This window comes from Epargyreus clarus, unplaced genomic scaffold, assembly GCF_041222505.1.
Source record: "Epargyreus clarus isolate Ecla_fem2 unplaced genomic scaffold, WU_Ecla_fem_2.2 ptg000023l, whole genome shotgun sequence".
NCBI classification, from domain to species: domain Eukaryota; kingdom Metazoa; phylum Arthropoda; class Insecta; order Lepidoptera; family Hesperiidae; genus Epargyreus; species Epargyreus clarus.
Window position 1 is genome coordinate 11,443,609 of NW_027332230.1, and position 144,179 is coordinate 11,587,787.

The 144,179-nt window shown below is 34.4% G+C and overlaps 2 protein-coding genes across 10 annotated transcripts; both read left to right on the top strand.

Annotated features, from left to right (window-relative positions):
* The first annotated feature begins 4,854 nt into the window (after window positions 1-4,854).
* LOC140751951 (proton channel OtopLc) lies at window positions 4,855-70,569 on the top strand. 9 transcript variants are annotated; one of them, XM_073086076.1, is made up of 16 exons: window positions 4,855-5,117; window positions 41,604-41,744; window positions 50,606-50,769; window positions 62,221-62,405; window positions 62,484-62,719; window positions 63,027-63,110; window positions 63,817-63,931; window positions 64,358-64,518; window positions 64,696-64,861; window positions 64,940-65,110; window positions 65,255-65,632; window positions 65,863-66,079; window positions 66,271-66,555; window positions 67,021-67,258; window positions 67,354-67,521; window positions 67,595-70,569. In XM_073086076.1, the coding sequence occupies exons 2-16, from the start codon at window positions 41,631-41,633 to the stop codon at window positions 67,733-67,735; spliced, it is 2,823 nt and encodes a 940-aa protein (XP_072942177.1). In that variant the 5' UTR covers window positions 4,855-5,117; window positions 41,604-41,630; the 3' UTR covers window positions 67,736-70,569. The 9 variants fall into 9 exon arrangements, with proteins under 9 accessions (XP_072942177.1, XP_072942179.1, XP_072942178.1 ...); XM_073086078.1 differs by having other exon boundaries at window positions 41,604-41,726; XM_073086077.1 differs by lacking the exon at window positions 4,855-5,117 and adding an exon at window positions 18,389-18,573.
* Window positions 70,570-70,936: 367 nt separating this feature from the next.
* Window positions 70,937-80,806, top strand: LOC140751481 (uncharacterized). The gene is made up of 3 exons (XM_073085356.1): window positions 70,937-71,589; window positions 77,546-77,744; window positions 78,791-80,806. The coding sequence occupies exons 1-3, from the start codon at window positions 71,265-71,267 to the stop codon at window positions 79,134-79,136; spliced, it is 870 nt and encodes a 289-aa protein (XP_072941457.1). The 5' UTR covers window positions 70,937-71,264; the 3' UTR covers window positions 79,137-80,806.
* The last annotated feature ends 63,373 nt before the right edge of the window (window positions 80,807-144,179 follow it).

Below are 144,179 nucleotides of genomic sequence, written 5' to 3' on the forward strand. Positions count from 1 at the left end.
TGGTCATCATCATTAGATGGGCTGAACGCAATTGTTGCTTCTGTTACACATAAAGTTGATATCATTTAACGTAAATGATATCAACTTTATGTATAGCAAAGAGTAAACGTACTCTATGCTACTTAAGTATATCATACCAAATTTTTGTAATATCTCTTTTATGGTAAGCGTAGTATTTTCGGAAAAAATCACAAGAATTTTATTACCGCGAGTCCTGGAGTTTATGTAGGAAATATTCGTTATAAGTATTGATAAGAGCTTAAATAAGTGAAGTCTTTTTGTCAGTTGTCATCAGCAAAACCTTATAACAGAAATAAGGCGGTTAACAACGGTAAGTAGAATAAAATCACCGAGCAAACACGCCACACAGATCCCATTATGCGCTAATAAAACGCAGCCGGGGCATCGTACTAATGACAACGAGAGCTTACAGCTCTATTGTTGCTTGTTTAGCTGCAAGTAACTGCTTTGAAACAGGAATTATATATACAGATGTAATGGGGATCCGTCTGTCGTGTACTTTTGGAAGATTTTTACACGCGTAAGAGAAAATTATAAAGATTCATATTCATTGAGCGTGTCAGTCTGCGTGGCTTGGCAGACAAGAAAGTATAGTCCGCGCAAAACTGCTAGTCCGCTCTGAAGTTGTTGCAAGCAGGTGTATTCAAATAATTTGCTATGGCGACGCGATTAATTTCTATATTCAGAGCGGACTAGCAGTTTTACGCGGACTTTAATATCTTAAAGTACATAAAATTTATATGTACCTACCGTTATACCTGTGTATGAGCACCGTGACTGTCAATATATTGTATACAAAAATAATATATTTTCTTCCACGGCCTGTGTCTGACTTTCAATATTTGTAGGGGCCTTTATAAGAATTGTAATATGTGAACAACATCACGAAAATATGACAGGTACGATGATTTTTGGAATTGGACCTAGACTAATTTTATTTACCTTTTAAATTTATTTATCTCCATTTAGATATTTAAATTCTCTGAGTTGCGTAGGGCTTGCAATAATAGAAATGCAAGATAATTACAAAAATCTGATTTGGGAACATTTTTACCATGTCATGTCCTTTTCCATAATAATCTATGCTGAGATTTGTAATCAATATCCATATCCAATTTACAATCTACGATAATTTATAATTTTATACGTAAATTGATTTTACGTATATATAAAGTACGAGCCCATAAAGTACGAGTATGTACAGTATTTTGAAGAATCGAAATGATAACACATTTTAAGTCAATTTTAAACATTTTTTTTTTATATTTGTATGAACTTATTGAAATATTTTTGATATGTAATAAAGTGAAAATAAGTGCATTAATCAAATCAGATAATGCAAATTGAACTTGTATCATTAACAAAAACTAGTTTATTAGATTTGATTATAAGTTAACTTTTCTGTGAAGAATTTATAAAGTATAAGGTATATTATACAAAGTTGCTTGTGAAAGTATGGACTTAATTAAGATGAAAAATGGTGGTGCAATTACAATGTAAACATAAGGTATTTGAAAGGATTTGTAACCAGAAACTGAAGAAACAAGTAAGCTTTAAAATAAATATATTTTGGCTTCTTCTTGACATCTGGACAAATTCAAAGAATATTTTAGGAATGTACGGAGTGCTACAAAATCTCAATTAAGCTGATAATATTTTGTATTTATCGTGTATACATTAAAATGAATTGTTTTAAAAATCTTATAAGATTTTTAATTTCAAATTTTCAGAGCACTTTATACAAAAAATATATGACGATTTTAAACGAATATCATCTGGCTTATTACTCTGCACACTGTGTCGCGAGTCTCCAAATCTCGATCGATACCATCATACCGACCTACCCCTCCCGTGCAAAGGAAATGCAATGGTGGCGCGTTTAAGAGCTACGAAATAACAGAAATTGCAATACGTTTAAAATACTTACAAAAAAAAATATCAATGCTTCCGCTTGTTGTCACTAATAACTGCATTTAATTTCTCCGATATTGGACAACTGATAGATCTTGCTTCACTAGACTGCTGCAGTCTTAAGAATTCATTTTATAAGACTTACTCCTTATCCTGATAGAAGGCCCAAGTTTTTAGTTATTTTTATTTAAATCCAGGTATAAGACAGATTTTCGTATTATATTAATAACATGGACAATAAAAAACAAAAACAAAGGACAAATGTCTAAGAAGTAGTTAAATACATAAAAAGAAACTTTCTGACTAATATTACAATAAGTAATCTAAGTAATTATTATGACAGTCATACTTAGTAATGTGGGAAGATTATGTTACAAATGAATCATTATAACCTATTTAACTTAAACTTTACATTTTCAATGCCGTATATGCCGCATCCACTGATTCGTTACGTTACTGTGTAATTCGGTGGCTCGATGCATCCCTGCACGCCCCGGCATTTGATTTGGCATCCACCCTCACCCTAATACTACTGTTTGTATACGCATTTCTACAAATTTCTCGAGTATAGCATGATGTAATTTATGCGTGAAATGGAGGAACTTTCGTATAGTGCGTAATAGGGTAACCAAAAACTTACGTTTATCCTACTCGACATTCGATATAAAGTAATTTCTCTGTTTTTGAAACCTTGTTAATATGCATTTACTAGTTGTAAAGTTTATATGTTCTTTTAATTCAATGTTGCTCTAGTTGGTACTTCTTACAAGATTTTTTCTACACAAGGAATAGAACAAAGAAAGTATATTGTATAAATTATAGTTCTAAATAACAAGTTCTACAAGAACTACTTCAACTTTTGTATTTATAGTCGTGGAATAACCGAGGATTTATATTATGGTAATCAACTTTTTTGCACAAAGACCCTCTAACTATAATGTAATCTTTACAGCAAAAGGACAATGATATAAGATGTGAGACAAGTTTATGTTTTATTATTCGTGTAGTACTTATGGGAAAAGGAAACTGTGTTACATGTGGGTACGAGTATGTTATGGATATTAAATTACAGCAGTGTCGCGTGGTAAATTTTTGAAAAATTTTAAATATAAACTTGCACGGTTACGGTAGTACAAGGCCTGCATAAACGACTAATATCTGGATATAATTTTCAGTAAGTAAGCTTTTACCATGTTTAAAATCTTGCTAAATAAATATCTGAACCTTAGTATTATCTATTGCTAGTTCAAAGAGTGTCCGATTAATTGAATGAGGTCCAGAGGTATTGTTACGTTACTCCAGTGTAATTTTATAGAGATACTGGTTTATCGTGACTATTAGATGCCTGTTAACCCGTTGTTTAACGACATTAATAACTGGAATCGACTGTTAAAGATAATCTTCGACTGGTTACGGCAAATGCACGCTAATAAATCAACCTTTCTCGAGAACGCTAGTCAGAGAATATAAACGTAACCCTGATTGTTCAGTTTATTTTATACTATGGTACCGATGTGTATATGTGTGATTTGTATACTACTTGACAAAAATAATTTATTTGAAAAGTTATTTCATTTATTTTGAAAAATAAATTAATTTAATTTAAAAATATATTATGACCGTAAAAATATTTCAGTAGAATCTTAAACCGACAGTCAGTATAGTTCAATCTGGATTTGTTGGCAACGGCACTACCGTGAACACTATCTAATTCAACAATAGCAGATGTTAACGCATCACTACCTAATATGCCAGAACTCATCATATAATCGTATGTATCTATGGATAACAATGTAATAGCATTACCACTTTCACCGATCGATTTCTAGGCCGTGTTCTAAATAGCCGCTATTTTTAACGTAGCGTAGAAAGCACGTTTAATCTCGCTTTATAGGTTTATTAAGTGTTCACAAACTGTAACAAGGACGCCTGTATATAATTTTTTATATATAGTACATAAATTATCAGTATTAACCCAAATTAATTCAACATTACAATTTTCTAATTTACGTTTCGTTTGTTTAAAGTATTATAGACCATTTATTAACTCCATATAATCACGCATAATATCTTATTAACAAATGTTACATTTGTCGTGTTTTACATGTTTTTTTAAACAAAAATGACTGTTCAGTTTAAATGTAAAATAGTTCTACTCGTATTAGTTAAATATATATTAATTGATAAATATAGAAGACAACAGTGTGAAAAATAAATGAGACAAGAATGTCATGAAAATTATAATACGAAAATGAATTATATGTGTTCTGATTGATAACAACATTACGATACAAATGGTCTAATGAATATCGTAACATAATCATTTGAATTTGACTGACGTCCCTTCACTGCCAGTCATTCATAACGCCACATTTGATATTAACAAACAAAAAAATGGTTGCCGACTATAAATTACGAACTACAATAATTCAATAGCACGCAACGGCGCTTAGAATTTATGTCTTAGTTGTGGGTGTATGGTTCAGGCGAGTATTTCATTTTTACACCCACTTTTTTATCCAAGGGTTACCTTCGTAAGAAGGCAAAATGCTATATTACAAATAAAAATTCAGTGTACGTTTGTGATATTAAAATTACTAGTATTTTAAAAGCTTATTCGATTTATGTTTTTGTAAGCGGACTGATCTTAATAGTCAAATCTATGTATGCTAAAGTCACATTCAAACACTACATATGTTACTAACATAAAGTTTGTTTTAAAACGTAAAGTCAAGTACGAGCCGTCTCTACACTTTCCAGACAAAACAAAAAGTTTGGGCAACGCAACTTTGGTCGAAAAATCAATGGGAAATGAAGGAAAGACGTAGCTATAGTTAAGTTATAGATACGAGGAGGGTTCGCGTGTCTGGCTTCCGCGGCACAATAGCCCCCGTGTAGCCTCGTAGCTATGCTTGTATACACAGCGAGCGCGCTATCCACGAGTTGGCGTCGAGCTTTAGACTAGATCGCGCGTTTGCGCCACTATTTCGAACGCATTTATTATTCTGTCAAAAACAACGCTGCAACGAACCGACGGAACTTTTGAAATTCGAATATTTCAGTGTGTGGCAGTTGACAATAGTTTGTAACGAGAAGTTTTGTGTGTGGACAGTGAGTGTCTTACAATAGCTGGATGGACAATGCAACTTCTTCGCCAGTAATTTTGGTCACGGGAAAATGAAAACGTAAGCATTGTGTTTTGTTATTTTGTTCATGTTCCGCGCATCATATGTTGCCTTGAACGTGACTGTAATTTGTTCTGTTCTTGTTCTTGTGAAACAAATTCTTCTCGTCTAACGGCCGCAGACCGCAAGTTGGTATAATTCAGATATAAATACAGATAATGCGTACGTCTTTCCTAGACGTCGGTATAGATTTACAGCAAGAAATAGGGCTACTGGAATTCATACGTGACAATAATTTAAAATTGTACATATTTATTTAGTCAGTATAAACATCAGTATAAAAATCGATATGAAGTAATTAGCTTAGATTCTTTTTAGGTAGTATTTCTATGTAAGTTTATTTCGTGAATATGTAGTTAATATTTCTTATACTATTTAATTAATTAAATTATTAAAATCTCATGTTTTAAAAATATAAAAATGTACAATAAAACAATTGTTATTTAAATGTTAAATAAATATGTAATAATCAGTGTCAATGGGATAATTTTTATTCAGATATGTTTGTTAATTAATTAGTATTATAATTATTACTTACATATCAAACACAAAATGTATAGTGTATTGAAATCGACTTAAGTGTGAAATTATTTAATAAAATATTTGTTAATTTACTTAATGTTAAAAAGGTTCTTGGAGAATCTTCATTTACCCGTAAACTCAGAGAAAATGCCTGCTTTCTATTGGCATGTAAGTAACATGAGTTAACATGACTGTAATACAAATGAAGTTATTTAGATAACAGTTTCATTTTGTTTAGGAATGTGCACACCTACATATACATGACATATGTAGATAGTAAAATGGGGGACGTCGATGACACGGCGAATGAAACCGGTCTCTTATGCGACGTGAGCAACCATTTATCTTGACTTTTGCACCTACAACCCCAATGTCACTTACTTAAAGGTGCCATTAATTGTCTGACAAAGTTGTATTATAATTTAAATATCTACGTTGCACAAATTAAGTGGAGGTCGTAACAGTCGCTACTCTTGTTCAATAAACTTCGATTTCATTACGAATAAAAACTTTAGTTACTGGTACCTCTATTAAAGAAATATGTCAACCAAGAAAATACAAGAGGCTTGATATACGTGAAAATGTACATTTTCGGTAGTCGAAAATAACGGAGTCAGTTACTCCGTTCATTCATGTCCCGTTTGCCCAATATTGACACTACAACGGAGTGAAATGTTGTCACCTAAAAGTACAAATAAAGATGCAAAAAGGCCAAGCGTTTACATTTTGTTTTAAAAGCGCAATTTGCAAGCATTTTTTGATACCGACACACTTGAGAGTAACTGCATAGCAATTTTACATGCAGTCAACCTCATTTTTACTCGGAACTACGCTCAGCTGAGTTTGTCGCAGATCTTAGATCACAATACGCCTGCATGTGACTGGAAGTAAATTGAATATTCTGTATAAAGTAACTGCAGATATGTTTAAGAATGCCTTTGAGTATGTTACTTTTTTAAGTTTGTATACCATGGATGTCAATTTAAATGTTAAATCCTTTGTTCTCCATTCATATATCATTTTGATGTAAGATTTTTTCTATACACATTTATAATTAGGTCAGCGTACATACGGCGAAATAAATTTATAATGCGATATATTGTTCTTGTCAACTCTTAAGAGTTCCCACAATTATTTACAACGTGAGTTAATAACGTATGCATTTTTTACTGCTTGGCTGCTTTTATTTACATTGTTTCGTAGAATATATATACCGTTGTACTTAATTTTAACTGTGCTTACGTACTTACATTGTAATTTTGCTTTTAAAGAGAATGTTTTATAAAATCATTAAAAGTATATTTATGACTACGTTGATTATCGTGGATATTCTTTATTTCCCAAATTTATTACTTATATATTAAAACATCAAAATAAGAATAATTAATCATACTTCATTTTTTACATTTTACAATTTAAATAATCTAATTTTGATTTGTACACATAGTATTTGGTATAAAATAAAAGGTTTAACTCGAAAGTCTAAGTCCTTAGTACTTTATCTTGGTGTAAGCCATTTTAATTAGACGGCTCTCTCAGATAGTCATGCCCCGCCGACCACCACAAGGGGAGACCGTCGGAATTAATGAGTATGCATATATTGTGCATAATAGCTCTTACACACGAATAAGTAATGTTGAGCGGAAGTACCGTTTCTATTCCATAATAATAAAGTAAACGATATATTATTAGCGATTAAAAAGCTTGAAACGTATTTGTAATAATATATTTTGAACTTTAAAATAATGTTTAACCGTCGACGATCTCTACCTATCTGTCTTGGAACATTGAACACGAATTGTATCTAACTATATGATAACTATAGATTTATCTGAATACATGTTTGTTTGTCAGCCGATATTTTATTGGTAAGTGATGAGTTTTAATGATGTGAGTAAAAATAGCAAAAATATGAATGAATAATGATCTATAAGGGACTAGATTAATGTATCATACAAAATAAATAACATATGTATACTCAATGCTGCCTCAGAAATCATCGCGGTTTACATTACAGTAGTTTACGTGACCTACTGCATATTACATTACAGTAGGATAGATACGCGTAAAAGGTCACAGGCAGAACTAAATAAAATATAAAAATAAGTATTTTAACAACACATATACCTTAAAAAAGGACCGAAAATCCGTTCTGTAGGTTTTATTTAGTTTGACAACCAATACCTACCTTATTTTGTTTCGTAAATATTGACGAACTTTAATTGTAAAAAAAACTCAAATATTTTATATCTATTATAATTAATTACGGCTGGATTTCAAGACTGATGGGTACTGAGTACTATTCAATATTAAAAATAGTAAATAATAAGTATACATGATATAATAATGTGTCTTATTGCGGATAACACGCCAACCTTCATTATCCAACCAGTTATTGAGTGTTGCTATTATGTCATGCCATTTGCCTTGAACTCGGTGAGATTATCTTGAAAGACTTGCATAAAAAATATTATAATGACATAATGATTGTAGGTATCTATGTTGGTATATGTAGCTGTCCATATACTTTCATCAAAACACAATATAGGATAGGTGTCCCGCGCTGAGGATGTTTCCAATAGAAGAAAAGCAGTAATTTTAGTTTGTTATGAGGATAAATATCCTTATAATCTCATACACGTTATCTTTCTTATCCTAAGTTCATTTATTATATGACAATGACAATAATGTGATAAACAAGTTACATTTATAACTATGTTGATGTATAAGTGAATAAAATTTAAGAAATATAGAAACTCCATGATAATCAATGTATTATGATCTTACCTTACTTTACCATTATTCATTGACAAATTTTAATAATTCTTGCCTCTGAGACCAGTTAATATAGTCTGAATTATTTTGTAAATGAACGGCAGTAAATATTTCATGATATTACTAGACGAGTATAAAGGGATGTTGCATTTAACAGCTTCTAGTATATTATAATAATATACTTTATTTTAAGCATTTTAATACTTCGGGCAACACTTTAAGCAGTTGGTCTCAGTTGTTACAATCATTGAACCTTGTCAGAGACCTTCGAACGGCTAAATAAGCTTGACCACTAACCTGTAGTAGGTCTACAAAGGTTGTCGGATTGGCCACTAGCTTGTACTTTCAATCGGAGGCAGCGTGACGGACTGATTTATTTAACTGGTAAAATTAAGTTGTTATAACATTTAATGACTTATTTAACTGGTAAATTTAGTTGTTATAACAGTTAATGTTTTTTTATTCCTTCTGAACTTTTATCGTCATTCTATACTTCTGTTCTGTTTTAATTTGGATGCAGGGAAAGAAAAGCTCCGCTATCGGTTTAAAATATGAAATTCTGTGCAGAAATTTTTAATATCACCTCGAAGAGATAGATAATCAGATACATAAAGCGTGAACTTATATAGAACATGCCAGAAAATGCTTTTTATAAAATTAAGATATTTTTATTTTAAATATTTCTTACATATCTAACATTATTATTCCCACATTTTACATTATTTATGTATTAAACATAGTAGGTACGTTGGTAATGGCGCCACGGTAGCGTGACTATAGAAATAAACAGCCTAATTAATGTGGTTTGCGTTTTAATTGGAGTTATTAAGAGTTAGTTTTGAGGTAATATCTTAAGTTTCTTTAACGTCGATTTTAACTACAGCACAAATAACGCACGTCATATACCACAAAATACTCATAATATATTCAAGTCAACAGTTCCATGACGGTAAATTATGTTTTGGAGTTTTTGGTTTTTCGTTCGGAATATTCGGGAAAAATGATGAGCCGTTTATAAATTTTACAAAACAGACAGATTTTATACCATGAGGTTGGCTAGTAAATAGCATAAGTTTTGCAGACATTTTTAAACCTTATATGGTAGGTATATGATTAGTTATTTTACTGAAAGTAACTTTACCTTACGATACTTGTAATTTAAAACATTAAAGTAGTTATGCAGTCAGTTTTACGGATTATATTGTAATGAATGCAGACAGTTTTCTCACTTTTTCCACTTAAGGCGTCGCGGTCTGCGGCTCTTCAACACTGCATCCTATAGAAATCGGAATACCAAAGGGATCATTAAATTACCAAAAACTGAAGTTTAAAAACTGCTTTAATATATTCTTCGTGTTATTTCTTTTATTACGGTATTATTATCTCATCTTAGATTTTTTTACATCAATTAGGTACTTTGAATTTCGTAATTTGATTCCACGAACCCCATGGTAATGTATCCGACAGGCCTACAGTAGTGAAGAGAGACGTTCCCAGCAGTGGGACTACGACCGTATCTATTCGTGAAGTTTTTTTCTTCTACAGTATTTGTCTTCATAACGCTTTGTAATATGAGACATTTTTATCTCACCGTTAAGCCTGGTAAAGAACCAAGAAACTGCATCAGGTACTAAAACTAAAAACGATAAGATGGTCGATAAAAAAATCTCATTGCACTGTCCATTAAAGAGAAAACCAGTCTCGAATCTCTTTGTTTCCGATACTTTCAAAGAGGAACAACAAACAAAGGAGTGATGAGTTCTGTAAAAGTTACGGTCGTGAAACTTCACTGAAATATGCTTTGAAAGTTTTCCAAGCCGTCTGCAGTGGAATTTTAGTAAGATATGAGAAATATCTTTACAATTTTTAAGTGTAAAGTTCTTGTATTTTTTGATATTGCATTTGTGGTTTGTTTTAAATTAAAATGATACTTTATTAATATTTTTGATCGAATAATCGAATCAGTTATACTTAATATGTAAAACTACGTATACATGCGTCCGTGTAATTTTAATAAAAGTTAATTAAAATTTTCTGTTTTTCGCTGCTAAAACAAGCCGTATTTACATCACATTTTATAATAATCGGTATGAAAAATGCAAGGTTTGGAGAATTTTTAAATAGTAAAATTTTAAAGCCAAATATTAAAACTGCGGGCGACACTTAAGAGTCCAGAAGCGGCGTCTGGAGAAAAAATGAAAAATTCATTCCCTTGTCATCAATCCGACGGGCGCATGCTGTTTAAAAAGCAAAATTTCGAGGGATGTTATCGATCGTAGTTTCGAATAGTATTGGCCTACAGGTGGCGTGTGGGTGCTTTGTTTTGGTGCGTTCATTAACCCCTACCACCCTTAAGGGTGCAGTCTGCCCCCTGCAGCGGGAGTGCGTCAAAGTGGTGCGTCGAATTACAACCCCATGAAAATGCCCCCGTACTTGAAATTTTCAAGATCTCATTTGACGCAAAAGACTCCTTTAATACGTTTTAGGGCATGTGCCGTATGCACACCCTCCATTTAACGTAAACTCCGCGACGACAACGTTGTCATTTTTAAGAGGTTTTGTGATTTTGATTTCAATGCATTTCTTTGTCTCCCGTTCTCACTTTTAGACAAATTAGCTTCTTTTGTTCTCGAGCTTTTATTATTTAGGCTTTAGGCAGTATTTTTGGATTGCTAAAGTTAGATGCGAAGGGATTTTTTGTAGGTAAATTTGGTAGGTAATATGACTGATATTTAAAAACATTATATTATATGTTTATACTTTGTCGTTAATATATTTAATGCTATAATGGTAATCAAATTATTATCAATTAATATTTATTTTTCCACGTAACTTCAATAACTGTAAGTTTCTTATCACAAAATTTCATGTTACAGGAAGCAAATTACGGGTAATACTTAGTCAGTAATAGTCGGACATTTACTATTCAATCCACTTAACTGGTTTATAATATATCACATATTACATCATCTATCATATTAATTACTGATTCTTTCACGATACATTTGTTGCGTGTATCGGTGGTCAACGTAACATTACATTAAAAATAAAAAGAATAACACTAGTAAAGCTTACAAAAAATAATATAATAACATTAGAGGACCTGAGAAAAGATACATAAACTCTAAAGTTTCATTGATATCGGTGAAGTCATTTCAGAGATTAGTGTATACATGAAACATATATTTCAAATAAAGAACACATGCAGTCTAGAGAACTCGTACTCCACGCACTAAAATATGCATCAACAACGTGACCTTTTAAATATGTAGTAACCCTCCTACAAACTATTGTTTACAATCCTTTATTTTAGGCTTAAACTTGTTTCTAACATGTGCACTTGCATTGAATTTTAAGTCTCTGGAGTTTAAAATTAGAATTCTACATCAAAGAATTAAATCCCACTTTATGGTCCAACATGACAAAAGGGAATCGAGGTATTCGTGAACTCAATACACCGTGAACACATAAATTGGGGATTAATTGAACAGGGGCTTTGTAGAGTGTGAGATTGGTAAATAGCAAGGTAAGAACAAAGTCCTCTAAAGGCTTTTACAAAATAAGTTTCCTAAGTACGTTTTATAGTCACTGCATGTTTGGGAAGTAAGTTTCGTATCATTTTTGGGAAGTAGATTTTTCCTCGTCTGACATACCTTAGAGTTAAGTCAACGAATCAATTAATAGCTATAAATTATTTCCTCCTACAACCACAACCAGTTTCCTGCTCCTTAGCAAATAAATTTTGAATGTAGTTTTAGTTCAAATATTACGTTACGTAACGTACTTACATAACGTAAAGTTTCCAAGCACAGCACTCCGCTCCATTTTAATACCGATCTTCCTACATTTTGCTTCAAATAGTGGAATTAGATTCTAATGTTACTCAACATTCGTGGTCTCAGGAAGTTTTCCATATTCATATTACGAACGTCGTCGATTGTTGACAAATTCTGTTTAATGAATTTTGGTAAACTTTTTAAATTTTGATTAGTTTTCATAATAATAATGATCTTTTTTGTTGAAAATTGCATTAGAATTCGTTTAAAGGAGGATAGGTAAAAACAGGATCTTAACAAAGTATTGAGAAAAGCCGTGAGAAGAGTAAGAGCGCAAGAGTTGTATTTTTATCTTATACCTATGTAATTTAAAAAATAAAATAATATAAATTTAGATAACTTAAATATAATTAGTTAATTAGTTGGTCCTATCTTCAAAAATAACGTTATACTAAAATCTAACTTGTAAAAGTATGATGTCACACCACCGGAAAGAGCGTAACTAAATATGCAAATAACGTAGAACGAAAAGAAAATTTGAGTAATGTAATTCACAGACAATTCCGATCATATACTTATATTTATCATTGTAAATGCAACTAAAGCTTATGAATTAATGTTTTCTGAGTTTCCAGAAAACTCATTAGCGAGATGCAATAGGAAGCGTAAACTAAGTGCATGCTTCCTCGTCTCCGTTTGATTCATTCCTCTCACAACATTCCATGTTTAGCTGTAGGCAGGTACGATCCTCGTACACCATATGCTTTTACTTCGCAATATCCGACGTAGGCGTGACACATCACAAACGCGTTGCATAATGAGCCCGCCCTTTGAAACTCCATAGTCGAGCTATTTTTATTCTATCGCCAATTGCCGCCATGTGGGCATTTAAAAAAAAGGAAAGTTACGTGGCACGTTTAATACAGTCATGAGACTATAACTACATAAAACTTTCACGACTATTCATATGGTCATTGTAGAGGTTATATTTGACATTATGTATTAGTAGTGATAGTGATAGTAGTACCTGCTGATGATAATGAGTAGTATCGCTAATTAAAAGTACAAGATCCTGTTTCACTGCTGGGCAATGGTCTCTTCTACAAATGCTTCTACCGCTCTCTATCTTCCGCCAAGACCTGCAAATCTTTTGAGTGCTTAGCCAGATCGTCGCTCCATCCATCTCTTCTTGGGTCTCCCTCTTTTGCGGTAGCCGTCTGCAGGTACCCATTGTGTGATCCTGTCCCAACTATCTTGGGGAATTCTGCTCATAAGTATGTAATTTTTAATTTCATGAACAAGTTATATACAAATTTGTGTGAAAAGTAATTTTAGAATAAATTGGCGTTTTACATTTAGTACATCACACTTTAAGTGTTTTGCTTGAAATTTGCATATTCCAATTGGGAGATAAGCGAACTCAGTTACGTTGATTTAAGTGCAAAGGATAGCAGTGCGACTAACACAGTATGTAAATGACTTTCATGTTTGCACGATAACATTCCAGTCCTCGTATGGCAATTACTACATATAAGAATTAGTACGAAGTCAATTACGATTGCTAATTGGAGTTGAATAATTGGGTCGCGCATCTAAGATCACGCCTATAAGATGGTACTTTAGTTTCTAATTTAAGTCGTCGGAGCAACGACATAGACTGTTCTACATTTTGATATTCGTCTCGGTATTTCAACTTTTTGGTTTTGGTATTAGCTTTTGAACTATTTTTTAAACTTTTAATTAAAATGTAGTGAAATATGAACGTATATACGAAAGTGGGGTTAAGTTTCTTCTTTTCTCGATCAAGTATTTCACTCGCGTAGTGTGTGCTTTTGTGTGAGTTATACCACCACTGGTAGAATTTATTGTAAGTCAAAATAACGTTTATTTTTGTTTTTATTATAGTTTCGTATACTATACTCGTAAGCAAATCTTATTTAAATAAGTTTTCTCATTAACAAACCCGGAAACAATAAAGGTAACGGAAACAAATGCGCTGCGCATTTTCAATCGAATTAGGATTCTTAGCCAATCTAACCAAGTTGCAGGTGACCATAGGCGGCAAAGACCACTCTTTAAGTTATTGGAAGCAATCTGTGTTGTTTTTTAATAACATCAAAATCATCAAAAAATTCTCAAGCTCCTTTTAGCTAATTTTAGAGCAGTAAAAATCATACAAATATATAAGGCCACGAGATACAAACATTGAAAATACTACCTTTTTCACTACTCTTTCATAATGAACACGGAACATACTCGTATCATGCCAACATTAAAATTTATAAATGCAACGGTAGCAAAAGGTGGCGTTTTAATACGGTACAAAACACTCTCGCGATGAAAGCTTCACGATTTTATCAACGAAAGAGATATTTAAGTAATTAATGATCATTATCAGCGGCGGCTTGCATTATGATTACATAAAGCGAGCACTGAACCCGTTTCCGGCGTCGGATCAAATGCTCCGATATTTCACGATAAAACTTTCATAAATTTTCAAGTTGCGTCAAATGACATTACTTGCACTGATAAAAATGTTAAATTAACGGTCTTTATATCTGGGTAGACATAAAGATCGTTCATTATTGAGATAGTTCTCATGGGATATTATGTGTCGTGAATTTTATCAACGCTATAAAATATACAAACATCCAGAACCTTAGACAATATTTAGATCATTGCCTGGACATAAACGGAATTTTACGTGAATGTGTAAATATACATTTACACAAAGCTTTCCAACTTAGTCTCCAGATTTAGCAACGCTCCAAGCTCCAGGGTTGGCATCTGTGACCCTCCTCACGTAGGTAGGTCAGTACTAACATTCTATTAGAGAAGGATTCATGGGTGACAGTTGCCACTTACTATCAGATGATAGGAGGTTCTGCTTACTCACTTACTACTTATATAATATAAAACTAATACTAATGTGTGCTACAGGCTACTGCAGAGCTCGGGTCATATACCTACAATTATGTACTGTTATAAAAACTGGACTTCACTTGTATGTCTAGTCAATTTCGAAAGTTACTAGACCGATCCAATTTTTTCACTTGTAGAAAGTTACCAATGTTCCGATCATGACCGTACGAGTGTTATTTATTTATTACCTGTACGTAGGTAAGTCATACTTATTATTAATCCAGGAGTTCCTGGGTAAAATTAATTTATAATTAATTCGGTAAGTAATATTTATTCATAGTTTTTAAGAAAATGATTTTACGCAGTAAATGATGAAAAATTATAGCGTTGAACTGTAAAGATATAATGAAGATTAAATATAACTAACGAAAATTATGGGTATCGCTACTAATCATGGCTTTATGATACGAGTATGTATTGCGGTAGAGCCACCATAATAAAAACCACTATACGCTTTATTATATGAAACAGTTGTCATTACCAAAGACATCTAGCTATAATTATGTAGCTTTATGTGTTGAATACTACAGTTTTAAAATATTTTACTCAGATGAATATAATAATAATAATACTCTTAGCAAAAAACCTTAGTATAATTTATTTAAGTAATATGTGGTACTGCGAATAAATAAATACATATATTATTTCATATTATATAAGTATCGATTCAAATGCAGATATGTACTTACATTTTATTGATGACATCATTGTTGATCCGTCAACAGGAAACAGACAGGCCGAATATGGGAATGCATACCGTTAATTCATCATATTTATTCTCAAGTGGTCCTTGATAATATTCAAAGGGTCTTCAATATTTAAGGACAGTTATTCGACTTCGATTCATAATATCCCACCACCAAGTTCCCTATATTCAGCTTTATTTTACAAATGGTTAGGTACTTACTTTTAGTATGATGTAAAAGTCTACAATAAGAAATACATGAGAATTTTTATATTTTTCTTATTTGTATTTTAAATCTACCTAAACTAAACCAACCTGCAGTGACATCTTAATCCTTATCCTACTTGTTTGAAGTATAGACTCTAAGTTATAGGGCTCGGGGTTAAAATCGGGATGCTCCTCTAATATGTCAAAGTTATGCACGTATTAGAAATTAATGATAACTTACTTACTTTGACGAAGAAAACATCCCTTTAGGGGGGTAATCATTATACCTGGGGGTTCTTTAGAAGTTTTCAAAATAGGTATGAAGTTTAAAAATCAGCATTTAGTCAGCTTGGACTATCGCCTAAATGGTAACATTGCCAGAAGTTCTATATCTACAGTGGAACGGTTATGAACCACATTTAATACTAATACTGATAATATAATCGCATTAAAAAAGGAACCATCGTCCTCATGGAAATGATGAAAGTGATGTGGACACGTTATAACGTTTGTTGTTTGTTATGACAGTTGCCGGTCACGTAAACAGCCCGAGGCGTGCGCACGCGCAATGATATTGTTTGTATGTAGATCTGCCGACGCCGATGTGCTTTGTGATATCTTCTCAGAAGCTGTTAAACGTGAACTATGAGGACAGGTTTCGAGATCATTTCAAATTTCGTTTAGTGGATCGCTGATGTTTGAAGACAACGTTGTTAGTATGTGTATTGGTCAGCATTTTTAGACTTCTTGTTTGTAAATCTTTAAATTATGTGAGATAAGCCATTTATAACGCTCGTATATATCAATCAAAAGTCGTTTTTTTTTGCGCCCAGACGAATAGGTGGAAAAACTGGGCTACCTGGAAGTGATAATTAATTTCTAAAACGCACATAATATATCCTTAAAAATCGGAGGGTCGAGCCTGAGTTTAAAACTTCGAACCCCCGATGAGAGGCCGAGTTTCAACCACTAAGTTCACAATTGTACGAGTAAATATCAAAGATCTATATTATATGGCTTATAACTTTAGTACTGACAACACAATGTTCCTTTATTACGTTCCGGAAGTGCCAATTCACGTATATAAATGAATTTGTCCAGCGCGTAGTAAAATCAATACTCGATTTTCACAACAAAGAGTCTTACTAAACGTACGTTTACGACCGCGTGGTGTGACTTATACTATGGTCATAGAGTTGATAAAAATGGTAGACACGGCATAGCGTGACATAATCATATTTTATGATTTTAACATTTGTACAAAATACAATGAAAGTCGATTTTATTATTTAGAATTGCTTATTATCACATTTGTTACTTGTTAGAGAAAGGATAGGATACGGGGTTCTCAGGAATAAAAATGAATTTTGGAAATGGTGAAACTGAGGTTTGACATATATGGCTTACTATCATTTTAATCCCTTAGCAGTTTAAGTTGTTGTAGCTTTAAGTAGGATTCCTTATATATCACTTATATTCGGAGTTCTAAATTAATTAATTTTCAATAATATTTGAGGTTATGGTGTTTTTATTAATTACGAAATAACTGCTGCTTACAGTGCTGGCAGTTCTAGATAAATTAATAGTGTATTCTATGATTACATCACTATGGGACAGTTCAAACCCCACGCCATTAGCCGCCCCCATGTGTTTCCATGCCATTCAATGTCTTACGGATGTAAGCATAGTGAGGATATTACAAAAATGCATATATTTCGTTTCGTTTTTTTCAGAGTATGAGGATTTTTTATATTAAGATTATTTATGTACAAAATGGTGTAATTGGGTATAATGTAAAAATGATTGGCATGAAATTTTTACATGATATATGTACGGTTTGTACAAAACCGTTCTTCTACCGTGCAAGGTTTTTATAATATTAAACTTGATGAAATTCTATTAAACTGTGTATAAACTTATCTTAATTTTCATTCGTAACGCTTCCTATACCCTACATAGTCCCACACTAGTATCATTACTGTGATCATCATTACGTGAGTGCCGTGGACACTATAGACGAATATATAAACAAGAAGAACCAGAATAGAAATCTGACTAGACTAGTACGGTGAATGACCAGTCCACCACGCGGGTAGTCAGATTAATCATTATCATTATTATTGTCAGATTAATAAATAAATAAATAAATCTCATTTTCATGGCTTTTATAATAATGACTTAAGATAGATGGCGCTGTACAAACATTTATCATATTTGATATTGGCTATTCCATATCAATCTAACCCATGGACTCAACAGGCGGCGACTATGGTTACGGAAGAGAACGAGAGCGGCCGAAAGTTTATGTTGTTTTTTGTTCCGTCTCACTCGCACCAACAAAAACATCACACGCACGAAGCTTTCTGAGCTTCTGAGCGTACGCGAACGTGTTTTACTTTACGTGTTATTCAATGTTTTGAACAATATTTAGAACAATTTAAAACAATGTTGCGATTTATTTGTGTATCGAAGCTGAAAGTATATTACTAAATATACGTTCCGTGTGTGCTACCTTGTTGCTACGTAAAGTCCGGAGCATATTGTTGTGGATTGCTGCAATAATAATAATGTAAGTTGTAAATGTTTACGTTTTGTTACGCATGTTTATGTTAAGTGTTTATTTGGTGCCGCATTTGTAGATGTGTGAATATACCAATAGTTTTATTAGACTCGAGGTTAACAAATTATTTATTGAATAATGTGAATAGTTTTCGGTGAGTTATTTATTTAGAAAACCATGATAAGAAAAGTAATATAGGCACTAATTTGAAAAACAAAGCTACTAAATGTTCCTACTAAAGTCAATACTGATAGTTCTATACAAAAAACTTTTTGATAGGTACTTGTAATATTACTTTTTAGCTTTCTCCTGCTCTTGTGACATTTAATATTAAATATGAGTTAAATGTTAAGAGGTAGAAAGTTCACTATCACTACGTACAAAGTGTATATATCCTTGTGAAAGTCCTGACTTATTATTTCGATACGAAGCAGACATGCAACAATTTAAAAAATGGAGCTTCGAGAACCGAGACCTTTTTCAAGTTTTGCTGTTTGTTTTAATATCATGCTAACAATTTCCACATTACTGTTAACTACTTCAATAATATTTATGTTTAATATGTATCTGCTATGTACGAATTAACACCTGGACTTGAATTACAATAATTATAAGGGCTTGTCCTTTCAAATGTAGTGCATCACCTCAATAATTAAATAATCATGACTGTGATGTCATTTGTTACTACTAAAAGGTGGTAGAAACCCTTTGTGGTTCGACTCCGGCGGCACCACCGCCACACCTATTTCTACCTAATAACAGCAGTGTTAGACGCTGCTGTGTTCCGTTTTGAAGGGTGTGGTAAGGGAGACATACTTTTTCGAGGCGTTCCAGCTTAGTCCTCAAGGGTAGCGGCGCATCTGTGGCCAACCTCAGGAAGGAATATCTAATCCTATCTGGGGTTGAATACAGATGTCTATGGGCGGCAGTAGCCACTTACCATTAGGTGGACTGCATGCTCGTCTGCTACGCCTATATTATAAAAAAAAATCTTTAACGGAAAGGAGATAAGAGAAGGGTGAATTATTTCTATTACTTCTTTAAACACACCACGTAGGTATTATAATTACACATGTAATATCATTTTTCTTAGAAATTGATCACTTACAATGACATTTAGAAATATTAAGATTTACACAAATATTTACTTTGGTAGAGTACCAAAGGCGAAAACTAATTTGTCGCGAATGTTTTTTACTTCTAAATAGCATTTTCAAAATGGAGAGCGAACTGCAGCGCAAATTATGGCAGCGGCGACCTTTTTAAGCCCACGAGACGCGTCCTTATTAAAAAGTAGCAGTTCACTTAAACTCTTTACCGAGCTATGAAAATACCCTGTAAAAGGAAATATTGTTAGAGATCGTTATAATTATCCTGAAAATATTGTTTAATAGCAATAAAATATTTATGCAATAAAATACAATTATTTAAGCATAATATTATAACGTGTAGCAAATACGTTATTTCTATGGACAACATTTTTGTATTCTATTCTTAAGATCGATGGTCAAAGAGCATATTCATTAAAGTAACAAAAAATCTAAATACCATTTCTACTTCAAAAAAATATCGTTAAACTTTTTAATATTTTAATTTCTGAAATATGCCCTCCTTCTGAAATAACGGTAGGAACCGTCTAATTGGGGTAATTTGGAAAAAAGCCAACGTGTTACTAAAACCCCGTTCGGTTTGGCCAGCTATATTCAATTTCTTTTTATCGTGAGGCATAGATTTAATAAATGAACCTGCAATTAAAAAAAATTACTAGTTTTCCATTTTGAAAAATAACTTTAACACAATGTTGGCAATTTGCAAGCGATTTTTGAATTGGCACATTTTAAACATTTCAGAGTTTGAGAATGTTTAAGATTCATTGGTACCTATTCATATTAAAGATTAATAATAATTAGTAGCTTTAGTAAGAGAAGGTCACAAGAAATCTGTTGTTGAATGTTGAAACAAGTGAATGAATTTATTTAATTTTTATCAATATTTCAAGTAATTTAATGTCGCTTAGTAAGGATTGCTTTTCAAGCGTCGAATTATGTATGTTGGTATTTATATTGGTTAATAATGCTAATGATGAAACTCTCTTACAAGTCAGAGAAATTCAGAAAACTAGCTACACTTACATTATAATAAAACACGGAAACATAATGCCATCATGTTAAATGGAATGCAAATCAGCCGTTCCATTTGTAACTGCGGGACTGGCGTTGTCTGTAAACGCTCATGTATTGGGGCCACGTTGTTACTCGGAAATACGATTGTTTGCCGATCCACATTCGCGGTGGACACCGATGTGTTTACTGTTGACCATTCCATGTCCACTGTTTACATGTTTACTGCCGCTTATTACATTCAAAAAAAGTTTTCAGAGGTATGTGAAGTCCACCATTTTGCATTTGGCCAACGCGGTGGACTAATCCTTCTCATTCTGAGAGGAGATTCGTGCCCAGCATTGGGACAGTAATGGGTGGATGATGATGATTTATACTATTAGGTAGCGCTATCACCTAAATGGTCAAATTGTTAGAGAAGATAAATTATTCTGATATCGGTGACCACAAGGTTAGATTATACAAAATCTATTACTTAGGAACAATGATATTATACCAATGCTTAGGAACATAATTATCATTTTGGTATCCAAAGTATGACTGTATTGACAAAAATTCAACATAGTATTGATACACATTTATAAAATACGAGAAACTGGTAGAATCCTTTCTGGTTTACATGTGGGAACATTATGCCGCCACACCAATTCTGCCTTATAGGCAACTGCAGTATTACGTGTTTTGATTTGGCACGACAGAACCACTTACATAAAGTTAGTAAATCTTCTTATAACGCATTTGTGAGCCATCTTAAGTAAGAGACTTAGTAAACTACTTGTACCTAAGCATTTTCCATATAGTTTAGTCGACCTCTTTCAGAGCTCAACAAAATGCAGTAACCCGAGAATCCATGACATCAAAGCTTAAAATACTTTCTGTATTTTAAGATTTTTATTTTTCATATTCATATTAATTAAAGAAATTGCAGTAGCAATAGTAAACCATGTAGAAGTAAGGATACTACTTTGCTTATTTAGAAATCCTTTATATACTGCTCAAATAGCTGCGGGGACCGCTTTTATTCACTGAACAAAGTCCTGAAACGGGGTCAGCTATTTAATTATGGACACTTACTTCAAACCTCGTCCCTTTTCAAACACATCTAGGGCGCGTTTAAAAATATGCCAGTTGAGCATCTGTGACCTCATAGGACGGTGGTTGCCTCCTGTGGAGCTTGGTTAACCTGTAGAGTTCGTGCTTGACATCTTTCAGGTCTGCTGAAGCCGCAAGGTTGTGTCATTATTAATGTGCTAGTGTCAGTTGCTAGTGCAATGTGAAAAGTGAATTAATAAATTCAGGGGTGAGAATAAATAGATTCAAACAGGTTTTTGTTTTGTATACAAGCATCAAAATTGTAAAGACTTTCTTAGTTAAGGTATCATAAAAGACTAACAAAAGAAAGGCGCCGGGGAAATATAAACGAGCACGTATGCCTGTGTAATCAAAGACGCCGCTAGAACACTTGCCTCCTTGGTACATTCAGTTCAACTATCTTTATACTGCTACGGGGTGTAGCCACAATTGTGTAACGAGCAAACTGAACTGCTTTTTTGCGAGCAACACTGCGTAGTCGCTCACTCATCCTCAGGAGCGAGAGGCCAGTGTATCGCAGGCGCTGAAAGGAGCGCGGTTGAATAGCGGCCCAGCCCTCGTCGGCCCGCTATTTGCAGAACAATGCAGGCTTGATGTGCGCATGCCGTCGGGAAAGCGCGGGAGGGAAAACGCGCGAATCCGCCAGTCTCGGCCCGCGAGCGCGACTGGCCGCGCGCCGAAGCAGGCCCTCGACGCTTGCGCCCTGGCGCACGACGTACGCCGCGGTCGACGCGGCGTCACGTTTTCCGAATCGACCGCGGACAACACTGCCACCGTGACTGAATTTCAGTGTCAAAAGGTTGGTGACCCCATATAGTGCGATCAAATATCAACCCAGATACAAAGTACTAAAGTCCCGTTCGCTACCCCCGGAAGTGGTGACATCTGCCCGTTACATTCAAGTGGTCGTAATTTCGTCTTGCATTGTAAATGTCAATGTAATATCGTAGAACCCGTGAACGTAAAAGCGTACGACGAGAAAACTACGCAGCTAAGGAGCTAAGCTCTTTCCTATGTATTACATTAGTTAGATCCGGTTTTATAAGAAGTAGGTAAGATATCTACCCTATTATCAGAACAAACACTTTTATATGCAATTAGGTTCAGCATTTATATTTTAAGTAAATAGTACAAAATGGCAGAATTGTGTTAGCCGTTTTAATTATAAAATTTAAACATTAGTCACGCTAACCATATTTACTTACGGTCGCGATCATAAACATTTGAACCGGAAGTTATTTAATTTACTGAGGCGAGCGCTTTAATAGAAAATCGTTTAAGAATTCCCGGCTTAATATCATTGTTATTCCCTCATCTAAGATATTCTGAAACATAAAGAAGACATATTATTAATTTTATAATACATTTTATGTGACACTGGTAATACATTTAGCTTTTACTCGTATATAGGACATCCAAACTAATAAATAGTGAATCGTGGCAACATAAAGAGAAATGGTGACCCACATATCCGATCTTAAACTGAAATTAGACTGGCGATGCGTTCATGGAGGAGAGTAAACTACATCACGCCAAGGGATATGTCATGCCCCAGAAATATAAAAGCACCATTTCAATGCTACGAACTATGAATCGATGAGATCACCGCGCGTATCGACGAATATAAGATTGTCATTTCGATTTAACAACTCTACTGCAGTATGGTAATAGTCCATAGAACGTATATAAATCGAACGTTTGTACAGGTACACGTTATAAAAAATCACATAAAGGTAGAAAACAAAATCACATAAATGAAGAAATTACAGATTACTGATAGAAATCTTCTTGTTTTTACTGAGTTAGTACTATTGCCACACCTACGTCTAGCTTAAAATTATTATGTAAGTTACTGTTTTTGTTAGAAGGCAGTTCCAACTTAGTCTTAAGGCACGGTAATGCATCTGTGAAAGACTTCAGAATTATTGTTCTATTTAGGATCGAATATTGATATCCGTGGGCGGTAATGGCTTCTTAATGTCAGTTGGGTTGTTTGCTTATTTGATGTGTATTACTGTGATTTAGCAAAGTAGGCATAGACAAAGGTGGGAAGCGCTTACTGGGTTTGGAACTATACGATTTATTATGTGAAAACTCAAATTTGTAGTAGTTGAAATGTTTTTTTGACGAAATCGTGACCTGTTGCCTTAGCTCACACTTTATTTAAACGAGTGTTATATGATGTCATTGTATGTATTTTAATATCGTATAAAATATTGACCAATGAATCTTCTATATAAAATCTGTACCTATAGGTTTTTTTTTTAATAATATAGGAGTAGCAGACGAGCATGCAGTCCACCTGATGGTAAGTGGCTTCTGCCGCCCATGGACATCTGTAATCAACCCCAGATAGGATTACATATTCCTACATGAGGTCGGCCACAGTTGCGCCGCTACCCCTGAGGACTAAGCTGGAACGCCTCGAAAAAGTCTGTCTCCCTTACCACACCCGTCAAAACGGAACACAGCAGCGCCTAACACTGCTGTTATTAGGTAGAAAAAGGTGTGGCGGTGGTGCCGCCGGAGTCGGACCACAGAGGGTTCTACCACCTTCAATGTAATGTTCTTCAATGGTACCTGTATTGTAAACTTTATCTGCTCTTAACAGTACGTTAAAAGAGAAGAAATAAGGCTTTAGGACGCAGATATATTATGTCATAAAAGCTTAAAATAGCGATGCACTATATTTTACAATTTTCTTATACCATGTACGTGGAATTACTTTACGGTTTAAGTATAATAGTGGCTACGCCCGCTGCTAACTACTTTCCGATTTATCCGCAAGAGTGTCTTATACAACAAAGATAATTTTAAAAGAAAAGTTAACCGGAATATTCCGTACTTTAAAGCTTTAGGCACTCTATAGTGGCTATAAGAAAGGAATATTACGACGTATTGTACAAGTTTCGAGTGGATTATATTTTCCTTACCTATTGAATGGGCGTGTGCCCCATTTTTTATTGTCAGCCATATTTAGGGCAGAGAAGATAGGGTGAATTGTTTTTGTTACCCGCATCTTTGTCATAAGTTCCCCAAGTTTAAACTGTCCCACTTACGAAAGTTGAGATGGTTTAGTTAAGGTTCCTTTTTTGATCTTTTCATACCTTTTCTTTTCTTATCTCATCTTTTCATGTATTTCACATGTGTTCGTGAATGAAAATAATGTTTTTAGATATGTACCTTCGCACTAGAATTCCACTAGTAATTCTGATATCGACAAAAACAAAAAAATAGATGTAACATTAGAAGAATTTTATCTTACTCGATATCTTTTACACGACAGACCGGTATGGCGACTGCTGTGCTACATAATCGTCAAATATGCAAAACTTTGTTGGCAAGTCTAAGGTTAAACGATTACCGACGCGTGCCTAAAATATTGCATCGCAAATTTGTATGTTGATTTTCTGGTATTTTGATTTAATAAACGAGCTTATCTTAGTAACGGGTTTGTGTTTTAATGTGTCTTGAGCATAATTTTACGGATATTTCATTTTTATACAATGAGAGTTGCGAATAGATTTACGAGCAGAACATTATTATTATGCAGTGTTCAGAGAAGACCACGAACATATTTAACCAACTGTAATTAACGATATCATCAATATGATCACCTCTATTTCACAGATAAATGTACCATCGACCGTAATATACTGCAAATTATTAAAGTTTTGGGCATCACAAAAAAACATGCCAAATATGCTTCGGTATAATATCAAAATTATTTTATCAATCTCATAATACCAACGGTAGCTGACATTTTATGATACATATTTAATAACTTAAGCTGACAAGTAATAACCATCTATGAACCAGATGTTGGTTATAAGATGATTAATGAAAGTATTATCTTTCTGCTTCAAAGTAGTCTGTCAGGATTTACATAATAATTTGATGACTTCCGACAATATATCATTCCTTGGGGACGATAACATTGATTCTACGAAGTAACGGTTTGCAATTTGGTAGCACAAAGACCTTATTCAAATTTAATAAACTGTACAAGTAATAATATAATTCTCAGAAGGCAATTCGAATGAAATCAATCTGCCGCAAGGAAAAATAATATTGCTTATAATATATAACGTGATTACTTCACGTGGTAGAAGGTCGTGGAGCCCTTCGTGATTTGACTCCAGAGGCTCCATCACCACACTAACACAATGTTAAACGGTGTTGTGCGCTGTGTTGAACCATTTTTCATTCACTAATTCAGGAATATTGTTTATTGGCTAATATTTAAAATTTATTTTGTTTATTACTTTAATGTCCCATTATTGTAGTGCTTTGAAAACTCCATGTGGTATATTAGCATGCAAGTAAGGCATAGGTACTTATGTCTACATAGACTAAAGAGTATTGTCTAAGTAAACATCGGTTGCGAAAAACCGAGAACCACATGACTGTACGCTACTCAGACACTGTATTTAAGCCACCTGCAAAAAAATTGCAAACGACAACTCGTCGCGAAATATACGTTCCCACGTAAAGTCATGTAACGTTACGTAACACAAGTGGCATGCAATCCAATTTGTGTACAATACACGGGGTGTAGAGTTACCGGGTTCGTGACAATTTGTGTGAATTTGAAAAGAAGATTCCAAAAACTTTTAAAAAGACGCGGTGTTAAAGATGGCCTTTGATTTTATTTGATTTATGATGGTCTAGGTACTTTAATATTGCATTAACGAGACAATTTACATAGCTAAACAATAATTATATTTCGGCTTTTAATAGGTACATTATGGTTTTTTAATGCTTTAAGACCATTATTAATTTGGTTCAGAATCCATACAAATCCGAAATAACCTGAATTTATAATGATAATTGGTTAAGTACAATCTCAATTATATTGTATTGTTTTTTATTTGTATAAAGAGCAAGACATACAAGAAATTTAAAGTAAGAAAAGTTAATCTCAATTACATAATTATTGAGAGTGTAGATTTTGCCAAAGTTTACTACAACTTTGGGAAAATGCAGCGAGTTTACGTAAGAACAAAGAAAAAAGATGATCCACTAATAACCTGTTGATAGCGCTTGGCAATGAACCTCGGGAATTTTACGAGATTGGCATGTCGAGGCTTTTCTTTTTCAAACCTTACTTAATACAGATTATATATCTATTTCATGTGATTGTCATATAGGTTGTAAGTAGTAAGAAAATTAAGGGGCCTACCTTATTTACCTTACCTTATTTTGTCTCTTTTGACTGAAATCCTTTTTAAATCCCACTGCTGGGCAAGAGTCTCATCCATAGATTTTGGGAAGTCTGGAGCTGGAAACAATGGAAATAGAATTACATAACAATTTGATATTAACTTAACGAATATATAAGTATCTAGACTACCTTATCTATAATCTGAATTAAATTAGAACGGTGAAAATGGGAGTATTCTGGTGGTAATAATTGTTCCTGCACATAAATATTATATATTATAATTATGTGATTTTTTAGGATTGAGGAAGGTTTTTCTAGTTAAGTTTTTGGAGTTTCGAAATTTCTGTCAGAGGAATGGGTTTTGAAGCTGCACACTTCGTAATGTAATATTACCCTCCTTCTGACGTAGCCGTGTTAAAATACACCTACATAAAATAATTTGATGGCAATAAACAAGACGGGGAGGATTAGATTGATTCGTGAATTATTATCAATTGATAATCTTGTCAATGCACCATAGGCCTGTGGATTTTATCTCGTTAAGTAATACCACGTACATGTGCGTATTAGAGGTATCCATATATTTGATTAGTTTTATACCTACTGCCGACATTGAATCCCACAGGAAGGATAAACAAGCTTATTACAAAATCCTTACAAGTTCCTACCTACTTTACCTCTATTTCTAGCCACGGTGCAAGTACATTTATTTATAGTCGTGATTGCGCTATAAATAATAAGCTATTTAGAAGTTAATTAGTGCGAAACGAGCTGTCTAGACCGATATTACTTACATAATGAAACCTAATTACCGTCTGTGAGAACTTTAATCAGATACAAAATAAACTACTGCTCTTGAAATTTTCTGCAAAAACACAATGGTGGAATTTTTATACTTAAAGTAATGTAAAATACTCACCAATTTCAGTTTTATAATAAAACAATTATGACACCAACTAATTACGCATTAAATCTTGCAACAATGTTTTTTGCAATAAAGAACACACTCATTTGTTTTTTTGACACTTTTTTTTATCTTTTTTGTGATTGCCAGTATATTATTTTGTGCCAGTATAAAATATAATAAATAATGAATTATAAAATAAACTGTTGCGAATTATAAATAGCGTTATAAAATTAATATTTTTAAGAATGTTTTTCATAAGTTGTATTTATTTTCAAAGAACGTAATTCAAAATGGGCGGGGGACTAACAGATCTGCCGCTATTTTGAATTTTAACTTTATCTTATTATAAATATATGTTACAACTTTGTTACGGTTATAATAGTGATTTATATAATGTAAAAAATGCAAATTCACATAGCAACTTAGTTAAACTAATAAATATGTTGTTGTAAGCGTACCTGTTTTCGTTGCTACAAAATAAGAAAACGTTCATAAAATTAACCGGTAAGTCGAATTTATTCGGACACAATAGAATTATGATTAATTACTTCTTACAAAATAAATAAATCTTAATTCTTATGAATTCTTAAGAAATAAATAAATTAATTCTTAAAAAATGTTACACGTGTAACACTTTCTTAAGAACTACTGATAAGTACTTTCATTTTGTTCCACGTATTGTTACGAAGTTATAATCATAACCTTTATATAATGTCAATGAACAAATTGATTTCTCGTTCTAGAGCTTTTTCGTATCATGTTTTTTTTTTTCCATATACTTTTTCCTATTTCCTTCCATATTTCTTCTCGTTTACTTCTTATACTTTTATATACAATTAACTCAAATCAAAATCATCATAAAAAAGAAAAATGTTACTTGCGTATTACTGCTGAATATGTATTTACTTGTTAAAATGTTTATACTTATGTATTTAAATATTTATATTTGGAATTTTGGTAATTAGTAAATTTGAAATTATTTTCTTGTTAATCAATGGATTTGACGAAAATGTATAATTGTTAAGAAAAAAACAATTTTCATTTCACTGCACAAAAATAAAAGTTGAGGCGCCAAGCCGACGAATGACGATTACATTATTACGTGTTTAAGAGCATTTAGAAAGGTTTATACGACGTAATTATGTTTAGGTATACATACAAAACAAGATTTTGAATCTAATTTCTAACTTGATTTTTAGTTTTTATTTTTATAGTTACGTTTTTGCGTGGTCACGTATTTTAATAACTCTACCGCATCTCATAATGTAGAGCCGTAAGAGCATGTTTTACATATCTGAGGATAGGTTTCAAGGCACGTGTCTTTATAGAGATATATGAATGTAAATTACTTGCTACTTGATGTCTTGCAGGAAGTTCCTAATAAATATGTATATGTACAATACATAAAAAGTTATTATCTTAGCGTGAATTATTTATTAGAACCAATTCAGTGGTTTTATTGCTAATTTTATTTGAAGTTTATATATAGGTACAAAAGCATCAGTAACAATTTAAGATCAAATTCATAGAATATTAGTTTCAGATTTGAGGATAGTTTGAACAAAAAAAATATTGCATACATAAAGAAATACGCAAATTCACCTTGACTTTGAAATGGAAAACTGTTTATATGATATTAATAGAATTCAGTGGGCATTGCACCTGAAATGTAACAATCAATCTGTTGAGAAGCAGAGTGCAGAAACGTAACATCAATAAACATTGCAAGCAATTTACTTTAATGATCTTACGGCTTCAATGAGTATATTTATGTGTATCTTTTTATTCAAATGTATGGAGCTTATACTAAAAATGATTCACGCTAGAATTTACAGAACATACTGAAACACACACAATTTGAACATAGTGAATCATACTGATTCTACCACTTTTCGAAATGCTTCATTTGAAATAGCTGACTTTTGTCTAATCTCCGTTAACAGCTATTTTAAAAACAAAAAATGACACACTTGTATGCACAAATAAAAGTACCCACGTGTGACCTCAGGCGACTACATCCGAGGATCTGTTCCAAAACCAAAACGTCTCGGAATCCCTTTAAGAATCTATTCACTCCCTTTTGCGTCCTTAATGACTTTTTTGTGTCTTGAAACTTGAAGGGACTTTTCGCTATTTTAGGTTATATTACTTGAAACCAAGAAAGATTGCGAAGTTTATTTGCTTAGAGCGCTCTGAGTTTAAAAGTAGTAGTGATTCTTTATCTAATACTTGGCCCTATAGGTGGTCTGCCTCTATTTCGTTTCAAACATAAGGAAAATGTCATTTTTATATTATTAAAATGTTGTTTTATATTATGTTATGTTAACGTGTAATATTTTAATATACAGACATAAATAAGATGCAAAATTCCTTTAGGGGCATAAAATCTATAATTTAGTAATCTTTTGTCGCTATTTTTTTTGTAAGGAGTAGTTAACAATTTTCTTAAAATATAAATAGCATCTGAAATTACGAACAAGCGTAAGCCTAATTAAAACAAATCTTTTAAAGATACACGTTTGAAAAGTCTTTGTTTGCTTTGTACGTTACAGCCGTTTATTTTTACAGGGCCGACGATAAAAGGGTTCGTTCATACCAGTGTTTCTCAAAGTAGCCGAAAACGCTCTCTCATGGGCGCTAGTAACGGGCCTAAGAAAATCTAGGATCGTAAGCGGTTTAGGGTGCTATATTTGATTTGATAGTTTTTTTTTTTGTGTCTACAGCTTTTTCCAGGTAGAAATAATTCTTCTCATTGTCTTGTTTCTGGGGAAAATCTTGTTCTCGCCACCCTTTGGGAGGCGCTCGAAAATAACTGATTCTAAAATACACAAAGTAAGGTTGAGAACCTCCAGCATAGACGTTAAATTTAAATTAGGACGATAAAGCTGGCGAGAAAATTGGGAAGGACAGCTTTAATAAGCTAGATGAAAGGACTACCCACGTATAATGTAAAGGCTTTGAAGCAGTGTTTGCGATAACGCTATAAAGGAGTAATTAATAAATTATGTTATACTAAGGGTCATGTTAGTACTGAAAAAGGTTGCGTGATTATTAGATTTAATTGTTTTTATGTACCAGCTGATATGAGGCGACCATCCTTAGGGATGGCAATATTTGTGATAAACTTTAAGTAGATAGATAGTTACAAAGGTTCCTGGGCGAGAGAGACCACTTTCCTTAAGGTGTACTGCAAGCTTTTTTGCCACTTCAACAGTTTAAAAACTCCTAATATTTAATTTATGTTCTAAGGCGTTCTTTATATTGTTATCGTGCAATGCTTCTATGTAATGAACTAAGATACAATTAATATTTATGGAAAGATTTCATAATATGTTTAATTTGTTCCAAGTGTCAAGATTGTGTAGTAAATGATCGTCTTAAACATACTAAAATATAAATACCAGCTTCTTAATAACAAAAAGTAGCTTTTTATTCCCTCTGTACTCTGTACGGAAAAAAATTTACTACTGAGTTTATTTGAACTTTTACTCCATAGAACATTTTTGGAGTCAGATAGAACGGCAATCTAAATTAATTAATTCTATTAGCACAGGATTCATATCCGGAACTCTGTATATGTTAAATTATTATAGGGACCGCTTTGCCACATAGGTCATCATAATAATCGAAATTCCGGTCGAGAATAAGTTTAACTAAGATGCATAATTCATTGTCTTCCAAAACTGTCTCAAGGTAAGTAAGAATTGTTTGTATCGTGACCGTGCATGAATAAGTTGAATCTGATTATTTTTCAAATGCCCCAGGCTTTATTCGCATACGTTATATAAGGCATTCCGTGTTAAACCATAAATATAAACGTTTACCGACTTAATTCATAAGTTTAGTTATTACGTACTACCGCTGATTTACATATAAGGCAACCTCCTTACTCCTGAAATCCCGAGGAGTAGCAACGCTTCTGTGATCGGTTTCAGATAGAACATTTGTTCTACATGGAGTTGGATACATGGGGGGCAGTGACCACTTACTATAAGGTGGAGTGCTTGCTTGTATTATGCTACTATAATCTTATTAAAAAAGTAAGGTTAGAGGCATTTTGAGCGTGAGATTTCTTTTTTTGTCGAACTCAAGTCTTTGACGATCAAAGCCAGATTTTTCACATTGAACTATGAACAATTTTGTAGGTAGTAGGACCCTCTGTGGTTCTGCACCGAGAGCTTCAGTGTTAAGTGTTGATGTGTTCTGGTTTTAAGGATATGGTTAAGGAGACGTACTTTTCCGAAAAGTAGCGGCGCACCTTAGGTATTCACTTACCATCAGGCGGATTGCATGTTCGTATGCTATTCCTATTTTATAAAAAAAAAACAATTCCCATGGTACACATGTTAATTACCTACTTAAGACAATAAAAAACAACGTATATTCTTACGTAGAAGTAGATAAAATTACCAGAGCATAATTAAACTTATTACAACACATACTCAAAGGCGGATTATGGCGCAATCATGTGAATGCATTAATTAATTCTACTATAATAGTCAAGCTGCAAAGCCGGCTTCATTCATTGAAGTTAACATAGTAGGATTAAATGTTTAATGCTATAATAGTAGCCTATTACATAATAGAAGAAGCAAACGGTTATTTAATTTATTTTTATTTATAAGTGGTCCCTCTCGCCTATCTGTCAGTTGTAAATATCCAAAAAGGTCAGTCTCATCCAAATAACTAAAGTAAGTACGCATTTAAGATATTTGACCGGCATTGAAATATTCCTTCAATTATTTTGAAGGTTCTTTACCATTCGTGACTCGACTCCAGAGGCGTAACCACTATATCTACTTTTGCTTAATAGCCCTGTTAAGCGTTGCTGTGTTTTGATTTAAAGACTCACTATTCGCTATTCTAACATAATCCTCAAGGGTGACACATCCCTATATTGCTTAAGGATATTTGTTTAACGGGTTAGCAAACGGGCACGCAGTTTACGTGATGATAACGGCTACCGCCCGTGGAACTGTAGTCAACGACAGATAGGATTACAATCCTGCCTGAGGTCGGCAACAATAGCTTTGCTGCCTCTGAGGATTAAGTTGGAACGCCTCAGATAAGTACGTCTCCCTCGACTACGGATGTACTGGTACCATGTGTGGTTTAAACTAGCTGCAATGACTACTCCGATGGAAATTCATTCCTGACGTCATAACCGAAATTTCGTACTTTTCGAAGGGAAGTTTAAACAAACCTACTTCAGTTTCCGGTGTTCTATTTATGTTATATCGAACACGTTATCTTCTGAGCTCGTAGAATTCTGTCGTTGGAGTCATTATTTCCGCTAGGAACGGAAAAGTAACCAAACAGACGTCTCAGACGAATGCATGACACATAAAACCTAGTTTTCATTAGTTAAATAGATTAAATGTGTACTGATGAAATTGATGCCGACGAATATTTATGTAGTCCGTTTATATAGGCCAATCATTAGTAACCACTTGATGGTTAATAAATCATTAGGAATCTAAGTCGTAACTTCATCTATGATAAAATGATTTCAAGTATTGAAGTAGTAAAGTCGACATATGTATTCTAATCTAAATTGTATGATTGAAAGTCTGCTTTTTAATCGACGGGTTCGAGTTCACTCTTATGCACTTAGGTACCTCTCATTTTTAAGTACGTATTAGAAATTAATTATCACTTGCTATAGATAACTACTGAAAGAAAAAATCGCGCGAAAACCTACACGCCTGAGAGTTCCTTAAAAAAACGTCTCTAAGTTGTGTCAAGTCTACGAATTCGCACTTGGGCAGGCAGTGGGTGAACTCCTCTCACTATGAGCCGAGACCAGTGCCTCGCAGTGGGATAGTAGGGGTTGACGGAACTTACTCATTTACACAAAGTTATTACTCACTATATAGTTATGACCAACTGATAAACGTCAGGAACGAATTCTGTCAGCGGCTGTACTAAGTATTTCAAACGGTAGTAAAAAGTTTACAATATTTATAGTACTCTTGATGAATGTGCTAAAATATAAGTCATAAAATGCCCTGTTGATAGTCAATAAGCAGTTACCTTGCGTGATGCTGAAGTTTTAATCAATTTTCGATCTTATAAACATGCTTAAAGAGATCACGGAGTAGGTACGGTCTATGGAATTAAAAACTTCCGGATCTATGCGTTCATCCATTAACCGAACTGTTTATCCCATCGTTTCATTATGGTATTTCTTCACAGTTGACCTGAATACTTTGATAATTTTCTTATGGTTCTATATCGTAAACATTCTGGAAATATACTTTACAATCATTTTACGTTTACGTCTTATGGAGAGTTGTTTGTGGTATGGTGTAATGGGGTAACAATTTCATCAAAACTGTGGTTAATGAAACATTTGTTAGTTTTAATGCAAATTATTATAATCGTCGTTCCAATTGCGCCGGTTGTTTGATTGTTATTGTGCTTTCATTTATCAATCAACTGTAATTCTCGTTTGAAATTGCTGTAGGAGGCAATACCTGAATTTCAAAATGAAGAATAATGCAATGATTAAATTATTCTATTGCTGAGATAAATCTGCACCTATATTCGTATCTAAGACAAAGGTGTGACTTCATTTTTAAAAAAACATAAAACTCAAATGTACAATCATAAGAATGACAATTATGGAAAAGTATACTTTCTTCACACAAATTATATTACTAAATTTGTGATTACCATGCATTAAAAGAAGCATATCTCTACAATTAAGTTACTTTTAAATAGAAATGTCTTGTTACGTACAGTGGCAATATTACTAGCAGTGTTATCGCCTCATTTGCAAGTCGTGAATGGGAGCAGGTGTAACCAGCGTTCCAATTGTACTGCAGTCGTACTACAATGTCACGTTTCTGTGCCAAGTGTTCAAGGCTCGGCGCTTTAACGAACAGATTCGATTTCTGAAGTTGAGGGCTGTAGTCGCATTGTTTGAAAGTTCTTTCCAATTTTTGTTTTTGTGGTATTATGCGAGCGTTATTTTCGCTTGTAGTATTTTTAAAGCTTTGATGTAAATTCTTTACAGTCCCATTGCTAGATAGCGGGTATCCTCGAAGAATGAAATGGGTTTAGGTAGTTTAGCACGTTGAGCAAGTGCGGATTAGTGCCTTTGCACACTTTTGGAGAGCTATTTAGTAGCTTTTCAGCTTTAGGTTTTTTTTACGATATTTACCTTTGCCTAGTAAGAATGTGATAAATTAGTTTATAATGTGCACCATCGCATCGCACATATCTTTAAAATTAGGGGTAGGTAGCTGGGATATGAACGACGGACTTTTGTGTAGAGGCAAATATTTATACTAGAAAACCTCGATACGGAGCAATAATGAACACTGTGCTACATTAACCAAGTCATGTTTAGTGGTCAAGTGCATTCGTATCTGAAAGTCAGACAAAAATAACTAGCCATTAAGGAGAACATTGGAATTGGAACATTGGAACTCCTAAGAAAAATGACTTTGAATTCCAGTGGAACGCTTATGAAATCGAACAGGCGCAAAAAATAAATGATATTTTTTGTGAGCAGTTCATAGGAAAATTCCGTAGAGGCGTTGATTTTATTTTCAAGTTGAAACAATGTCACGCTAATGGTTTTGTGCCAAGCGTTGAAAGGTTATGTAAGAAACAATTATTATTATTATTTTATAATATAGAAGTAGCAAACAATCTTGCAGATCACCTTTTTATGTATACAAGTAGCAGACGAGCATGCAGTCCACTACTACTACCACCCATGGAATCATCTATAATTGACCGAAGATAGGATTAGATTCCTGTCTGAGGTCGGCTGCAGATTCGCCGTTACCCGTGAGGAATAAGCTGGAACGCTTCGGCTAAGTATGTCCCACTTACCACACACATCAACCCAGAACACAGCAACGCTCAACAGTCAACACTGCTGTTTTTTAATACACCTAATGGTAAGAGACAATTGCTGCCCATGGACATGGAGTAAATAAAGGCGCTAGAAATATTAGAGTCCTACGTGAGGTCGGCAATAAATGCGGTGGGAAGACTCGTATAAATATCTCTGCATCTGTATATAAACCACAAAGATTCTACCACCTATATATGATATTAGATTATAAAAAAGATTAAAATTAATTAAGAATAGATTGTAAGAAGTCCGGTGTTCAAATCTCGGTCGAAATTGGTCAGACTAATGATGATTTCAGCATATTTAACCAAATCTTGGATATTTCTTTCTACTTCTTTATGAGGGATTGTAAATGGGAAGCGTTCTTTATTAATCACCTTTTAATTGATCTATGCAATAAATTAAGACAAACAAAGTTGCAAAGAAGTGAAATAATTAAATTTGATTGCGTGCAAATGTGTTATTAAATAAAGAAAACATATTTATAGGCGTAGTATTACATAGGTAATGTTTCTTAGCATTTTAGCATACCTACTCATTTTATCATTTTTGTTAATTTTATGCATGACAAGTTTCATGCTTTGGCTTGGTATATTTTTATAGTAAACAGTGCTTACATAAAGTATTTTTAAAAACTACAACCAAAGTCCACTCAAAACTGTGAAAAATAAATTTTCTCCCCAGTAAAATATAAAATAGTAAAATATGAAATTGCAACTCTAAAATTGAGAAAAGTAGAGTTGAAACTTTACGAAAGTTCTACAGCTTGGAGTGTCATCGTCAATTAAGCGGAAAACCATTGTCGTTTTAATACGAGTTTGCTTTATTAAGAGGTCATTAGGGAATTTAAAATTGAGTTTCTTTAACAAAAGAACAATTTTAAATTCCCTATTTATAGGTCAGTAAGCTACATAGTGTTTATATTGATGTTATTGAAGTAGGAAAGGAGAAATAGCCAAGTGGAAAATTCCACTTAACAATATTTTTAATTAATCTCTCGTAGTACCTGCTTACATCGATAGTAGCTACTTAAGATCGATTACATTTGCCTTGCTGCTCCTAAGTCTCCTAGAGCTAATTTTTTTTTTTTTTATAAGATACCAATTAACAACCAAGTTTCATTTTAAGTAGTATTAAATACAATTTTATGTAAACTAATAATTAAATAAATAAAAAAAGCAACCAAGCATATGCTGGTTACTTGATGCTAAGTGGTCACTGCCGTCCACGTCGGTAACACATTGCACATAAAGGCATTTTATCTGAAACCTTTAATAGATGCATATTCAGAGAACTAAGATGGTCGCATACCCTTCCACAGAAATACCTGCTTCACGCTAGAAATATGTGTCGCTGCGTCAACTTCGTAGGTTCCAATTTGTCATGCGATCATACTGATTTCTCTTCTTTCTCAATATTTTTAGATATTTCTAGACTATTATCAAATGCATAGGGTAGCGGAGGTAGCGCCACAATAGGATCACAAAGACCTATCTTTAACATTAACCAATCGGGTTATTGAATCGCTAGCAATAATGATGCAACCATCCTAATTATGTCAAGGCATACAAATGTGGGTTTGAATAACCGTTAATGCATATTAGTTTGTGTGGGAGAGCGATCAAGTCATACCTTCCGCCGAATGTTATCTAAATGCATGGGTTGACTCCAATTGACTTCATCTAGCTGAATCAGGTTTCGCCTAGCCTTGACTAATGCTCTGTTATATATCATAATCTGTCAGTTCTAGTACATACATTTGCTATACTTACGTGTCATTGACCTGCTGCCCTCATTTCACAGTATCGATTGTGGGTTTATAACGTCCGTGAGCGACTGTGTCCGTCTTTTGCTAATTGTGGAAATTATTTATAATCAATAGGGATAAAGGTGTTTTATTATTAAATAGTTACGAGATGGTTCCTGCGTTATGCGAATAAATGAGTGTATGTCACTTCTAGATTACGAAGCTTCCTAATGGTGAAAAAATTATTAAATGGATGAAGTAATTTCATTTATTTATTTTTTCTTTACAATAATTTAAGTAAGTAGGTACTAAGTACACGTACAGCAAACCTTTCTAGTATCGTTTAAAGCTTTGTCATGATTTTCATAGACACAAGTTTGTGTAAAAAATGTAAATAGGGCGCTTTTTGTTTACGGTAGTTGAATTGTTACGGTAACTTAAAATAAGCGAACAAAATTATGTCGCGGGAATTGAAGTCGACGTAAATGACTTGCATATAAGAGCGGTTGTGAGGTTTCATTATTTTGTTCGTTTATATTTTAAAAAGAGGTTTATTTACAATCATATCATAGATTTTTTGTACGTTACTATGAGCCCCTTATGCTTAAATAAATGATAACATAAAAAAATCTTTCACTTAAGATTTTTCAATTTTTTGATGGTCAGGAAAATTGTTTCATAGCTCCCTTAAGATATAAAGTATGTAAAGAGTTTCTTAGGGTTCATCTATTACGAGGTATATGTAATATATAAAATTCTCGTGTCACAGTTTTCGTTGCCATACTCCTCCGAAACGGCTTGACCGATTTTGATGAAATTTGAATGATGAAATGAATTGTATCTATGAGAATCGGCCAACATCTATTTTTCATCCCCCTAAGTGATAAGGGTTGTTCACCCTTAACATTTGGCAACACTTGGCAACACGACGTTTGTCGGGTCAGCTAGTACGGAATAAATTCCTTCAAGTTCCACTGTTTTAAGCTGTGCATTATTTGTCAGTAAGTCAATGTTAAAGTTTAATTAAATAAAATTTTCAAAGTTTTTTCACTTTAAGAAAATAATTACGAGTAGTTAAATCTTTACTAATATTATAAATCCGAAAGTAACTCTGTCTGTCTGTCTGTCTGCTTGTCTCTTCTTCACGCCTAAACCACTGAACCGATTTTAATGAAATTTTGTACAATGATAGTCTGAGACCTGAGAAAGGACATAGGATAGTTTTTATCCCGGAAATCCCACGGGAACTAGGGATAGCGATCTAAGATCGATTAATCGGAGAATCGATCTTTTGGACCAAAAACATCAATTATTTTAATCGATATTAGTAAGGATTGAATCGTAAACTATGCATTTGATCACGAGATGATCTTTAGCAAAGTTGAAGGTACGAATTTTCAGTTTTATGTATGTTAGTATGTTATATTTATTTAACGCGGGCGAAGCCGCGGGCAAAAACTAGTGTAAGGTAGTACAATCTAAGAATGTAACCTAATAATTATGTCATTGACACATACCAATGCTTAGAATTTTCGACGAAGTGCCGCTTGAAGAATGAATGCCTCATTTGAACGTACACTATCTCCTTAGGTCTGGGAACAGTAGCGCAATCACGGCTGCTTCCTTCATAAAATGCTGCAACAATTGACCTACCAACTTTCTTCTTAGGACTGATCTACATATACCTACAGGCATAGAACATGTTTCCTATACAATTAATATATTTATATCTACTATATTATAGCCACCAGACACTATGCCCGTTAAAATATTTTGTCTGCCGCGGCCTCTGTCTGGCACGTTCAATGACTCTAGACATAACAGGGTTCTTACGGGATTTCGCTATTCTGTCTGGTACTTGAAATCTTGAGGAAAGTCAAACAAGTTGTCGACTCGTATTGTACCTAGAGTCTGCCAAGCAAACATTTCCAAATTCGATGCACGTGCTATTTGTGAAATCCATAACGTTATTGCTTGCGAATCCACATCACTTTCAAAATTATTATTCAGGCAGGTAGGTTTCCTCAAGACGTTTTCTTTCAATAACTTAACTTCGATGCTGAAAAACTTAAAAAAAATGGATAATCAGATTCCAAAATTCAAAATCATTAATTCTTACCAGGCTGTTATATTTAAAACATGTTATATCACGTGAAAATTAACCAGAAAAAGATCTTTAAAGTCCAACCCTGAAAGTGAAACGTGGTAGAGCAAAAAGTTGCGTGTTAAAATAATATGAAAAACCCGTGAATGAGAGGCGGTTAAACCGTTTATGGTAAAGTATGGCAGTACATGAAAGCGGATGGGACTGTCCCAGTATTCAAGCACATAATAGAAGCGTTTCCCTCGACAAAAACAACTCCGGCGCAGTTTGATTTACATTTTAGAGGTTCCGTTCATTTTCACCGTTGAATCGGCTTCATTAAAGTAATTACTTGGTTGATGCTTGAATTCTTTTGTTCTTAACTCGTTGTTTTGTAGTTTCTTTTGTATTATTTTAAATATTTGTATGGTGCCCAAAGCTTAGGCCTTATTCATATTTGAAAATTATTATTATTGGAACTCAGTTAGTAATTTTTAATAGTTAGGTAGTTCTTGTTAAAATACGTACTGTAAAATAAATATATTTTTACGTGTTTAATGTACATAGGTATATGTGTAATAAAACATAAAAAAACATTAAATCGCTTTATACACTTACAGCCCCACACTAGGATCCCCTGTGTGTGGGTGCTGTGGACGCACACAGAGACAAATACACAAACACCCAAACCCAGAAATAGAAACGTAAATTCATCATTTAGATGTCTGTCTGGCCGGGGATCGAACCCGGGACCCTCTGCGCGTCAGACGGCTATGGTGACAGCTCCGCCACGCGGGTCGTCATGTTTAAACACTTGTTTTTAGTATGATACACTGAGATCTTTTACAAATAAAGAAATGATACATAAATCATATGTGTAAATTATTTATATATTTTGAACAATATTTACACATTTATTAATTAAAAAAATTACACTTATAAATCTTTAGTAATTAATTTCACATTTCCTTTATGCGGAACCCTACAAACTGTCACATTGAAACTGCTTCCCGGAGGCTTAGTACATTAAATTCTCTTTGCCGTGCCATGATCACCGTGTTTTAATCAGTCGTCTGCTGTTTTTATTTGCGGAGCAAGTTATAATGGAAGTGTGTCGTGAACAACGAGCCTCATAGTCGGCGCGTTTACGAAGAGATTAAAAAGGTACTCATTGCTGCCGAGTAGGGTCGGCGCTTTCACTTATTAAGGAGTATGTAGGAAGGAATATTATTAGTAAGTTTTTTCAGACAATTGGGCATTTTATGAAGAATTAAGGAGGCATTCTCCCATAAATGAAAAAAAATCACGTTTTTTTTTGCTATATCGAGAAAACGCTAAAATATAAAAGCACTTGATTTCGTAGTGATTTCAACAAATGACTCAGGTCAAAGTTAGTGGAGTTTGTTATAAATGTTATAATTATATCACTAATAGGCACCATGTGATTAAAGTTTACGATATAACAGCATCAGGTACACTTCGAAAGCGTGATTACTTAACCTCAACGTATATAGGGCAGTATAAATCAGTTGGTAGTCTCTGTTCACATTACACACGACGCCATTCTTCTGTCAATCAACCGGTTATCGCGTTTTCTTTGTATTGTACTAAAACTATGGCTTTTAAGTGTGTGTCTATAATTACACCCTTTGATTTATCTTTCAGCTCAACGTAAATTACTAATTTTATGGGATAACAGCGCTGACGAATAAAAGAAAATATTTGTAATTTAACTATTGTTTTTATAACATAGGAACATCTAGTATGCAGTCCACTTGAGAAAATGGTCACTGCCGCCCATGGTCATCTGTAATCAAGTCCATAATATAGAATAGGTTGTCTAAGATATAAATAGATATACCTAAGTCAGTCGGCTTCCTCATCATACCCATTCTACCAGTTTCTACCAAACTATTTCTACCAAAAAATGCTGGTAGAAATAGTTTAATCGCAAAGGGTTCTGCAATAAAGTTATAGATTGGACTTTCAACACTATACTTTACCTCCTTAGTTACTTTAAGCGAAAATTCTAAAAAAATACATTATTTATTTACAGGTGCGCGTTCGCGAGTTCTATATCGCGATGCAGCGGTGCCCCTACATCCACGAGATGAAGGAGCGGCTGCTTGGCGCACCTGTGGACGGCGTGGAACGCGCGCCCGAGCCGATTGACCCCCAGGTCGGCACCATCGTCAAAGTAAGACTCATCTCACCCCCATACATATTATTTATTTATTGTAACACATAATGGTTGGACATAAGTGCCACTGCTGGGCACGTGACTCCTCAAGGAGAGTCTTTTCTTGAGAAGACTGAGGAGTGAGAAGGATTTAATTACACCGGCCAAGTGCCGGTTTGTAGACTTCGCATACTTTTAAGAACTTTTTGAAGAAATACGCAGACGGTTTTCTTATGTGTTTTTACGAATAAGCATATAATTTCGTAAAATTGAATGTGCGTGCTTGGGATTAGCACCCCGGACTCTCATATTGAGATGTCGAATTTAAAACCAATTTATACTGCTTTATTTGTATCCCTTAAGCCGATGAGCGGACATAAGAGCGTGCCTTGAGAGATGCTTATATCTAGCAGTGGATTGATAACTGCTGATGATGATATTTATTGTATTTGATTCTTAAAATAAATAAAGAACTTAATGGTAAATGGCATCTTTGCATTAAGAAAGTCAGAGGTTTTAATTTAAAATGTGGAAGAAATCATGGAAGTAAATATGTAAATTTTTAATTCAATATTTTGGACACCGTAAATTCTAATGCTATTTGTCAAACCTTAGATATCAAAATAGTAAAAATGCAGTAGGTACGTATGTGTTGTAGAGACAATTATAACACTTTATGTTACAAAAAGGAATTTCGTAATCATTGTTCAGACATACCACACAGCTCAGACATTTCCACCCCCATTATAGTGATGTAGCTTTACGTACTATTTTAATCAGAAATTTCTAAATTTAAGAAATTTAACGTCTGTATTTGGGTTTGCATTTTTTATTTCAATCTTAATTTTATATAGTTCATTGGATTTCCCTGAAAGTATATTATTTACGTATTTCATTGCTGACCATCGAAATAAGGTTTTTTTTAATTGGCATAGTCGTAGGTATGTCAATTTTCATATACATTTTTATTATGCTTTTAAAATAATTTTGAGATCTACGAATTTGTTAAAGTATTGATCTAAAAAATATATTTGTAGTTATTTTGTAAGTAGTAATTGCAAATGTATTTAAAACTCATATAAGTAAATGCTCTATTTACCCACAATCTAGGAGTGGAGTTAAATAAAACGTCTATCGGTCAACAAACAAATCGAAAATTCCAAAAGACAAATCCTGTTCTTGGTAAATATTCATTAGTCATTTGACTTGGCTCCTGATTTTCTATTTGTTTAGTTCAAATGAGCAATCTGAGTCTTTAACTAAAAACAGGTATTTTTCCTTATTTACATTTCAATAGAATTTTGGTACATGAATACCTAAGTGTATACCTGATGATTAAATAGACAGACTTCAAAAATCTTAATAAAAGCTAATTAGCGATATCAAACAACAACAACAACAACAACAACAAATACTCTTTATTTGTAGCTTTAGTGATGTAGTATAGTGATGTAGCTTTACGTACTATTTTAATCAGAAATTTCTAAATTTAAGAAATTTAACGTCTGTATTTGGGTTTGCATTTTTTATTTCAATCTTAATTTTATATAGTTCATTGGATTTCCCTGAAAGTATATTATTTACGTATTTCATTGCTGACCATCGAAATAAGGTTTTTTTTAATTGGCATAGTCGTAGGTATGTCAATTTTCATATACATTTTTATTATGCTTTTAAAATAATTTTGAGATCTACGAATTTGTTAAAGTATTGATCTAAAAAATATATTTGTAGTTATTTTGTAAGTAGTAATTGCAAATGTATTTAAAACTCATATAAGTAAATGCTCTATTTACCCACAATCTAGGAGTGGAGTTAAATAAAACGTCTATCGGTCAACAAACAAATCGAAAATTCCAAAAGACAAATCCTGTTCTTGGTAAATATTCATTAGTCATTTGACTTGGCTCCTGATTTTCTATTTGTTTAGTTCAAATGAGCAATCTGAGTCTTTAACTAAAAACAGGTATTTTTCCTTATTTACATTTCAATAGAATTTTGGTACATGAATACCTAAGTGTATACCTGATGATTAAATAGACAGACTTCAAAAATCTTAATAAAAGCTAATTAGCGATATCAAACAACAACAACAACAACAACAACAAATACTCTTTATTTGTACACCACAATACAAGAAATACATAAGAAAATATTAGGGACGGTATACAAGAAGGCGGTCTTATCGCTAATGAGCGATTTCTTCCAGACAACCTTTGGACGGAGTTAAAGATATATGAGACATGTAGAAGGTAGGGTGTACACAAAAGCAGAAAGTATATAATTAAACTACAGATATATCTTATGTAAATGGTATTACATAGGTATAATAGGTACACTAAAAGGAAATACGTGTTGGAGAAGAAGGATGAAAAGAGGAGGAAATTCAAATCAAAGCAAGTAATGAGCCTTGACTCGATTCTTGAAAACATGTAAGGAACTAGATAGTCGGATAGATTTAGGGAGTGAATTCCAGAGACGGACAGCAACAACAGTAAAGGATTTATGGTAGAAGGAGGAAGAGTGCATAGGAGTGCTGAGGACAAGGTTTTTTGTAGAACGTAGAGAGCGGTCATGGGCTAAGTGGAGGTAGTTGAAACGACATTTAAGATAAGGAGGAGTACTTGGATCAAATAGCACACGATAAAGTAGTGAAAGGACATGGGCATTCCGACGAAAGCGAATGGGGAGCCACTTGAGTTTAGTGCGGTATTCTGAAATGTGGTCATATTTTCGTAGGCCAAATATGAACCGTATACACAAATTTTGAAGGCGCTCAAGTTTATTAAGTTGCTCTTCAGTAAGGTCAACGTAGCACACGTCGGCATAGTCAAGAATCGGGAGAAGCAAGGAGTGAGCAAGCATAACTTTAGTTGGAACTGGTAATAGATTTTTTAATCTCCGTAGTGAACCTACCGCAGCAAACAGTTTCCTGCTTACCTCTGCAATCTGTGGCGCCCAGGACAAATGCTGATCAATACGCAGGCCAAGGTTTTTCACCTGACTGGTGAAGGGTATCGGCACATTGTCCAAGGTGAGTGATGGTAGGTCGGACCAATTAATTTTGACTACCAGCCTTGAACTTCCTACAATTATAGACTGAGATTTTTCAGCGTTTAGTTTTAAGCCAAATGATCTGCTCCAGTTAGAAATACAAGTTAGATCCGCGTTGATGGAATGTATGGTACGATTTAAATTGTCCAAGGATGTTTTTTGGTAGATTTGTAAATTGTCTGCATACAGATGGTAGAGAGAAGAAAGATTGAGATTAATAGAATTTATGAAGATAGCAAAGAGCAGAGGAGACAACACGCCACCTTGAGGAACACCGGCTTCAGTACTAGTCCAGTTAGAGAAAACATCTTTTACTTGTACACGTTGCCGGCGCCCAAACAAGTAACTACGAAACCATTCAATTGCTGTCGGAGATACGTTGAGGGAACGAAGAACTCCCAGTAGGATGTCAAAGTCCACGGTGTTGAACGCATTACTGAAATCCAGCAGCGTCAACACCGTGAGCTGCTGGTTATCCATCCCCTCCCGTATATCATCAGTGATTTTCAGTAAAGCAGTAGCCGTACTATGACCAGTACGGAAACCGGATTGCATGGGATTTAAAAGGGCATGGTTGGAGAGATAGGAATGAAGTTGTTGGTGGATAAGGCGCTCGAGGACTTTAGAGAGGAAAGGAAGAATAGAAATAGGTCTATAATCAGAACAAGAAGTGGGCTTCAATTTTTTAGGAATAGGTATAATTTGAGCGTCTTTCCAGGAAGACGGGAAGGAATTCTTGATGATGGATTGATTTAGGATATATGAGATGATAGGAATCAGCAAATCCAGGAGAGGTATGATCATCTTACGGCTAATGCTATCACTTCCGACTGAATCAGAGGAAATGGAGAGTATGGCCCTCTCAACGTCACGATCGGCAAATTGACTAAAGGAAAAAGAAGAAGAATTAAGATTGGGAAAATTGGAGAGATGATTTAAGGTATCTTCTTTTATTTTGCTGTCAATGCAAGAAGTGTTGGAAAAATGACAATTTAAGCTGTCTAAGTCTAGATCATGAGGGAGTGAGTTCTGTGTTTTCCCAATTCCTATTTTTTTGAGAAACTTCCAGACGCGACTGGTATCTTTGTTCTGGACCGAATTATAGATATGGCGTCGTTGTAAGTCTCTACACATCATGTTGCACCGATTTCTAACTATCTTGTATTTTTCACAATTTTCCGCGCTAGAATCTAACTTATATTTAGCTTTTGCAGAGTTCTTTTTGTTAATAATAGCTCTTAACTCATCAGTCAGCCACGGAGCTGGTGGATGCCTTATTCGTACCGGACGAACAGGAGCATGCAGATCATATAAATTAATCAGAAGCGAATTAAAAATTGCCACCTGTTCGTCAATGTTGCTAGTTGTCTTTATAACGCCCCAATCAATTTTGGCGGCGTCTTCACGGAGTTTTGCTAAGTTCAGACCACTAAAATTACGCTGAAGAAGAACTTTTGACTTTGCCTTTGGAGGTCGGATTTTATATGATATGTAAAGGAGGTCGTGATATGAAAACCCCTCAGCAGCACACTGACCATATTTGGTAACGTGATCTGGAGAAGAAACAATAATAAGGTCAAGAAGAGATGGGTTACTGTTTGGAAAAAAGTGTGTTGCATTGAGAGGTAATAAATGTAAGTTGGCAGCATCAACTGAGTTTCTTAATTTAAGTGATCTGACATCCTGTTTGATTAAACAAGTATTGAAATCACCCATAACAATTGTATGGTCAAAGAGAGTACAGAAATCTTCAAACAGTTTGTCCAGGCAGGTGAAATAATCGATGCTGAGAGAAGGGCTGTAAAAAACACCAAGAAGCAATTTAATGTGAGAAAGCTGAACTTCAATAAAAAGATGTTCAGCGGCGTTCCCAGACAAGTCCTGCGGTGACATACTTATTATTGAGAAAGGGATATGGGAACGCAAATAGATAGCAACGCCACCACCGCCCCGAGCAGTACGGTCGTTACGAATTAAATGGAATCCAGGAAGAGAATAACTAGTTGAAGGAAGACATGGCTTGAGCCATGACTCTGAAATGAGAATGGCGTGTATGTGCTGGCTATCAAATGATGACAACATATCGGGGTAGTGTGCCGGAATGCTTTGGGCATTTATGTGAACTACATTAAAGTTTTTCAGGACATCTGAGAAGTGGGAGTCAAGGGTTTTGCTTAGTGGAGGAATACTTTCAAAACTATCGTCGCTATTTGAACAATCAGAGACAGAAGAAAAAGAAAAATAATGGTCGCTATTATCCCCCAATACCATTTTAAACACTAAAAATAAAATTTAAAATAATATTAAAAAAAAGAAAAAAAATACTTATATAGCAATAATTACAACTAAAACTATACAATAATATCTTTAACCCCTACCCACCAGCTGTCTGGAAAGAAAGATATTACAGCACTATACAATAATGTAACAAATAATATACACACAATGAGCAATGTATGAACTTTATAGCATAGCAAAATTAAGTTTTAGTTAAATAACAACAATTAATTAAATAATACAAAACAGGTTTGATAGAATGATGGCATTATAATAAATTGATCTTTGCCTTAGTGTACATCTGTCGCGCGATGTCGCGTCATACTGTCAATGTGACAGTTGTCACGTCAGTGAGTGGCAAAGTGAAATAAAATAAAGACATCCATTTTTAAGTTAAAATACAATAAATAAACAGGGTACACACACAAAGTTCAAACAATGATTATGATAACAACAACAAACACAAGCAACGCAATAACAAGCTATATGCCGAGACAGAATAGATAAATATGGTGAAACAACATACTGGAAAAAATTTATAGTTTGGTCGGAGCTACTCAAGAACAGAAAATGTTAATAATCGGGAATATATAGTAACCAACATCACAGTCGCAGTATCTTACTTCTTCGCTGCCTTCCGAGTGCGTGGCGCACCCCTGTCGTCCAGCGGCTTGCTACCCAGTGCTGACTGCGAAGAGATGTTTGTCGGAATGGCCTCCAAGTCTGCCAAGCACTCCACACGATGTCTCGAACCATCAGGCGCCAATACGTTAATGACACCTTCCCGCGTCCAACACCTTTGTATCCCAAACTGGGGGGGATTACGGTTCTTACGGCGCCATGATTTGAATGCGGATCCGTATAGATTTAGATGAGACAAGACGAAAAGTAAGAATATTTTTTTTTGATATCTCGCTTAGTTTTACTCAAAAATTATTCGAAAATTTCGATTTTTTGCGTTTTAAAAGTGAAATTGCCGAGGAACGGCGCGGCGGAAACGGGTGCGACTGGTATCTCCGGATAGGGGAGGACGTGCAAAATACGGTAGAAGAAAAATGAAGAGAATTCGTTAAGAAACGGCGGAGGAAAATGAGAAAAACCAAAAATTGATTTTTGAAAAACGGAGAAAATTATATTTAAAAAATTAGAAAACGGAGAGAAACGGAAGTAGTATGTGCGAAAAGGTATTGTTGAGACGAGTACGATGGTATAAAATAATTAGAAATCGGGCAAGGGACAACGAAGTTAGAGGTGATTGAAATTTGAGTTGGTATTAGTTAGGTTAGGTTAGGTTAGGTTTTTTTTTAATTATTATTATTATTATCATAATAATAGTGATAATCATAATAAAAGATAAAATATACCTTCAAAAAATTTTTTCAATAAAATTCCAACATTTTTAATAACGTATTTATTAATATCTTGAAAACTTAGCAAGATATCGAAAAAAAATATTCTTTGTTTTCGTTTTCTTTTCCAAAAATCTATCGAAATACATCATTAAAAGAATATATTTTTTTTTATTTTTCGAGTTTTAAATATCGATATCTCGAAAACCAAGCGAGATATCAAAAAAATTTATTCTTACTTTTCGTCTTGTCTCGTCGAGATCTATAAGGTTCCGCATTCAAATTTTGGCGCCGTAAGAATCGTAATCGTGCCCCAAACTGCTGTCTGGTCCGCATGAAAATACCATGGCGATATTTTGTCAAGAACTCGGACTGTGTGACCCCAGTGCCCTTCAGCTTAGCCTTGCCAAACCACACTTGATCCCGCATTGCGACTTCTTTGAACTTGACGACAAGGGGTCTTGGTCTATTTTGAGTTGGTGGACCTAAGCGATGCGTCCGACTTATTGACTCATGTGATATATGGAGATTCATTTTACTAGTGACTATGTTAACTGCAGTGATTGTTGTGTCCTCACCCTTTTGTTCCGGAACTCCATGCAGCAGGATGATCTTACGGCGTCCCCTCATCTCCAAACGATCTACTTGGCGAGCAAGAAGTTCCATCTGTTTTTGTAGAGTATCTAAGGCAGACAGAATGAACATCCGAAAAGCAGCAAAGTCTGTTGCCAAAGATGAAGTGGATGGTGGGGAAGCACTGCTTTGCTGTAACTGTTGCTGAAATTCATCCATCTTGCTGGTGAACAAAGTAGACAAGGCTGTCACTGAACTGTGTAGTGATTCCATTTTGATGAGGTTGGTTCAATGTGTGCCACAAGATAAGACTTTTAACTTTTAAAGATTATGTTAAGGATAACTGCTGGTAGGTGGGTATATTGTCACATAAACATTTATATTATTTACTGATTTTGTATTTTAATTATATTTAAATTATAGAGATGCAAAAAATTACGTGTCAACTTATTCAGCTCCTACCCTCGAGCATTACAGATACATTATAGACATTATATTACAGAACAACATTACAGATAGCTATGGCAGATAAGGAAGAAATTGTATACTTGGATATTTTATATGATTATATCATCGTTGTCAACTTATCACTGCTAGACACGGGTCTTCTCTCAGATTAAGAGCTTTCAGATTGAGAAGTTTAGAATGTAATCCAGCGCATTCGCCAAGTGTAAATTGATGGTATTGGTATTGGACTTCACACATTTTCGGGAGTGTGGATTTTCTCATTATTACCTACATCCACCCACCACCAAGTGATTATTAATTTATAACGCATTACTTTGAAAAATCTCCGATGCGTGCCTAGGATTGTACCCCTGATTAAGAGGCCAAGTTACAGCCACAATGCTATCAACCACTATTACAGCTTACCTACTTAGTATAATACAGAAAATCTAGTCTTCGATCTAAAGGTCGTAGGATCTTCATAAAATTTTCTAAAGCACCAAAGATGCAAAGCGAAGATATGACACGTCCAATGTCCATCTGAAAATATGGTATTTTAAATTTCTTGGTGAATCGTTAAGGAATATTCGATGTCACATTGAAAATTACTGCCTCTTAACGTTCATCGATTACTTTCTAGAGCCTCTTGTTTCTATACGATATTGAAGGACATCGGAGACCTTACAGGTAAAGTAAGAGGAAGGTTAGTAAAAATAACATTTTATGCGGGTATTCCCTTGTAGTCTGTTGAGTAGGTACCTACGATGTAATAAATTAGTCATAATATATACCTGTTAAAGATACGGATGCATTTGAGATGGACATTGGACATGCAAAGTGTAGACCACTCATTAACGTACAGGCGTAGATTTGAACTCTACAGGTTGATTGAGCAATAGTCAGTTAAGAACAAGTCAACCAACAAACAAAGTCAATCTTCTACTAAAGGTCTATTGTAATGTGATTAATATGTACTTTTCCTTAAAGTGAAAAAAGTTCCGTAAATAGTGAAAAGCAGTGAGTATCGAGTAATTACTGATCGACAGCATGTATAAAATGACTGGTGACTTGGGAGTCTTAGCAATACATTTTGCCAATAGTCTTAAACTTACACGACTGACGAATGCGACAAAAAATCCCTAACAAAGTTCTCATTTTCCAATACAATGAATGTTTTAGCTGAATTCAGACGGGTACGGATCACACACGTCGCCGGCGCGCGCGCCGCTCGTCACGGACGAGTGCGAGGCGCCGGCGGCGGAGACCGACGCCCTCACGCCCACTGAGGCCATCCTGCGGTACCGGGCCTGCTGTCAACCGGACACTAAACCTAAAAATGCCAAGTAAGTTAATACACTAAATAAAATGTATTGAGTCATCGGCACGATCAAGCCCTTATGGGGCAATCATCCGTCAAGAGTGGGCTTAGGCCATAGTCCATGACACCAAGTGCGGCTTGTCAGACATTACAATTTCGTAATTAACTTATGTATCTACAAATCTATATAAGTATCTATCAAACCCGAAAGCTTAGAGGTGCTCACCAGGGATTTGATACTTGTATACAAAACACAACGTCGTAGGCCGAAATGGATATTGCAACCAGTTATTGCTTTATGATGAAAAACAGATATTATTCCAGATGTAAATCCAAATTATTTTATTTTTTCAGTTTAAGTTTGCAAAGAGCTTAACAGTTTGAAATCAAGTCTGGCAGTCGTTCATTTCTATTATTTTCTTTGGCATTATTTTAAACATTAATAAACCACAGCATATAAGGTGAAACCGTCGTAGAGACGAATTACTCTGTGCATAAAAGCAACATATCCGCTTATCGTAGGTAATAAATTCATAAAAGAAACAAGCTTAAAGTCCCGTTATGTGCATGGGAAATGTGGGTAGCTTGTCCAATATATAATTCCAAAATATAAAATATATCAAACTTATAAAATATTCCGACACTATTTCTTAGTATTCTAATTATTATTCTAACTATTTATATACACAAAATATATATTAAATAATTATTCTAACCTAAACTATGTGATATTGAACTATATGACTATTGCCAGTTTCTAAAAATCTAAAAGAAATAGTAACCCACGGTCGTCAAAATATACCTACAACACCAAATAAAGAAAGTCGTTGGAAAAACTGAAGAAAAAAATCTAAACCGTTATGTCTTAACCTATTAATATAATGATGATGATGATATAATAATACTTTATATCATCATCATCATTATATTATATACTTTAGAAGACAGGCAATTTTTTTTCGTCGCGATGCATTACCGAGGTATAAACAACTTACAAGGTCATTAATCTCACATCAAACTCTATTATGTATGTTTGTATTTACAACTCCGTAATACAATTACATAACTATCTATTCATACCACCGCAAATAAGTTTCATTGACTATATCTCGATGTCAATGCTAGGAAGGCTATTGAGCCAGGCAATTGGATGAAAGAAATCTTGACCCTGACATACTGAAGAGCTTAAAGAGATTTAAAAACGCAATGACATTATGTGTTATTGTAATGGATTACTATAAGTGGCCAATTACCTTGGTTGGATCGATCCAATCTTGTACGATTGCCTATAGGTATATTTTAAAGTAAGTACATCACCAAATATTGTTCTATGTGTTGGGCAAAGAACCAAGTCTATAAATGGACACAACATTTAAATTTGCATACAATATATCAACTATGTAAATAGGTATGTACTGAATATGCAATCAAATATTTTATTATTTAAAGAAGTAATAAGATTAGGCAAGTTGTAACTTTTAAGTGAGAACTCCTTGATTGCGAGCGTTTATATTTCAACTTCAAATAGAACGGAAGTCCTGCTGAAGTCGATTAAATTGAAGTTGAAGTTGTAATGAAAAAGGGATTATTTCTGAGTTACGCGAAAAGTTCATATATATAAACGAGTCCTTTTTACTATATTTAATTAAAAATAACATTGTATCACAAAGACATTTTCCAACTACGGTTTCGTACGGACAGCGCCATCTATGTTCACTCTAAAGGAACGACGCAGAACGCTTAGTAAAAATGTAAATTCTATACAATATACATTTATGTGATTTGGGGTATTTCGTAACATAACTGTACGGTATTGAATAAAGTATGCGAATTTAATCATTTAACCTCCTGGGACCCAGGAAAAAAAGTTGTTAGGAATTTGAATTAAATTTATCCTGACCAATACAATAGGTAACAGAATTACAGGAAAAAATATAACAAAAAATGTAAGTCGGAAAATATAACACGTGAGTTCCCAATTACAACTATTATTTGTGTCATATATATATGACATAGAACATTAATCATATATATTAATGTAAAATTTTGGTAATATGAGAAATGTATTGTAAAAAAATACTGTCTGTGTTGTGTACAATTATATCTTAATCTATAATTTTAAACAGTCACACTCAATTTAAAAAAATGATTCTCACAATCACATTCAGCAGTAAACTTAACTGTCTGTTGTCTTGTATATTTTTTCTAACATATATCACAGTCATCAAATAAACTTAAAATATGTTCCGTTATAAAGTCACAGTACACAGATTATATAAATATTTTTTTAAAGTAAAAATAATACTATTTAATAAATTTGCGGTACGTTCTTATTATGACACAATTGATAACTGAACACAAAATATGGTTACAAAAAGTATAAATTGGTGATTAAAAAATTTTTTTTTTGTTGAATTATAAGAAACAATTATGTTTTATTGAAATATATATTGCATTTAATACAATATGCTCTTGTAGTTGCTGTATTTTGGTTTTCTGCATTTATTTGGAACGTTGGAGTAATGGACTAAATTATGTACTTTATGATAACGGAAACTTTCGGTTGACAAGGGTTTTATTTTAGCCTTCTATTAATATGTCTTCGTCTTCGAACTGCCAATCGAACTCGAATTACTGTCAGATTCAGTGTAATGACACAGTCCAGTGTGTTTGTTGTCCAACCACCATGTGAGAACTATTTATCCTAGCTAATGATTTCGATATTCCCGTCGCTTTTTTCATTAGAAAACTCGCAGGTCTTTGCAAATCTGTTTTAGTTGAATAGTTATCGTTATATGAAAACCTCCTTTCAAAAAGTGTTCCAATTTTGTATTAGTGAAATAATGAACACAATAAAAATGTTAATCTGATATAAGTATTTCGCAAATTTTGCGGACTGCCGATTCACCCAAAGTAAATCCTTAAGGCTCTAGGATGGCCCCTTCCATTAATTATAATTGAGGACCCGATAAAAATATCAAAACCTGCACAACTTTCTACTTAAATAAACCGAATTCGAATTCTAATTCGAGAAACCAGAATACGAGTCATTGTTGCCATCATGACATTGTAATGTTACGTCTTCTAGGTCATCTTCATCAGTTAAGTCTAGCTTTGAGTCGTCTAGCATAGCGGATATTTCGTAATTGCGTAAGCTCGTAATAACAAACAAGAATAACATTAAAATATGAAGTTCGAGAAAGAAAAATGTTTATGTCATATGAGTATTACACTGGGACTCTTCCATTCACAGTAGTAATTGGGAACTCATGTGGTACCAGTATGACATAAAACTTTCATCCGATATTTCATAATTTTTAATGTAACCTACAAGCATTGCTGACTCATATTTAGTAAAAATGATTTATTATAAACGATAAAAATACATATTTTTTATAAAAACATCGATATTTGAACAAAAATCTCAAATTCACTTACTACTTGTTTCCGACCGTGACGCCATCGTTTGGTTTAAATTCACAATGCAATAAAATAGTATCATCCTATCAGCTAATCACAGTTTTAAATGGTGGACCAACATGTTATCTATTGAATAAAACTAAAAGATCTCGTAAATATTGACAGATGGTGCTGTTACATTTTTTTCTTTTCTATGTAATATATATATGACGAAAGATCCCAGGAGGTTAAACTGCCAGTGAAACGAATACCAAAAATCAGAGGTGAAGAAAATTGATAAATACCAAGTAGTAAGCTTTAGGCTATAAGTACATGGCAGATTAAAATTTCCAAAATTACTCTCACAATATAGATAGCACGCACACTAATTGCGCTTTTAATTACTGCTGGCGTGGCGGTCGTTATTAGATATTTTAGGTTCATAATTATACAGTGTTGGTACCTGTACTCATTTAGACCGTTACCGCATACAGGAGTTGGTATTTCAAACAAACAAATATGTACACATAGTTGCTCTCACATATGACTAAAATTGCTATAATATATTCTTACTACTATTTGACCGCCGGTCATTCCACTTCGCTCCCTTGGCTTCAGTTTAAATGCCAAATATCACCAACTAATCAATGTCATCATAGATATACTACTATTAGTAGTATATCTATGAATGTCATAGAATAAAATTTCGTGCGCACAACTATCTAAGTATAACATAATGTCATTATGAATATTTAAATGTAAATAAAATAATGATATCCTAAATAGCTCGTTTTTCTCGCTCACAAAACTTATAAAGAATACGACAGGCCAAAAGGAATTCCATAATTTTTGATATCCATCTTTATTGCTATAAAGTATAAACCTAGCTCGTCCGGCTTGGTAGCGAAAATAAGAATCTAAACACAAATAGTAGGTATTCATTATATTCTTAGAACTGATATCAACTTTGGTCATATTAGAAAAAAATGTGTCTCATATTAAATTTACACTTATTTGAACACATAACACATCCTTAATTCCACAATAAAAGGTCATACCATGTCATAAATTGACCTATTAGCATGGACAAAAAACCCCGAATCACAATACGAGGTTCAATAGACAATTTAAAAATAAATAAAGGAGAGGAAGCTGTAATCAAAGCACTTCCATGTCGCATGGATGGTCAATCGATTAAATGGTTCCCGGGCGTCATCAAAAGGCCACGTGCGATGCTCTGGGAGTTTAAAATAGACCTTACTGTAAGGGAAAAAGCCAGTGTATGGAAAAAGCATATAAAAGCGTGGTCAGAGCGCTCGACCGATGTCCGATTGGAGCACGGTATTTGCACTGTATAAAGTCTGGAAATAGCAAAAGGTTAAAGGCCCCGTGTTTAAGTATCGGAGATAATTAAAAATTCACCTGTTCTCTTCATATTTTTTTTGTTATTACGATTAAAGTGAATAATTGATAATAATCGTTATAGTCATCATCATTATTATGTATACGACTAATTAGGAATTCTTGTTTTAGAAGTCGGTTAAAAACAATTTAGTTTTTTTTCTTTTGCTTATCAACCGATTTTCATTGTTTTTATTTCGTTAAGTGGCTATTGACGTACGATAAAATATGAAAAAAAGATAACGCTTGAATTATGACTAGGTGGCGTACTGCAACGTAAGCAGTTCATCAGCTTCTCAGCTTTGAGTTCTCAAATTTTCAATAACGCTCAAGTATTAAATAATTTATAACAGGCGCTGCTGTGTTCCGTTTTGAAGGGTGTGGTAACGGAGACAGACTTTTCCGAGGCGTTCCAGCTTAGTCCGCAGGGGTAGCGGCGCATCTATGGCCGACCTCAGGTAGGAATATCTAATCTTATCTGGGATTGATTATAGATGTCCATGGACGGTAGTAGCCACTGGTGCCACCATCAGGTGGACTGCACGCATGTCTGCTTCTCCTATATTAAAAAAAAAAGTATTATGAATTTCGACGAGCAGACGAAAACTCGTTATGATAATATAGCTAATATGATTACCTAATGGAATGATCGTGGACATCGATAACTAATTCAAAATAAAAAAGAATATTACATTGCTTCCCCTGATAATTGAGAACAAAAGCCTCATGCTTGGTACATACCCAAGTAAGGCAGTTTAACTAAATAATTGGATTAACATAATAATGCCTAGTGTGTCTATATAGGTCGATTATATCTTATGACAAATAAGTAAAAGTATTAAACGTTCGCATTAGCTAATTACTTTACATCGAATATACTTTCACTGTTTTTATGCATGTATAAAAATTCATACAGCTGAACATTATAGGCACTTCCTAATTTTTCAAAATCGGACCTTGTAATCTTTTAAGAAGACATTTTTCACCTTGCTATTTATTTTGCGGCATATAGTTTCATGACTCATTGCTTGCAATGCATGTTTGCAAATTCGTGCAATTAATACATTGAAACAAAACAAAAGGTTCTCAATTTTTTTTAATTGATATCACTAAAGCACGTCATAGCTACCAAACAAGTAAGAATAAAAATGGTCGAGGATAAAAGGGAAAAATGTATGATTTGTTTTGTCTTCGCCTATACTATAAATACTGTTTAAATAACGTGCATCTGATGCTAAAATGTCGACTAAGTAATCCACGCAGATGTTGTTATGTTAAATCGGATGCATAAGTGATTGTGGCATCGATATTTTTAAACAAGTATTTATATTGATGAATCCAATGATTTGACGTGAATTAAACCATTGCATCATTCTTTTAATCGTCAGAATTACGTATTATGTCATTGTGCATCTTCAGTTTCATGTTGTGTCACATTGTCTGTGCATTGTTGCGGAGAACAATCACCGATCTTCAACTTGTTATTGACATCATTCCCCGATCTCTGAATAGTCGGTGACACAAATCGTGACATACTGACTCTGATTTATGCTAGGTAGGTTGCCAAGTCGCCGATGTCGCTGAGACGGTCATGATTTTTGCAAAACTTTCTATAAACACTATCCTAGAAGATTGATGGTGCAATGTATAAATCTGTTTATTTAATGTTTTTATAACTTGTTAATTGTTATATAAAAATTACAATAAATGCAAGTTACTCAATGTTGTCAATAATTGTAAGTTAGAAAGTAAGCGCATTATCAAATATTGCTAATAACCTTAATGCAAGATCTCTACAAAATAGAGAGGAACATTCTGCCATTTTCAGAAATCAAAAATAATGGTAAAGTTTCTGATGTGCACTTCTTGGAATATGACAATGAAGGTTATTTTTCAGTGGTTTTGTTCTGCTGAAGTTTCTACGGAACAAAGATACCATATTTCACCGTTTTCTTTTTCAGAAAAGTATAAAGCTACTATGAATGAGAAATACTTACGTAAAATGTTTACATTTTAGGTTTTAAAAATATTGTATCAGTAATTTCATTTTATAGATTCGATAGACTTTTTCTCTACTAGGTTTGTCTAGGTCCAAAGTGCAAATATATCTGACGTACTTACTATATTACTAGAATTACCTACTATTAAATTACAAAAATATCCTTAGTTACAGAAACACATATTAAGCGTTTGAATATAAAATACGTATGAATATCAACATCGTTAAATTTTGTTTTATATCATAAAAGTTTTATTTTGATCTTCTTCCGTACTTTGATCAAAGAATAAAAATAATATTTTTAATGAGCAAACTATACAGAAGAGTTCATAGTGAATTGCTAGAAAAACCACGGCGCGGAAAGTTAATTAAAATATTCGCAACACGCTAGAAAATATTTTTTGCAAACACAAATTTCAATCATTGCTACTGTTTTGAACTAGGTATTCCAGTTTTTTTTATAAGCAGTTTTTGACCCGATTTTTCGGCTCTTTTCGGCTTTGTAGGCTTATCAGGGTAGGTATGGTTTTGTTTGTTTTTTTTTTTATAAAAAAGTTTATGGATATTTCTAATGAATTGGGAAGTTTTTTGTCAGATAGTTTTTTTAATAGTTCATCTAATGTAATTTATATTACGAGGCTCTATTTGACCTGGTGTCTACATCACCCATTCTCCACCCGCAATAGTCTACGGGCGACTTTGACTACATTTCATCAGTTATCCAGTCTTGTCGTTAATTTGAAGTATAAAAAATATTTCAAAAACGTATAGTTAATTAAGAATTAAATAAAAATGGAATTTTTTCTTCGTAGGTACACGCGTAGGTATCTTGGCATATATATTTTTCATTAGACTATAAATATGTAAGAAGTGTGTCAAGATGATATGCTGTAATCATAGCGTACTTTTCGATAAAAATGAGTAGACTTATTGTAGTTATAGTAATAAACACATCAACGAAAATGCGACAGGTTTATTAGCATTTTTAGTTATTTAAAGCAAGCTCACTTCCAAAGTTCTCACATTTCGGTAATCGGTTAACATTTATGTACGTTCCATTATTCTCTCCCCTAATACTTTACACAAAAACGCAACACTTAATGCAAAGCTATTTATTGTCTAGACACCATTAAGTATTGCTTCATTGAGCCACTCGAGGATGCTCCAAAGCCAGCCAACCGTAACGTTATGTAAGTATGCATTGTGAGCACAAGGCCGTTGTTCTACGTTATGTCATTGATAAAATTAAAACTCAATTAAAATGCTTAGACATGCAGGCGCGACATAAATGAAGTGTGTTAATTTATAATTGTTAGACTGTTTTTTTTCCCGTCTTGTTTTTTGTAGACGCTGTTATTTAACATCTCTATAAGTATTCAGGAGGTGGGAAAACTTTTTGTGGTTCAAATCCAGCGGCACCACCGTCATACCTATCTCTTCCTATAAAAGATTATGCACTGCTGTGTTCTAGTTTGAAAGATATGGTATTCAGCTAAATGCTTACTTACTAACTAACTTACTTAGGAGTAGCGGTGCATTTGTGGCCTACTTCAGGTAGGAATCTAGTGTTATCTGAGATTAATCACAAAATTCCATGGGCGTCAGTAGCCACGTACCGTCAGGTGGACTGAACGCTCGTCTTATATTATGTAAAAAAGGATATATGTTATATACCATCATAGATATTATAACCGAACAATAAAAATGTAATAATTTATGTACGCAGCGCCATCTATTACGGCGCTGAAGAAGCAAATGCTAGAGGGTACTGTTTAAAATTTTAATACGCATCGCATTAATGTTATATAAATGTAATATATAAGGAGGATCTATGTAAGTTTTAAATTTACTAATAATGTCGCTGTATCCATATTCCATAGTATTTCAAAGCAATTTATTATTTATAAAAAAGCTACCAAAAATCATTGTCGAAGTTGTTACCTTAGTTGTAATACGCATGTTTTGCTTAATAAATTATCAAGGCTGTCCCTGTAGTAAAATTAAGTAACCAGGAAACAAGGTCAAGTAACCTTGGCAAAGATTTCGCGACGAGCGTAACGCCATCTTGTAGCGCAATTGAGAAACACCATCAGGGTCGACCTTGAACAGCTGTATCCTAATATTAAGGTCCTTTACTTCCTACGTTTTCAACAGTACTTTTCTTTTGCGATTGAGTATACAAACATAGTAGAGATAAATGATTATAATTTAACGGTAATAATTAACGATTCATATATAGATAAAGTATTATAATTATGGCTAATTTTGAATGTAAATCCTGAAAATTGATAATAATTAATGACATATCTAATTATAATAATTAATTATTTGAATTTATTTGTAATTGGGTCTCCTAAATTTGCATGCCTTGGCAGGTGGAACTTGGCGAACATATATACTTTTACTGTCTATTTTATGTAAAACCCATGTTCTCGCAAATAGATGTATATTTGAATTTGAATACTATTATATTATAGTTAAGTGTCAAGTAACTTATTGCACATAGATCGTTGTCGTAATAATCCGTCTGTTTAGAACACTCTCGACGATTTTAACGTCTTACTAGAACTAGGCATTGCTAATTAAATTAATGAACTGTCTCAAACAGAGTAAGCAGCTAAACGGTTGTTGTGTAATACTTATCTTGCAATACAGTACTCATTAAAATAGGTAAACTATTTAAATAGTACACTTAAAACTTGAGCAATTTCCGTATTTATTCACGTTTGATTGACGGCCTATTAGTGTATCATATAAGAAGTGGTCATATAAGAAGTTAAATATGTTGATCACTGTAATTTGTTCTCTAGAATAAATTTTAATACGTATTAACTAATTATATCATTTTTAAATTATATTATAATGATTGTTAATTAAGGGATAACAATGTATGATATAATGTAATAGGTACACTCAGCTATTTTATATAGGTATATACATCACGCATTAAGTACGAGTACCTAGATACTACATACATAGGAAAGTCTAACAAATGACAATGTCCTTACGTACATTAAATTGCCACTTATGAAACGTATACGAGGCGATAAAAGCACCCTCATACGTAGACATGGATAGGTGCGATACGTTGAATAGAATAATATTACGCGGTGCTTACAAAAGAGTTCACTGACCCGACAGTGCCGGCTAAAGAACTAACTATTCATCCTGAATCGAGCATGCGCGTCTCCTTTCATCCTTTGAAATCAATCCTAAATTGCCTTCAAAGGTCCTTTTATCTATCGGTGATTTGCATAGGATATTTGTGTTACAAGTGCCGTGAAGTAATGCGTAATATCTAAGTATTAAGGGCGTTTTTGGTGGGCGTGGGGGGTAAGGGCCAGGTCAGTGGGTCGCGCGCGCAGCCTCCCAAACTCTCCGGGAGACGCGCCTCTATCGACCGCTTGCCGCCAGGCTTAGGGTTGCCGATAATCTTGGTCTAGATTGCACTAAATTCGTAAATACCGATTTTTATTTCAATGTTATGAATGACACAGATTATATCTTCAATAGTATTGCGACTCTACTCCTGTAGTAATTAATTGATTTTATCCATTGTTTGAACTTGATTTTTTGTTCATACTTTATAATTTCTTAAAAGGATATTACGACGAACATACTAAGTTGTCTTCATAATTATCCAAAAAATAATATGTTGTTACAATCTAATTTATTAATCAGGAATATTATTTGTTCGAAAATAAATCACATACTCACAATGCACTGCTGCAATCACCAGCGTTGCGCCTCTTAATTATGACCCCTATCGTCACATGGACCCTCTGGTTATTAGGAGTGCAATATAAAAGAAAATAGGGTGCGCCCGGAGGGTCGTTGCCGCCCCTATTCCGTAGCTCTTATCCGCGCAGCATCCATTACTGCGCAACTCTCTGTGCTCTGAAGCCGTAGCCTCAGAACGCGACCGCGCCTCGCGCTTCCGGGGCATTTTGCGTCGTAAAAGCTCCCTGATCTACCCTATTCCATACTAAACCTCGCCCTTACCCTGAAATACCTTAAAATGTGCTTCATCTAAATTCCTTATCCTAAATCCTCGTGCAAGTGTAGTGAAAGATGGGGAAGGATAAGCACCAGCCCATGGAGGCTGAGGTGAAGGTGGCCACTGTGGACCTGGAAGCTGTCGATAACATGGCCACCCTGCCAGTAGGACAACACCGGCAGCAGGGCAGCGATATCGCGATAGCCGAGAAACATAACACCGCGAACAAAGAAATGGAGCTCAAATGCGTACAACCGAAACCGTCTAAGAAGTATGTGTAGTTTTAACAATAGGTACTTCGGTATAGGTGGTTTTTGTATTTTAGTTAGTGATTTTAGTAGGTTTTAACTATAATTTTATTTATCACAATAGTTTTAGGTAAAATAATTATAAAAAACTGTTCATTAATTATGCGCCAGTGTAGGTAGGTATATGTTAAAAATTTAATGTAATAATACAATTTCTAAGAAAGTTGTTAATAGTAGGTATACGGTTTTTGAAATGTATGTCAAAGCTTTTGTTGGAGATAATTAATCAATAAAAAAGTTCATTACTATAGCTCTTTTTATCTTAATTCGTATGAAAGTACTTTTCGATCGGAACTTAAATCTATAATAGTGCATTCGTAATAAATTCGTATTTTTATAATACTTTTTTCATTTACAATCTCCTCATTACAGGACTTCATTGTTCATCATTTCGAGCTTCATATACGCGAAGCTGTTGGTGGTGGTATGCGTCGCCTATGTCATCAGCGATGTCATCACCCACAACCTGCCTCTGTACTACTACGAAGGATTCTTCACTTACCTCTATGGCATGAGCATTCTGTTCTTGCTCTATGTATTCTGCTTCTTGCTGCAAGGTAAATATTAATATAAATGGTAAACAAGGTAAATGTTTTAAAAATATTCAAGATTTTAACAAGAATTTTAATACATAGAAAGCGCCTGCTGCAACGGCAGTCCTCCGAAACCAAAACCTCCACCAAAAGAGAAGAAACCGAAGAAGGAAAAAGAAAAGAAGACCAAAGACAAGGAAGGCAAAGATGGTAAAGATGGAAAAGACGGCAAGGATGGGAAAAAAGACGGCAAGAAAGATGGAAAATCTAAGGAAAAGGACAAGGACGCTGGGAAGGAAAAGTCTACCAAAGAAAGCAAGAAACAAAGCCAGTTCCAGGTGAGTGAAGTCCATTCCATACGATCACAGCACATCATCAGCACATCCGTTATTTTTATTTAACAGAGTTCCGTTCCCCTTTACGCTTTCCAGTGTCGTTCAATGTTGGTTAACAACACGTTTACAATTCAACAATTAATTTAAACTCCGTGTTCTTTTACGATTGTGCTTATTTATGTAGCACACGTTACTTAGCGTTCACTTTAAACCACTATTATGTAAATGCTTTGTTAGGACGTGACTGGCCGCATGACCCCTTTTTTGTTTACGCTGGCTACTTTTTGTTTTTTCCATATCATTTGGGCAGGAGGTGTATCCCCGTAAGATGCGCGATAAAGTTCGTCAACAACAATTACAAATGCAAATGGCGCAATTGTATGCGTCCGAACAGGTGAGGTTATCTTGACGCATCCTGCTTGAACACTTGTGTATTACAATACCGGTACGGAAAGCTTTGGATGTGCTGTTTGTAGTTTGTGTCCGCCATAGAGCTTGAGTTTTACCCGCTACACCTCATTTGCTTGTTAGAAACGTCATTTAGCCACGTAAGGTGAATTAATTTACAGAAAAGAAACTTTCATAATAACATTTATGTACTCTATTAAAACAACTAATAAATACTGCTAGTACTAAGACTCTACCATTCGTAATAAAATTCATTAAGTACCTCAATATCAGTGGCGTAACTATAGGGTGGCAAAACGGGTCCCCGGCCTAACGAGGCCCCCGGCTCGAGAACTGGAAACTCAAAATTGACAAAAAATGTGTATAAATCAGCGAAAAATAAATTTCCTTAAAATGTTTATAGGTATGTGCATGAAAAAAAGGTCGCCAGGACTAATCACTATAGTACATATTCGTGAGCGAAAATTTCGTAGGGCCCCATGCAAAGTATTTGCCACGGGTCTCATACGGTATAGTTACGCCACTGCGCAATACCCGTACCCAATATTTATCAAAATCTTATGTCTTCCTAGTAAGGTATGCTCGTCGGTCGAATACATGAATATTCAGAGGATAAAATTAGGGATCTTCGGTGTTTCAGCTTGTAGAGCTTGTTTGTTTGTACACTTCGTATATTCTCGTGTGTTATGTAGCAACAAGACGTGGTGGAGTTGGAGGCTGGTCCCGTTGCACGGCCGGTGCGACGCCGCAAGACATCGCAGAACGAACATAGCCATGGCAGCTTCTTCCTCCGTATCGGTGCTATTGGTTAGTATCAATATTGAATGTGGAGCGCAATATGCTAAGTTTTAGGTATATTTTGGTACAACGAGGCTGGAGACAAATCAACTTATAAATAATTTATATCGTGATATAACTTTTTTGGTGATCTTCATCAACACGAAAATATAACCACATTTGTTCAATCTATTGAGCAACATAATTAATATGAAGTGTAGACGACATGTTCTACGTTGGTCCAAATAAATAAAATAATAACGCAAAAGGTGTATTGATGTTACTGATATTGTTTAATCCGAAGTATTGAATTGAAAATCGAATGAAAACTAACAATATATCGCCACCAATCGAAAAACTGAACACTCAAGCGAATTAAAGAGACAAGAATAAAATGAAATGTATAATATTTAACAAAAATATATATATTTACGCATATATAACGACATTTTACAGCGTTTGGTCTTGGCACAATGGTTTACAATGGATTGGAATTCGGCACCTTCTTTGAGCTGCCTATGGAATCTCCGTGCTACCTTATTCTAAAGGGTATAAATCCGGTTCTGCAGATGGTGTTTACTTTTATGCAAATGTACTTCATATTTATGAATTCACGGGTGAGCTTTTATTTTGACTTGTTAATATTCAAGAGGTAACCTTAGTAACTTAATGTAATATTTATGTTTGATGACTTTTGAGATCCCCCTCTCTCAATATTAAAGTAACTTTTTTCAGTAGAATACAGAGTTAAATAATGCGAATATAGTTTTAAAATAAGAACAATTTTTTTTCAGCTCAATATTCATCGCTTTAAAGTTATCGCAAGATTTGGATTGATGCATGTAGTTGCGACAAACATCTGTGTATGGATTCGTACTTTGGTACTAGAGTCGCTGAAAGAAATTACTGATTACCACGTAAGGAACCCTCAGGGAGTGCCTGGTGAAGGTGTCCTTGGAAGTAAGCTTAGAATTTTTAATTTGTTTAATATTTTTTCCACAATAACAATCAAATAACATTGCATGTTTCATGTTCTAGGAGTCATTCGAAAGCATACCTTGAGACATTCCGGAAAAGTTTTCGGAGCAGCTACTACAGCTGCAACAACTATTGCATCAACAGCTGCCAATGTTGCAAAAAATACTGGCGATCAAATATTGAAGGCTGTCACTAGCACCACATCTGCACCTACTACTACACCCACAATTAGTACGTATTAATAAATAGCTGAATGGTTGTCTATATGTCTAATTAACGAACCATTAACTAACTCATTCGCAAAACATCTTACTTCCCTATTTATTCCTACTTGCATGTATGTTAATAACAATGCATTCTGGGCTAAATTTTCAGCGACAACTCCTTCATCCTACTTTAATGTCGGTGGTGGTTTCGTTCCAAAGTCTAAATTGATTGAGACTATAAAGAGTACTATAGGGTACGATAGCGGGATACGTTACGGTCGTGAGTTTAAAGACGTTTGGCCAAATGATAACCCCTTCCCAACTTCCACTGTTGCGCCAGTAACAATAGAAGCGGAGAAAGCGACACAGACTCAAACAGCCATGCTGGAAGTCTTCCAGTGGCTGTATTCGTCTACTGTGAAACCGATTGTAAGCACAATGACCACCATGGTAGCACCCACGACTTCTGGATGGTTGGCTACAGATAAAGACGAGTGGGGCAACAGTGTTGAAACGTACCGCGTTGATGAACCACCACATTCGCCAGGTTTGTCGTTGGAGTGTCGACCACAATACTCACTTTACTGGCCGTTGCACTTTTTATTTGCGGTTTTGTTCTTACTTTTCACTTGTAGGTGCACAAATCGCTCATTTTAGGCGACTTTAAGTTAAGCATGATCTTAAGTTTCTAGAAATTTTATTTGTGTATTGTTGCAAAATATATTAATTAATAATTGTGATGGCGATTTACTTATTTATTCATTTATATCGTTTCAGTTAGCAATAATACGGAAATATTCGAATCTTTTGACAACCTCAACCCCGCTGCTTTGATCGCGAATATTGACAATTCAACGATTTGCGGAAGGAATCCTATCATGGGCACCATCGTTACTGACTCGGCACCTTATCTCTATCCGTTTATCATAGAGTATTCTCTTATTGGCGCTGCTGTCATCTACGTGATGTGGAAACATATCGGTCGCTACCCCAGGTTTGTATTTTCATTTTTTTAACGTTCAACTAAGTAACAAACTCGTACATAATACTAACACAGAAAGTAGCTCATCACTAGCACCTTAGATTTTTAGAAAGAAAGATTTTTAGAACCTAGAATACCATTATGGCAAGACGAATTTAACTGTTGTGTGCGTAATTGATGTATGCGTACGGGTTTGGTTACAGCGTGGCCAACGACGAAGATCTGGAAAGACGTTTGGAGGCTGTTCTCTCCCGCAGGGCGGCGGCGTTGGCGGCGGCTCAGCGTGGAAACCGGGTGGACTGTGCTGGAGCTTCGAAAGGACTTTTCTGTGGACTACTTCTCCTGGTCGCTTCTCTCATCTGCTTGATTCTGTTCTTCGTCCTGATAAGACACCAGGATTTGAAACGTCTGTCCATTTACTTAGCCGATGTCTCCCACTGCGCTCTAATGGTTCTCTCAATTCTGGCGATTTTGATTGGATTTATTCGGTAAGATACTACAATACACGATCAAAAATTGCTAACATAATTTCTTAACCATACACTATCATTAAATATGACTAACATTAAATATAGCTTGTTTTGTTGAATTAATTCAATAATTCTCTTAAGTTTTATACCTTAGTCCTTTGTCAGTAACTTGTAATAGTTTGGTATTTATTCATTTGTTATTTACATTATGTATTGTAGTTAATTACTTTTAGTTGATTCAAATTTTTATTTTGATATTTTTCTTTCCGTTCCTTTCACCTTTTCGTTGACCCTTTATTTCCTTTCGTCCATTTCTTTGTTGGCTCCAATAAAATTACTTGCACAATTTTGTGCTAATTCCATTAATTTCGTTCCTAACACTCATCATTCCCCTTTATTTGTGACTTATTAAACATTATTTTCTTTGGATTAATCTTCTGTTCACCATGTTTGGTTCCTCCCTGATTTGGTTAAACTGAGTAGAAGTAGAGAGATGAAATGGAGCTCAAATCCTTCTTCCTGTACCGAACCTCTTCGCAGGGTGCAATCACTGAAGTTCCGTTCTGAAGAGCAATCGGACTTGAATGACATATTGCTTCGCGTCTCTGCGTTTGGCCTCTTCGTGTATGCCGTATTCAGCGTTATCGCTGGTGGAATGGGAGCGTTTACTCATGAGCCCAACTTATTGGTCATGATTACTGGATGTTTGAGTGTTCTTCAGGTGGGTCTACTGTTATAATAACTTTTTTTTAAAATAAATACTTGAATTGTTCGTGATTTTATATTTGTCTTAATTTATATATTTTAATGTTTCAGGTGGTTCTTCAGCTACTGTTCATCGCTGACGTATCACGTCGCCGTGTTCACTTGCCGGAACAGGAACGTAGCAAGCCCGCTCGCCAGGCCGTTACCTTTTTGCTCATTTGCAACGTAACTATGTGGTTGATCTATACCGTTGAGGCTCAAAAAGTTCTTGCTAACCCGGTAAGCCACACGACAAAAAATTCGAGCGATGAAAAATCTTATTTATTTCTAATAATCAAACATTTTCTTGTAGGTTCAACTGGACTTTTATGGATTCGTCGCTTGGTCCCTGGTACAACGTTTTACCCTGCCCCTTTGCATCTTCCACCGTTTCCACTCTGCTGTGACTTTGGCTGAGATCTGGAAGACCAGCTACAAAGCGCGTCTGGAGTGAGCTCATGCATTCACCATGCATTGGAGATCGACGTCCAATCGTCAACTTTCATTAACATCGTAGACGTAACTGGACAAAGTAAACATTTCGTCCTAGTCCGGTACAGCATTTTCACTATTAGAGTGAATAAGTTTGTTGTCAGATTTAATCATGTCGTTACTTCAATATTATAGTAAGTATAGAAGGTGTGACGTAGGGCGATATTATTTGATACTGTAGACGTGAAGTACTTGCTCTCCCGGAGTACATCTTAGGTAACACTTACAGATTTATCTTTATTTATTACCATGATACAAGTTGCTATTTCTGTTACTTATTTTAATTTTTCAACATATTATTCTTCATTATTGTCTTCTTTCACATTCCACGATCTATACGTTTATATAATCACGCAATACAATTTAGGTTTCTTGGAAGACTGAGTGTGGAGACTTTGAACAAAAACAAACTTTACAGTTTTAAATTGATATGCGTAAAATTGCTCAGATATCTACATTTGCGACTATTGATATATTTACATTCTTTTTCGGCGGAACAAAAAATTTTTTAAACAACATAAACAAGAATCCAGTTGTGAAGCGTTCCCTCCTGTGTTAGAAATAATTTGTGTGCCATGGTTTAGCGTTAAGACTTTATTAAAATTTGACAATATTTTACATTTTTTTTACCTTTGTCTATCTTATATTGATTTTCGGAGTAATGAGTAAATCCAGTTTTGGTTTTTGTAACACATAGATATTATATCTACGTCTATATTGTAGAAAATATATAAAATATCTAAAACGATTCGTGTATTTGAAAACGTAGAATATTTTTAATATTAGAAATAATAATAATTGCTACATTGAAATTTCAGAAAATTTATTAGCCACCTTAATATTTAGGCTAAGAGCGTAGAATTACCTATATCGAAAATTTAACTGACGGTTTTTAACGTAAGAGGGTTATAATAATATCTACATATTTTACTTGTACTTAAATGTTAACGTTATGGACAGGTCAATGCGTTTTGGGCTGCAGTAACTGCTTGATAAGTATTGATTGGGTAACGTATGATTTTAAGATATTTTTATCTTTATCGCAAGGGGCCATAAAAGTGAAAATTTTAACACCACGTCGCACACTTATCATATTAGCATATACTTATTAGCTCTTCTTACAATTTCTCTTAAATAGAGGTAAACAAAAAAGTTACATAGGACGGTTTCTATATAATGATATTTCTCAGTTTTCTACGTAAAACAGGAGTTTCGCAGGGCACAATTTGCTAATTTTTTCAAACGTTTTGCATTTTGGAGCTTAAAGCTTTGAATGTTTTAAAATACTTTAAACCATTTTGTATTTTTTTGTCTACCTGTATTTTATCATTAATATAGTATACAACAATTCGATTAATTACTTGTGGTGAGATTATTGCAACAACTTATTCAGTGGATATTTAGAACGCTTGATACGATGGATCAACAATGTACGGAGGAAAACTTTAGTGTATGAAGAGTGTCTGTCCCTTTCGCAGGGTTAAACCGGTAAAACAGACAATTTCATTTTACAGGCCAAATAATATTCCTAACAAACATTCTATCTATTTATATAAGATAAAATTGTTATGGTACGTAATCTTAGATTTTACTTGGGCTGTCATATGAAACGTAAGGTTTAACTGATGCTAATGGTTTTCGGGGGAGTTGGCTAAAAGAGGAGTTTCAGTCGTTTAATAATTTTGTCGCCACTGTGGTGCATGCGCATATGAAGATGCAGCATTTTACACAAACGGTGTTTGTTGTAAGTATTCATTTAAATGCGTGATTGCGTTGCATTAAAATCTCCACTGCAAATATTTTCGTAACAATCTTTATGTGCGATCTATTTTTATAGGCTGACTAATTTTACACAGTAGGCATACATTCGTATGATGTAAACGAAGGCGTTATGCGCAATATCATTTCTACATTATGGATTTTGTATAAAATAGTTGGTACAAAATTATTCGTAACATATTTATTAATTTTTGTATTTAACTTTAAGGTTTAATGGTAATTAATCGCTCTAGAATCTCGATGTGTATTATGTGTGCTCATGACGCGAGTTTTTCTAGCGAGTGTAGTCATCTTTTGAATGGTTTAATATCTTTTATTGTAATATTTAAATCGTAACTTATATCAAAACTGAAATCATGTGAATAAGAATCACAATGATTTCTGTGAGAGTTGTAATAGGTGATTACACATGTCCTACTTTAATTTATTGGTATAAGAGGATCTATTGTCATATTATGACCTATTGTTATTTGGATCCTTTCGTACAGGCTGGTAAGTAAGATGTTGGTAAAGAAATCGTATGAATAATTCAGTGTCGGTTGATTGGCTGCCTGGAACCACGGTTTACGAATATACCCATAAGGGTTTTAAAACCGAAGTGTTGAATGTTAAAAAAAATGGTATTTCATTGATGCTCCATTCAATGGGACTTGTGTAACCGCCTTAAATAACTGAGTTTCGACGTTATCATGAATGTTTGTCGTAAATTAGAACAGCGCGTTAGGCTTGTTTTATCACTGCCGATACTTTTAACACTTATAATTAAAATAGTAAGTCCTTTGATAAACCTATACTATTTCTAACTCGTTCAATTTTGTAGGTGATATTTACTGTGTACCTAAATGTTTGGAACAAAGTGTACCGATGTTCGTATCTTTAGGTTTAACTGTGGATACTCAATCAGTGTTAAATAGATACCAAAAATTAAAATTTGGAAACTCTATGTACTTTAAATTATATAATTAATATAAATATAATAAATGTCTATTTGAATAAATCAAATAATTCATAAACGTAGATTGTTCGTTTCATTTCTATTACTTACAACCCTCTTATGTTATATCGGTTTGATTATTTTATCCAGCTGTAAGAGTCTATACCTAATTGTTTTGTATGTTCATTGTTTACGATGTAAAATTAATATTATGAACTCTCGGTATTATTTTTATGCTATTGAAATGCACTCCACCACATTCAGAATCACAAATTAATTTACAAATCGTAGGTATGTCATGTATACGCCTGTATAACTTATGTCACATACATACTACGCTTTACTTTACATCACAATAAATCACTATCTATGGAATTTGATAGAGATCAGTCCATATTAATACTCTGTGGTTGATTTTAGCACATCGGGCAACATTCGTATATCATTCAATGTCTGTCAATGTCAAAATAAAAATAATGAGACGAGTAAATTGCACAGGAACAGTGTAGTGTTGTTTTCCTCATTATTTGAAAAGTTACTCAGATCTCATCGATGAAGTCATAAAACGTAACTAATTAGGTTATAGTGTTTGTGTTCTTCTTATTTTTCTTTGGGTTGTGTTTGATTTTTAATTACGTTCTGTAGAATTGCGTTCGTCCCGATTTGATTGTACAGCAAATCGTAGCATGAGCGAGTATCGTGCATGGTCATAATCATAACTATGGTGTAATTGCCTATCAAAGCCCATTTATTGCAAGTGTTCACAGAAGATAATAATATGCTATATCTATCTGTGTTACTGTCATGTTTAGTTACTTGTGTACTAACAAAGGATTCTTACTTCGACCGAGGGTCGAAAGATTTGGATGATGTGGTCTCATTGTTCCCGGACCTTAAGACTGAGTTTTTGTCGCTCCGGAAGCGGGAATTGTTATTACCAGCGCCAAAGACTGATCAAAGCGATACTACACTTCAAAAAGCTCAAACTGAGAATAAACCACAGATCCAAAGTGAAGGACAGCCGGAATTGAAACCGTTGCCCTCTATCCCGACAGTACATGAGCATATTGAAGCTCAAACCACTGTAAATGACACAATCAAAGGTAAGACTTACAACAATAATAGCAGGCTAAAACTAGTACAACTGTGTAAATAAATAAATAACACGTTTACCACTCAGTCTCACACTAGGTTATTTTTGGTGTTGTGGAATCATGGAAAAATAGAAAAAAAATAACACAATCAAACTCAGAATAGAATCCGAAATTCATTGTTTACATATTTAGCTGGCTGGATATTGAACCTAAAACTGTGCTATGAGTGCTGTAGTTTGACTAATGGCACAGCTGACTCTTAATTCCTTGTTTTCAATAATTGTATTTTAGCTGCTTTGTTGTCATCGGGAGGTGGTGGTAATGTTACAAAAGTTTTATGTGATAAGCATTTGTCACAAGTCAGTATAGACTTATACTATCTTATTTTGAGCCAATGTTTATTTTATTTGGAGTTGATATGCATGTTGTAATTGGGTCTTGCTAGGCAGTAGAACAAATTATGGTTTAAACCATCGGCAAACTTATTACTAAGAATCTTGAGTTTGACCACGGCACGGCATCAGGTGGACAGCAAACTTCTTTACATTTATTTATAAAAAAGAACAGATTTTAATTGGTCTGTATATATGATATGACTATATGTGGGAGAATGCTTCATTTCATATATATAAATATTCCGTTTTTAAAATCACATGATATTAATTTCGAACTACCGCTCCGTATTAACAATTGGCTACCTGTATCATGGTATAAAAAAGGGGCGCGCAACTGTCAACAGATCAGAAGTTGTCCAATAGTGGGCACGGCACGGTGGTGCTCTGAACTGTTTGGTATTTTGCTTGGGTGTTATTGTTACTGTGGTGGCATTAACGCTTATTCGTTTAATTATTTTAACTATAATTTTTATAAATATTGGTTAAATTAGTTGAATCGAAATACCATTGTAGATCTACCTACCGGCGCGCCCACATCAGAATCGGGATAGGATACGCCCTTTTATTACGTAATAGTTTTAAAGTAACGGTAACAGAAGATAATCAACCGCGTGTATAGGAAGTGTTCAACTGAAGAATTTATCGTGGCTGTATTCCTGACGACAGTTTGGGACGCGCAATGGAGGCGATATTGACAAGGCCTTCGACATTGGAGGAGCTGTGTGTGAAACACATGATGAAACCGGTTGCGTGAGTAACGTGTACGGTTTGTCTAAATATTGTAATAATTTTATGTGCATTATTTTAGCAAGCGTGTGAAAGCAACCGCAAGCTTGGGTACCGCAAGCTTGGGTATGAAAATTGAGGAGGTGGAAGGTGGTTAGCATCATCCATGTTAACTGTCTACGTAATTAAGACTCATTTGCGCCGAGATTCATTGGCGAACGATTGGCGCTCCGGTATGATCAAACCAATGGTTTTTATATTTTCGATTGTTAAACTTGCTATTTTTTGCTTTTTGAAAGTTGTTAAAGATTATAAGAATCACTAATATGAAAATGTTTGGTTATGCGCGAAAAAATTAACAATCATACGTGTAGGTACCGACATTTTTTAAGAAATGTTTTGGCTTTTTAAAATATTCGAGTAATTTCAACTATGCTTTTCACAGTTTCGTTACTTATAGCAACGCTTTAAGAGGCGATGCTCAATAAGTAGATGAACAATGATCATATTGTTTTAAATTATTGCGCTGCAAAAAAAAATATTTTACGATTGTGAATACAAGTTCTGATATCTACCCTTTTGTATGTACCTATTCGTTGTAATGCATTTAACATTCTTAAATAAACTCCGTCTTAAAATAAAACTAGTCACAATGAAGATTATTATTGAAGTAAAAGGTTTGATAAATCAGGTAGCATACTTTTTGCCATCGCAATTCCATGGCCGTGAATTTCGTAAGTTTTATTTCTAGTTTCACCTGGAACACCGTGATAGTGAGATATGTATTGTGCTCATTGAAAGGTGTACTCTCAACCAACGCTTGTCATTTTTAGTAGGATACTATCTAATAATATTTACCTAGCGCTTGTTCCCAGAATCTGTAACTAAAATGAAAGCTGCTTATTGGGGGTTTTGTAACAACACTTGACTTGTGATGGCCGTAGACGTGGACCAAAATTGAATGAAAATGTAACATTTAGATTCTGGTGGTGAGTCAGTAAGTTTTTTATCGGTAAGCGACTTTGTGCTCTTACAAATTTGTGTATTTAAAGTTATTGGTTATTGGTTATTGGTTATTGGTTTATAAAGGTTACAAGTTGCGAAGGATACATTAAGGTAAAGCTGAAGAAAAGGAGTTTGGTAACGTTCGCATCACCCCAAATGGTGTATTGGACTAGGCAAAAAAAAAAGGTGAATTAAGTTATAACTTATTAATAAACATTTAGTCTTCTGTGTTTTTAACATTGTTTTGTGACATAATGTGTAACTATTACTTGCTATTCACTTTAAAAATTGCAGAAGTAAAAAGAATCGAAGCTTAGCTGACTGTAGAAAAAAAAACAGTTACTATAATGGTGCAAAGCTGTAAGCATTTTGATCGGTCAAATGTGTTTAAAGGTTTAATTTAATAAAGACAATTCATTAGCCTCGCTCGGACTCGATCAAGTATTTTTAATAATAACTTAAAGTTTGAACTTGTTTTACAGTAGTTTAATTTTTTATTGGATCTTCTTTCTTATTTTGTGTCATAGTAAATAATACCTTTCGAGATGACGTACATCACGATCCTAGACTTTACGTGTGAAATTATATTATGTTGGTACCTTTAGTGAATACTTTAACAGTGGTAAGTCAACTATACCATCATGTAATCTAGCTAACAATCTAAACGTTTTAATTATTCATTGACATAAGGAGTTTATTGTTATTTTATTTAGTTTTGTAACTGTGCAGATGACGACATTACGTCTAGATATACGGCTGTGGATATAACAAATTCAGAATATTCACGCACGCAATGTTTATATTATACGAAACAATTCGGTGTGTTTTTCTCCTATTCATAATTTTGTCGTCGTTACACTCAAGCAGATAAAGGTTATAAAGGTGGTAGAAACTTTTATGGTCCGGCAATACCAATACCATACAGCAGTGTTAGGCTCTGCTGTGTTGAAGATATTGATGGGCCTCAGTAGCCACTTACCATCAGGTGGACTGCATGCTTGTCTGCTACTTCTAAAATTTGGTTTAAAGTTTTTGTGTGTGAGCGAATATTATGTATAAATCAATCCGGGACGAAATAACGGTATTCGTAGGTATACTTATTATTCTTGCAAATGGTTAATTACAATAACTTTTGTAAGTTATTCACAATTTCTGGTGATAACAGATACTGTAACGTATGTGTTATATTAAATTGAAATAGGTAATTCTATTATTATCAGATATTGTATTGGAACTCGCGGTTCATACCAGAAAATATTCGTTATTATTTTGCGTTCATACTGTTTCGACCGCTGTTTGTTTTTCTACGAATTTAAATGGTATATCTTTGCAGATTTATAAGTCAAAGTCAGGTTCGGACGAGCAATTATATATCTACTGCAAGTCCTGATAAAATTCGATATATCGAATATTGCAAAAAGAAAAAGAGACAAGAGTACACTACTGTCAAATTGGACTTTGCAATGCGTGATCATTATTGTGTGGTAAGACCTTGTAGCAATGCGTATCGCGCAAACGAAGATAATTGTAATAGTCAAGGTAAAGGTAAAAGGTAAAATGAGATAAGGTAAATAATATAATAAAGGTAGAATGACTCCAGTAACTTTTTACGTTAAATGACCTGGTTTTCGTCGTAATGTAACTATGGAGACAGAGTGTTACGAGTATTTCGTTGGCATTTGACGTCATCACATGAACGGTACGAATTATAGCTCATGTTATGGTAAGAAAATAGTCTTTTAATTATTTTATTAAGTATAACGATCACGCAGTACTTACTGCTCTGATATTTTCTTTACTTTACATATAGTAAAGTTGACATTAAATCTGTTTTGAACGTGACAATTCACTTTATTTTTATTTTCACACATTTGTGTTGTAGACATCAGTTTTTTCGGTTTGAAATTAACTTTTACTTTTTTTATTTTTATGCTTGTTACAGCTTATTTGTTTACAGTTCTAAATAAGAAAAGCACTCGTGCATGGTTTTGAGCAGGTCTCGAATAGTTTCTTATAAAATTCTGTCATAGTCAAATGAGCTGACTTAAAAGGCATTAATGATTTTCAAGAAATCCTGTCTGAGATAGTCAGACACATTATAACAAATTCGGTAAAGGAAGACATCGTCGAAGAACTACACATCGGGGATCTTACAGGAAATATATTCTCAAGGGTATCTGGAATCTACCCAGTGTACGTTTGGCGATGCAGAAGACTATGCCATAGATTTAAGCGAGCCAAACGAAAAGATCTGTAGATTTTACTCTCAAACCATTAACGAAACGCGGAGCTCTCTCGTTATTTCGTATATAATTATATATAATTATTGACTATATCTACATATAATGTAATGTGTTTTCAGACTACGAGAACATGTGCTATGGAAAGTAAACTATTTGAACATGTCAGATGACTGTGAACCCTGTGAAGCAATGACAGTATCGACAGTCAAAGATCTGGTAAAAACTTTGTGTTTCTCTTGAGTACCTGCGAACTTTGGAACGGTATGTGGATTGTAAGTTCTGTGTTATCGGGATTGTCTTGCATATCGATGATTGTCTGGCCAACAGTCACGTTTATGTTTGATAATAACCCGAGTGCCATGTGATTTGGCAATTCTTTTCAGATAACAATCAATTACGTACGTAAGCTATGTGACTTAGCGAATTTATGATGTCATGTGACTTGACATTAGCCATGTGATTTGGCAATTCTTTTCAGGAAATAATCAATTATGTACGTACGCTATGTGGCTTAGCGAATTTATGATGTCATGTGACTTGACATCAGCCATGTGATTTGGCAATTCTTTTCAGATAATAATCAATTACGTACGTAAGCTATGTGACTTAGCGAATTTATGATGTCATGTGACTTGACATTAGCCATGTGATTTGGCAATTCTTTTCAGGAAATAATCAATTATGTACGTACGCTATGTGACTTAGCGAATTTATGATGTCATGTGACTTGACATCAGCCATGTGATTTGGCAATTCTTTTCAGATAATAATCAATTATGTACGTAAGCTATGTGACTTAGCGAATTTATGATGTCATGTGATTTGACATCAGCCATGTGATTTGGCAATTCTTTTAGATAATAATCAATTATGTACGTAAGCTATGTGACTTAGCGAATTTATGATGTCATGTGACTTGACATCAGCCATGTGATTTGGCAGTTCTTTTCATGTGACACGACCATTTATTTACACTATTAGACACCGGTTATGGGGTTAACCAATTAAAGTTACGTGTTTTGTGTACCATGAGATTTGGCTTCTGTGGTTAAAATTGAGACTATATTATCCGCGAATCTAAAGTAGTTTATCCACTTCTTTAATATTATTGAATTTGATTTTTTTAAACTTTTGTTCGCGAGCCGTAACGGCTGCTCGTCAGAATGGCCGTGTGGGAGAATGCTTCATTTCATATATATAAATATTCCGTTTTTAAAATCACATGATATTAATTTCGAACTACCGCTCCGTATTAACAATTGGCTACCTGTATCATGGTATAAAAAAGGGGCGCGCAACTGTCAACAGATCAGAAGTTGTCCAATAGTGGGCACGGCACGGTGGTGCTCTGAACTGTTTGGTATTTTGCTTGGGTGTTATTGTTACTGTGGTGGCATTAACGCTTATTCGTTTAATTATTTTAACTATAATTTTTATAAATATTGGTTAAATTAGTTGAATCGAAATACCATTGTAGATCTACCTACCGGCGCGCCCACATATATATTTCCAGCCTTTTAAGTAATTATATACTATGTTGATCAATGTTTTCCTTGTTTTATCATTGTATTTAATCACACATTTATTATATTCTAGGGAATGCCACACAGAATGCAAACGTCACTACTGTTGCTCCTACGGTAACACAAGCAACTACATTGAAGCCAGTGAACAATACAGCTCCTAAAGCACCTTCCCACCAAGCGGATTTGAGTAATCCAGGGGTTATGAAAAGAGGCCTCATAGTATTTGGAGGGTTTGCTCTTATGGCCGTGGCATATTTCATATTTTATAGGTAAGAGTAATTAAGTATAAATATGTAGACATTGGATGCCATTTATTTTGGTTAGGGGAGAAAACCGTTAGAAGATATAGTCCGTGCCAAACTGCTAGTCCGCTCTGAAGTTGTTGTGCGCAGGTTTAGTTAGCATTTACTCCGTAACGTAAGGGCATACAAACACAACTATGTACCCGTGGGCGAGAGGGAGCAGTAGACGGATGTTGGGAGGGTCCCATGTTGTCGTCATCCCGCTAATATCTGCAATTTACTGTTGCGACTCTACTCGTTTCTATGATATTGTCTTGGTGTCGTTATCATAGTGCCATGAGATATGTGTAATTTTACACAAAAAAAATATTTTTGTCATATAGACCACTTTGTGGTATATACAACAAAAATTTATTATGTGGTGCGCACACTCCTCTCCTTACTTCAACATTATAAAAAGGATACTAAATTTATCCACCTTATTTATTTTGGATTAACATGTTAACACATGAACAACATGAAGAAGCTTTGAATAAATATGTGTTGTTTGCATGAATATGTATCAAGTGTGAATACATTGTTGCAACTATATATCCTATGTAGAATATCTACTACTTTATGCTTTCATAGTATTCCAATTAGTTTTGCAGGTTAGGGATCTCATATTTTATGCCTAATCTAATTATGGTTAAAGTAAGTGTCCATTTTGAAAATAATAATTTTAATACATATGTTAACATTAGAGGATCAATTGCCTGGGTTATAGTTATGGAAAAATTAGTTTAAGAACAACAATTTCTTTTTGTGAATACTATATTGTCTAATAAGATATTCTGTTTAGATATTTAATGTTAATATGTAACTATTGCCTATGAATGAATGACTATGAAATTAATGTGTTCAGTTAAATTATAATAGACCAGAATTGTATTAGAAATTTATTAAAATTTTAGGCCTAACAACTCATGTATTTTTTAGTGCTTTATCATTGTAAAAAGGCCAAATATTAAAAAAGGTTTCTGAAATATTTTTCCTTATAGCATTATTTTAATAGTCAAAATTATCAATTCCAGGAGGAAAGGCAAAAACAATGAAACTAACAACACACATGGAACAAATGATAATAACCAATTCAGGTATGGAGTCCTGCAATCAGATGACAGGAGGGACAATCTGGAACTATCTCGGATACCACTCACAATGGAGTCGGACGAGGATGAAGATGAAGACTTAGAAATTTTTGACTTAGAGCAGAAAAAGAAGTCTCTATCGTATGTTAATCTTCAAGTAAGTGATGACTATGTAGTACATGAATCCAGGGAAGATGGAGACAGAAATAACCTACTGTTAGATATTGAAGACGCGAATTCGGATACACTGATTAATTGGTCAAGTAATGGTAACAAATCAATATTATAACTGGAAATGTAATACTGCAGTTCTGTGTACAAAAAGAAAAGTGTCTTTCGAATGTCATTGTAGCATAATTGTCTTTGATACACAAATTATGATATTTGTGCATTTCTAACTTTAAATAAGGGGCTGCATACTAAAATGCTGCTTTTAACAAACTGGTTTTCTCTTATGGCTACCCAAATGATATTGATTTTAATAATTATTTTTGGTAGCCATTAAACTGATCATTGTATGTTGTATGTGACTTGTTGTGTGGAACTTCCAAAAACTATTGTATTACAGGCACTTCCAATATAATACTGAATAATATATTTTTGTGCTTCCATTTTCTAAACCTTGTACTATTTATTTTATGTGGTATGTAAAAATATACATTAACTTTTGTGATGTAATATCATAAGTTGTAATGTCGTTAAAAGTAGGAATTGTAATTCAAAATCATATGACATTCTAAAGACACTAAACACAAAATGGTTTTTACCTATGACAAATAAATATAAATTAAACGGTTAAATGTGTTGCCATATTTTAACCTATCATGCTACAGATTAAATTTTGCCAAATAAGTGGTGGGTACTTATGGTACATAATGTAACATTGAATGAAACATATTGCTCCGATTAAATTTTAGAAATTGTAGTTATATATGTCTTATTGTAATGCAATATGCTTTTAGGATCTTTTTCCTGTCACAGGTATGTGTACGCGTGTAGATAGGGTCCGCATCGTTCCCATATATTCCACTTTTATCTTAATCGTTCATAGTTATAATGCGTGCCACATGTATACAGCTCGCGTAACTACTGTAGCAATGTAATTCACACTTGCGGGTGGGAACACGCGTGTATGCGTAAAACTGCGTGACAGGAAAAAGGTCCTAACTAAACGATTTTAAAAATGTTGCTTAAGAATACACGCTTATTGAATGTCCCTAGCCTTTTGAAGTTATGTATAACTTGTAACTATTCTAGAGCATAATTTTAAAATCGCGAAACAGTTGTGATGCTTTGAATAATATGTAAGATTTGACGGTACAGTACTGTAAAGAATTTAATTATAAGTGAACTAAATTGTTAAGTACACGCGAGCAAATATCTATTTTAAACAATATTAGAATGATTGATAAACATAGCAAAATCGGTCATAAGTTACAGAAACTGGGAATCAAGCATTTTAGATAAGCTAGAAATGATAGCACGTATTAGTAATTACCTTACTTTACTCAGCAGTGCTTAGTGAGATATTGGATTAGTGATTAGCCGACTTATCGCCACTTTAATTTTCTTGTTGTACTATGAAAATCTTTAAGAAAACGAGAGTGATTTTTTTGAACGATAAAATGTTCACTTGTAAACTTATGAAGCGTGTCGACAAGATGTTATGTTTAGGCGAGCTTTTGGCATTTAATAATAGATGCTATTAGAAATTGTACGTTTTAATATTTTAACACCATGAAGTTGGTCGCGAACTATCATCATTTAAAGTCGTAAAATCTAATATTAAGAAATAAAACATACCTTTTTGACATACCTTTTCCAATCACTATATTTTTTGTGATGCATTCACACATTTGCAAATTTATCAGTTTTAACATTTTAATAAACATTAATAGATAGTTCGAATTTCTGTTGTTATTTATACATATTATTTTTGTACGCTATTTATATACTAGAAATTTTTGTAACAACATTAAATTATCAAATATAATGTAAACAATTCTTAAAACAATAGGTTAATATGACAAGCACATGTAATTTTTGTGTTAATATTAATGTTTTGATCGAAGATTCACTCGTGTCTAGTGACTCATATGAGTGTAGAGTTCGTGTAATGGCTGTAAAATATAGTCCTAAACACTAACAAACATATATTATCTCCTCAAATACAATTTATGTTACATTAAGCACAGCATTCTATTATCTGTGGAAGTGACATAAACATATATATGTCATTACATAATTGAATTTCACTCTATTACAATTTATTATTAATTTATTTTATGCCTTGTTAATTTCGTGATGAGGTACGGCATATGTATGTTGATATCAATATTAAACTTATCGAGGAATGTTAAGGAAAACAGTACATTTATAATTATTTCCGTACACTTAATGAGATCATACAAGTTAAGTAAATAACCGGCATGATTCATATTGTATTTGTCGTCTAGAAATTATAGTAACAAGGGGTTATTATTATTTATTAGGTTTATCCTTTTTAGTTTATCCTTAGTAGCTCATGAGCATGGTAACTGACTACTGCTGCCCATGGACATCTGTAATCAACCCCAGATATGATAAGAATCCTATCTAATGTCGGCCGCAGATTCGCCGCTACCTCTGAGACTAAGCTGGAATGCCTATCCTTAAAACCAGAACACAGCAGCGTTTTACACTGTTATTTAAGTTGTCTAGTATTCTTAGGTATTGAGATGAACAATACAAATGTATTTTATTTTGAGATTTTGATAAAATTTCACATAATTTCGCTAGCATTTGTTTCTATATTATTTTATCATTTGTTTTAATGTAAGTATTTCAAAATGACGACTTTCTTTACTTGTTTCTTACAAATTATAAAGAACGAGCGAGATAAAATATAAATATCATTGAGATGCTGCAGCGCTTTTGTAATATGTACTTCAATTAAAAGATAATACTAAATGTAGTAAAAGATAGTACTTAAATTTATGTCATTAAATTAAAAATTAAATACTAAATAAGCAATAAGTTTATCTGGTTATGTACTTGTAATTGTAACACAAGTGAAAATAAACCTGTCCTCATTTGTATTTCGATATCACTTAACAATTGGGTCCCAAAAATGTACCATAAACAATAAATATACTTTAAAATTACAAACACAAGGCAATCGTTTCCGTAGTCTCCTATTTTTTCTCATTACAATAGTGTAGTTTTGTTATAATTTTCTGTTAAAGAAAAATATTTTTGAGCGTTGTGTTGTATGATTTAAAGCTCATTTAGATCTAATTCTGCATACAAAGAGCGTGTCAGACGTGTTATGTAGCAGACTAAATATGTAGCAGACTAAATACAATGTGTATTAACATCTAAACTATGATAAAATATGATTTTGCTTACACGGGCCATATCTGACATAGGGGCCTTACTGATAAGTCCCCTATCTATAGATTTTGTATTTATTTCTTACTAGTTCTTGCCCGCGGCTTCGCCCGCCTTTAAAAGAAAATAATATGACATACTAACATACATAAAACTGAAAATTCGTACCTTCATTGGAATGGCAGTGGCGCCATCTGGCGAAAATTGGTCAAAACCTTCGTAACCTCATGGACAACAACTTTGCTAAAGATCATCACTTGATCAAATGCATAGTTTACGATTCAATCCTTACTAATATCGATTAAAATAATCGATTTGTTTGGTCCAAAAGATCGATTCTCCGATTAATCGATCTTAGATCGCCATCCCTAGTTCCCGTGGGATTTCCGGGATAAAAACTATCCTATGTCCTTTCTCGGGTCTCAGACTATCTTTGTACAAAATTTCATTAAAATCGGTTCAGTGGTTTAGGCGTGAAGAAGAGACAACCAGACAGACAGACAGACAGACAGACAGAGTTACTTTCGGATTTATAATATTAGTAAGGATCTCCTAACATTACTTCATGTAAGATAGTATTTTTTATGAGTTTGTGTCATTGAACTGGTTACAGTTTTTGTGTACGAGAAGTACAATTTTGTTGCACGGTTTAATTTTGACGTGTTTTGCATTTATATTTTCCATTTTATTATTGTAGTTGTTATTAGTTGTATTGAGTTGTTTCAATTTCTTGCTATAAATCTAATAGAATCTTGCTAGAAAGCTAATACTTTGGATTGTTAAAAGAGCAATGGTATATATGGTAATTTAGGTTATTATTTTTGTAACCTATGGTCTAAATTTATGGAAGTGGAATAAAGCGAAACTAAACTATATTTTTTTATTTTTTAAAGAGTGGGCAAACAATTTTTTATGTAAGTTTTCTTTATTAGCATTGCCATATTCTAAAAATGTAATTTCAATAATGCTTTCTATAGTAACAGCGAAAAATTGAGACGTCATTATGGATTTTGTGGGTACAAAACATTTTTTGTGGTCGTTTCACATCATCAAAAAAATATATCAATAAAAAAATAAATAGCATTTCTTTGGAAGTGTAAATGTGTATTAATAGATAATTTTTTGTATCTATATCATGCAGGTGTATAATGTTTTAACGTAATCTGTCGTTGTTGCCATCATACTTGTTCGTAAAACATAATAAATTAAAATTATTAATATCTAACGGATTAAATATACAGGGCTGTAGAGTGGACATGTCATACAAAAATCTTCACACTAACAACATCTCGGATTTATTTACAGTTATGATCATACAGACAGACTCTCTACCAATTAGCAATAATTCGATGATAACATTTTTCTTCCCATGTTCAGTACCCTTAGTATGAGTTTTTACGTTTCCATTTCCAATTCCAATCAGCGCCCGTAGAGGACTGTATCAGATTTGATTGGAAATGTATGGGAAATACCTAAATACAATAACAGTCATTTTGTTAAAAACGTAAAAATATACTAAGGGTACAGTACTACTATTAATTTATATGTCTTTGATTAATATTCATGTGTCAAAATAAAGGCAATATTGAATTCTATTGTAGGTACGTGTAAGGCTATGAATCTTGCATAGCATTCTATGCATCTTTGGCAACTTAAAGCTTTGGACTGTGATAGTAGAAGAGAGATTAGGTAAACTATTGTACAAATAACTATTTTTTCGAAAATCCATGTTATTGTTTGCGATGAGGTTGTATGTGGGGATTAGCTCCTTGTCTCGCGTTACTAATCTGTTATCTACTTACGCTAAGTTAAACCTGTTTTTAACGAATAAAGAAGTATGGAATTTTATTGATTTGTTTTATTTATGAAATTTACACTTTTATATGATGTTTGTAAAAGAGTGCGCCTGTCTTAATATAACCAATTGTCTGATATAACCAACCTCATTACAGTTTAACTGTAAGTAAAATTTTCGTTCAGTGGTATAATTATGTAAGCCTGTGGTGACTTCCCGCAACTTGTCAAGAGATTTTGAGATACATATCGTCACTCGACAAGCATATGGCAGTCAGGAAAAAAGCTAACCGACAATAACAGAAATAAATATAATTTTTGTTTTGGGTAAGTAAAAGAGACGAAAGAGAGAGAAAAACGAAAATTGTCGCTGCTAAAGAGCCACTATCTTTTTAAATAATCCTCAGATTGCAATGAGACCTTAGACCATTCGGTAGAGGAGAAAAACCCTAATTCATCGGTATAAAAAATGCACTTTAGATATTTTGGCGCTTTAGTAATTTTGCCTTTCCAGTGACGATATAAGCTTCGAACTGAGATCATTCGGGTGTGGCCGCTCTATCTAGGCATGATCTAGCCGACACGTTGCCTAGCAAGAGATCTTACTTTGACCAAAAACCCATTACGTAACGCTTATACTGTAACGTTTAATCCTTGACAACTTTTATATGAGTAGATCTAAAATTTTTACCAAAGTTTTCTTGTAATGTCATTTCATGCGATCATTCGTTGTCTTTAGCTTCGCGAGCTTAACTAAACGTTACTCCTCGCCTCACATGGTCGTTCTTTCCACGTGTTCCTAGTGATGCTACCGTGTGTGTTGTGTAAAGTGTACAGAGACCACTCTTTGGGAAGATTAGACCACGATTAATTCGTTGGGTAACATGGCAGTGTTATGAGCATCGCCCCCGACTTGGTTCTAGTTAGATCGACTTGGAAAGCAAGGTTAGTGGTTTTATCTTCTCATCTAATGACAAGTCACGTCTCATTCATATCTAGTGGCAAATTTACCTAAGGCTGCGTAGGCTGGAGGTTAGGGCGGCAAATGTTAGGAGCGACAATTTATCTTCAAGGATCTTTTTTCATCAACAAATTTAAATGTCAACGGAATTTTATTGGTTCGCGATTGTATCCTGGTGTGGCAAAATTTTAACAGACTACTGGCAGCAAATGTAGGTATAAATTCGTCACTGGTATCGCCAATATTGTTTACAATTCTGTACTTAAACACAAAGAGTAGACGGGTGAAGAGAATGCATTCTAAACATTTAAAATCTGTGTGTATACTTACGCTTGTATGCTAAACATTTGTAAAACCTACTCGTATGTTCAGCGCACATATCGATGGGTAATGCGTAGAACGTCTACGATACAACTTTATTGAGACAAACGAACCGGTAAGCCTTGTAAGCTATGTCTCCTGTATCCTGAACAGTATAGGAAACCTGTAACCTGAATAGTATCCTATATTTGTAACGTTAAACATTAGATTACTTTGACGCACTATCTAATATATTATGTACCTACATATGTCGTTATACATTTTTAAACTTAGTATAGGTAGGTACATCTGCCGCCTATATCTTATTATAAATAATGTGTATTTGCATATTTGCATTTAACGTATTAGGTGATCACTGATCATCCCCCTTAACCGTCAGGCAACTTAAATATTAAAAAATAAAAAAAATGTAAACAGAAATTTAGTGCATGAACTTAATATAAGAATCAAGCTCTTAATACCTATAAACGTCTGAATAGAACATCTCACATGTAGATGGTATTTAGTCGTTCATTAAGCAATAACCATTATAATTAAGCTAGTGCTGGTTAATGAAGAGGGTGACTTTAAAAAACGACGATACAACCCCCCGCGCACGCAAATGAATAAACACAGATACATCAAAGGGATCGCATGAAAAACAAAACGAGAATCAACCCCATTGACGCCATACATCGTAAGTGAATTGCGTTAGCTTGCGCAATGAAATTGGTAGCTCTCATCTCCAGGTAGCCGTAGACTTGGTGGGGCCCATTTATCTTGCTTTTGTCGTTGATCTTACAGGCTTAACGCGAAGAGGGAGTAGGTAATTCTAAGATGATAGTAGGTACCTATATCTGTCTAACTTGTATTCAAATGTTCAGGTACCAGATATAAAATGTTTACTATATTATGAGGCATCATCGCTGCATCATGTTTTTTTTTCATAGTGCTATGAGTAGTTAGTAGGCAGGTACATTGCAGTTAAGTTTCTTGTTTGGCATGACATTCTAGATATCTGGGCGTCGATTTTTCTAAGTTTTGTCTGCATTAAAACATATTTATAAGTTACCAAGAATGTTTTCAACATCGTGTGAAGTAGGTAATCTAATCTGCAGTTGACGAACCTCCTTAAATAACACCTAAACCTTTCTCGTTCTAAAGTCTTAATACAGTAAAAATCGATTGACTATTAGTGATTCACTACTTTCAACATAGAAAGCTCTATATTAACAATAAACAGTAGGTACCTTGCTACCCATAACAAATTAACTTCACAGAAATGGATATATGTCGAAATACCTACATAGGTACATTAATTATTTAGATATGTAACTGTTACAGGTGTATATGTAACCTTTGAGCTATGAACTCATACCGCGTCTAGTGTTTCGATGTCGATCAATGTCAAAGGGTGGTCTGTGATTGATATTGACAATTTACGTTAGGGCGAATTGGTTACCTACAGGCAAGCTGACAATAAATTGACTGGAGGCGAATGTAGGCATGATGACAAACAAACCATGGTTTACTTTGATATCAGTTTATTCACTTAATAGAATGTTGATGAAACATAGTTCATCATCATCACCATTGTATCGGTTTTTTTAATTGCTTAGTTGGATATGTTTAGTATTATGGCGCTCCCCCATGTTGTTCCACAGCATTCGGGCTTCTGTTGCTGCTTGCCTCTACACCTGCGAACATTTTTTTTTTTTTTTTTTTTTATAATATAGGAGTAGCAGACGAACATGCAGTCCACCTGGTGGTAAGTGGCTACTGCCGCCCATGAACATCTGTAATCAACCTCAGATAGGATTAGATCCTACCTGAGGTCGGCCACATATGCGCCGCTACCCCTGAGGACTAAGCTGGAACGCCTCGGAAAAGTCTGTCTCCCTTACCACACCCTTCAAACCGGAACACAGCAGCGCCTAACACTGCTGTTATTAGGTAGAAATAGGTGTGGCGGTGGTGCCGCCGGAGTCGAACCACAAAGGGTTCTACCACCTTCGAACATAGTTGTAAGGTTATAAAACCAATATTGCTCAAACAGGAAAGTACCATGCCACAACTGTTTATACCGTGATGTTGTTCTATATGTTCAGTGGAAGGATGAATGCCTCACATAATATTCTTAACCGTAACCGTTTTTGTACCAGAAACCGTCTTAATTGTTAGGACTGGCAGCAAATCTGCGATCGGCTTCGGTAGAGCCCCTGTTCCATATGGATTTGGTTACTGATGTCCATGGGCATATTACTGATGCACATGCACGTTAGCTGCTTCAATTACATAAAAAGAAATACACTAAAAATGTTGCATAACCTTTACATACATAGGCACATAAATATTCGCTATTCAATGGAAATTTCTCTACCATCTAAATCAGGATTGAAAAACTGGAAACATTTTGAATCCGAGCATGCATCGGCGTGCTTCCGGGCGAGTTGTGGTTTCAATTCAATCGCGTCGTGTTCGGTTTTTGCCGATATGTAAGTTTATAACAGTGTCTACGTATGAAACGCTGTGCGAATAAATTTTGCTACGTTATTCGAAGTAGGTAAGTTATGAATGTGAATGGAATGCTGATTGAATGAAGTAATGGTTCTAATGCTGTATCGCCAGCAAGTAGCTAGTATTTCTGGAAAATAAACTAGTAGGTACGGGATTTGGTCTTTTATGAAATACGAGCTCGAACATGAACAATAAGTCAATTCATATAAAAAAAAAACTAATCATATTTGAATTGTTATAGGTGCGGCTTTAATTTATTTATATACGTAATTTTGTAGGTACCTACTAACTATTAAATTTATAAATATATAAAAGAACGATAACATTTCTTGTCATAGACAAGTATGTCTATGACAGGATAAAAAAGACATTGCTGAGTGTCTCTTCAGAATCAGATATTTTGAAAAATAATATATTTGTAGGAAAACAACCTTTCCTTTAAGTTTCATAAAAGATGCCCGTCCCGTGTAAACGTAACGTAATAAAATAAAAATATTACAAAACAAACTCTCCCAGAAAGAGATAAAAAAGCGAGCATTTCATTCTCTCATTTCTTTATTGTAGGCTGTAACAATCCCACTGGCAATGCATCCATTTTCTTTCATCTAGTAAAATGAGATGCCTTATCATCACTCACTCGGACCACGCACTGTATGTAGGTTAGCCAAACGACAGATATTTAGAAAAAATCCCAATAATTAGCCATTTTTCATTTATCAGAAAAAATAAATAAAAAAAAAACAGTTTTGGTACGTTCATTTGTAACGTCTTGATTCTTAATCAATATATTTTTTTAAACTTGTTAACGATAATAATCATAATAATCTATTTTATTCTATGTACCTACCACTTATATACATTTGGAAAAATAATTATGTACTACGTTTGTTTCCCAAATATTTCTGTATCCCATTCAATACGCGACGCATGGACCCTATCGCTGGGCGGGCGGGCGCGCCGGAGGGCTCGGCCGGGCAGCGGAAATGAAAAATAAACACGTCCGGACGACGCATGGCGCCGGCTGAGGCATGAAGGCAACGGCGCGACCAACCGACATACGGTTACAAATTAAAACAAGTTTGCGTCATTACGCTTTAATTTACGGCTGTACTTTTTGTAATACAGAATTGGGTACTGTTGCCCTTAGAACCTATAGATAGGGTTGAAGTCTAAGTTAAGGTTGGCCACAGACACTCAGAGGTAATAACGTAGTTTTTACCTTTGAGTGTCTGTTGTACCTGAGAACTAAGTTAGAATATCCCATACAAGCGTATCTCCCACACCCTTCAAATCAGGACAGCAGGGCTTAGTAGACACCTTTTTTTTTTTTTTTTTTTTTTTTTTTTTTTGTTGACGAGGGGGAAACCTTCAAAAGGTTCCCGACGCCATGGGAGTGACGCCGGGTTATGTGGGATTTTTACCACACTAAAACCCCCCCGGTGGCCGTCCTCAGCGTTTGGTGGAGAACTCCGGGATCTCCAACGGAACACAACCGGAGTCCTCCTAACGCGATGCCCTTTTATCGGGCTCTGCCCTGGGGGGAGCAATTTACGCTCCTCTCACATCCCCTGGTGATTACAGCGATATGCGACCACACAAACCGCTGTCCTTCCCGGGGTCGCTTGCTGGACGGTTTGAGCTCCCACTCTTGCCGCCCGCAACCCCGGAAGCCCCTTTTAGTCGCCTCTTACGACAGGCAAGGGTTACCGTAGCCCTATTCTGGTCCCGGTACTACAGGGACAAGGGCTTAGTAGACACCTACACTGCGAAATAAAATAATATACGCAACAACACGTTATATTATCATACATTTATGAAATTAATATATTCTGAAACAAAGATACATCATGCACAAATTTATGAATATGTTCATGCACTATTTTGGCATATTATTTTGGGTCCCGAGTTTAATGTACCTACCTACCGCATGTCTAAAATCAATAAGAATATGTAAGCAGCTCGGTCCAACGGGTTTGTTTACAGTCATGCACCAACTATAACATTAATTATTTGTCTTACAAATGAATTATTAACTTTTACTAGTAATTTACGTAATTCATTCGGTGAGCGGCAAAAGGAAACAAAAAATTAGGGACTTGTGATTTGAAAGGTCATCATTTCCATGATTCATTATAAAATGTTACTTAATTGAGTAACAATTTACGACAAATTTTGATTTTACATTAGCCGACAATTTTTTGCAGTATAAAAATTGCCTTTTTGAATAATTGCCTAAAATTTTAGCACATTTCATTTAATATATGGCTATTCAGCAGTATCTTCATTTCAACAAAACGAAACTCAAGTTCAAAAGACATTTCTTTCAAGACAGTATTTTATTTACTCGACGTACCTAAAACCGAAGTGCACGCAAGCCTCAGTTGAAAGCCACGAAAGTAAAAGAAAAGCAATTGGGGAAGTTTTACCAATTTGCCAGAATAAAGAGAGTTTCAATCAAAGTTGCAGGCAACACAAACTAAAAGAGTTGTCGCACACCTTCGACAAACAGTAGCGGGCTTGGTAGCTTGGCGTCGTACAACTCGAAAATGTTCGAATTCACGTACGAATTTTCCAATCGGTGACGTATTTTATTGAACGTAATGGGTAGGGTAAAAAGCTTAGAAATTTAGGAACCAAAGCTGAATTTCAAAATTTAAGATGACAATATCAGGGAACTAAATCAGGATATATGAAAAATACAGGTTCTTAAATATATAATTAGTAGCAAATGTGCATGTACAAAATATCGAATGAAGTAAATTTATAAAATAATAATAATTTAATGTAAATTTTGTATTCATGAGTAACTGTAACAAACTACTAGAAAAATTGGAATGCTGAGATTCTAAGATCAAAAGACAAGTATTGAACAAAAGTTTGAATAGACCACAGTTATAATTAGCCACATTTTTCTCATTCATTTGTATCGATGGTAATTGTTTCCTTCATTTTATGAAAATAAATAAGTATATCGAGTTATGGTATCGTCGACATAAATATTAAAAAGCGTAACAAAAATCTTGTTCCGAAATCTCAACAGACAATAGGAAAACGTCTACTTCCTTTATAAATAGGTATGTTTGTACACATAATAGTCCCATTAGGTATAAGTATCTGCTTATAATAGAACAAAGCCTTCTTATCTCGGATAGCATCGCTACGAGTATTATCACCTACCTTCAAGAGGACAATGGAGATGTTCATTACATTAAAGCATCTAATACGGAAATACGCAAATTAATTTAATACCATTTACTCGCTGTTACTAATCAATCGAATAATCGTGGTAATTAATTGGCTTTGACGTGCTTTCCGCTTTGATAAGAGGTCTCGATTAATTGGTCCAATCAATACACGCCAAATATCTGATCGTGAATTGATAGATACTAAACCCATTGTACAATAAACGTTAGGGGCTGAATAACTTAATTTGTATTGGCAATGTGCTTACTAACAATACATCTAATAATACGTTATCCTAATACTCGTATTGAAATCTAATTTCATTTCACATCAGGAGAATTGAATTATATAATTAAATATAAAGGTAAAGTGATACCATGTATGAAAGTACTGTTTTCAGGTACTTTGTTCTGTTAAATTAAAACGTGAATTAAAAGATGATAAAAATTCTTAAATTGAATTTGTACATCAAAGTAAAGAAGCTACCGAAACAATTAAAGAACAAAAGCTTGATGTGCAAACAATCCTACACAATACAGAAATGGAATATCACGTTACTAAGAAACATAATGAAATGCAATTCCTATTTAAATACCACTCGGGTTGCTAAAAAAACAGCATAACGAGTTTCTGCATCAAAGCCAACGTCCAGCTGCTATGGCAGGCATTATAATTGTCTACGATATACGAGAAAGAAGTAAAATGGTTTGCAATGAGAAAATAATGGCGTTGGGCGGATTAGCATTGCGTTCCTCAGAAGGACGTGAAGCATGGAAAAGCGCGCTTCTGTATTTTCTGTCTACCTATTTACAATGAAATAAGTAAAATAGGTTTACAATGAGGAAATAATAGCGTTGAGTTAGTATTACGCTCTAAGGATGTGAAGTGTGGAAACGGCGTGTTTTAGGCATAGTTTTGATTAATATTTTATGGCAACATACTCGTATGTGGTACACGGCATTGATAGACGGATTTTCAAAACGTTCGTTTGAGGAATATTTTTTTCGCTTGTTTATTTATAATTTAAAAAGTACAAATTAGTAATTAAAGAAAATAGTAATCTGTAGGTAATTTTTTCTCGAAGTTATAAGTTAATTTACGTATTTTACAGTATTAAGCATTATATTGATTAATTATTAAAATTACTATTTTAAACATACATTTTACAACAAGACTTAAATATCACGAAACGCCGAGTTCTTCAAGCAAACTAGGTTTCGTGTACGCAAAGCGTTCTTCCACACTCTCGAGCTCACTCGAGTACCAATCCCTTTAGAGCGCTCGCCCCGCTAGGGCAGTAACGAGATAGTGGCCGTGAGCGGTGCATTAAAATTAACTTTTCCATTTTGCCGACCTCTTAAACCCCTTATGTACCCTTACATTAATCCTGAATACGGACGTGGATTTAGCGTTCATCGTGTCCGTAGTCCAGTGACTTTCGGAATGCACGTTAATTGTTCAACGTCTATGCAGTCTGGTAAATTGACTGTTGTCTGGTCTACAGTCTGTACTTACTTGGATTTTATGTTTCCAAATAGAACTAACTCTGTTCAGATAGATGTGATTGTAGCTTTTATTTTTGTCAGGCAAAATATTGGAATTTAAATCAAGACGTTTTTATTTTAATATACATTTTAAATATAGCGGTTATCGTGTCCGTAGTGCAGTGAAGTCCGGTACGCAAGCACGTTAATTGTTCAACGTCTATGCAGAAGTAAATTGGCTGTTGTCTGGTTTTGAATCTGCTTGCTTGGTTTTTATGTTTGAAAATAGTAACTGTGTTTGGACAACTGCGAGTTTAGGCTCTGTTTATATCTACAGTAATTGATCGTCGCTGAGATTTTTTATATCTAATGTTTTCTCTGCCAATGCCCGTGTTTAGCACGTTACGCATCTGTCGAATATAATATAAATGGAAAAAAGAAATGCCACCAACATTGACTGCACTTATATCAAACTTTTAGCATAAAAAATAGCATTCAAATCGGCCCTTTCCTTTGAGAGTATAAACTATATGTAGGCACTACAAAAACAAGCACAGATACACAAGTAGGTACAATTCTCAAGCTTTTAGAGCTAAAATACACTCGAAAAAATTTCATTACCAATTACTCAACATAAATGCTCTTACTATAACGTAAATATAATATTTCCCGCTCATTAATCTAGCATCTTTTGTTTTTGTGTTATACCTTTACATCGTAGGTATTTTTACGCAATCGAGATATGATAGCGCCTTCGTTTCTTATGTTTGTAATCTCGGAATCTATTAGCCCGGGAATGGAGAAATAATTACCGAAACATCTGCGGATAGCTAGCAGATTACGGACGTGGTAATGTTTTTCTTATTCCGGAGAATCTGTCGGTATTTTTGCACATGGTCTCCATTTACTTGTCTGGCCTTGGGTAGTGGTCTGAACAATGAGTATTTCTATCAGTTATAATACCTTAAGTACTTACAAATTTGATGTGTAGTTTTAATTAAATTCTATGTTTACCTTAAACCTTTGACAATAAGTTCCAGCATGGTATGAAGGAACACGAATATCGGTTTAATGTAAGCATGATTTGTATGTATAGCTCGCGGATACTAGCAATTATTGTCGACAACGACACTGCCTAAAGATATATAATAGCTAATAACATAACTCGCAATTTGGTCGAATTTGACGATACCTCATTTACTAGCTTAGGCCCTATGGCCCTACCTAAGAGCGTGGTGGTAAGTTGTACTTATGCAAAATACCTCTATGCACTCGAAACACATTACCCTCCATAGTTTAAAAAAATACAGCTGTAAACAAATTGCCAAAAAAAAGTTTGTCAGTTTTTCTGCAAAAGAACTTTTATTCCTTTTTTTCAGTGACGATATTCAAAATATCGGTGGGGGAATCGGACAGGAAATTTAACTGGCGTTGTGACGTCAAACTAAGTTTAACGCACAAACCGTATTCTTGTATTCAGAGCACAAACAAATATAGTGCGCCGGTTGTCGCGGAACGATTATTTATCTACAAATTGAGTGACGTGGGTCCGTAGGATTCAGCTTTATAAATCAAACGGTTAGCTTTGAGAATTGCACGCATCCCTGAAGGTAGATACTGTTTGGTTTAGTAATGTTTCGGTTACAATCCTAAATTTTCAAATGAAAACTTCAAGAAATGAAGTTTTTTCGGTTCGCGTTCCGTACAAACATGAAAAATGAAAATGTACAAAATGAGACAACAAATTTTAATCTTAATGATTTTTTTTCTTATTCCAGAGAGATTCCTTACACCATAGATGACTTGCACTCTTTTGGTGAAAATGCAATGCTTTACCTTCAATTGCAATTATCTTTTTTGGCTATTATTATTCCTTTTTTTTTGGTGTTTCAGTTCTTCTCTCAGTTTGTATCCGTGACATCAACGGCAAAAAATCCTAACATGGAGTTATGAGCATAAAAAGCTTTATTACCATTGAAAACTGCACAAATAGACAAATCCAGTAGTCCAATAATAAATACAAGAAAATAAGATACCGCTCTAATATTATTAGCCCTAAAATTTTATTGAAGGTTTACTTCTAATACGAAATAAAAGCTTTCGAAGCAGTCATGACGATTGCGGTCTTCGGTCCGCCATTGTCCAATTTTACAGGAGACCGATAACTTGGCAGTTCAATTGTATGGAAGTAAGTGGTCTATCTCCGGAGGTTCGGGTCTCAATAATGAAATAAAGATAACGCTAACAGTCCAATACGGATCCGTTCGGGTGCTACGGAGTTGCTTTCTTAAATCGGTTCTATTTTGATTTTATTATTTAATAGTTTATGTTTGTTCGCGTACGATCTTTGTGCTCATTGAAAGATTGCAATTTTATATACTAGCTGCATTTTATTTTGGTTAGCTTATTAGTTTGAAATTCAGAATCTCAATCTGAGGATCTGAGGATTGAATTCCAGATTAATTTATGATTTTTTTAAGTTACGCGCGTATTTAAATTAAATATTACTTTTTTCACCTAGAAAAAAGTTAAAGTGAGGTAACTTACACTCGTGTGAGTGCTACAAAAAATCTTAAAATTAAAAAAGAAATATTTCAATCTACATTTGACCAGCTTGGTGAAGTATGGCCTAAATTCTCTAAACCTGAGATAAAACCTACCTATCTCTAATTCTACGATAGCCTAATGATTAAATTCTGAGTAGCTAACTTATAGTATCCTGCAGGAATAATGGTTTTAACCCGATAACATTTCCTTTGAAATGTCAGACAACATATGATACTGTAGTCTATTGTATCACGGAGACATGCATTAGCCATAATGGAGTGGTGACGGTTATTGCTAAGATCTTCATTGCGGCTTCTTATAGCATCTTATAGTATAAGAATTTATAAAGAGAGAATAAATGGAAGAACTTAGGCTCTGATTTTTTTTTACGTATGACTATAGTTAAGCGGTGATTAATTACCATCGCCCATAAATTGAAACATTAGTTGAATCGTCAACGCATCGCTGGCTTTGAAAGAGAACTAGGTATTTATGTACTACTTGCAAATTATGTTGCACAAAAACAAACTGCCGTTACAACTCTGCCTGGAAAATGTGAAAGAATAAGTTCTCAAAGAGATGAAGACTAATTACGATGTCAAACGAATGCGAGCACAATAAAAATAAACCGACGATTTTATCCTCCCCTAAACTACTTCGGAATAAAGACTATCTTGGTGAAATGGCAGATTGTCGCAAACTTGGGCTATTATGATGGACAAAAATTGTTGGACAAAGTTCGCCAAGTTGGGGACTAACGGTCCTCGTTATTGCCATAGTTCGGCAATATTTTCGCCGCGGACAGACACGCAGTTTCTTGTTATAACAAACTATTGTAGTACAAATTAGCGCTGTTATTGTATGGACGTTAATTGTTTCGGGAGTTTTTTAGAGACGATTGATGGCTGTTTTTATGTTTGTTTGGTTTATTATTTTATAAGTGATATTGAAGTTTTAATAGCATATTGTGCATATTTTGTTTAAAAATCATAATAAATAGACATCGTTGGAGCTGATATAACCATGGACTTAGATTATTCCGCTATGCTACTATATATGACCACTTCATTTAAATTCAATGTTTGTGTAACTATAATTTAGTTTTCGTGTTCTTAGTTGCCTATTTCGAAATTTAAACTGAAAAAGGTTTTAATTTAGTGTGATATCTTATATAAAATAGTACAATAGTTTAAAATGGTTTTAACTAATAAACAATACCTACAAAATAAGTCAAATCCATAAATGTAAGTGACTTGAAAAGGGACCAATTTTTACGGCCATTACGAAATAAAACAAAACTACATATACTGTTAAATAAAAATATAAGTCACGCTTAGTTTATGTAACACATAGTTTTCTAACAAACATGACACAAGTCAAAGGATTAGCTAGTTGGGTATTGAATTAATTTCCCCCAGCAGATATCTGATCAGGTATTAAGTAATGAAGTGCACAAAGGCTGTCAGGGGCAGATCGGATCGGTCGATGAGGTAAATTGATCTGATGCAATTTTATCTAGTAGCGGCTGTGCTACAGTAAGATCAATTTTCTGCGGAGCTAAATGAGATTTTAAACCTTTTATTATTCAGGAAGAAAGGACTTGAGCCTTATTAGAATTTAATGTTATTGAAATAACTTTTTCATTTGTACGCTTTATATTTAAAGGCGCTTATATTTAAACAATACTTGTTTTCTTTAGAGTATAGGAGAATAGCTTAAATATTAGAATATTATTATAGACAGTAAAAATTATTTGTTAAGTGATTCTACACTTGTTTATTATAACTTAGCAAATACAAACCTATGATTTTTTACCATCCTTACAAAATGTAGCACTTTCTATAATTGTAAACTCCCGAAACTTATACCTTCCGAAGTGGTGGTAGTTTGTTGACTTTCAAAAAGTGTTCTATATGAATCAATTTTGATTAAATTTGAATTGTAGGAATATCTAATTAAAATGAACGTGATCAACGCTATATTCAAGCCTCTCAGTAACTCTTACAATCAAAAATATGTAATCACTTGTTTAAAATAAAAAAAAAACACGTTATTAAACTATAGTTTTGGTATTGCTGTTTTGACTTTAAGTTAGAAAAGTAGAGAGCAGATGGGATGGGTTAAACAAGTGAATTAATCTGATGCAATTTTATCTAGGCGGCTGCTCGCCTTCAGAGCCCAATTTATCTACCAATTTAGTTGCCAACTTAGTTTTGGGCCATTAATTTTGTCTGAGTTATAGTACAATTTAAAGTCAATTTATAAACCTGATCTGAATAGACTGGAACTTAATAAAACTATTGTAGTAATAATCTGAAATCTAAAGTTCAAAGTCATTGTAATACCTAATATTTACTTACACAATTTTTTATTTTAGTTTACCTAAATATATAATTATTTGTTACAAAAAAATATATTGGGTAATAAAATGATAGTTTAGTGAATATTTTTAACATCTAATACGGCAGGTCAGCCCGGCTGGTAACGTGGCGACGCGCCGCGTGCTTTGTGCGAAAGTCACGCCATCTATCTGCATTGTCTAACGCCTGTGTATTGTTATACATATTGATTTAATAATTTTTAATTCAAATTTTATTATTGTAAATCAATGTTATAATTTCTGTAGAGAATACAAGTAATACAATTAATAATTTTGAAGGTGGTAGAACCCTTTGTGGTTCGACTCCGGCCGCACCACCGCCACACCTATTTCTACCTAATAACAGCAGTGTTAGGCGCTGCTGTGTTCCGGTTTAAAGGATGTGGTAAGGGAGACAGACTTTTCCGAGGCGTTCCAGCTTAGTCCTAAGGGGTAGCGGCGCATCTGTAGCCGACCTCAGGAATATCTAATCCTATCTGGGGTTGATTACAGTTGTCCATGGGCGGCAGTAGCCACTTAGCATCAGGTGGACTGCATGCTCGTCTGCTACTTCTATATTATAAAAAAAAAACAAGTAATATGATCAATTATGAAAGGTTTAGAATACAATGAATATGGAAGTTGGCTTGTATTTTATACATAAAAACTAATTGTGTATATGTATGCGATAATTACGAATAGCTTTCAAATGAAAGTATTTTAATTACTGATGATCACAAAGCCTTTGATATGATAATTGGTTGCAACAACGATCGTAAACACTTATTATGCTTATTGCGTCCGATTAATGACAAAGTAATTTTCATTGGTGAACGGGTTAAATACAAATCGAGCCAATTTGAATCCGATATCAATATATGATGCGGCCTTTGTGCAAGATCGGTTATTCAATTGGTATTGTAATGTAATCAAGAATTTTTGGGATTATCTATTATCATACATTGACTTTTTTGGTTTTGATCTTAGTTACTTTCGTAAATCAGTGATTTTTTCAATGAAAATATCGGTAGGGCATTAATTACTTTCAAAGTTTTGTAAGCATTTCATAATGGAAATCTCCCAGACACATTGCAACTTTTTATTAGATTGAAATAGCACACAACCATGTTTACCTGATGGTAAGTGGTCACCGTCGCCGGTGGATAACTGTAACTAACTTCATATACACCAAGCCGAATATAAATGCGGTGCTACTTCTGAAGACTAGGATGGTAGTCTCTTGCAAAACAGTCTGTTTCCACAATCTTGTATCGCTTTATGCAACTAAGTCATAAAATTTTAACTCTTATTTTTCTTGTACTATTTTTCAATAATATCATAATTTTATAGTACAGTAAGTAACTGCAGTAGATATACGAGTATTATAGAGGCGGAAATGACGAGCTTATGTAAGTAAGTACTTACATTACTTGTCAGTAAGATCAAGTATAACAGTAAGATCAACTGTCCTACGATTGTTTATCATCGATTAATTTACTGACGATAAATGTTTACAATTAATTTTACAATTTTAACCCGTTCCTGTATTATAACGCGACTATTATAGATGAACGGTTAGTTAATTGGCGTGGTACGGGATACCGGGCACCGTTGTCCTTTTGTATGATGACCCCGCAAGGGTTCCCGTACTAATTGAAATTCAAAATATTTAATGCTTTATTTGTGAGCATGCGATGTGTTTTTTGGATGCTGTTTTAAGCTATGGAGGAATTATGAGGTTCGTTTTATTATATTAGATGTGTTTGTAAAGCGTCGAAATATCAACAATAGCAAAAAATAACAACAATAAAATATCATAACGAGAACATCTTTAATTCGTTTAGTTTCGTTTATCTGTAATTCTTTTAAGGGAGCAAATAATTGTTATGTATTGTTTCTCAATTATGTTACTGATTCCTATTATATTGAGCTATCCAGAAAGAATTGCTTTGCAATACAGTTTGATCTAGTTCCCTTTTGTTTTCAAATTATAATTAAAAAAACTACAGTAAAATAGAACATGAATCACGTACAATTATAACTTCGCACTAAGTCGGAATCATGCAATTTCAACTTATACTGGCTTGACTAAGACTTGCTTAAATTGGTATTTTATCGCAAACCGTAATAGCTGTGTTTACTATTAGAAATATTTTTATATAATCTTTTGCAAAACCCTTTAGTCGAACAACTTTTATCTCCTCGAAAATCTATTCGCCGTTAAAAAAGGGTACCGTCAAAATATATTGTACTATTACCGTTGCCAGAACAAAAACGGGTTAGAATTCCCTTATGTACTGGTCAGAGTTGAAAGTGAGTCGTTGTGAGGAAAAACAAGGGATCCCAATCGTCTCATTGACACTCCGATCACGCACTCACTTTGTTAAGAAAACACCGCCGCCTTTGATATAGGAAAAGGCGATTTTTTAATGCATACATTGAAGGGAATTATTGATGGCTTCGCCGAGCTACGGATTTGGCCTTTTCAATTTGCTTTCGATGTTCTCCAGCTATCTACACGTTGGAAATGGATTTGGTTCGTGTATCTGTGTGAAAGTTCTTTGTTTTCAGATAAATAAAACTGAAATGGTCCGTGATTTTTGCATTTCCAGCGTTACATTCATGCATCAGCGTCAAGTTACATGAAAATGTTAGATTTCGTTTCCATGTAACTTGAAGTTAAAACCTATTTATGTGGGTACTTCTGGTTCTATAGAACCAGAAGTACGTATAACATAGCACTGCACCTAATATGTATTCTCGTGTATGAAGTTCGGAAACTGAAAAATCTTAAAGATATAATGTGACAAATAAATAGAGAAACCTGACTCACCCAAGCAAACACACATACTTATATATTTATTACTTTATATTTTTTTATTCTTTTATAATAACAGTGTCCCCTTATGGGCCAAAATATTTTGTGATCTTATCTATATAAATTACACGAGAATAAATACACAATAAGGAAAATTCTGATATAATTCACATAAGAAATGACAAATTTCCTAAATGAAAAACCGAAATAATCAAATAAAGAAGAAACTTTTCTCAATACCAAACATTCATAACCTTTGCAATCCTTGTTAGGCAGAGTTATGCGTCTAATAAACCCCCCTCACCTTTGAAACCACATAAAACTTGCGCCATTTCTCAAACGACTCCCAAAAGTGGCCCATTGCTTTACGTTTCGATTTCCGAATTTCTTATCCTTCATTCATTAGCAAGTTCAATCAGAGGTCCACAGCCTGTGGTTATTTATTACCTTGCATCGGCCCTAACAATTACGGGAGAAGGAAAAACTTTCTCCATTACTGGCCCCCGGGAAAGTTTTCATACAAAAAAAGAAATTGTACACGCCACTGCGTACTGCGTAATGGATTCCGGGTCTCGATTTCGTTTTTTCGGTATTGTGGGAAATGCGTAATATTTATCTAATGATACCTATACGAAACGTGTTCTCGAATGTATAACAGTATTTCCCCAAGAGGCACGCTTGATAGATTGTGTGGGAACTGGCTTTAGCCGATGGGTTTATATGCGAAATAACTTTCCGCACTTTATCCCAGTTCTTAAGGCTTTTTGTGTTTAGATAAAGAATAACTATATGTTTTTAAAGTGGTACAATTTTCTATCGTTCAACTCCTGAGTGACTAACGGTAGGTACACCTTAGTTTTCAGATCAGACTTTAAGTTCTTTTCCAATTATATCGAGCATCGAGTTGTCGAGTGACTAATCAGCATCAGATGGATTATATTTTCGCTTGCTATTCATAAATTAAAATCAACACCTTTTACTTCATAAAATGTCTGATAGGTTGCCTATTGTATTTTTTAATATAAATATTTTGAATGGGACTTCGCAAATAGCAGTCAAAGTTAGCATTGGATCCTAACTTTAAAACACCAGCGAACTAGAACTTCCAGTTAGCCATGAAATACTTAGTTGCACGAACAGTGTCGAAAACCAATGCGCGTCACGTAGAGCAATCGACAGACAAGTCGGAGACATCTCACGTGCACGAGATGCAAATTTAACTATGCATGCGATCGGCTCGATTGGAACGTACGACAATTGAGGCATTCGGTCAGTGAAGTAAAAACATGCAAACTGGGAGCTATGTATATATCACTGTGTTAATCTTCTTAGTGGTTTAGCTCCGAAAACACTCTCGCCACATTTTTTTATAGCTAATTAAACGAATGTTACATCTTGGTTTAAAAGGTGTGGTAAGAGAAATACAGGCGAAGCATTCATCCTTAGTTCTCGTGGGTAGAATCACGCATGTAGATGTCCTTGGGTAGAACCTCAATCCTATCTGGGGATGATATATGTGTACGGTTGACAATGAACATCTCCAATTCAGTGCAACGTACTCTCATTTTATAAAAAATAAAACTAGTTTCATACTAAAAGATAATCATGTCACGAATTACAGTTCTAAGCAAATTGCACGTGGATTCAGCATTGAATCTAAAATCTCGAACACTGGCGAAGTAGAACTTCCAGTCAGCCATGAAATACTTAGTTACACGAGCAGTATCGGAAACCAATGCGCGTCACGTAGTGCAATCGACAGACACGTCGGAGTCATCTCACGTGCACGAGATGCAAATGCAACTATGAATGCGATCGGCTCTATTGGAACGTACGACAACTGAGGCATTCGGTCAGTGGAGTAAAAACATGCAAACTGGGAGGTATCACTATGGTAGTCTTCTTAGTGGTTTAGCTCTGAAAATATTTACGCCACATTTATTTCTAGCTAATTAAACGAACGATATATTTTATATCTTGGTTTGAAGGGTGTGGTAAGAGAAATACAGACGAAGCATTCATCCTTAGTTCTCGTGGGTAGAATCGTGCATGTAGATGTCCTTGGGTAGAACCTCAATCCTATCTGGGGATGATATATGTGTACGGTTGACAATGAACATCTACAATTCAGTGCAACGTACTCTCATTTTATAAAAAATAAAACGAATTTCATATTAAAAGATGTTCATGTCACGAATTACAGTTCTAAGCAAATTGCACGTGGATTCAGCATTGAATCTAAAATCTCGAACACTGGCGAAGTAGAACTTTCAGTCAGCCGTGAAATACTTAGTTACACGAACAGTGTCGAAAACCAATGCGCGTCACGTAGAGCAATCGACAGACACGTCGGAGACATCTCACGTGCACGAGATGCAAATGCAACTATGAATGCGTTCAGCTCGATTGGAACGTACGACAACTGAGGAATTCGGTCAGTGGAGTAAAGCACGCAAGCATAGCTAAGCCAGCGTCGAGGCTTGCAATAGAATTGTATGGATGGTTTGATAATATTTGAACAACTATTTCAATTGTGAGTTTTTGTAACTTAGTTTCAGTTTAAGGAATTACAGTAACTTAGAAGTATTGATTTTATTATTGTTAGGTAAAATACAAGAGTATTCGATTTATAGTGGCTTGATAATTTATATATTGGTATTTTAACAATAACATCGAATACATGGAATTTTATTAAATAACGATAAATATGAATTGTGAATATTTTTTTTTAGCTAATCTATATATAAGAGATTTCCACGTATATAGTCACTCATCACGATATCTCTGGAACCATTAGAGCTAAAGACTTGAAATTTGGTAGGAATATTCTTTTCACCGAGTAGAGGTCAGCTAAGAACGGATTTTACGAAATTCCACCCCAAAGAGGGGTTGCAGGGTTGTTAATTAAAAAAAATTCACATTTTAAAACTACAGCTCTTATAGGTATGAAACTTAGTCAGGATATTCTTTTTGGCATGTTTGAATTTACTAAAAACTAATTTTATGATATTCCACCCCCAGAGGGGAGTGCGGGGGCGTTGAAAATTAAAAAAAAAAATATCTTCCAATCTATCGCTTTTAAAACTCTGAAACTTGACCAAAAAATTTTATGAAATATAGCTTCATTTTATAATGTAGATGCGCACTAAGAACGGATTTTTTGATATTCTACCGTTAAGGGGGTTAAATGGGGGTTAGAAGTTAATATGAAAGTCCGTCAGTTTTAAAGCAAACTAGATGAAAATTGGTATTTAGCTTTCTGATTTAAAGTAATAAAAATCTAATCTAAGGGTTTTTCCAAAATCAACCCTAAAGGTGGTTAAATAGGGGTTGACAGGTTATTTTAAATTTTTCCATTTTGGAAGCCAGCACTATGAAAGTTAGCCATTGCTTTGCTGGTTATATATAAAATAACTTTAGTTCTACCGTTTTTGGAAAATCAACCCCTATGTGGGTTAAATAAGGGTTGTAAGTTTGTATAGAATTCCCCCAGTTTTGATGTAAACGCTATCAAAATCGGTATTTAGGTTTTCGATTAAAAATAATTAAATACCTATTTCACCATTTTTGGAAAACCAACCCTTAAGTTGGTAAAATAAGGCTTAACAGCTTATTTTAAAATTTGCCAATTTGAAAGCCAACACTATGTAAGTTAGCCATTGGCTCACTGGTTAGATACAGTGGAACTATAATTCTACCGTTTAGAAAATGAACCCTTATTTGGGTTAAATAAGGGTTGTAAGTTTGTATGAGAGTCCCCCAGTTTTGATGTAAACTGTATAAAAATCGGTATCTGGGTTTCGATAGAAAATAATTAATCATCTATTTCATTGTTTTTGGAAAATCATCCCTTACGTTCGTTAAATGGGGGTTGGAATTTTATTTCAAACTCCGTTAATTCGGAAGCAAGGACTATAAAAACTTGCATTTGGCTTTCCTGTTGGAAATAATAGAACTTTTTTAACACCATTTATGGAAAATCTATCCTCAAGAGGGTAAAATAGGGGTTGTAAGTTTGTATGAAAGTCCACCAGTTTTGAAGAAAACTGTATAAAAATCGGTATTTGGGTTTTTGATAGAAAATAATTAAACACTTATTTCATTTTTTTTTGGAAAATCATCCCTTAAGGTCGTTAATTGGGGGTTGGAATTTTAATCCAAACTCCGTTAATTCGGAAGCAAGGACTATAAAAACTTGCATTTGGCTTTCCTGTTAGAAATAATAGAACTTTTTAACACCATTTATGGAAAATCTACCCTCAAGAGGGTAAAATAGGGGTTGTAAGTTTGTATGAAAGTCCTCCAGTTTTAATGTAAACTGTATAAAAATCGGTATTTGGGTTTTCGATAGAAAATAATTAAACACCTATACCATTATTTTTGGAAAATCATCCCTTAAGGTCGTTAAATAGGGGTTGGAATTTTATTTCAAACTCCGTTAATTCGGGAGCGACCACTATGAAAAATTATCATTACAATCAATGAAGCATCTGAGTCACGGTTTTTTTTAGATTTTTAGATCAACCCTTAAGACTGCTATAGAAGGGTGTATGCATTATGCCTTTCTGTTTACACATCTGTTTCAGCATTTTAGCAACTCAACAATCAACCACCATTAGGGTACTATTTTTTTTTTATACTATAGAAGTAGAAGACGAGCATGCAGTCCACCTGATCTCTGTGGTGTGACATCTGTAATCAACCCCAGATAGGATTAGATATTCCTACCTGAGGTCAGCCACAGATGCGCCGCTACCCCTGAGGACTAAGTTGGAACGCCTCGGAAAAGTCTGTCTCCCTTACCACACCCTTAAAAACGGAACACAGCAGCGCCTAACACTGCTGTTATTAGGTAGAAATAGGTGTGGCGGTGGTGCCGCCGGAGTCGAACCACAAAGGGTTTTACCACCTTTAGAAACCTATAAGTAAAGGAAGATTCTTTAAAAATCGTTGTTGAAGTTACTTCCTTTGGCGTGTCTGGAAAAAGAACAGAGTGCAGAGAGGTTTAGTGTAGGGTGAAATTCCACGGGCCATCGTAACATATATTTTTAACATGGGAATGTATTACGCGTGTTGAAGTGCACATCGACGGTTTTTTAGGGTTCCGTACATAAAGGATAAAAACGGAACTCTATTACTAAGACTTCACTGTCTGTCCGTCTGTCCGTGTGTCACAGGGCTCTATCTCTGGAACCGTAATAGATAGACATTTGAAATTCTTACAGAGGATGCATAACGGTGGCCGCTATAACAACAAATACTAAAAATAAAAAAGTTGAAAACAAAAAGGGGTCCCCATACAACAAACTGCTATTCGATATTTTTCCAACTAACTTTTAAACCGTTAGAGGTAGACAGTTGAAATTTTCACAAAATGTGTAAATAAAAATTTTAGTTGTACGGAATGCTCAAGGTGCGGTTTGGACTTGCACTTGGTAAATTATTAGTAACGCGCAGACCCGCGGGCCACAAGGAAAATTCGCGGGCCATACACCACCCGTGGGTGTCGGCTTGCCGACCGCAGGTGTTGAATTAGCTTTCGGAAATTTGATGATAAAGTATTTATTGATACATATGTACATAGGAATGTTTTTGAAATTCTACTAAGGAGGTAAAAGAAGTGTTATATGTATATATACGGGAATCTTTTAGGTTCGAAGTTAGAAACGTAAAATTTCAGATAACGTCTATTCAGACAAATACACGACAACGTGGACGGGTGCAAATTTCATATATGATAATGCGTAATTTTGGTATACTGATTAGGTACATCGCAACTACTTTGGACACACTGCGTGCCAACATTTTGTCCTGCCGTGGGGTATGGTTGTGGTTATGCGTGGATTAATGATGGTTATGTGATAGACACATAGACCTTGGATTAAAATTTTTGGGCTAGAACAGGGCTACAGTATCCCCTACCTGTCGTACGAGACTAAAGGGGGACTTCGGGAGTTGCGGGCGGCAAGAATGGGAGCTCTAACCGCCCAGCCAGCTACCCTGGAAAGAACCACTGTATGTAAGGCCGCATATAACATGGACGGTTCCTATGGAATAGAGTAAATAATAATTATTGTATCCTACATGAAACTTATATTTTAAAGAAAGTTTCATTACAGTCCACTAATTAGAATTTTAGTGTATGTTTCTGAAGAAAGCTTGACCAATTTAGTTACACAGTGAAGAAAAAAAGCTTTTATTAATTAAATATTAATGCTATTTTATCGTTAAAATTGTTAAAGGTACAAATTTACGATTACAGTTACGAGTATTTGTCTGTTATATCATATTTTTTTTACGCGGGCGAAGCCGCGGGTTCTGCTAGTATACAAATATATGACGAGTATGACGTTAAATTCACATTTATAAAGAGTTGAAATTTGAAATACAAAAGATATAACCTGCATCATAGGTTTATATTACTAGTAAGCTTTTCAGGATGGGCTTTAGCATAGGGCTCAGCAGAATTGCTATTTTAGTATAAGCGCTCGACATTTTATCTGCTTCTCAGGCGCTAGATGCAGCAATAACAAACTCGCAGCGCATATGTTTAAATGCCGATCGCAGCTAGTGTTGGATATTCGATGCCGTCACTGAGCGCGAAAATGCAGTCAATATGTTCATGCCGTTTAAAGCGTAAGTCGCCGATGTTGAAGGTGGTAGAGCCCTCTGTGGTTCGACTCCGGCGGCACCACCGCCACACCTATTTCTAGCTAATAATAGCAGTGTTACGCGCTGCTGTGTTCCGGTTTGAAGGGTGTGGTAAGGGAGACAGACTTTTCGGAGGCGTTCCAGCTTAGTCCTCAGGGGTAGCGGCGCATCTGTGGCTGACCTCAGGTAGGAATATGTAATCCTATCTGGGGTTGATTACAGATGTCCATGGGCGGCAGTAGCCACTTACGATCAGGTGGACTGCATGCTCGTCTGCCACTCCTATATTATAAATAAAATGTCAAAATTAGCTAGTTTGCTACATAAGTACGTACCATACATCGTGCGGCGCATAATATTAAGTTTGAGCACCAGTCGCAATTACTGTTAGGCATTTAATTCACAAATTGATAGCGAAAATGCAGTCAATAAGTTAATGCAGTTGTTAAAACTTAAATCGCCGATGTCAAAGGTATCTAGTCTGCTACCGTCCTTAATGCTTTTGAGAATCAGAGTTGATTTTAATGCGCCCTGGCAAAAATGATTTGACATTGTTGGAGAAATGCATAGAGTGCGTTGACCTCGTTAAACCCGGTAGATGCTTTACCTTTCACAACATATAAGTAACCCTGGATATTTGAAATGATTTATAACCGGTCACTGAGTCTAAATCCCCGGTAAATCCTGCTTACTGTCAAAGCTAACGAGAATATGAGCTAAGCTCGGTCAGTAACAGTTTCAGTGAGTGTATGTAGCACGCATTTTTATTTAATAAGATTAATTTAATAATATTCGTAATATAATTCAATGATATGGTCTAGTAGTATAATTTTTAATGCATTTTACAATTTCTTAAATACGTAAGTCTTAAAGTTCACATAATATTAACAGAATGTAGATGTTTTTAACCGACTTCAAAAATGGCGATTTCTCAATTAGACCGTACATATGTTTTTTTATGTTTGTTCGCGGATAACTTGGTCGTTTATGAACCGACTAGCTGTGCTCCGCGGTATCACCCGTGTTAAAAAGAAATCAAACAATATCATAAACAAAACAAAATCGTCAATAATAAATGGTCTTTGAAATGCACTCATATTGGACACGCTGTATACGCCGTTATCCAACGAAATATATTGAGCGCCGACTTCAGAACTATGCTCTTAACCAACATTTATTTCAATTATTTTTTACTTTGTAGTGAAATAGGATTCGGTGGTATGTTTTTGTCAAACATTTTGTAAAGCTTTGTGATAATAATTGTATTTCTCATGACACAAATATGAAGTAGATGAATGAGATGAAGCAAAAATAAAGTAAAGTAAAAATATAACCATATTCGACCATTGCATTTGTTCTATATGAGATTGGTTTTATATATATATGGGGTGGGGTTGATTATAGATATACTTTAGTATAATACAAAAAGAATCAATTTCTTAAAAGGTAAAGAAAAAGTAAGAAAAGTATTATGTGTGAGCGTTTCTCCTACAGGTCTGAAGGCACTAGCCCTCACTTAACCCTTTTTATTCTCAGAGACGAGGAAGTTAATCCCATTACTGTCCCGCTACTGGTCACGGGTTATGCAAATAGAAAATAATGAGTAAATGAGATTAGGCCATTACATTGCCACAGCTGGAAATCATAATGATTAGAATAATGCAGATATACGAAAAGTGTTTTTTTCCACGCTTTTATTAGGTTGACCTGTATGTATGTATGTAAAGGAATCTTTGCACTCGATTTTTACCCACTTCGAACGGTCCGATTAATTTAAAATTTTGAACACTTATTCAGAACCAATGACAATATATGATTTTAATAATTTCGTCCCATTCTCCTCATAAGGATCGTCAGGATAACGATTTTAGCGTGGTATTTTCACTTTCCATTTCCACGCATTCCATGTATTATCTATTATACTGGAACTATGTTTCAGGGATTTTCATAATTTGCTTGTAAGAATACAATGATATCTGATTTGTTTTATGTACATTAAGATAAAGATACATATAATTTTAACAATATAAAATACTGGTTTTTATTTCCAAGTTACAGAAATGTTAAATATTTTTGTGTTAGAAAACAGAAATCTCAACGTAGATTTGTCGTCCGATTTATCTTGCGCTTCCAGCATTACGGCGGACGTGACCGCGTTGCATCTGGGAGCGAGCAGCTGGTATCGGAGCTGACGTTGCTTGTACCCATTATTTATATTATACTCGACAAATAATTTCGAAAAATCCACATAAATTATGTTTTGCTTATGTATGGTAAATATTATTACTAGTATTATTAAATTAATATAAGTAAAAAATAATTAAGCGATACAAATTCACTAGGTACTCGGTAAGACCTCCCACTTTTGCCGCCCGGAAGCCTGGAAGCTCCGTTTTAGTCGCGTCTTACGATGGCAGGGGATACCATTAATAGGGCAGAACAACACCTTTTATCTATATTAAAATACATTTATGCCAATACTTGTTATTATTATAAGCAATTTTTCGCATAAAATACAGTAGCATTAGACAGTAAAGGCAAATTCTCGAACCTCAAATAAACTCTCAAGTTTTATATCCGAGAGCATAAGCAATAAACTTGAGTAAGGTAAACTGGAATTCGTAGGCAGCGAGCCACCTGCGGGAAACGTTATTATCTCATTAGCGAAGCCCTTTCCGTTTCCACACTTTACTGCTAACTAGTGAATTTTAATATTTACTAAGTCCTTTAGCGTTTAACGTACAATGAGAATTGTTTAACACTGTTTGTTCCTAACAGTGTTAGGTGGTTCAGATATTTAAGCGTACGTTATTTGTATGTAGTTTGTTAGTAAACTAAAAATGTTGCCGGTATTACGTTGACGATAAACATAACCAAGAAAGTTGTTTCCACCTACCACTTTAAGCATAACTTGATAATATATAAACTTCTACATTAGCGATAGAATTTCCTCAGAGATAAATTGAGGTGTTCAATAAAAGTGAAAGATAAATGTTGGCAGTTCAAGTTCTGATTCAATTCCTTAGCCGTGCCAACTCGGTCACATTGCCAACTTACACGACTGGAATTATTAATTGCTAGGAGACATGATCGGATATTAAAGAGTTAAGTGACCGTCTGATTTATTGCCAATTCGATGTAGACTTTGGTGTAAGTTGTGTGATTAATAGTATTAAGAGGTGAGGTAAAGATGAGATGAACGCAGTCTTATGACTCATTATTATGTTCGTTTTAAGGCAAATATGTAAATGAAGACCAATTTAAGTCTTTAAAGCGTATTTTTCGGCGGTGAAAAGAGGTCTTAAAAATATGGGTTCATTTCACGTGAAAAACTAACATCGTCGGTCGTTAAAAGTACAACTTATATGGCTAATCTAGTATGAAAAACAGTTTTATTTGCTTTCAAGGCATGAGTAAAAGAAAACCTGGAAATAAATATGAATTAAATTAATTAACTTAACTAATGGACTGTGAATAATTAAGCAGCCTTGGCTATGGTTAGCAATGCTTTTGTATTTGACCTCAGGTAGGTTTCTTGTTCTATTAAACCGCGTAGCTGAACGGTTACCATACCAATATTATATACAATGGGTTCCGGGTTCGATCCACGGCTAGATTGATATGTAAATTGTGAATTTAGATGATCTGGGTCTGGGTGTTTCGCCTTTGTGTGTGTGAATGTAGAAATCATTAGCATGAAAAGCAAACCAAAGCATTTACACTTAATTCTTGCTTGCATAGAAGAATAATAAAAACTGGATAATAGTAAAAACAAATGAATACTCTAGCTAAACAAATACTCAAATAGCAATGGATATGAGCCTACGCATGCTATAAATGATACAAAAACTTTCGGTAATTAAGGCAACCCTTAGGCTTATTTCCCTCGCAATACAAATATGTCGTGCTCATTTTGCCGGAGAATGTCGTCCTACATACTTATTAATAAAAACTGGATAATAGTTAAAACAAATGAATACTCTAGGTAAACAAATACGCAAATAGCGATCGATATGAGACTACGCATGCTATAAATGATACAAAAACTTTCGATAATTGAGCAACCCTTAGGCTTGTTTCCCTCGCAATACAAATATGTCGGGCTCATTTTGCCGGAGAATGTCGTCCTATATACTTATTAATAAAACTGGATAATAGTAAAAACAAATGAATACTCCAGCTAAAAAAATACGCAAATAGCAATCGATATGAGACTACGCATGCCATAAATGATACAAAAACTTTCGGTAATTAAGGCGGCCCTTAGGCCTGTTTCCCTCGCAATACAAATACCGAATGTCGTGCTCATTTTGAGAATGTCGTTCTACATACTTATTAATAAAAACTGGATAATAGTAAAAACAAATGAATACTCCAGCTAAACAAATACGCAAATACCAATCGATATGAGACTACGCATGCCATAAATGATACAAAAACTTTCGGTAATTAAGGCGACCCTTAGGCCTGTTTCCCTCGCAATACAAATACCGAATGTCGTGCTCATTTTACCGGAGAATGTCGTCCTACATACTTATTTACATTTCATTTGCGAATACGGTACGCTACAGTACTCTCAGAAGTATTTTTTAAACTAAATTGGGTATGGAGAAAATGTCATTATAATTTATTTATTCAAATTAGTAATGAATAATAATTTTCATTCTCACTTGAAAATACGCATCGAATTACGTATTATTGTAATTTTCGAGGTGCTTTGGGAAATAAACGTTTTTGTAGCGGATGATATTTAATTTTCGAAAGAAAGAAGAGAATAAAGCATTCACAGATTATAAATAAACAGTTTAATGAATCACCTGACTAATTATATCTGTACCCTTACCATGAGTTTTTACGTTTTGACTAATATGACTGTTTTGGTATTTGTTTACGTATTTGCCCATACAAATTCCAATCAGCGCCCCTAGCGGATTGTATCAGAACTATTATATAGTGTCAGTAACGTAAAATTAAATGTCTAAATTGACAAAATGGCGCTTTATGTTTTCTCTCTCTCTTGTTTTGCGTACATGTGAGGCAGACAAAAAGACTTGAGCACTTACTTATTGTTACGTTTACTCAGTCTACTGAAGCAAGCGGAACAAAATAATGGATTGAGTAAACGTAACCTATAAATGTGGGATGTTTTGAAAACTCATGGTAAGGGTACTGGTTGTCTTTTTATCTGTAGTTATTATGTACGTACGCTTGAATAATGTTCTTTCATGCTAAAATTACACTACAAATGCTGAAATCTCTATCAAAATTTATTCAGTAGTAGTCCAAAACACATACACACTTAAATACGTTCACGTGTCATTTGAGTATTTTCTTTACTATTACCTTCCATGTTATGATAATCGTTTCAATAGAACAATTCAGGCTACTGAAGAAGCTAGCTTCAGTAGCTAGCTTGCTTGCTTGTTTATAAAATCAAACATGACAAAAACTTACAAACACGCAGTTCACCGATTACAATTTTAAATGCGAGTTAAAAACATTTTACTATGAGCCAACAACAATTCCGTTTCACTACACGGTACGGAACGGAAGATAAATCCAATTGAATAAGACATTCCTTAACGATCTCACTGGCTTCTACGCTACCTTTTAATCATCCCACTTAGTCCTTATCACTACGAACTTATACCTCGGCAATTAATAGTTCCACAAGTCGTATTACAGTCGATAAGTGCCATCGTGTGAACGAACGAGATTTGGCACGACTTTCGTGCTATTGATCACAACTTTTGAACTTAATATTGTACTTGTCCCCAATTATATAATAGAATTATTAAACTGTTCAATCAGTATAGGATTTAGGAGTAAAATATATTAATGAAGTTCAGTAAATTTAGGATTTAGAAAACATTTTTGTTACAAATTTGAAGGGAGTTTGTTGCTTTCAATTATATAATATTTAGTAGGTAATATTCCAAACACAAGCTTTTAGATGGAACTTACAGATTTTCATAAGAAATTGTTGTCGTTCGAATTTTGTATCTTTAAGAAAAATTTTGTTTTAGCTGTACCAAGGCTTTGTATCAATTTTTAGGGGCTTCACATTATATAGTTATTATGAAAACTCAGTTCCCCGATTACAATTTTCAACGCATTCGAGTAAAAAACATACTAAAAGTCAACAACAGTTTCCTTTACTACACATTAAGGAAAGTAAATAAATTCCTTAACTGACTGACTTCTACGCTAACTTACTTTTTAATCATCCCACTTGCTCCTTATCACTACGAACTTATACCTCGGCAATTAATAGTTCCACAAGTCGTATTACAGTCGATAAGTGCCATCGTGTGAACGAACGAGAATTGGCACGACTTTCGAGCTATTGATCACAACTTTTGAACTTAATATTGTACTTGTCCTCAATTCTATAATAGAATTATTAATGTAGTTCAATCAATTTACGATTTAGAAGTAAAAGGTTAAGTGTAAAATTCATTTCGTAATTTGGTTTTTATATGCGTGTCTGCCTTACCAGAATCGTGTATGACAAAGTAGGAATAGTTAAATAAACAAAATGTTCACTGCCGCTAATGAATAAAGTTTATTATAAGGAGTCTTATCTGAAATCGAGAACAGATACGAAGCTACATCTGTTCAGTTGTTATCCCATGATGAGAATTTTTAATATAATATCATAAGAGTAATAAAGGAACATGAAGTCGAACTTCGAAGGAGCACGAATTTATAATAAAATACCCTCATCTATAAAAAATGTGAATTCATTTGACGTATTCAATAGGAATCTATACTAATACCTAATACTGTAGTGCTATACATTTTTAATTAACATTTAACATTTTTAACGAATACGTCAGGTGTATAGAATCTTTTGATAAAGCGCGACGACGAAATGATTGTATTAACTTACTATGTTCTCATGTAAGTGACAACTGTCTTTATGAGAATAAATTTCTTTAAATCTAAACCTGAAGTCGTCGTGATAGTGATAGTGAAAGTGTATCACCTTGTGGGTAGTTTGTCTCGAGCGTATACGACACGGAATGAGAGCGGACTGTGTGGGGCAGTCATGCTAGGCTAGACCGTCGGTGAGGACGAGCGTGTTGGCGCGTCAGCGAGCCAAATGGAGTTTAAGGGATACTACTATCCCGACGTTGAGTCGGGAACACTACAGCCAGCCATGGATAATTAGTTGCATCTGAGTTTGGTCAGAAACAAGTTGCTACCCCTGAATACTAAGTTTCAATGCCTCTCCTTGACTATACCCTTCAAACCAAAGCATACCAGCGCTAAACATTGCTGCTATAATTTTAAGGTAGAAATATATGTGGCGGTGGTGCCTCTAAAGTCAGACCAGGAAGGTTTCTACCATATTTAAGAGAGAAATAGAAGTAGTAACCATAATTGCAGGTAAAAATATCTTATAAAGTAAATTAGATTATTTTACGTCTTGTCATCTTAAAACGGTTAAGAAGGTAATTCGTTAGCATTAGCTACCTGGAAACGTCGACGTTATAAATTCTTGGATAACTTTGTCGCCATAAATTAAAGTTTCCTAAGAATATTCTTTGGATTTTAGAGAAAATTCGTAACTTCTTCTATAAAATATAGAACCTTTATTCAAAAATGCAGAGGGTCACATGTGTGTCTGAAGTAAGCAGGTCAAATTATTCTTTCTTTGTGATATGTGTCTGATAAACTTAGTTCTAAGCAGCAGCTTTAGATGAAGATACGATCAATTAATAAATAGGTAATTTAACGATAATACTAAACCTTAAAACTATAGTAATTTTTCTACTGGACACCTGAAAATAATACTTGTAGACAATCATCCACCACCGATGACTTAGCAAAATAAATTTCATACACGTTTGAGAATTTTATACTAAATAATTCTCGGGCAAATAGGGTTTAATAATAAAAACAGCACGGGTTTCCTTTCAAAGCTTCTTCACTATTTCTGTCTTATGAAATATCTTTTACATAAATGAATACTTGGTTGAAATACCTTATCACTATTTAGACTCAGGTACGAAAATGTTTGCTTCTGTTTGTCCCCACGTAATATTTTACAGCTCTAGGTACCTACTTCATACATTTTCTTGAATTTCAATATCATTTTCTATTGAAGTAGACGTATTGAACTAATTTTTTGTTTCTCTAGTAGTATTATTCTATACATTATCAACACAAGCTTGAATCTCAATACTTTAAAGTTTCGATTGCACCTAAATTGAAATTATAAAAAAGTGAATTTCGTGAAACTCAAATAAGGCTGATTCTTTCAGAAAACGCTCTGTATTTTTAGTGTAATGTTAGAATTTCTAGCACACAATATTTCATCCTTCGCCCTTGAAAGTGCTGAACATCTGTAATTAACACCATATAGGATTATATTTCAATCTGATGTCAGTCACAGATGCACCGCTACCTCTGAGGACTAAGCTGGAATGCCAAAAGTATGGTAGGGTACCACACCCTTCAAACGAACCAAAGAACGCTCTATTACCTTTAAAATGTGTAATGGTGGTGCCTATGGAGTCGAACCACAAAGAGTTTTACCAACTTCACTTATAAATCTTACAGAATAGCACTCCAGATACGAGTGAATCAACATGTTTTTTACTGTAGCATTCATATTTTTCGAGTACCGTATTGTGTGCTATCTCGAAAATATGATTTTTGTGAGAACAAAGGAACAAATGAACAAAATAAAGTAGACAATGCATGGAAACTGGACAATCCACTTGTACACCGTTGTTCGGATTTTACTTTATGTTCTGCTCTCGACAAACAATCATAAGCTCATTTGATCCGTACGTCAATGATATTATAACGATTTTTATTCAATATTATTAAAGTTTCATGACATTTTTTATAAATATTCCCTTTGCTACGAAAATGAGTTTGAAAACGCCAATACATTGAATATATTTTGGATAAAAAATAATTTTGCGTTTGTAACTTTCTATAAAGCTCTTGAGCTTGTAGTGTGGGGGTAAGATATAATAATATAATTATAGTTTAAAAACTAAAAACCACGCTAAAATCGCACAAGGGAATCGTTAATCCTAATTCCTGACGATTCTGATGAGAAGAATGGGATAAAAATATTAAAATCGTGTATTATCATCGGTTCTTGATAATTATTCAAAATTTTAAATTAATCGGACCATTCAAAGTGGATCAAAATCAAGTTCAAAGATTCCGTTATAAACATACATACATACATACATAAAATCCAAGCTAATAAAAGCGTGGTAATAAAAGCGTGGTAAAAACGAATAAAAGCTAAAATGCTAATAAAAATACTCATGTTAAACACGCTTTATTAATCGAACCATCCTAGACATCGCTATGTAGCGACTCCGGTTAGATTCGGACCTGAAATCTTCTAATTCGATTCTAGTCGTACGTACATTACAATTGTATGCTATATATAGGTGTTTAGTGTATTCTACAGTATGAAACAGTATTCATGTTTTGTTTGTTGAAGGTGGTAGAACCCTTTGTCGTTCAACTCCGGCGGCACCACCGCCACGCCTATTTTAGACTTATAACGGCAGTGTTAAGCGCTGCTGTGTTTTGGTTTGAAGGGTGTGGTAAGGGAGACATACTTTTCCGAGGCCTTCCAGCTTACTCCTCAGGAGTAGCGGCGCATCTGTGGCCGACCTCGGGTAGGAATACCTAATCCTATCTGGGGTTGATTACAGATGTCCATGGGTGGCAGTAGCCACTTACCATCAGGTGGACTGCATGCTGGTCTGCTACTCCTATATTATAAAAAAAATGATTACCAAAATGAATTTTATAAGAGCCGAATTTTAAAACGGTTTAAATAATTTAATACCACAGTGTTACGTCCGAAAAAGCACTGCAAAAAATCGTGTAAAATAAAATGAACAGCTGTGACCTATATTTAAGGGTTAAATTTTCCATGTGATATAAATTGCGAGAAAACGTTACACCTTTCTGTTTTATAGCAGTTTGCTATTGTGTTCTGTATTTGAGGAATGTTGGACATAATTATGTACCATGCAAATTATATGGATAGAAGTGATGTTAATTCATCTTCAGGTTTAGTCTTCATCTTGAGATATAGATGTGATTTTTGTTTTTTTTTTTTTTATAATGTAGGAGTAGCAGACGAGCATGCAATCCACCTGATGAAAAGTGTCTCGCGTCCTATCGTTTCATAGATACTTTTTTGTCACTTTAGACACTGGTACGCGGGAAGCTAAGAATCTGCGGTGAGTTAATTCACGCATGTACGTGAGACACGCACGCGGACATAAACCTGCGTGACAAGAAAAACATGACTGTCATTAAATCGTAATCGTAAATAATGGTGTAAACCAGTTTGTCTGCTTGGCTCTAATTCAGACGAACGGTATGAAACCGATACGGACCCACGTCTTCACTGACGTTTATGAGGGTACAGGCATTGCAAACGTAACTTGATATGTCTATAAAGCAAACCTTCGAAAATTATTACCTTCGCGTTTCAACATTGTTTCAACGTAAGAGGTTTGGATAGAGGTGGGGCTTAAAATAATAGTAAGTAGCAAGGGCGGGTAATAGGAAGTGAACAGAGTTGGCCCATTTGACCATTTTTTAAAGAATGGAATCTTTGTATGCCGATTCAGACTTAAAATTTTGCGTATAAATTAAGGATGCATAATCCAACATTTCGTATAGTTACAATGCATCTGTCGAGAATATTTTGATGTAGATGTAAAAAATCTTAATTTAGGTGCAAAAATAATACATTACATACCATTACCTATTATTAAGTGCACATTATAAAATATGTTAATATACACACAGGTACAAAGCCCTAACGATGATACACTGTACGTTAAAACTATACACGATTCATAAGCACTATGAATAAAGATGCCTCAGATCATTCACATCACCCCTCTATTACAACGCACGATGGGTAACGCTTAACGCAACATTTGCATTTTGCGTCATAATTTTAACGCCATGCCGTCTGAAGCCCTCAAGTCCGGTGATCGTCAAACGTATGACAGACGTCCCGGTGGCGATATTATTCCCAGTCACGTACAGAAGGCTTCCGGCTTTGTTTTAAAATTTTAATTATACGTTCGTCAGGCGTACCAAGAACATTAAAAAGTTGGGTCGAAAGATAAAAGAGTGATATTTAAATGCGGTGGCGTTGTTTTAAGGCTCCGATTTTGTAGATTGTTTTTTAAATAATACAACTTTATGATGGGGACTATGATATTAAAATTATATTTTTTATCACTAAGTAATTAAATTTTAAAATACTACTACTGAAGAAAAGTATAAGAAGATACTACATATATTGTAAATCAATTAATGAACATGATTGAAAGAATTGCTAAATTAAACAGATTTTTTCATATATTAGTTGATAGTAAGTAGTCAGCTGAAAGTAAATAATTTATTATTAACAGTTTAATTTAGTAAGATCAAACTTTTTGTGCAAAAGGGCAAAATTTTTATCAACTCTCAAAGCCCCGACTTTAATTAGACAGAATTTGCTACAAAGAGACCTTAAACAAAATTTAATTCTGTTGCATGACACAAAGGTGAAATCTTCTTAATTCAGGGCAAAGAGAATACTAATTAATTTCACTCAAATTGTCTTTTGAGATATTATTCTGGGATGATTAAAACAATAATTTAGTTGAGGCAAATAATAGAGTATTTATTAACAAATAGCTACAATACTGTTGAAAGCCTCTGTCAGGGGTCTTTATGTTGTATACAAAAGATGCTGAAAGAGAATTACTCAAAGCGCTTCGTGGTTGAAATAAATATTGCTGAAAACAAATGGTAGACAGCCTTCAGAAATTTGTATGGTGTTGTGACGAAGCTGTTAATTTTGAAAATAAACGATTCAGAATCTGCGGGATGAAAATGAAGAGCGGCGTGATAACACTATAAATGTTTTTAATGTCACGCGTGTCCAACACGCATACATAAATTATCTCGCTGCGGTCTCGTTGTGACCCATGTGCGTGTGCATAGTAAACTATAAGGTATAAGATACTACACGCATGTGGAGACGTGCGCGTGCGGGCGTAAACACGCGCGACAAGTAAAGCGCCCTTAAATGTTATGGATATCAAATATATTTTTATAGGTCAAAACAAGATAGTATAGTAAAGGATTTTTAATAAACGATATATATGATTTTATGTTATAAATAAATATTAAAATATTGTCAAAATGATGGATAAAAAACATGTAGAAAAGAAACTTTGTAGTTAGTTTAACGTTTTTTATCACAATCCTTAAACCAAAGTAGAAATTGAAAAGTAGAAAACGTAACTTGCATTTCCTTGCATGCTTCAAACTTTTCCCAGTGATCAATAAATTTAAAGTTTTTCTAATAAGTGCAAGTTAGGAGTTAGGAGCCGTGCACATAACTCCTGGGAGTTTGAACAGTGGCGGGTGTCTTGTGTTGGCCACGTACAAACTTCGTAACTTCTAGTGGCATGAACCGTTTCCAAGTAAACTTGTTGAACGGTCTTCCAACCTTATTTATTTCCCAGAAGGTAAAATTAATCATTTTATATTTTATATATAAAAGTGCTTTTGTATAAATGGTATTGCAACACAAATGGTTGTCGATAAAATAAAATATTGAAAAACTTACCATCGTCAAGTTATTTCTGTCCCACTGGGCTTAACATTTTTGTCTGAATGAGAGTCTAAGACTATAGTTCACCACACTGACCAAGAGTGTGTTGGTAAATTTCACAAATTTTGGGTTTATTATTACAGAATTTTCAAATCCTAGGTGATTATAGTCGTGGTAAAAGTGGTGCAATGATGTTGGTTGACTGTTTCTGGGATTCAAACCTGAATCTCAAGCGAGATGTCGAATCTCAAATCTACTATAAAAAATAATTGTAAAAATGTCATCACAGTTAATTTAAACGCAATTATCCTGTAACCCGTGATCGGATTTGCCTAAAATAAATTTACAGCGTCACGTCCATAATTTATCCGTTCATTCCAGGAAATTGTCAGCGCTCGCTCTTGAGTACTGATAAATGGGTAAAATTTGGGAGTTCCAAGGAAAATGTACACTTGGAATGTTTCTGTTACAATGTTGTCAATCAGTCACCGCCAGTTCACCCATTTCGTTTGCCGCCTTCCCGCTGATTTGATTGAAAACTTCCTTCACCGCACCTGAGGCTTCGACGTCTTGCATTCTTATACAGATCTTAACGTTACGTAATTCACGCCTTAGCTAGATGGATGTTTTTGTTGTCATGTCCCTTGTTATTACGTGATGTTTAACGTAATCGTAGTTTCATTATACGAATTTTGTGTATAAGATTGTGTGCTGAGCCGTAAGGTCAAAGTATATAAAGCATCCCAAGATTTATTAATTATGTTTTATTCAATATCATTTTAGAAAAGGTGATATATCCAATATTGAAAGTCCTAATACTATGCTTGAGGACTACTGTAATAGTAGCAAAATGATGACTATAAATTGCAGTGAAGAAATTCAAGTTCATATACTTTGACCTATGTAGCGAATGTAGCGCAGTTTTGTAAATGACATATGTATAAAACGATTGCTCACAGTTACAAAGCACAACATAAACTACATTTAGGTACTTTCAAAGGTTGACAGGGAAATACAAACAAGCCGACGTATTTCATTAAACCACGACAGACATACCTTTCCTACTGGGGCCCATCCGGCCGTGAATGTTAAGCGTGGGCTAAAATTGTTACCTTAAATTCGTTTATGCCTCCCATTCGGCCCGCGGGTAACGAACGTTACAATTGGTCCCGTGGCGATCCAAGTTTCGGGTTAGCCGGGTTCGCTTTGTCGGAATTAGGCCAAGCCGTATGGTAATCTCAAGATTTTCTGCATAATATTACGCGGAAGTGTAAAACTTGAGCCATGAATGTTCTGCATGTAAGTTACCTACTTTACTTTAAATGTTAGTTGATTATATCTAATTTTCAATTTTAGTTAAAAAGAAAATTTTATACTTCAGCCTTTACCTTGCGGCGGAAGCGTACTCGAATACAGCTTCTTGCTATAACTAAGGTTATATCGAATTTACTACAAGGCTTTAAGAGTAACTATTTATTTCATCTGCTTATATCATCGATTAGTACCTCCTCAACCTTTTTAAACTAATTTTATGAAACGTATAACCATCGCCACAGGCCCACAAGCACATGAGCGCGCGACGAGATTCACACGCTCAGCTCACGCGTGATGGGTTATGCACGCGCAACTCACGGGCGACGGTGTTAACACGCGTGGCTCACGCGCGACGTGCGTGAGATACGCTCACGCGCGACGCACTTGCAGTCGACGGATGCCCGTGGCCCACTCCGTCCGAACCAGATGCCTGCTCCCTGCACCCCGCTGTTGTTTTAGCGGCCGCCCTTGTGATAAAAATCACGAGTAATTTTTTGTGAAGATTTCCATAATTCTAAGACCAAATTGTTATCATTACAGAATAGTGATAAAATCCTCAGAACTGTAAACAATTAAAAAATAAAATCTTACAACTTCACTTGTCTAAAAATTTAGTTCATGTTAGTTATGTCCTTAAAATATCTATGAAAACAGACCTAAACAATAAGAGAGTTTCCAATCCCTTGATAAATATAATGAGTATACGTATAAATGATCCCAGAAATGAAATAAATTCAAAAAAGTAAACAATTCCTAATTTTATATCCACGCACTGTTTACAAGCACTCGTTACGTAAATTGTATTTGTTTTATTCTATTTTGTAGACCCTTTCCTCAGAGGTTGGCCGCTCGCAGTCAATTTACCTTTATCCGACCGAGTAATACCGCAATTTTTAAACAGGTTAAAATGTATACTTTATTTAGAAACGTGAGGTTTTGTAACTTTGTTTACATAAATGGAATAAATAAATATAATGATGTTTTCTATGTTGTGGGACCATAAACATACATAAACAAATTACTTTACTAAATCTAAATTTATAATTTACAAGGTTGCTGCTAAGAACAATTCGGAAACCTTAATGTGGCAGATAGATCTGAGAACTGCTAACCTTTGCGGTTTTTCTAATTTTAAAATATTTTCAGGAAATTATTTCAGGATATTATTTTATTCACTCCACAAGAACATTAAAATAATTATTATTTTTGGTTTCACATTTATTTCAAAAATAGATAAAGTATTCGTTTCCCGATAAATTAGTACAGTTACATTTTATTTAATAAGGACATTTAAGTGCAGACGTTATTCACACCAACTTTGATTACATGACATAAAATTTGACGAGATGAAATCCTCGCCAGTAAATATATCTAATAAGATGTTAAATGAACTGACAGCGCTGTGGTATGACGCTTTGTCTAACTTTTTGAAACTCCGGCACTCAACCGAAACTCAAGACCGACTATTAAACTTTACGAGGCGTCGCGCCGCTAAACTTTTTAATAAATTCATCCATCCAAATCCAACGACATTACGTACAGGCTTCGAACGACAAAGTAGGGATGGTGTCTTTTCGAAAAAGATTGGTTCTTGAATCAATTCGAATCGAAGTGCAATAAATCGATTTACAAAAATATAGAGGCTCAAAGAATCGGTCTTCGATCTTTTCAGCTGCAGAGGGCGAAGATAGCGAAAAAAAAGGTCACCAGGACCAAACAAGCACTGAAATCTGTATCCGTCAGCAAAAAAATTGTCTATAACACATTCAACCAACTTCAAAAAGATCGACTTTCGATTTTCTAGGATGAAACATCGATTCACTGAATCGATGCATTACTGGACATCGATTAAAATAATCGTCTTTTTCGGCCCAAAAGATCAATTCTTCGATTAAATTAAGCGATCTCAGATTGCCATCCCTACAAAATGGCAAAGACGGCATTTGAAAGCCATTCCTTCATCTATCAGAGTGACACGCAATCAAACAATACAATAAAACTTCTCTTCCGAAAAATACTTCAAAATAATTCTCCATTTAAATTCAGGAGGGAGGCTGTGTTGCGTCGTTCGCCAACAAAAGCTTTCCTTCGAAGGTAATAACCGCTTGTGCTTGTATTGTATGTTTCAAAAAAGGTTGGAATAACGGAACGAAACAGTTAAATGCATCGAGGGTGCTTTAGAAGTAGTGTTTCTGGAAGAGTGCGCTTTCGAATTGTTTCTAAGTACATAGTACTTTTTTTAAATGACTCCTACTATTCTTCTATGTAAACATTATGCATAGTATAGTTATGACTGAGATGCTCAGGATAGTAGTAACAAACACTTTCATTCATCACACACAAATAAAAATGAAATTTACCAAAAAAGCAAAGCTCTCGAAACCAGTTTTGTGTTTTATATATGGCCCAATTATTGGAATATCTAATAGTGTTTAGAAATACAAACAGACAAAACAAGACAAAAAATTTACATTTGTGTTTTAAGAAATTAACATTTTTTTTAATTGCAGTCACAGATAAACAATTGACTTTCAGTCAATAGTTTAATTCCAATTCCATCCCGAACACACGAATACCTAAAGGTCGGTTCCCAAACGAGGTTGGAGACGCAGATGTGCGTCGTTACACTTCGGAAGTCGTAACGGTTATTGAACTCATCATCGCCGTCATTACGCTGATCACGCTAAGTTTGTTCCTCTTTACACCTAAATAAAATAATTTATGTATAAATGACGCGTATAAAAAGTAAATAGGATATTATATAAGTGATGAGCGATTTTTTTTTAATTCTGTTGTGCTTACGTAGTACCTATTTATTAATCTGTGGTTGTGCACTATTTAAATGCTATTTAAATTTTTGCGTCACTCTAACTATACTAGTAGAATTGTAGGTTAGGTGAAAACAATGAAAAAAATCTAAGTTTAGTCACAAAACTGTGACCTTTGAAGAAGTCTAGAAAGACTCATTTAATATAATGAAAATCCGAAAAGAAAAGTGTTAATTTTATGGTTACTGGTTATATAAGATAAGTAGATGATGAAACTAAAAGAATGTACCTTAAAGATAAACATAAGCATTTTTAAGATGAAAATTTCTAAACCAAGAGAATCATGAAACTCCTAAGCCGCGCATTAATGCTACAATACAGGCTGAATAGAAACCGAAATTAGAGGGGCCAAATCAGTATCAAAGAGGCCAAAAATATAACCCAACATTTTTTAGTTAATTTATCAGACTGGAATATTTTTCCATACATTCATATCAAGAGACCTGATTAATTTCAACGACAACAATGATCTACTTATTTGTATACAAATTACTCATCATAATATCCATAACAGTAAAATAGGGAAAGAGGACAAATAATAGTAAAGGGAGAAATGGGTAGAATCGAGGAAAAAGGACAAAGCTATAGCCACAATGTAAACTAAATGGAAGGATCTAAGTGGAACAATTCCCCAGTGATTCATAACCAGAGATTTGGTCTACTCCGGCAATGTTAGCGATAATCGTCGACGTATGCAGATTACTACAATTGTTCTGGATGTCGTGTGCGTAAGCTGGATATACGGTAATAACTCAGTGTGCGGGTATGTTCAACCACTAGCTAAGTTCCCCCTTATTTGCCCCTGTGGGCTTTTGATGTTGTTTTGTCAAGAAGATTTATGATTTCGGTACTTGAGTATACCAAGTATCTAGTCACTGTACAAGAATAGTAACTACTTTTTTAAGTTTTCGTAAAAATCCGTAACATAAACTTTATAGATTTTTCTTACGATGCCATTTAAAGATAGATAATGATACAAATATAAAATGGTCTGTAGGAGCCAGAAATAAGCTGTAACATGTAACACATAATCGCTCACTCGCTATCGCCTGTTATAAATAAAAACAATTTGTCAACTTCAAGTAGACGGAATTGTCAAACTTGATCTTCGTAAGGTTGCATTGGATGGATCGCTTATTAATAACAGGCATTCAAATTTCATTCATTCAATTCCATTCAACATTCAAATAGCTCTTATGCTTCGTACTCTTGAGCAAACCTTTCAAGTATCATTCATATTTTATCTTATTTTTTAAACTAATAATTCATTCAATACGCTCATCATTTTGGAGGACTGCTGCATTACATATCTACATGGAAAAGTACCTATAAGGATAGAAAAAATATTGGCCGATATAAAAACCACCTTTTCCAACCCGGTTTAAATTCTGCACATCATCAAAACCGTAATTGGTTCTCTATAAAAGAGCAGAGCCACAAGTACTTAAAGTTTTCGTGATTTTCGATCATATCCGGATCGGCAAATGCACTCTTGTTTGCTTTCAATTTATATGCATTACATGGTTCCTGAAATTTATTCCCGGCCTCAGATTTATAGGGGAAAATCAAATATGTTTACTTCATTTCCTACTTGAGTTTGGAAAATCATATCATATTTTACGTATTACGTGGTTACGTTTCGGTTCTAAAAATTTTATTTATTTTTTTGGAAGCCTTTTTTTATTAATATTTGTATTTTTATATGAAAAACATAACCATACTTTTGTATGTCAAAATATGATCATATATTATTATAATGGTTATGATAGGTTATACATAACTAAAATAATAATATATGATCAAAAAAGGGGCTTCGCTGCTGTGTTCCGTTTTGAAGGGTGTGGTAAGGGAGACATACTTTTCCGAGGCGTTCCAGCTTAGTCCTCAGGGGTAGCGGCGCATCTGTGGCCGACCTCAGGTAGGAATATTTAATCCTATTTGGGGTTGATTACAGATGTCCATGGGCGGCAGTAGCCACTTACCATCAGGTGGACAGCATGCTCGTCTGCTATGCTATGCTGCATCGTCGTCATTATAAAAAAAGAGGCATCTTTTACTGCTGCACTGTATACAATATACTTCTGGTTCTAAATAATTATGTGTATATTATACAACTATAACCAACACTGCTATTTAAGGAATATATTTTACTTGAGTGGAGTTCGGTTTACGAAAATTTTACCTAAACGAAAATTAAAATTTTCTTCAACAATAGCGTTTAAACTTTTCGATAGAAGTTCAAAACATTTCTCGGTGCTTTCCAGTCAAAACATATCGGAGTCTCTTGGGACTAGTCGAAATTAGACGGAGCTCGGTAAGACCTCGGAGAACGGAAAGCCGATTACAATGCCGTAGTCATCGAGTCACCCACGTTTCTAAGGTAACGATTGAGCTCTTCAGTTTGATACCCTATTATGATTTGTTATTGGAAACTACTACCATTTTAGCGAGAATTCCTTTTTAAATAAAAGTAAATTTATAGCGAAAATATATCAAGACAATCTTTTGCATATTTTTCTCAGAAAACTTTAATATGCACAATATTATGTGGGTGCATAAATAATAATTGATCCGCTATCTTGGGGCATCGGCCATATTGAATTTTGAATGACGTCACTAAGCTAAGCAGGCGTTGTTATCTAAACCAAACGTGTGTACAAAATTTCAGCTTAATCGATTTAGTGGCATGGTGATCGCGATTTCACTATCACTTGCTAAAAACGGTGAAGGAAAACTTCGTGAGGAAACCAGCATACCTGAGAGATTTAGAAAGAAAAATCTCTAAAGTATGTGAAGTTTGCCAATACACAGTTAGTCAGCGTGGTGGACTATGCCCTAATCCTTCCCATTCTGAGAGGAGACCCGTGCCCAGCAGTGGGACAGTAATGGGTTGATGACGATTTCACTATCAACATCTTAATTCTTAGTAAACATTGCGTAAAATATAAAAAAAAAAACAAATTGCAAAAAGTCTACATTGCGTTTTGCTTTCAGGAAAATATTTAGCATAACTGAATATTTTTATCAGTAAATTTTTTTCAAGAGATCTGAAGCATCATCCTTTAACTTTCTTCTGAAGTTTCAACAAAAATGTTTAACTTTTAAACTTTGGGCAAACATTTCGCATAAAACATAAAATACAACAAAACTCAACGTATTTCGACTTTTTTATTTTTGAATGGACTTGTCCTACTTTTTAGCTTTTACCCACCATTTTTGAGGATCTTGGACCTACATTTGCATTTTAATTTTGAGAATGGGCTTGTTTCCAATATGGAGAACCATTTTGTTCTCTATCTTATGTTTATTTTAGTATTCGAATATTATTTTCGTTTTATTTCGCACTCTTTTAGCGAAATGTAAAATAATTTCTGCGCCTGGCACTGTGCCTATTAAGTTGAAAAGAGCTTTAGGTTTTTCGATATTTGTGTTGCGTATTAATCTATATTTTTTTTAAATAAAGTATTTTCTTTATATTACGTATCTATAGCAATCGTGATAAAAAGAGAAAAGTAACACAAACAGGATTATGTATTATTTTTTTGTATCGGTATCGGTGACCTTAATTTAAGAATCTATTTTGTCTTAATGGGAAATTAATTTAGGAGACATGTTTCAGGCACCGTAAAACAACTCTATCATGATACGATTACATAACCTATTTACTTAACCACATTTATAATTAAGAAACACTACAATATCACACCAAACTTAAATTGATTCCGACGACTTTAACCGTCGATTCGGAAGGACCAATAAAAATTTACTCGAACCCATTACAGAAAGTCCCGGCATTGAATGTCAATGTCGGTCATATTATATTTCATGGCTCCTTCCCGCTCGTCTCTAGTGCATATTGAATCTGAAATAAACCACGAGAAGGGGAAAATGGGTGGCTACAATGCGAAAATGACAGCGTCGGGCCGCTGCCTCTCAGGTGCTCCACCTTTTTATTATTTACAACGCATTTTCAACGAGTGTTTGCTCTGAGCTTTACTTTGATTTTGGAAAAGTGGGGAAATGTAAACGTGTGATCTGAATACGTAGGGACGTTACCGTTTTTATGGTAAGTGCTTGCGTTGCGTTACACGGTGGTTTTAGTGCTAGATAGGGCACTTTAGTAAAGATACTCCGCTACTTCACGCTTCTGGTAATAGAAGTGTATTCTTTTCTGAGTACCGGTTGTTTCATTCCAAAGGTTTCTGTTGCTTTGACTGCCTTTCAGAGTAGAAAAGAAATTTTGAGGACTTTAAAAACAATTGGACTGAATATAAAGGCTGAAGGATAAAGCCCTCGACCAACGGATAGTGTACTTCATCTAGTCAAATATTTAATAGGATAATTATATTTTGTAATAAGATTCCATACTTATCATGTTGTTAGTCACGGGTAAAATGCTTATTTGGAGTATTTTACTGTGATTTTTCATTGATGGTTAAAAAAGAAAAAATAATTAATAAGGATATTGCTTGATTCTAGATATTGATTTTGCTGATCGGTCATGTCACGTAATAGCAATGAAATAAATCTTATAGAGGTGGTTTACGTGGTTAGTGTATTCCAATTTAGATAAATTGAACAAATCCTACTTGAACGTCGATGAAAATTAAGTTCTTTTATACCCAAAACGCATTTACAAGGACTAGTCGACAGTAAAAATAAATGCCCCAGAGACGAACCGGGGACAAAGCGGATTTGCTCAGTGATATGGTTTACTGTTATGTGCTATTTGCTCGGAAAATAAATTCTATGTGGGACTTCATGTCAATGCAGTTACGCTCTATTGAGAGTATATTTTATCGAAAATAATGATATTTAGGGAGCTAACACGATCGGTTTCTGTAGTTCATGTATTAGCAAATTGTCGCTTGTGTGTTACCTTCCTTAAGAGTATTCGTTCATTAATTTTGTTCTCGGTTTAACTTTATTAAATTACCTTTTTTAAGTTTAGCAAATCTTTGTTAAAATTAATAACAAATATTTTTTATTTATTTTATAGTATTTATAGGTAACCAATTTCAGACTCTAACCAACTATACGCTTATGCCGAACACATGAACCTCTTCAAATTGGCACTACTCTAATTGGGTCTATGATCTGTGTAACCAACGGTTTCCGGGCGTCGTCTTTAAGTCTGAAGTTTGAAGGTGGTAGAACCCTTTGTGGTTCGACTCCGGCGGCACCACCGCCACACCTATTTCTGCCTAATAATAGCAGTGTAATTCGCTACTGTGTTCAGTTTTGAAGGGTGAGGTAAGGAAGACATTCCGAGGCGTTCCAGCTTAGTCTTCAGGGGTAGCGGCGCATCTGTGGCCGACCTCAGGTAGGAATATCTAATCCTATCTGAGGTTGATTACAGATGTCCATGGGCGGCAGCAGCCACTTACCATCAGGTGGACTGCATGCTCGTCTGCTACTCCTTTATTATTTAAAAAAAAGTCATCGGTCCTCATGTTCAGGGGTATCCACTGTTTCTTCTGACTAGACGTGATCGTTACTGTAGCACCTTTCTTCTCCAACGGGAAACGGTCATTTGTCAGTTGTAGACGACCCATTTCACTACATCACTTCAATCTCCTAACTTAGAGAACTATTCAACTCAAACACAAACACATCGACACAAACACATATATTTAAATGTACTATCTGTTCACTGTGTATCATTCGAATTGTACACAAAGTCGCAGGTGGAACACAGTTTAATCATGTACCCAATGAAACGTACCTAACTTTGGACGTAGTTCACATTGAATCGAAATTCCGTATAACAACGGTTCGCAGCCATAAATTCACTGAACATATTCCACAGATAAATCGAATTAGTGGAGTGCGCGTGAAATCGTGCAGTTATTTATTTCGGAACGCTCAACTTTCGAACACGATGTTGAATCCTAAATGAATATAATGTTGAATTCCAGATGGATAATGTTAATTCGAAATATCAAGTTAAATTTCAAATGAATAGGCACCGGCAAGAGCGTTAACTCAACGCCGGGAGCGCGGAAACGCACCGACGCCTCGTAATTATTGTCAAAGATTAATGAATGTATGTACTTTTAAGGGTTGAGTTTTGATTTTGTAAGTGTTTTAGACGCTTTAGGGAATTGTTCGGTATGTGTTTTCAATAAGTGTAATTTGTAAACAGACATGTTTTTATTTTTACTCCTTTAGAGCATAATTGGTGTTGGTAGTAAATCTAAACTTGTTTCCAAATGGACATGATGAGGTGTAAATAAATGTTTAATTTTACAGGGTTGAAAGCGAGTGTGATTTTTAACTGCATTTAATATTCAATGCTCAACGATGCTCTGAGATTTCGCTCTCCTCACCATACGAAGGTATATTTATCAAATAAGAAAAATCCATACGAAAATGCCCATATTTAAAGATGCTGATGCTAATTGACGCTCGCCGTAACGATCGCACGTTTTAAACAATCTAAAGAATTTGTCCATTAAGCACACACATATGTTAATAATTACCCTAACTTCAAGTTAAAAAATAAAAAATATTTTCCAAAAATGATTCCGCTTCATTTGATACAAGCATGCACAGTTCATTTGTCACTGAAATTACAAAAAGCCCGCGGTAGTCGGTCGGTGTCGTCGACGTAATGAGTTTAATGTCTTCAGCGACGCAAACGTTATTCACAATTAAATGCTCTCTTAAACGATTAATTCTGAATCTGATGTTGCGTTCTACTTCGTTAAGTTTTGAATGAGAGTATTTTGACAATAGATTTACGTTATAATAGATGATATCGGATTATATTTGGATTAAGCGCGTTTTAAAGGATTGAGGTATTAGGATATACGTATCTACAAATTTCAAATCTCTGTCCTTTTATTTATGTGTGACAACAATACGCTTATCTTAATTATGTTAAATTAAAGGTAAGCCTAAAATAAAAGGTATTCAAGTATTTTAATTTGAGTATGTATGTCTAACAATAGTTATTTTGCTTTGTCATGTTTATGTGGGACATAGAATAACATGCCCAGATTTAAGGATTTTAATTGTAACCAAATATTACAAAGTTATGAAATTAAATTAAATATTTTGTATTAAGCACAAGTTTTCAAAATATAATAGAAAATATTTCTAGCGTTATTCATTTTTGAGTACTCTTTTAAAAATGGAAAGAAAGTTGCTTTATTATGTTTGTTATCTCTTAGATTTTCGATTAGAAAAGATATAAATTGGACGTGGCTTCAGTCGAAAAACAAAGGGCGGAGGGAAGTTACTTGTAAAGATTAATACTCTCGATAAAATTTCACGCTTGAAATCTTGTAACTAGCTTCCGAAGCGGGCACAGCAGGACAGATATCAGTAAAGCTATATAGAGCTAAGAACTATTAGATGTGGCATTTATTAATTTATTCATTACTTAAATTTGTTGGTCGTAAAAAGTAATTTATTTTAAGATATACGAATTGTATTAAGAAAAGTAAGTGAATTTCGTGATAATACATAATGTGTAAAACATTAGTCTTTTTCTGCTTATCATTATAAAAAGTCATAGGTATATTTTTGTATTTAGCTTAGTAAAATAGGTTAAAAATACTATCTATTTTTATTTTATAACAAGATTATAGTAACCTATAACATAAAAATTGTGTATTTTTAGTCAACTATATCGAATTTGTAGGCGATAAAGTGCCCCTAAGTTCTGTGTGTCTGTTTGTTAATGAAAACATGGTTAAAAACTAACTTTTAATAAGTTAAATGTTTGTTTAAACGTTGTAACAAGACCTCCTTTAGATGTTATTTCATAATTGAAAATAAACTATGGTTAAACATTCTTGTACTAAACAAAAATGTTCCGGTAAATACATTATAACACGCGATGAGGAATTTCGTTATTGAGCGGTCGACGACTTTACATTCCAACTGCATTAATGCCCTCATTTTGTTTAACAAACATTGTACTAAAACATTGAGGGTAGTTGCCAATTTTCAACACTGGAGGCGCTTTAGTCGCTGTCGTGTGACGCTAATAAGATTTCTCCTCTTACTGCCAATTGGTACCGTTTTTATGTAATTACACGCTTTATAAAAAAATACATATTCGAAATTATACAATTGCAGCTTCAGAAGTGGTAACGCTGTAAGCAACTTCAATTAAGATTTTTCTCTTTTTGATTGCAGTGGCAGGCGTCAATGGGCCGAAGTGACCACGGAGCATCCGGGTAAGTTGCATGTTCTATGTTATACATTTTCGTTTGCTAATATAATGTGATTACGTCAGCATCGCAAACACACATTAATTTTATTACAAGAAAACTTTATAACATATCTATATTGAACAATTATGATTCATACATTGGATGACTACGATAATATTGCGCAATATCAATTACAAACAAATAAAATTCGCGTAAACGTCCTACAGTCGTAAAATCGCGTCCGTAAGACGATCCTTTACTAGAGTTTCGTAAGTCTACATATTAATTTGGCTCAGCGTGCAGACGTGGAGGCTCTAGGTCCCCGTGGACCGCGGAACGCTCTTTTTACGGTTTTCTTTCAAGGCAATACCTCTTTAATGTCCGTTAAGGAACATTTTATCTTTCTTAGTTTGTTTTGTCAAAGGAAAAGGGTTCTGTGACACACTTCGGATAACGGAAAAAGATAAACCACGCCTCCGATTTTATCAAGTTTTTCCGCTTACCCGGATTACGGTCTGCGTTTGAGTTTATAAAGGGCCGACATGATGAACATTCGCTAAGAAAATACGATTCCCGAATACCGAATTTGTGATATGTTACGTCATTGACCAGATACTGAGCTACTATGTATGATGTCATATTATATCTTATGACTACGAATAAATAACGCTTTTTTACACTTTTGATAAAGCAAGTATCAAATGTAACTTATGCCTGACACACACACTACGGTACCGGAGAGGTCTACCAGTTAGGGTATGCCTGCGCAGGTACACCGGACTGAGTGTGGGAATAGACCTGTGCAGTTATTTGAACCTGTACAGGCGACCGACGTAAGATTAAAAATATTTTTTTCTTACACCGTACGGCGCTTCATCGTCTACAATCCTATACTTATTGTTCAATTGTCAAGTGATGTTTCGAACATTGTCATGTGATGTTTTGCGATAGAACCAAATCATTAAGGGGCCGAAACCTGAAGAATATAGTAAGAATATAAGAGCCACGAGGGTCGAATGTTATTAGCGTACAAGTTGCGTAGGGGACTGGCGCCATGATGTCGTTTAACTGAAATACCAATATAGAGACTCCGTATGAAATTTCCCATTTATAGCAATTATGATATCCCGCTGTGAAATCGTATCTGATGCTCATTTATTTCTTCTTCATAATGGAATGTTTTGTGAATACTCAATTGAGCTACAAATATTCTCGTTAGTAATAATCTCAACTTTTTGTTACCACCGTTCGAAATTTGTTCTATGTTCGCTCTATAACCTTGACAGGGCCATGGCAAAAGATGTGTTTAGATTTCATCGTAATATCAATCTTTTTACTAGCAGGAAAGCGATCATTCGTCGAAATATAAAAAAACGCCAAACATACGGAAAATGCAACTAGTATGTCTTTTTAAGAAATTGTATGTAATTTCCACACAAATTTAAACATACTATTGTCGAAATTCTATTGGTAATACGATGGTTAGTATACCTAGTTTATGTTTTATTGGCTAAGCCAGTAAAGCTTTAATTTTAACGTTTTGATGTATGTTAAAATTACAAAATAGAAAATTTACTATTATTTAAAAGATAAAATCTACTCTATTTTTTCTTTATTTCTCGAAAATACTGTGCAATAAGCATTTATGTTAATACATTCGTACTTATATAGACAAAGACTTGAAAAAAGTAGTGGAAAGATAAGAATCCCAGTCGTTTTGTGTGCCTGCGGGCACGAACTATGCGAGGTAATGAGAAATACTCTGAAACAAAGGGTTTTTTCAATCTGACTCTACTCGAATGTAGCTGTAACAACATTTTGTAAAATGCATGCTATTTTTATGAGCTTCTATGATTTTAAGCGTTTCTTTAGCGAATTTGAAGTTACAAATGCTTAGTTCACTTGTTAAGCTGTCAGTGACCCATGGGCAATGCTACATTCAGATAGGATTAGTGTCTACCTGTTCTAGCATTAACAGGAGCTAAGTTGGAACGTTGCATGCTAATTTTAGAGCCAAAACCTTTGCTTTTAGACTCAAACACTAAACTGCAAACGTGCGCGATGCGAATTCGCAACGCACGAAACATCGACGTAAATACCTGGGATGCCGTGCATAAATACGTCCTTTCGCAGGATCGCAGGAGGGCGCGATGCGAATCGATTCGCAAAATTTTGCGACACGTCATGCAACCTCGTAGATTTTACGATAAGACGATATATTGTAGTATTGTTTTTGACCATACTAAGGATAAGCATGCCCAGAAACGGAATGTTAGTAAAAGTAGTGGTAAATGCTAAGTAGTGGTAAAAGCAACCAACAGTTAACTTAATCAATTGAATCGATTAAATGTGTTTCCGAACCGAAACTTGTACAACAATAACAATTACAAATAAATTTCGTAAACGCGAAATATCTCTTCAGGAGCATGACGGAAACAGCGCAAAAATACTCTGCAAATGAATTTCATACTCGAAATTAAATCTCAATTTTGTTGTTTGTTATTTATGTAAATATCGATTCACCTGCCGCGGAGCTGCAGTTCCGATGCAATCGATTTAATAAATTATATTCGAGCTTCCGAAACATTACTCTCTGTTGGTGGAGCGAATCAAATTCGCCACTAATTAACATATTGAATAAATCAATTTCTTGTGAAAGGGGCACCTGAATAACCGAATTCGGGAGCCGCTAGAGCGTGGACGGTGAGTTATGGGTTATGCAGCCGCTTTTTATCCAGCTCAAAGAGATAACTGCTATATCTACAGCTCTATATTACATTGAGATTAATGGAAAAATATATAAAAATGACTAAGTTTTAAGATACACCTTAGTTAGTTACTTATAACCAAAAAAAACTTAAGTGAGGTAAGGAAGATATACTTATCCGAGGCCATCTAGCTTAGTCAGTGGTAGAGGCGCACCTGTGGGTGATCCCAAGTAGGAGTCTAATCTTATCTGGAGTTTGTTGCAAATTTCCATGAGCGGCAGTAGCCACCTACCATCAGGTGGACTGCATGTTCGTCTGCTACTCTTATGGTATAAAAAACAAACCTTTAATTGGATATTATTATTGATATCGATATTAGCCGAACTATTTATAGAAAAACGACGAAAAAATATTGATGGCAAGAGTTTACATATATGTATGTATGATACTAATATTATAAAGAGGAAAACTTTGTTTGTTTGTTTGGTTGTAATGAATAGGCTCAAAAACTACTGGACCGATTTTAAAAATTCTTTCACCATTCGAAAGCTACATTATCCACGAGTAACATAGGCTATATTTTATATGAAATATTAAATAATAATATTTGATTAATAGATTTTGAGGAGGTACAAAGTTTGCCGGGTCAGCTAGTATGAAATAAATAAAGCTAAAGAGAGTGTCAGACTAATGTGTAATGATTCACACCGAACACAACAAAGAATAAACATCTTAAACCACAAACAAACATAAGCATCTTCCTCCATCATTATTTTTGAAAAGTTTTCGTAATTCTTTTCGTATTTCAAAACCGTCAGAGCTCTCGACTCCCTAAATAGATTCGGATAACACAGCTGTATCATAACAGAGTAGGGTCGCCATTGTCAGCGGGTCGCCATTTTGCAGAATAGCCGATAATGGAAGCAATTAAAATGTATGGCGGCTTAACTGCAATGTCCTGCACCGAAATTAATTTATAGTCGGTTCAAAACAACCCTAATTTTGCGCAACGTTCACCCTTGCTTTCGTATGGCTTGTGATCGTTGGCTGAGGCTTAGCACGAGCACAATGACTGTGGATAACGTACACGGTTTCAGTACCTTTACCATGAGTTTTCAAAACCTCCCACAATTTTACGTTACGTCTACTCAATTCATTATTCTGTTCCGTTTGCTTAGTAGACTGAGTAAGCGTAACAATATGTAACTATTTGTCTACTTCACACGTTCGCAAAAAAGAGAGACAAAACATAAAGCGCCATTTTGTCAATTTAGACATGTAATGTTACGTTACTGATACTATAGTTCTGTTACAATTCACTAGGAGCGCTGATTAAAAATTGTATGGGAAAATACGTAAACGAATACCAAAGCAGTCATATTTGTCAATACGTAAAAACTCATGGTAAGGGTACAGTACATACGGTGCTACGACCGCTAGGAGATGCATACAAACTTATTTTTACCCGACGTAACGAGAGGCGAGTTATAAGTCTAATGCGTGTATCTCTGTATCTGTACCCTTACCATGAGTTTTTACGTTTTGACAAATATGACTGTTTTGGTATTTGTTTACGTATTTGCCCATACAATTTCCAATCAGCGCCCCAAGCGGATCGTGTCAGAACTAGGAAATCGTATGGGCCAAGACGTAAACAAATACCAAAACCGTCATATTTGTCGAAACGTAAAAACTCATGGTAAGGGTACTGACTGAGACTTCGTAGTACCTAAACGGTTGAATTAATATTTTTTTGTAGTGAAATCATTTAGGCACGTTGTAATCGTCACTTTTCACGAGTACTCAGTCTTATGACTGACTTTCTTTTATAATATGAATTTTTCACTTGTTTTCTACGTGGACTGCGGTTATTACCGTCGTATCTACCATCAACCACCTAGGTATTGCCTAAAATTAGTGCTTATCACTTTGTATTGTAGTTAAAATTTCAGATTATGTTCAACTCAGAGTAGGTTATATTTTCAGTCAATTACTTTCGCATCCTCTTACCTTCATACCTCTTTTTGCAATAAAACATAACCATTAGGCAAACCGGCCGTATGATGCAGTAGATACTTTAAACAAGTAAATACAAGCTAAAAACAAATTGTTCTATTTTAATCAACAATTAATTGGTACTGTAACTAATAAAAATCTTTTAATCACTTTCCCTACAGTACACATACAGTACATTACATACGTGTTAATGATCCCGAACGCAATACTATATAAAATTAATAGACCAAGGAGTGCTATTAGCTCTTTATTCTTGATATCACTGGCAAGGGTGTTGACAATTAAAGCAATTGTGAAACACTCCGGACCTCAGAACCGTATGGTAATTTTCCCCGGCCCGTGTCAATTTATTGTCACCCTAAAACAGCCAATTTGTCCTTTCACCCCCTCTCCTTTTCCAATTAGTGGTCGCTTCTAACTGCCTTAATGTCTCAATACCGCGTCTATATCTGATAAGTGCTGTTCAAACCGTACAGGTTTAATAGAAGACATTAACTCCAATTACAGTATACAAATTCCCAATTGCAACTGGGTATAATATTCGATTGGTTTTCGACCTTACGTTTTATCGTTTTCGAGAATAAGAAGCATTCCCGCAATGCGGTTCCAAAATTTCCAACACAAATATGCTTTTGCATAAATAACTAAGCACTCTATTTTGCTGACTCGATAAATAAAATAACATGTTGAAAGATCATAAGAAAAATGCTGTTACGGATTTTTATAGCAATAGCAAAGCAATTAGGGGAAAGTGGGGCTAACTGAGCAACAGATAGGGGGTCTGCACCGAGCACTGTAATTCTATTATAAGATTAAATAATTCAAGCAAGTTCAAAGGAGATGCGCTTTCATGAGTAAAACGAACCAAATAACCTCACGTAAAAAGACGGAGGGAAAAACTCAAACGCATCCGTTTAAGTGTGGTTTGTAAAGCAGAGCGGAGCATATCGATAAGATTAATGTAATCTCAGTATATTTTTATTAAATTGGTACTCATATTAGAGATAAGTAATTTCGGAAATAATATGTTTAATAATCATGACTAGACCTTTGCTGTTCCGATGCTGGCTACAGGTTTCCGCATAATTACCGCGAAGTGCTCAGACCATTGGCCATCACGCTGGCTAAATGTGCGTTGGTGGATATCATTATTGAGAACAATTTAGAAACTACAAATAACTATTGTTATAATGTCTTATAAAAATAGCGTATATATTGTATCTATTTGTGTATACATGTATCGATATTATTCTAGACAACACTAATACAAATCCTTCTGCAATGGCTTTAAACCTTAGGACGGTGCGCAATAAGGTGCATATATTACAAAAAATTTTTAATAAATCAAATAATGTTAATTGTTATTATCAGGATTTTGGCTTCATGCAACACCGTCCAACAACTTAGGGTCAGTGTTAGACAATACATCATTTACCATTGCTATCGGCTTGCGACTAGGTTTACCTTTAATTCATCCACATTGTTGCCCTTGTGGAGTTCAGGTAGACCATTTGGGACACCACGGCCTATCTTGTCGTCGTAGCGCCGGTCGCCAATCGCGCCATGCTGGTACGAGACGATGGTAGGAGGCCTGACGGCTTGACTTTAATTCCTTGGAAGAATGGGAGGTGTCTTGTGTGGGATGCTACGTGTGTCGACACAATGGCACCATCCCATCTTCAACTATCTTCTAGGGCAGCTGGTGTTGTGGCTACCGATGCGGAAATACGCAAGCTGCAGAAATATGCTAGTCTCAGTCGAGACTTTCTGCCGTTTGGTGTAGAGACGATGGGGCCGTGGGGTTCTGACGCTCGATCTTTTTTTAAACACCTTTCAAGGCGTTTGATCGAGTGCACCCACGACCAAAGGGCTGGCGCTTACCTCGGGCAAAGAATTAGCTTTGCTATTCAGCGAGGTAATGTCGCCAGCGTTTTGGGGACTCTTCCAAGAGACAACAATTTGGATGAAGCTTATTATATTTAACTATTTTATTATAAGTATTTTTATAGCCTGTTTCATATATTATTTTGTACTTTTTTATTACGTTAATATTGTAAATAATTAAATGTAACTTGTAGAATTATTGAATAAAAGAAAATACATATAAAAAAATAAAAAAAAATTGTTATTACATTTGTATAATATATCGATATAGCTAAAGACAACACTAATACAAATCCTTGTGCGATGGCTTTAAAACGAAGGGCGGTGCGCAATAAGGTGCACAAATTAGAGCAATTTAACTTTTGAACGTGTCTCGTCCAACTGGATGTATTGCATTGAACGCAAAATTTAACGAGCGAATGAATAGGAAGATGCAGGTACACTACACTTAGGAAGACATCGCCGGAATTCACCGTTTTGCACTGAATTCAACTTTTGTGTGTACGAGCTTCAATTATGGTAAGTGGTTGGCACAAAAATTACAGCTTATTGAGCGTTAGAAAGTTTTATATTTTACGATTATCATTTATTTTACTCATTATGTTTAATCTCCTATATTTGTAAAAAGTTCATATTTTTTCAATTTTTTTTCTCGTATGCAATATTAAATTGAATAGCTACATTCATACTTCTTTTACGTTTTAAATACACCTAAATCTAGATATATTATCTTTTATATAGGGGATGACGAAGTTTAATTAACTAATTAATTCTATTCAAAATCTTCCTTAACAAAACAAAAAAAAAGTTTATTAAAAATATCTTTTTATTTCGTTGTTTTAAAACATTTATTCATTTTTATATCGGACGAAAGAAAGATTTCGTGTAATTAAGTGAAATTTTCTTTGATATTAAGGCAAAAACATCCCATTCAGAGGCAGATAAAAGATTTTATCTTCGGCTCACCGATCGTTGATGTAAATAACGAACTCATTTCTTTGGGTTTTATTAAGGAAAATTGCTTCCTTGATTTGTTGTTGTGGGAAAAAGTTGAATTGGTTAATTTAGGGAAATAATTATCTGTTTACCAAAGCAAACAACGGGGTGATTATTTACGAATTTCTTTTTCAACGAATATAATTTTCTTAACTACGAATCTTTATGGGATTTTGCCGTAATATATTTTGATAAGCAATTGGATGCTTATCATATTTTGATATTATGTTATGTTGCTTATTTTTTTTCAAAAATGTAACCCACAGATTGACAAATAAATGTTAGCAATTTAAGTTTTTCTTCGGAATATGGCTGAGGAATGGAACAAAGAATCATTTCGTTTTGTATGGGCCACAGCCCAAACTCATAAGTTTTGCTAACTTTTTTTAATCTTTCTACTTAATAAAATTGTAACGATATTAAAACTAGATGAATCATCAGAAAGGATTCTAAATGAAAACTATTAGGTTCGAAAACCTATTAGTTTTAATAAAATAATCAATATATAACCACACGACGTCAAAAGTAAAAAAAATACTAGAAGCGAGAAAATATTTGAGAGCGACATCATATTTTTTCATAACAGCAACTTCATACTTAGTCGGGAAGAGTTAAAACATGAATGCTGTCTATGAAAACGAAAACTTTGCCGGAAAGAAGAAAAGTTTAATTTGAGTACACAATGGCAATTTTAAAGTTGTCTGTTACGCATTTAAAATTCAAAGTGGATTTCTGAATTAATTTGATTTTTGTTGAACTTTACAGACGGCTTCAGATTTTTATATTTGACTTTGGTTTTAAGTACTTTTGTCTTTATTTAGGTAATTATGTAGCTCTATTTATCTATCGTATTTAGGAATGTTTTTGCCCTCAATTTCATGCTTTTGGCCGTTTCATTCTTTGGTATAACTGAACATATTACCCTGACTTATTCGTCGGTTAGTCAGTGTTAGCAGATATTCTATTAAAAATCTTACAAATAAATATTTTGTCGTCCATAATTTACCTTAAAATGTGTTGCGATAATATTAAAACAAATTGAAATGATTTTAAAATTAAAATAAGTGGTAAAATAAATATTTCCAAATTCGGCGCTTCAAAAGCACCTAGGTAAGTTCGTGGAATATTATTTCATATGACTTAGCTACGAAATGAATTGTATCCAATACTGCCTCGACTAAATTATAAATATGCCTGAACCGTTACTTTGAGTGAAGACTCCTTGCAATTATTAAAATAAAAGTTGATATAATAAATTCATATTTTTCAAATGATCAGCGTAAATCGAGTTGATGATAAAACTTATTAAGACTCAATATTGTTATAAGAATACACGACATCAAGTTGAAGGTAAACATAGCTACATACATCAGTCCCCTGCCTGCCATAAATCCAGGGGTATTTAATGAGTTTCCTCCGCCGTTAAGCGTGCGTCCCCCGGCAATAATGTAGCGCTATCATCGTTGCACATTATCTTCCACGCTTCAACATATGGAGCCTCGTCGAAGAGGTTTTTGGTTTTCCCAAGTAGGTTTGTTTATTTTGCATAAGTGACATTGTATGGAAATTTTAGAAGTACTCGTAAGGTTTAATATATCGTTATGACATATGAAGTTATGTTTTTACGAAGTTATCAGTTATCAGTCCTAGATTGGATTAGAGCAAGTCCTATTCAAGGTTGGTCACAGTGTTGTTGCCCTTGAAGACTAAGTGAAAAACACGTCATAAAATTTACTGTTCTTTAACGTTCTCTTCAAGTCAGAACACAACGCTTAACACCTTGACACCTTATCACATAAGATAGAAATCAGTGTGCTGTTGGTGCCTACAGAGTACTACTTGCAAGAAGACAATATTGTTAAGAGTTCTGCCTTGTTCTTTATAAATTTGAAGTAGAAAACGAATCTCAATCCTATTCAAGTTCTTCCTGAGGTTAGCCACAGACTCGTTTCTACATTGGAACACTATCTGTAAGACCTAATGTCAATATCTCCCTTTAACTTATTAGGTTTTACTTTTTTTATAATATAGGAGTAGCAGACGAGCATGCAGTCCACCTGATGGTAAGTGGCATTTGTAATCAACCCCAGATAGGATTAGGTATTCCTACCTGAGGTCGGCCACAGATGCGCCGCTACCCCTGAGGACTAAGCTAAAATGCCTCGGAAAAGTCTGTCTCCCTTACCACACTATTTCCGAAACGCATAAAACTTTCATTAAACTCAGAAAGAACTTTCCTTTTATGAAACGTAGAAGTTGCAATGAAATGTCTGTCAGACATTTTATTAGACGTCAAACTTTTTATTCTTTGAATCGCTGATCAATAATTTGTATTCCTTTTATCCTTAGTGAAGTTGGGTGGCGCTTCAAGGCAGGAACAAAGAAGTTATTTTATTGTCAGGCCTTGTTAATGTTTTAATAAGTCTGGGTGGTGAAGCCTCTGTGCATTTGTTATTAGGATGTAGGAAATACCACACAATGTACAATTTTTACCCAATTGTAGAAAATTATGTGAACACATGGTTGTATTTATCATTCTTAAGTTATATCTATCATTTACAATTGAAAATGTTGTGTTAGCAATATATTCAAATTATTTAATTATAGTATTATATTAATTAATTATTTTGTGTTATATTCATGATGTGTTATTTTTAGAATACTGAGTGCCCATTTATATAGTCATTGGATGTATACGATTGTGTGCATAAGCATAAAACAAGAAAAAGAACGCGCTTGGCGCGAGACTTGTATTTTACGCGGGAATAATAAAAGTTGTAAATTTGACCAAGAAAATAGTTTGTGTTATTAGTTGAAATATTTTATCATGATATAAGGTGTCATTGAAATCGTCTATATAGTGGGACTGATATAAGCTATATTTTTAAGCAGTCTAGTTCTTTTTGTTTTTATAAAAATGTTATAATACTATTGAAATTATATTCATTGTATTTCATGCACATTTTAAAAGTTGAAGTAAAAAAAATAGATTGAATTTTTGAATTTTGAAAAAGGAATTAAAAATGAATATAACATGTGCTCCTTCCTAAATAACCTTCGATACAATATTAAACACAGATTTCAGAATATATTGTTATCTGTTTCCTAAATTATTATTAAATTTTATTAGACGAAAGCTAACCGGGTACTTTGTCCTAGTGAAATATTAATAACTCTCATCTTAATAACATTATATCTATTACAGTAAATCAGTTTATTGTTTCGACACTAATTAACTGAGACATGACAAGTACCTACAACGACAAAATTCTTCAAAGGTATTGAGTTCGTCCACCCCTTGTTTTATTCTAAAGCTCTTTAGTCAGATTAAAAGTTTTCCAACCTCCGAACTGAGGAATGCGTGAGCTTAATGAATGAATTATGAGTTCATTTTCCATTAAAATGAAAATCAAAGAGCCTAATTAATTGGTGATCCGCTTTTTAGGAAGTCACAATTATGTTTGCAGAATATATTTAGAATCTTAAGGCATAATTTGGAATTTATGAAAAGCTTGGAGATTATTGAAGTATATTCAATCTTTGAACATAATTGCTATTTGAATTTGATTAACAATAATTTATTTGAAGTATATTATATAAATATTAGTTTTTATTTATCAGGAGTAGCAAGTGAGCATGTAGTCTGCCTCATGATAAGTGGCCACAGTTCACACACGCGTTGCTTGTCCTGAAGACTAAGTTCGTGCACTTCACCTGATGGCTAAGTGGCTCCTGCGGCCCATGCATATCTGTAATCAACCACAGATAGGATTAGATATTCCTACCTGAAGTCGGGCACAGTTGCGCCGCTACCCCTGAGGACTAAGCTGAAACGCCTCGGAAAAGTATGTCTCCCTTATTACACCCTTCAAAACGGAACACAGTAGCGCCTAACACTGCTGTTATTAGACAGAAATAGGTGTGGCGGTGGTGCCGCCGGAGTCGAACCGAACGAAGTCGAAGGTTCTACCACCTTCAACCTTCGACCTTCTTTGTTTTCGGGTTTTTGATACGTTAAAGGTTAATTCTTTCGCTCGTCTGCTACTCCTATATTATAAAAAAACCTGACCTTCACACCTAGCTTAGCTAGCTAGATATATTAAGATTTTCTATTTATACAATAGTTACAATGTCATTTACATGCAACCCATGAGCGGTAAAATGTCATGCTAGCTAGCGAGATTTAATTACGTAGCGCCCAACGAACCGTGGGATTGTCAACTCGCGTAAGCATGACCCGATATATACCGTAACCAAAAACCGTTTTTATTCATATCATACCATATCGATACACACAGATAACAATGATTAGACAGAATGGTAGTATTGTCAACTCGCGTAAGCATGACCCGATATATACCGTAACCAAAAAACCGTTTTTATTCATATCATACCATATCGATATATAAGCAGCTAACAACTAATCGACAAACGTATGAAACCAAATTATTGATGACAAAATCAAAACTGGTTGCAATCTTATATTCTTTATATCTTCGTGAAATTGACTTAAGCTTTGGAGAGAAAGAGACTGGAATAAAAATAAAATGTCTCAATAAATGCGTTTATCAAAAGTTTAAAACTGAAACTACCAACTCGACATCGCTAACAGGCTGTAATTTGACAACAATCGACCATTTGATATCATCAGAAAATAGTTTTTAACATCGATGTCAAAAACCAAATATCAGTTTCATAACCGTTTTTAAATGAAACTGTTAACGAAAGTCTAACCGTTATCACTCGCGGTATGTATGCATGCACCCTTACCTCAGCACACTTTACAGCCTTATGCCACTTCGAATAAGATTTGAGATTA

What these genes read in the sequence shown, in the direction of transcription:
- LOC140751951 (XM_073086072.1), top strand. Translation starts at nt 22,378, where the DNA reads ATGCCGTCGGGAAAGCGCGGGAGGGAAAACGCGCGAATCCGCCAGTCT. An exon ending in ACTAAACCTAAAAATGCCAA is followed by an intron (nt 50,770 to 62,220) that starts GTAAGTTAATAC and finishes TCCTCATTACAG; the next exon opens with GACTTCATTGTTCATCATTT. An exon ending in ATTTTGATTGGATTTATTCG is followed by an intron (nt 66,556 to 67,020) that starts GTAAGATACTAC and finishes TAAACTGAGTAG; the next exon opens with AAGTAGAGAGATGAAATGGA.
- LOC140751481 (XM_073085356.1), top strand. Translation starts at nt 71,265, where the DNA reads ATGCTATATCTATCTGTGTTACTGTCATGTTTAGTTACTTGTGTACTA. An exon ending in TGTAAATGACACAATCAAAG is followed by an intron (nt 71,590 to 77,545) that starts GTAAGACTTACA and finishes ATTATATTCTAG; the next exon opens with GGAATGCCACACAGAATGCA. An exon ending in GCATATTTCATATTTTATAG is followed by an intron (nt 77,745 to 78,790) that starts GTAAGAGTAATT and finishes TATCAATTCCAG; the next exon opens with GAGGAAAGGCAAAAACAATG.